The 144,179-nt window shown below is 39.1% G+C and overlaps 4 protein-coding genes across 12 annotated transcripts; 3 read left to right on the top strand and 1 right to left on the bottom strand.

The window, feature by feature from the left end:
• Positions 1-24,003: 24,003 nt before the first annotated feature.
• On the bottom strand, positions 24,004-54,040 carry TMEM192 (transmembrane protein 192). Of its 6 annotated transcripts, XR_012673522.1 has the most exons (7): positions 53,856-54,021; positions 52,554-52,700; positions 48,164-48,428; positions 45,980-46,114; positions 41,578-41,680; positions 38,838-39,215; positions 25,148-25,164 (listed from the first exon to the last, which is right to left on the bottom strand). XR_012673522.1 is itself a non-coding variant. In XM_075149392.1 (6 exons), exons 1-6 carry the CDS (start codon positions 53,961-53,963, stop codon positions 25,050-25,052), a joined length of 873 nt encoding a protein of 290 aa, XP_075005493.1. In that variant the 5' UTR covers positions 53,964-54,021; the 3' UTR covers positions 24,004-25,049. The 6 variants fall into 6 exon arrangements, 5 of the variants coding, with proteins under 5 accessions (XP_075005493.1, XP_075005494.1, XP_075005492.1 ...); XM_075149392.1 differs by lacking the exon at positions 38,838-39,215 and having other exon boundaries at positions 24,004-25,164; XM_075149393.1 differs by lacking the exon at positions 25,148-25,164 and having other exon boundaries at positions 37,533-39,215; positions 53,922-54,040.
• Positions 29,689-31,010, top strand: APELA (apelin receptor early endogenous ligand). Its single transcript, XM_075150574.1, has 2 exons — positions 29,689-30,398; positions 30,863-31,010. The coding sequence occupies exons 1-2, from the start codon at positions 30,323-30,325 to the stop codon at positions 30,949-30,951; spliced, it is 165 nt and encodes a 54-aa protein (XP_075006675.1). The 5' UTR covers positions 29,689-30,322; the 3' UTR covers positions 30,952-31,010.
• Positions 54,041-68,066: 14,026 nt separating the features above from the next.
• KLHL2 (kelch like family member 2) lies at positions 68,067-130,331 on the top strand. 3 transcript variants are annotated; one of them, XM_075149388.1, is made up of 15 exons: positions 68,072-68,222; positions 71,188-71,313; positions 75,780-75,886; positions 80,433-80,554; positions 105,201-105,363; positions 116,655-116,764; positions 118,206-118,322; positions 119,340-119,489; positions 120,369-120,486; positions 121,138-121,335; positions 122,365-122,466; positions 123,409-123,537; positions 127,803-127,943; positions 128,107-128,250; positions 128,920-130,331. In XM_075149388.1, exons 1-15 carry the CDS (start codon positions 68,200-68,202, stop codon positions 128,946-128,948), a joined length of 1,779 nt encoding a protein of 592 aa, XP_075005489.1. In that variant the 5' UTR covers positions 68,072-68,199; the 3' UTR covers positions 128,949-130,331. The 3 variants fall into 3 exon arrangements, with proteins under 3 accessions (XP_075005490.1, XP_075005489.1, XP_075005491.1); XM_075149389.1 differs by lacking the exon at positions 75,780-75,886 and having other exon boundaries at positions 68,067-68,222; XM_075149390.1 differs by lacking the exons at positions 123,409-123,537; positions 127,803-127,943; positions 128,107-128,250; positions 128,920-130,331 and adding an exon at positions 122,662-123,394 and having other exon boundaries at positions 68,085-68,222.
• Positions 130,332-130,653: 322 nt separating this feature from the next.
• MSMO1 (methylsterol monooxygenase 1) lies at positions 130,654-139,789 on the top strand. Of its 2 annotated transcripts, none has more exons than XM_075149385.1 (6): positions 130,654-131,114; positions 132,779-133,088; positions 134,160-134,308; positions 135,206-135,332; positions 137,120-137,274; positions 138,827-139,789. In XM_075149385.1, exons 2-6 carry the CDS (start codon positions 132,834-132,836, stop codon positions 139,032-139,034), a joined length of 894 nt encoding a protein of 297 aa, XP_075005486.1. In that variant the 5' UTR covers positions 130,654-131,114; positions 132,779-132,833; the 3' UTR covers positions 139,035-139,789. The 2 variants fall into 2 exon arrangements, with proteins under 2 accessions (XP_075005486.1, XP_075005488.1); XM_075149387.1 differs by lacking the exon at positions 130,654-131,114 and adding an exon at positions 131,431-131,554.
• The last annotated feature ends 4,390 nt before the right edge of the window (positions 139,790-144,179 follow it).

The following is a 144,179-nucleotide window of genomic DNA, read 5'->3' as shown; positions in this document are numbered from 1 at the left end:
AACAATGGTTTTCCCAAAACAGATCAATTCACTATGAAAACTGATTTCTAAATTACAATTGCTTTTTGGTAATGGTAGGCAATTCCAGGAACACTTTTCCAGTTTAGGCCTTGTCAAAGCCTCCCACAGTAAAATACGTTATTCCACTCTTTTTATAATAAGCAGAAAATATCAACACCTTTAGGCGATATGCTGCTTTGCTTGCAGGAACTCAGTGGGAGCTGGTGCCTCACGCAGAAGACCTTCCCACTGTGTTCCCGCAGCCTGGTTCAGAAACCCGCGAAGGCAAGATGCTGAGTGCAGAGCAGGAAGCTTGCAAGAGCTCAGAGACAGTGTCTCAGAGCCAGCTGCATCCCGATTCCCGCTTCTCATGGAGTTAAAAAGTGGTTGGTCACATCCTGCTCCTGGGGAAGGCAAAGGTGTCTCAGCAGTCGGTACCTCTTTAACTCTGAACTGGAAGAAAACCATCACTCAGAAGGAGAACATAGAAATATCTGTGGTATGTGCAGGACCTCATCAGGAGTCATTGCCTCTCAAGAGAAGTGGCTCGTAGAGCTTTGTATTATAAAATCTTTCCATATCTTAATTAACAGATTAAATAATAAAACACTTCATTTTATTCTAGCAAGTTTTCTCAATGCAGAAAAAAGTCTCACACTCTTTTAAATGGCTTGGTAATAAAAAACCCTGTAAACTGTATCTCCCAGTATACACACTATTGCTAAGACAAGTCCAGTTTTATCATTTGGTTGGGTTTTTTTGCCATATTAACTTTCCAAGAGCTCATTAAATGTTACTAGTGTTGAAAACACGGTCAAACAAGTGAAATAAAATAAAATGGGAAGTTAATTTTAAAATTAGCAAAATTTTAAGATTAGCAAAATAGAGAGTGTTTGCTGGAAATACCTTCTGCCTTGCTTAAACATCAAATTATTTTTTTAAATGTGTGTTCAGAAAACACATATAACAGTGAATAAACCACCCACAGACCAGGTGAATGATGTTTTAAAGGTCTGCTATTTCAATAATTTCCTTCAACTCAATAGTACTTCAGTAAGGAAAGAACATATAACATTACATAAGAAACAATTGTTTTTATCTTCAGGTGTCATATCAACATATTTAGTGCAATATCTCTATGTAAAAAAAGTTTTCTAAGAGAAAACACTCTGCTAGGAATTTCTGGTTTCGTGAGCTGTTTACAAGTCATTCTGGAATGAATGAACTTAACAAAGATCCAGATTCTAGCACTTCTTATTTAAAAGCAACAGTAAATGGAGTTTCTTTGTAAATGGAATTTCTTTGTAAATGGAGTTTCTTTGGTCTTTAATTAATTCAAATTTTTTTTAATTATTGTTTTGAAGACATTTAAAGCAGTTACTTTGATTAAAAAGAAACCACTTTTCCCCATCCAATGTTCTCACTCAAAACAACTCATGTTTGTAGGGAGATACATCCAGGAAAAAAATATTCTGCATTGACACAAAGATAAGAGAGCACTTAACAACTCAGAATTGTGTCTTGGAAGATCCAAATCAGATATACATGTTCAATCCTTCTTGTGAGTTACAGTCCAAGTTTTTGCATATATTCTAAACAGAACTAAAGTGAATTTTCCAATCTTTTAACTAATAGAGTATATATAGGACCAACCTCCCAGCACAGTAGTGTATTAAAAAATGTCATGTGCACTACTTAAATTACAGAATTAAAAAAATCTACGTGCACATTCTCAATCCATGTATTCAGTGGCCTATTTCCTACTTTGTATGCTAAGTGAGACACAGCTTTATGAAGATTTATAATCCCACTTTCAAAGGTGAGAGCATACCAGGATTGGATACCAGGTAACTCTGGTATAGACAGTAAAATGTTGCCCTACAATGGAAAGAGGTACAAGTGTGAAAAACTGCTGTGTTCTTCTTACTTATGAAGTTGCTATTGCAAACAGAAGCTGTCACTAGATAGAGATTAATTTCAACTTCGTCCTGAAGGCTCTCAACAAAAAAACTAACATTAAATACTGCAAGGAAATTTCTCTCCACATGAAGAGATCCTCTGAACTGATCATCATACACTTTGGATCTTTTTTAGTTAAGAATCTTATTGCAAACATGTTTAAGCCGAACTGTGAAGAAATTGCTTTGAAATAAGAATATCCACACAAGAGTTGTATTACTTTAAAAATGTTCCATAGTAAAGCAACTTAACCTTCTTGTACAGGCACAGACTGAGTCTTTCACAGACGTGTTGGCAGATACTGCTGTTCGGCGGTAAAATCACTTCTTACATTATTGCCCAGTCACAACAAAAGTAATTTTAATGATCTGTAGTTATAAAAGCCACTGGAACATTAAAGGTATTGCACAATCCTCACCTAATTACTTGCCTAACCATTAAGAGACAGGAAGCAACCATGGACGCGCAGTAAAAAACCCTTTCACTAATGACACCCAGTTATATTTTGCCAGATTAAAATTCTGCGCTCTCTTCTACTGCCATCTACAATTCAGAGATATTGTTCTACTTATGCTTATTTTTTGTGCTCTGTAAGAGGACAACACGTCACCTTCCACCCTGAACAGTTGTAAACCTTCCTGCAGGTAATTTCTGCGCTTCTTGAGTATCTTCCTTCTTCTGCCAGACATAATACCATTGCTTCTATCGCATATGGTACAGTTTTCCAGCTGTACAGAACCCAAGAAAAGATTCTGGCATTAGACAAATCTTTCCTATAATGTAAATCTGGTTCTGTCAAAGTCAGGAAAATTTTTACAGTTGAATTCAGTTAGGGGACAACTTAGACTTAATAGCCCGCTCCTGCTCATGGCACAAGTTAGGGAAGAGGAACGGTAACTTTGGGAGTGACTTGTTCAGCCTAATGGCCACATCTTCAGGGCTGAAGTTAGTTCATTTTTTATTAAAAATTCTCATAAGAGTGACTCCAAAGGGGAAGCAATCCCTTCCAGTACAGATCTTTTCACTGTACAGGTGAAGTAATTATTTTCTTATTCTGAGATTTAATGGCTATTGCTCCTTAGTTCTATCCATAAAGTGTACTATTTCTGCACTGACTGATAGGTGTAGTTCCTGCTGACTGTTGTTCTCCTTATCAAGCTTTAGCAGGTTATAAACAGTAAGAAGCAGAAAAGAAAGAGTACCATTAGTTGAGAAAGTTAATTTTAAAAAGCGATGGAAATTACCCCATCAAAAATGTGGATCTAAGCCATGAACAAGGTAATAAAAAATAGTAAGAAAGAAAACGAATGTGTGTGAACAATTATTTTACATGAAATTGCATAAAGAATTAATCATACCAGATTACCACTGCAGCAGTATAGACTTTGTATATAGTAGGCTAACAGTTGATATCCATATGAGATTATTATTTATACCTAAGCCTGAATGTATGTTTTACTATAACAGACAGTATTTAATAAATCTTCCGACAATTCTTGCAGCTATAGACTTCTGCTTCATTTTGAATTGAAATATTTTTATGTTATCAAGCTACATACTCAGGTTTTGATTCTTAGTACTGAGTCATTTAGTAATATCTCTGACTCCCAATAGCAGTATGTAAATGTATACTAGCTGGTGACCCAGCCATCAACTTCTAGACAAACACAATACCTCTAATTTATTCTTCTTCTAAATATTATATCACACATATATATATTTTTTAAATTATTTTGCTGCAGGAGAGCAGTTCTTATCCATCATAATCAGAGAAGCTATATCACGAAGAATGACTGCTTCACAGCACAGATTATTATTTCTGCTTTCTAATGCTCATGTAGATTTTCAGTTTATTTGCACTACAGTAAAATATCCAACCTAGTTCAAAGCCAATGATACGTAAAGTATTAACCTTGACAGCTGAATAAGATCTTTATATTCCAAAAAAAGTGAGGAATGAGTAAAGGAATAGAGGACAGAGGCGCTGACAGACACATCCATGACTTCAAGGAAAACATACTTAAAGAAGGCACATCACAGCATTTCGATGCAACCAAGCTCTTACAGTCTAAGCTACAGCTACAGTAGCTGTTCTACACTAACTTTCTACGTGGGCACTCTTGTACTAGAAGAGGGGTGATTTTAACATCTTAAGCTTAACTCACTTTCAGAGAAGGCTAAAAACAATGGTTTTGGTTTAAGGTAAGATTTAAAGGTAATACCTTTTGCATACTATCTTCTTGCACCAGAAAATTCTTAGCCAGCCATCTCCATCCATTTCTAAAACAGATTGCTGGGGACTGTCTTCTCTTGCACTTGAAAGTGGTTCAGAAGCCTAGCCTGCAGGTACTAATGTAGCCATGTCATATGAATTGATATTTGACCAAGTCTTACATTCATCTTCGTATTTTCTGAACAATTAGCAAACAAGGAAAACAAACAAGAAGATCCTGTTTGGAAAACCCTGACTTTGAAGGACGGACAAAAGCTACCTCACTGCAGCCATTGCAACTAAATGACACTTTCTATGACTGGCAGAACAGAACAGAGCAGTACACAGTATTCATAGGGGGTCCCTTTGATCCCAAGAGTATAATTTACCTGTGTTACGGGTCATTTAATTATTTGTCTTCTCAGTCAATATCCTTTGATGTAACAAATTCAGGATGCCAGTGCTCTGGTATATGGAGAAGTGATTAATTCCAGCAATAGCATCTTCAAAGATGACATTGCAATACAACACAGAAGAAAGAAAAAGCCACAAAAAAAAGAAAGAGCTTAGATACAAATAGTATATCTCTTCTAATTCAGCTAAGAACCAAACTCTATATGTTAGGCTGAGTGAGTTTTTTGGAGGGGTTAGCTACACAGCATAGCCTCTTTCTTTGTTTTATATGATACATGTAAATCTTGCATTTATTAAAATTACAATGTAATTGACAGATGTAAATCCACAGGACTATATATTCTAAAGAAAGGTAATATTAAAGTGGTAAAAACAGTACTCACCTATTTTTCTTAAAGAATTCTGGATGTATTCTCATTCCTTTCCTAATAACCTCATAAAATACAGTGATATTGAAGCCATGCAACACACACATATATTGGCACTCTGTGCCATTATCTCTAACTTTACAAACTGTACAATTTTTTGACGTTGATCAAGGCAGACCAATCATAAATCGACTATTCTGTATAAATAAAAAACATCCACCCTTGCTGGGCTTTTCTTATCCCTTTCTATAATGTACCTAGGCTCCTTGTTATTTTTCAAATTTCTCTGAGGCTCACTCTTGGGGTGCCCTGGACTGTAAGGGAATATGCCCACTTTTGTCCTTAAATCCTGAGAACCAGACTGACTGCAAAAAGACAAAGTTCTAACTTGGAAGACAGAGGTTTCACCTGCGTGAGCGAGTCGTGCAGCCCCACAGCAGAAGGCTTGTCGAGCAAAACAGTTGGTGCTGAGGATGCAACATCCACACTACATGCGTTTCAGCAGCATTTACACAGATATCAGCTTCTGTGGACCAAATGCCCATTAGAAGTTGGACTTCACCTGTTCAACTCATCTTCAATTCATAATTCATTAAAAAAGAATCCAGTTTGCAATTTCTGATACTGCTTCATGACATGAAGTAAAGCACAGTAAATGGGAATGATTGGGATATTCACTTTAAAAGTGCACTCCTGATAAAAAAACTTCAGTTCAGCTAGCTGCTGGACAGCATATGTTTTGGTGAATGTACATAGTGTAGCTGCACAAAAACTTGAAGCTTAATGTGCTTACCTGCTTTGTTAGAATTCAGCCCAAGTACTCAGCCCTCAAATTTGAGATTTTACTCTGTTTCACATACTCTAAGTCTAAAGAGTTGAATTCAAATTAGGCCTGGAAGCAGTCATGCTGAAAGATTAAAAGTCTATTTGCATATTCCTTTTGGGCTACTACTGTGGATTTAGACTTTAAGATTACTCTTTGATGCATATGTTCTGATTTTTTTTTTAAGCTACCCATTATCTTCTTCATAAGAGTTCTCTATGAAGAAGTAATTTATCAGATTCAAAGGTAGGATCTCTTCAACTGGGTGAAACAGATGAACTTGACAAGAAAAACATGTGAAACCTGACATTTTTTTCCGGGCAGCAGGGTTTGTTGGTAAAAAATTGTCTTTATTTCTATCCGTGTTTGCTCATTTCTATAATGGGATGATGACTGTAGTAAAGGTCATATTGTTTTAATATAGCAAAAAAAAACAGCACAGAAAGTTTTTAACTGTACATCAAAGAAATGTTCTTATCATTTTAATAATTTTATCTTTGTTTTATTAGATGTTCCATTTAACTATCCATTAATGTGGAAACTGCATAAAGTGTTAGCAATTTACACTTGGATCCAAGCCCAAAGTAATAACTGAAATTATAATTGATGAAAACATAGCACTGTTGGCTCTATGCCTCAGTGTATTTTTTCTCAAGCAAAAAAGTATTTGGAGTGAAATATTATGGCTTGGGAACACTATAACGCTCCAGAAGAGCCGCACATCCATTAGTGAGAGGGGGTGAAGAACGGCTTATATAGATGGGGGATCTTCATCTTTTCTGCTTTCTTCAGATATCCTGGGGAACCAGGAAAATAATGGATATGTAGCACAGAGTTCCCATGTGGCCTCTGCCAGCCCTTCCTATCAGCACCTGTCAGAGCTTGATCTACAAGTTGATTTAACGTGTAGTCACTCAGAAAGGTTGCTTTCATATGAAACCTCCTTATCTACCTGCTCTGGTCGTGATAGGTGGAAGAGGTCATGGCCTTGGGAAGAGTTATTTGCAGACTTTCCCTCCCTCTTTTTCATTTAGTTTTTTATTTTAAAGGGAATCTGAGTGGTGTTATTTACAGCCCTGTTAAGGAAGATTAGCAGAACTGAAGGACAATACAACAGATGAAAGTACAGTGCTAATGGCACAGCGTTTTGGTGTCTGCTTTCAAGTTATGGCAAGGAACATGAAGGTAAGAAAAACATATTCACAAAGGTATTAAAGGGCTATGATATGGATAGGTGCTTTCAGGTAGCCAGTAATTCTTCTCCTCTTCCTTCCTCCTCCTCCTCTTCCTTCTGCCTCCTCTTCCTTTCTCCTCCTCCTCCTCTTCCTCTTCCTTCCTCCTCCTCTTCCTCTTCCTTCCTCCTCCTCTTCCTCTTCCTTCTTCCTTCCTCCTCTTCTTCCTTCCTCCTCCTCCTTCCTCATCTTTTCTTTCTCCTCCTCCATCCTCCTCCTTCCTCCTCTTCTTCCTCCTCCTCCTCTTCTTCCTCCTCCTCTTCTTCCACCTCCTCCTCTTCTTCCTCCGCCTCCTCCTCTTCTTCTTCCTCCTCCTCCTCTTCTTCTTCCTCCTCTTCTTCCTCCTCCTTTTCCTCCTCCTCTTCCTCCTCCTCCTCTTCTTCTTCCTCCTCCTCTTCCTCCTCTTCCTCCTACTCCTCCTCTTCTTCCTCCTCCTCTTCTTCTTCCTCCTCCTCCTCGTCCTCATCCTTTTCCACCTCCTCATCCTCCTCTTCTTCCTCTTAAGACCCTATTAGTCAACAAGAATGGAACTAGCAGTGCACATATCACATATATTAGGGACAATGGCAGGAAAAAAAGAAAGCCTTGTAACGCTGAGATTGCAACAGGATTGCAGGCTTCATTTAGAAACACTACAGGTATAGTCAGCATCAACAGACAGATTAATTGAACTTTTAGAAAACAGCCTAAAATATAGCACAAAAACATAGTTACACAGGGGATTTTAGCTCTCCATTTGTTTTGCAGCAGCTGGAAAGAGAAGAAAAGAGGAGACCAGCTATTATGAAGCAGGGCAAACCAATTTTTGTTGTCTTTTCTGCCTTATTATTGAAGACTAGGAGCAAAGTAGAAAAGGCAATTTTCAGATCCAATATTCCTTAGTTGATACTAAGACTATTACTGAAGAAACATCTCAAATGAACGCACATTTTAATATCAATAATCAACACAAAAATCTGCTGAAACACCTTCTCAACCAAGCTTGATTAATGTTAAAAATCTGAGCTAATAAATGTTCTGAATGGCACATCCATTTCATTGGATGTGCAATCACTGCCCCTTCCTGGGGAATGACCCTGCGAATGTATTGCCCTTACAAGGCTTCAGCAAACATTTTATATTATTCATCATTAGTCCTAGTCATTAGTTTTACAACTGTATAAACCTAGATAATAAAAATATTATTGTTTTGTAGAAAAAAAATTGTGACTTCCTTCTTCATAGAGGAAGCAATCAACAAGGATGCATTTTATTTAACATTTAGTAAAATTTTCGCTATTTCCAGAGCTGATATGAAAGACCTCAGTGTTTTTTGCCGTGTTATATGTTTAATACAAAATATTTATTTTACTTTACCAAAACGTGTCGTGGTTTAACCTTAACGTTTATGAAATTTTAGATAATTTTTTCATCGTTTAATTACTACTCCATTCTTACAAATGTATTTTTAGAAGCCCTTAGTAAAAAGTATGGATTTTTCTTGCCATTCTTTTAATTATTTTATGCAAGTTTTATCATTTTGAGACTTAGTTTTTCAGCTTAAACACAGTATTTGGAAAAAAGTTTTCTCTACAACAAATACCCACATGTTTTTACCATGCTAGAACATCAAGCACCTCTTAAAATTACCCATTACCACTTGTTTCAGAATACAGCTATTAACATTGTAATGTGCTGAACCAATTATGCATGCATGTGCAGAAATTCCTTTTCAGGCCTGAAGTCTTCAGTCAGATATATTCATAATCATAGTTTTCATAGCTAACCATCTCAAACCCAGTCATAGCTTCTATGAGCATCTATGAATCACTAACTTTCTGCAGGAATTAATTCCATAGGATGCCTATACACTCAGGAAAATGTTTTCCTATTTTAACAGCATCTTTTCCTCTGTTTTCTACCCCTGCCTCGGAAAAGCATTCAGATCCTTTTGCATCCTTGAGTTTATATCAATTGTATAGCTTGAATCATAGTATAGGGTAACATTGTCTCTCCCTTTTAAAATCCAAACTGATAGTGAAAGAATGTAAATGAATGTATTTTTATAGATGAAAAAAAAGAGTTGTAGAATTGTTATAGCTACTGTATTTATTAAGATATTTCAAATTGTTATATATCTGTTTCATTTATGGTTTTCAAGAAAATTTGCTGATATTTAAGTAACTAGCTTTCAGCCACTATTTATTTGATTTAAACTCATGTTTTAGTTTGAACACTTTTTGGTTGTAGATTTAAAAGCAAAAAGTCAAGGACGTAACTTCAACACAAAAACTCCAAAAGTTGGCTCTTCCTGAACATTCTTTAAACTTCCCTCCTTCTTGACATTTATAACACTGCTTATCTTTGAATGATAACACATGAGCTTAAAGAATGAACACAAAATGAAGTACAAATATCTGCATAGCCACATGCCAAAACTGGCACAAACTTGGAGATTTGTTTTTACTTCTCCTTTCAAGATCCTGAGCTACTAGACATGGCATAAGCTACTATCCCTGCAGCTGTTGTGGCCTTGGTACATTCAAACTGAGTTACGGAAAATGGTAAGAAAACAAGGGCATGACTAAAAGAATAGAGTCTGGAAGGAGGATGAGAGTTGGAGTCACAAAATGAGGGACAGAGAGGAAGGATAAAACAAAAACAGAAATATGAAAAGAATTATGGATAGAGGGATTAGGGAAGGAAGAAAAAGCAGGATGAAGAGAAAGCAGGAAATCAAGCAAGAAAGAAATAGATTTTGGACACAATCGTTTTTACTCAACTGTCTACCCCTTTTATCAGTAGTTACTTATGATCTTGTACTAAAGAAGGAGCCGCTACATTGGAGTTCTTTTAATTGTTTAGTACAAGAACTACCTCTGTTCATTGCATCACTTAAATGAATATTAGATGTTTAAGACTTCTTTTTCTTTCCAGTTTGGCTCTTAGTCTGTCTCTCTAGGTTCTTAGAATTTTCTTTTAAGTTTTCAGTGAAAGCTTTTGTACTCCCACCCTTGGTTAAACAGTTGCTCATAAACACATGCAACAGGAAAATGTTATGCTTCTTTGATTTGCTTTTCATAAGTTTCAGCCAGGCATAACACTTCCTTGACAGTGGTGCCATTATTATTGCCATCATCAGCACTGAAGAAAGCACAACTGGCAAGAAAAATAGCTTCCCTTTTTGTCCTATGAACAAAACCAACCTCAGCAAGTCCAAGAACACAAACTCACTAAACTAAACTAAAACTAAACACTAAAAAACATGGAAGAAGAAATTCTAGCAGAGAAAAATATCACTATAAAAAGAAAGAGAAACTGAGAAAGAAAAAGATATGATATCCCTTTTGATTAAAAAGCAATTGATGTATACTTTCTGCATGCTCAGGAAAACCCAGTGTAGACATCAACATCCATTGCCACTCATTCATAGCACAGTAAGCTCAATGCTTGAAGAAAGTACAACATCCTCTCATTCTTTAGTGCTCATTAAATTCTCTATCCTTTTTCTTTTCCCTGTTTTTGGCAAAAACCTGTTTATGGGTGTTTTAGTTACCTCCTTTCATCAAAGTGTCAATTTCTTTATCTTTTGCATTCATATCTTATTATATTTGCATCTCTTATCTTATTACACTTCTCTTCTTCCTCCCAAATATCTCCCACAGACTTGGTCAGTGGGAGAGGATATAAAAAGTGCAGTGGGAATACCAATGGCATTTCTCAACTAGTTTTCTTACATTATGTGTCTTTATCAATTTCCTGTTGTAGGGAAAGAAGTTGTCCATGGCGCCTATTGTGAGCAATTTATATTCATGTGTTGTTTGCTTTTAAAGTATTTCTTTTGTTCAGGGGACACCTAAAAAGCAGTATTATTTCAAGGAAGTAGCTTTTGGTGTTTTGGTTGACAGGTGGCCCCACTACCTAAGTGTTGGTATGTATTTGCTTAGCTGCATTGGCTGTAGATAACAGTTATACTGAATAGCCCCCTCTTTCCTCAGAAAGTGGTTAAGGCTCATGTAATCTGTGATAAAACTTTTCCAGTCTCTCACTGCTTCTCTTCACAGAATCCTATTCCCTTTCTTCATAGCATTACTAACTAGAGGGGTGACCACCAGAAAGGTGCATGGACCTTAACGAGTCTTCCCCAAAAGCCTGTGTCACATATTTGACAAGTTTGTACAATGCCTCCTTACCTTTGCCATCAAAGTGAATTAGGACTGGTCAAAACTTTGCAAAGGAAGCAGATTCAGGCTGAAAGTTCTCATACAGCAAAGCTGTTAAGCAAGTGCTTAAATTGATCTCTCTTCAGCAACCAGCCCTTGCATACATGCCTTAACAGCCTTATTGAGCTATGATGGCCCACTGAAATGAGGCCTGAGAGCAACCATAGCTCCACTCAAGCTGTACAGTTCCCTAGTGACAATGACAGTATTGCACCCCTATAATTGAAATCGTGGTGATTTCCAGCAGTCTTAGATTTTAAGTGGTTAAGTTTTTGTTTGAAATTGTTTTCCCACATTTAGACTCTTTTTGAAGTGTCCTTGTCTTTCATCTGCTACTGTCCTTTTGTCTGAATTGGTTGCTTATGTCGCACATTTAAAAAAACAAAAACAAAACCAAAAACACCCAACCCCCCCAAAAAAGTTCAATGGGTTGCAAAATAGACAAAATGCAATTACATTAAAAAATTGTAATACAATGGCAGTCATCAGAAACTGATCTCATGTAGGTTGCCTACAGTGACAAAAAAAAAGTTCAGTGCCTTAGTAATTCAACACTCGTTGAGATATCTGTGAAAATGTATGAATTTTACTTTTAGCCAAGTCCTGGCTTCCCTTTGCTAAGGACAGAAAGTTATTTTAAACTACCTCCAGTTCCAACCATTCAGTTCAAATAGGCATAGATTTGTGAACCTAATGAGATTTTAAGGGTTGCTTTTAAGACATCAAACCAAATTGGATAAAGATATTGTCTTCATACATATTCACAAAGTACTAAATATATTACTTGCTTATGTGAATTATTAACAACATAATAAAGAGGAATCTAAGACAGAATCACAGTGCTCCATAAAAAAAGCAAACAAAGAAAATTAGCATGTAATGTTTTGCCTCACGTGTCTTCAGTGACCTCAGTGATAAGAATGTAATAACTCATGACCAAGCAGTAACAAAAAAATGGGACAAACTAGAATTCTGCCCTCAATCCTCTAGCTTATTCTGGTGTGCACAGCCTTGAAATTGTAGAGTTTCACAGATTAAGGTGACTGTATTTTCTCGTTAGTAATACTCCTCCACAGCTCACATTTGTTTTTACATGGCTGGGGACTTTTAAGTGACTGTCTGTGATAAGCCAGCCTTTACAAGACCTCTGTGGCCCACTGTGGTTCTGTTCACTTTATCTCCACTGAGATGGTCGGTGGTTACCAGTTGGCTCCAGCATAACTGGGTGCTATGACAAGATGGCCTTACAGCTAAGTCCTACCAAAGTCCTTCCCCTTCCCAAAGGATCCTAATACAGTTTATCTACTGTTTCTGTCCTTTATTTTTCAGCATTCCCAACATCTTTCCATTTTTTTGCATACCGCAAACTGAAAAAATGATCTTTCTGTGTTAAAGACCACCAGTCTGCTGGACTGTAACCCTTGTTATGTCCAGTTATTCCTGAACACATGAGCACGCTTATTCTGAAATGCCAGTTCTACTTCGGTTCTGCCTGTTAGTGAAGTTCCAAAGCTTAGGCTTAACCTAAGATGTTAAGAGACCTCTGAACCACCATTTCAGGACGTTAATAAGCTCAGGAAGACATCGCAGCATCATTCAATTCGCAGCACACTGAAGCTCTGAGGTGGCCTAAAGCTGAGTGTTTTAACATTTTTCATCTCCTTAAAATATTCCAATCATTATACTCATGTATAATGTGTTTCAGACTGACATTAGAAATGCTTTTCTTTCATGTGTCACTGATAAGTATTTCTTTGACTCCTCAAGCGTATATGAAAAAGTTTGAAACTACTTGATTCAATAAATTCAGATTTTATATCCATTTCTATGATGGCAAGCTTCTACCCCACTTTTCTATTGACCAACAGACTCACGTGTCTTTATATTAATTTGTGTTCTCCAATACATATCAGTTTTGCGGAGTAGGAATAAAAGCATCCAGAACATTTCAGGCACCTCTCCAGTCACATAAAATATAGAAGAGACAGAATGCAGAACTATATGTATTCTAATCTGGGTAACTTAAAGTCCAGACAACTGTAGAGACAGTCCATTCTCACTTTTTTTTTTTCCTTATCTGCCAGCCACCATCAAGCAAGATGCTTAGACTGTAAAAGAAAACCTAAAATTTAAAATATCCAATCAATCACACATAGAACAGTTCATGACACAGCCACAAATTCCTACCCTACTTGAAAAATAGTCTTGGAGAAAGCATTTCACATATTGGCATGGACGATGATTACAAGGCTGCTTTACGTAGTAGTTTTTCCCATAGTTTTAAATATCTCAGGTACTTAGAAACCACCTTGCAAGACCTGTTCAGAAAGCCGTTCAGCAGATGCTGCTAAAATTTACCAATGCCTCAATTTTACTGCTAAATTTTATTTTGATTGACAATGTAACTTTTTATCAAAATAGCTCCACTACAGAATAAAGAAACAGCAATGTCAATAGAAAATAATTCTCTACTGATAAAACTGCAGCCATGTTAGAAGGCTAGCAATGCTCTTTAGTATGATGTTCTGGAGTAGATAGGTCTAAGTGACAGCAGCTGAGAAAAGGTTAAAAGATAGAATATGATCTCTTCAGCTAAAAGCATGTTTGCCCTGCGCTCTGGAGGACCATGCAGAAGTATCCAAGCCAGGTCTGATCAAGCAAGCTCTTGAACTACAAGTAGTGAGGTCACATTAGCGCGGTTGAGTGGCAAGGTTTATTAGCTTGAAAGCAGAGCCTATATAACCCAAGCTATCTGCTTTCAGGGTACAAGCCACAGAGTGCTGCCCTATATTATGCAGAGGAAAAAGCAGAGCTGGCACTAGCTGTAACAGTACTGTTAGGGAGTTGTTCAGAAAGAGCAAGCAAAAAAGGCAACTCGTGAGGAAAATGAAGGAAGCAGCAGAGAGAGTCTGGTGGAAAAGCAGTAAAATGAGAGACATGAATTTGAGATAGTGAGGGCAGATTAAGAGGAGATGTTATCTATTCAAGAGAGGATTCAGTGGTCTGGAAGCCAGGGAGGCTTGAACTCCCTCACCTCTTTTCCTGAGGGCACTTCTAGCTGGGTAGCTCAAGGCATAAGCAGCCCCTGATGAACTGCATGAAGGACCAACCTGGGCAGCCAGTCATGTCTGCCTTGGCTGCATCCAGCCACACTAGTCCTTATGGCTGCCTGTGTGTGATTTCATTTACTTATAGATGAGCAGCACATCTAATCAGAAGCGTTAGGAGCCATATTTCAATACTCAGTAACAAAAGCCTAAGCTGAAGAGGTACTAGGCTGCTAACATGATCAGGAATTTTGACCTTGCCATGAGCTCTTATTCTGAATGAGGTTTTATCACAGTATAAAAATCTCTTCACCTGTCCTTGCTAGGGCTTACACAATTGCTACACCAGAGCAAATATGCCCCTGATGGTCATTGAATGTATTCAGGCACTGTATTTTTTTAAATATACACAAAACCAATGATAACCACTTTCTATCTTTTTGCCCCTGTTTGTTTTAGAAAATGCCAAACAAACTGAGCTTTGGGAGTTATAACTCATGCTGTTTAAAACCAACTGCCATTGGCAAAACATAAGTATCTAGCTTTGCTGCTTTTTTTCATCCAAAACTGATTGAAGAGGTAGAAAATCAACAGAATAGACAGACTGCTGGTCATTGACTTTTAAACTTACCGATATTATTTCATCATCTGTCTCTTCCCCCTACTGTTTCTTGCACTTACATGATAAAAAGATTTGGATTTAGGAAAGGATGATACTCTTTTATTAGGCTGATAGATGTAAGTAGGAGAAACAGACAAGCTTTAGGACAGGTTTGAGATAGAAGCCACAGGTTGAGAACAATTTCCTTTAAGGTTACATCAATTATGTTAATGAATTAGACAATCTGAGGGGATAAAAAAGTTGGAATAGGTATAGCAAAAGAGGGTATTAGTAAGCAGAGAAAATTTAAGATTGTTAGTTCTCGTAGGACAGAGACTAAAATGCAAAACTGTTAGGAGATGGCAAAATGTATGGGGAAATCACATTGTGCTATAAAACCAATACCTCCACTGCATTCCTAACATTGAACATTTTGGCTTCCATCTCAGACCTAAAGCAGGGCTTGTGTGCCTGAAAACTCATCCGTTTTTCCTCAGAAACTGGGTTGATCTAAAGAGAGTTCCTTTTCCCCATAAGTCTTGCCTTATACCATCCAGCCACAATAATGCTATGATTATACAGTGGGTTTTTGGTGGGCTTCAGCTTTGGTTTTGTACCTTTGTGCCTACAGCAACAGGCAATGAGTGACCCATGTCCAGGCTGCCCGGGCGCTGTGGTGCCAATACAACTAATACTGACCGATCACTTCTCTCTGCTTCTTAGTGGTCTTCCAGGTCTAGGATAAACTTCTGATGAACGTGGGACTAGATGGACCAATGCTATGTTAGGAGGTTTGGTTGTTACAAAATTTGTTACATCTTCTAAAAAAGAAAATTATTTCTGAGTTTGTGTAGCCAAGGACCAGCAACTGTGACAAAATCAAAGCCTAATTAAATGCAAAATACAGGGAATTGTATAAATTAGTACCCAATCAGCATAAAGTTGTTACAAGAAAACACTAAATCATCTGTTATTGTTATAAAAATGAGCAGTGCCAATGTACAGCAGAATCTAAATAAATTAAGTCAGCACAACTCCTGTGTATAAACAAGGACCACAGCAAAATAACACATTCTCCAGTTGTGTGTGAGCAATTAAAACAAACTGAAGCAATACTGTAGCAAACTTATTTTTAAAACTAAGTGAGTGACAAAAAGAAATCAAGGGTCCCTTTCTCAATAAATCTTCGTGAAAATTCACATTTAACTACTTCCTCAGCACTTTTTTAAAAAAAAAAAAAAAACTTGCTGCTTTTACATGTTTGTTAGAAGATCTGGTTGAACGTTTTTATTTCTTCCTAACTTTCCATTTACACAAGAATATCAAATATTCACTTATGTTTACTTTTCTGGGGGTAGCTCACCTCTGGCAGTTTTTGGATGATTCAGTAAAGAATATTGGAAAGGTTTTTACTATGTATGTTAATGGGTAGATGTTCAGAGGGCAATTTAACATACTAGTGTTAAACCTGTTTTAACAAAAAAAAAAGTTTACATGTTTTGAATTAAACCAGGCTGATTAACTGGGCTATACTCTCATCAGTATGCAATGCCAGGATCCCCCACTTTTGCCAGACAAAGTAGTGACTGTCTAATGCTAAAACAAGTGAACCCTGGTTCTTTTACTTCTTCCCAAAAATAGAGAAAAATTATTTGGATAGCCTATATATATTTATATTTATAAATATAAAACGCCTATCACCATATTGATAAACATTCTTTGTAGCCACTCTGATGGTTTGGATCAGCCTTTTTCTCCATACAGGATGATCGTTAAATTGATCTGGATAAAATAAAAATTCAAAGACTAGCTAGTTTGGGGACGAATAGTTCCAAAGTATTAGGGATTGACTCTACCTTTTACACAAATCTAAAAATATACAAAGAAATGGAAATGTTTCTAAAAATCTCTTAAATGTTTTTAGAAGGGATATAATTGTCTGATATCTATTGTATTGATAATTGTCTGTAACTACTACAACAGATACAAACAGCCAAGGCCTTTCAAAGTTTACTCTGTTAAACACAGTAGGCCTTTCTTTATAAGTTACCCTACCAAGTTTTTCCTCCCTATTTCTTTTCTCTGAAACACCGTCTTATTTTTAATACAGGACAATACAGGTGTCAGCTTGCACTGACTTTGAAAACTAAGATGTTTGCTATACATGTGATTAATCCATTAACTCTAAACCATGCTATTTTACCAAAGGGTGGTCAAGAGGTTTGAGGGAGAGAATATCACTCTCTCTCAGCACTAACAAATCCATTCCGAAAGGGACACTCTTCATCTCATTTGTAAGACACATAGTCCCATAAAGCCAAGATTTATAAGGCTGTATAAATTATGTGTACACGTCAGCAAGACAAAAGCTGTCTCTGTCAGCACTGGGGTGTGTTTTCCATCGCTTAACAAAAAAGAAAGGAGCGTGCAATTTTCAAAAGGTCTCCTTTCATCACCTGGAAACTAGATATCTACAGGATAAACTGAAAGCAGAAGCAAAGTTATTATGTTATCTGAATAGCTATTGGGCTTATGGTTAGACAAGAACAACACCAGGGGAAAAAAAAAATCAAGAAAAGAATTAGCAGCTTTGTTGTGAGAACTTGAAATCTGTAACAAGATGGATCTTAGATGCCAACTTAACGGGTGAACAACTATGTCATCTTACAGAAGTAAGATTCCTCTTAATTTACAAGTGTTAAATAAAATATGCAACTATTGTTAAAAATCACAATTCTCCAAATGTTCCTACACATTCCTTCAAGTAAAGGGACACTATTACCGCAGTCAATGAATATATGATCTATCTCACATTTGATTCATTTTCTGCTTCTGCTGGCCTTTCTGTATGGATGAGGGAGCTACAAACAACAGAAAAATATGAAAATAAAACTATTAAAAACCCTAACCAAATTATTACAAGGATTTAGCTTTGTCTTGAGCCTTTAAAGCTGCACTACGGCTGGTACTCAGTACGGGATTATATCTACACATCGAACCTGGGAGAAATTAGTTATAAAAAAGGTCGCTGGGATTTTTCTTTTAGATTATTTTGTTGGTAAAGAGCATTTTTAAGTCAACAGAAATTTTCTTAAGGATTAGTTGTTTGTTTGTTTGTTTGTTTTTTACCATTCTGGATCTTCATCAAGAAATAAAACCTGAATTTTAACAAAATCTATTAAAAAAAAAAAGGGCCGTACATCAAAGACAATTCTCTTTTTCTTCACAAAAAACCCCAAGCAAAAATACCCCACCCCAAAACACATTCCTAACGTCATTCCAGTTCGAGATGTTTGACTTTAGATAACTAATAACTATACCTAATAATATCATTGGTGTTATGATAAAGCTGATAGTATTGCTAAACGTGGTTCTGACATCACTGAAGGCAAGGTCCTTTCTGAGCAGTGATTATATTTTCTGTAAGTGGAATCCTGAACAAATTGAAAACCAGGACACTTTTTTGTCAGCCTTGGTGAGCTGAGATTAATCTTTTCTGTCTTCACACAACTAAAATATCCAATGGTGTGTAGGAGTGCTAAACACAGGCTGGCTCCACCTGCTTCTTTCAGAGCTAATCACTCTGTGAGATACTGGAAGTGGAAGAAACTTCGGGGAGCCAAACGCAAAGAATGGTTGGTTGATAAGACTACCTTTCAGGGGCAGTAAAGCAAAGACAGGATTTCCTGTTTGATAACAGAAGAGATAATGAAACTCTGAACAAACCGATAGTATTTCAACAAAAAAATTCATGAAGATACTTTTCTTTCTCTGTGTTTTATACCAGTATTTCTTAGTGGTCTCTACCGCTCCCTAGGAGAGGGGCCTCATACAAATGTCCAAATAACTCACATTTTCATTTCTGTTAGGTTTGCTCAATATTAAGAATTGGTCATCAGTTTTCCAGCGCAAAATGCAAAGACTTTGAGATCTTCTCCCCTATTTACAATGAAATACTTCAGAAGATTTTTTTTTCCTATAAATTACCTCATTAAAGAACGTACTACTTTTCTTTTATGTATTTCTACTTACCATGCCATTCCAGTTAGTGGCCACTGCAATGCAGTCAATCCATCAATCCAGATTATATCGATACTACTAGAGACAATGTGGGATGGATATAAACTATGTCCTCCGAAATACTGGGCTGGGGTGGGTGAATAGCTGGCTTTCAGTTAAGCCTGACATCATACGAAACATGCCGATTAGCCTAAAATCATTACTTTCATGGTTCTGCACACATCATGTCAGCTACAATGATAATTCTAGGTAAGGATAAAACAAGAGTACATTAAATGTATTTATGATCTCATGAGCTGCAATCAAATAGAAAACAGCACTTTTCATAGAGAAAATCAGTTGCTGCTCACATACATTAATGAGCGGCAAGTTAGCATGCTGGACAAAGATGTTCTCAAGTCTTTCAGCTTTTTGTATTGAAACTTTCCCAACAATACTTACTTATTCCATGACAGTTTGGTCTAGCAAAGTATTCATTCCTGTACACAGACGAGCAGCCTTAGTGAAGCTGATGGATCTACTTATTGGCTTAAAGATACGCATACACTCAAGTGCACTGCTGGATCAGAGCCTACAAGCTGCAAAGGATGCTTACTAGCTACAAAATTCACTGAGGTACACAGGAATTGTAAGCTCTCAGGACCTCTCCGTATGTATGACCTCATTTAGAGCTTCTGATCAGTTGCCAAACATTTACTTAGCTGTTAGCACACTGTTAGTTAATGTGTAACACCTGCAACAAGCCCTGAAAATAACGTATTTCAACCAGCTAGCTGTAAGTCGCTAAGTTTTATTTTAAATCTCTATAAAAATTCTGTATAAAAAGTGTAGTCACAGTTCTATAAATACGAAACTATAAGTCACTTAAGCTTAATTTAGAGTGTAATAAACCTCAACTTTCTATTTGGGTTCTTTTCAGGTCTTCTTGGAAAAAACAAAGAGAAAAAAATATTTTTGCAGTATAAACATTACTTTAACAATTCAATTATTACTGATACACACTGAGAAAATTATACAGTATTCTCTTTATCAATAAAACTGTGAGCCGAGTTTGTTGCTGTTGAGGTTCAAATAAAAGGTCCCAGTAAATACACATTAATCCTTTGAAAAATGGGACAAGTTTGTCGGTGCCTTCCAAAGATGACTGCCGTCAATTTCTGTTTGAATTCTGAAAGAGTTTTCATATGCCTAGTATTGTAAGTATTTAAAGTCATGAAACCCTGCTGTTGGTATAGAAAAACATATGAATTATCATACAACAATAGATCATGGTCTATTTATACTGCTACATGCCAGAGACGGACAGTAGATGAAAAGAATAAAAGCTATAGCTGGTGGCCTTCAAGTAGAATGCACTTACATTAATACATTATTATATATACCCCTCATATAATTTATTTAACTCTCTAAGTACACAGCATTTAATGTTGGTTAATCAGGATGAAATTAGTACCAATTCAATGATGGCCTTAAATCAGTTAGCTCAGGAAGGCTACCCCTGTCACCATGGCAGCACGGCCCTAAGAACAGGTTGTAAACACATCAGAGGACGTGAGCAAACACTCAGGAGCATGGCTATTTCACTGTTACACCACTATAGTTACCTGAACTAGCACATCTAAACCTGGTATGGGTAAATCACTGCAGCCATAACACAGTCTTGTGAAGAACACCTCTCATGCTCATTCTATAAATTCATTCTTCATTGGGACTTCCAGTTGAAATACCACCCACAAGTTGCCCAAGCTACAGTCCGCAGGACATTTTCTGTCTGCCAGAACAAGCTGTGGAGCTTGTAACCTGTTCTCAGCTGCTTCCAATCTTCAGGCCACAGCACCCTTTCCACATCTAGTGAAAACTATACATCCACGATATGACAGACGGGAAGCCAAAGGGCTCCTCGGGAAAGACAGCAGAAGCAAGATGCTACTGGCACAAAAACAATTCATCCAGCTGGTGTTCTCCATCCTGACCATTCCTAAGAGTGAAGACAACTAGGAAATGGCTGCAAGAAATGCCTGGACAGTGGTGACCCCCATCTCTGGCCACCTTCTCTCAGAGCAGCTCGAAGCCAAGAGGCACCTGCCTGTGTCATGGGTAGTGCAGAACATGCAAAGAAAGCCCAGTGCCTCCAAGACTCCATCCATGAAGACGTGGACTGGCAGATTTGAACCTCTGCAGTAGTCCCAAACATATAATAGCGGAGTGCTGAGACCTCACCAGGCTTTCAATGCTGGACATCACCGAAATCTGCTGTAGATAAAGAGTAAGTCTGTGAGTGCAATCTGTATCGAGAACATGAGATAGCTGTGTGAACACTTTGGGTTTCTTTCTTTCATTGTAAAAGCTATGAAAGGGAAACAAAAAATTCTGCAAATAACTGCAGTCATATTGAATCCAAGCCCAAAGTTCTTGAAAAGACAGCTTTGCAAAGATGATGGTGTGTGATTTCAAGTGGACCTTTGCTACGGTGCCCTTGTAGCAGTGGGACAACACAAGGGGTGTAAGGGGGAGACGGAAAGGGTTACTGAGCCCCTGTGAGACAGATGGAGACTCACACAGCACAGAAACGGCAGAACTACTGGTAGCGGCCTCTGCAACTTCACTGCCCACACAACCTCCTTGACAGAAACAAGCCTGGACTCCTGCATCCTGTTAATCCCTGTCTGTGGTCACGACAGCTCTCTGGAGGCTTTTAAAGACAATTTAACCTAAACTTAAGTAACGTGGGGGCTAAAGCATCCCCAGGCAGGTCTGGCAGCCAGGACACTGCACAGCTACCTCACACCTACCGCGCTCGGAAGGACTACGGACTGGCCAGAGGAAGCTTTCTGATTTCCGTATTTAATTTGCTCACTGTGGAAATGAAAAACTGTGTTTTACTACCTATCAGCACCACAACATATACTTGAGCTGTGACATTCATGCTGGGATTTTTCCATCCTGCACGTATCATGCTGGAAAACTATTAAGCCAATTTATTATTTTAACTACAAAGGTACAAGTCACTTTGTCTCCAAGTATATCCTGTAAGCCCACTGCTAGCTATCCACTACTCACCTTAGTGGCTCATTAAAAAAAAAAAAAAAAAAAAAAGGCAAAAAGTAGCTTTACTATGCATACATATGCACAATAGCATCCAAATGTGAAGGCCAGTTTTCAAAAGCACACCAAAATTCAACCCTCAGTGGGATGTACTTCTACAATCACTTTCAATTTCAACTTCTTTTCAACATAGAGCTCTTCTTGAAAATGTTTAAACAGTACATAGCTGTTTTCATGAGCCTTAGACACAGCATTTCAATCAAGTTTATTTTTTGTGAGAAAACATTATGTGTATAATCACAGAAAACAAATGAGATGACTGTTTTACACAATCTATCACAACTGAGGAATGCAACTTGAATTTATGCTGTGCAGTATCAGTCCACAAAGCTAAAATAAATTAAAGATGCTTTAAACTTACATAGTTAAGAAATTCGATGAAATCACTAATTACTCCTTGACCCTGTATACATATTTATATACATTAGCACCTCCACCTCTGGATCAATAATAACATTATCTTTGTGTTTTTAAAGGCTTCAAACACTGCAATCAGGAGTAACTTGAAAGGAACAAGGACCACATCTCCTTTTGCAAAATAGACTTTATAAAATAGCACATATCAAAAGGAAAGTTCCTCAGGATCTCTGGTAATAGAGATTTTTATGACTGTTTGGTAGAAATTTGCAAGCTGAAAATATTTACTAGCCTCAAAAGCAATTAAAAACATTGCCAAATTCAACTGAGAGTTTCTAAAGCTGTGATGCAACACACCTCATGAACTGCACTACCTGACATGAGGTTAAGTTATGTACGTAACCTAATGTAACCTCTCTTCCACGAAGCATGTATTTTGTCTGAGGGTTGGTGTTTTTGGCTGCTGTTTTGTTTCCTGGATTCATCTATTTTTGAGTGAGTACAGTATCCATTACAAAACTTTGATGAGGCTGGAGTCTCAAGATCTTCTCTGAGGGCTTAACGCAAGGATCCTTGTGGTGAACACTGAGATCAACTCAATTTACTTTGAGCTTTGCTTTGTGCCTTTTTTTCACGTTAGAGATGATTATTATTTAACACACATATATATTGCAGAAGCAAAACCAGTGCAAATCATCGTCACCTTTCAAAACTAGCAAAATAAACCCCCAAAACCTTGCTGAACTGCTGCATAGCTGCTTCAGCTTCTACAGGATATTCTTTCACTGTACCCTGTACCTAATGCAAAAATTTCCACTACATCATCCCTGCTAATTTAGTCTTTGGTCTTTCCATTGATAGAGATAACCCTCTTCCATTAAAAAAAAATGACTGGGCCTTATTTGGTATAGCTATAGGTGTTGTACAGCCAGTAATCACCTTATGGGATTAGAAGGGGGTGACAGGTTACAGTCCTCTATCTTGTAGTAGGCTTTTTTCCTCAAAATTTCTCACCTTTCCTATCAGTGCAGCTTCAACAGTGGGAGAAGTAGTAGGATCATTAGTGTACGAGATCCACGGCAGGCACTGATCAGAGCAGTCGTCTGGCAAGTGCAGCAGTTAAAGCATTGACAGCTTCTTCAGAGCAGTCTTTTCCGTGGGGCGGACTTTGTCACCACTGCACAGTAACTAAACTATCCAGTGTATGTAATTAAAAAAAGATGCTGGCATAGACAGGTCTCACAAGTCTGCGACGTAAATCTTGTCCCTTAGAAAATCTGTTATTAGTTAGAAGTATATAATATCTAGAACAGCTAATAAAATACCTGAGGCTAATTATCATGTAGATGCTGTTACCATAACTAAGAGGAAGCACTGCAAAACTTTTCAATAAACAAAACTATATAATATGCAACTGGAAAACATTGGCCTTTCCCACACAGCAGTCAAGGGATAAACAATGTAGGAATTCAATGCAAAATTCATCATTTTCCTAAATAAAAGCTTGACTTTCTTGCCTTCATTCTTTTCCATGTGTTGATACCTTTTATTTGAATGTAACTTGCAATTCCTGCTTTTCAGCTTGCCTGAAGGTCGGAAAACTGAAAAAATCATACATACTTTCTCTGCTTTCGCATCTCTCACCAGTTGTGTTGGCAACAGAATTCAGATAGGAAAAACACGAAAAGACAGTGCCGCAGCCTAGCTGTTGATGAAGAGCAAGGCAGAGCTGACATCTTTCTGCCAGGAGGCGAAGTTCAAAGGACTGTACTAGAAAGGTCCAAACCCTCATGGGAAAACCCATACATAAAGGGCACATTTCACCTTGTTGCAAGTTGGTGACCAGGCTTGCAGAGAGTCAGCTATTTGGAATACTAAAACATCACACTAGACCCCCTTATGGGAACTTGAGCTCTTTCTTCCTACAGAGCTGCTTCATGCGACACCATATCCCTAAGGATAAACGGCAAGCAACACAGAAAAAAATCTACTGAAACTGCAAACCAAATTTACTACCCAAAGTCAGAAGTATAAATACGCCAAGAGCTGGAGGGTCATTTGAAATTCTCTCTCAAGTAATTACTCATCCAATCTCTACAGAAATTCGCCAAGCACGTCCTAGCACTTCCTGCATTAAAATTTTGCGGTGGCTAGTGGCTGCCCAGATCCAAAACAGAAGATCAGTTATGTAGAAAATGATCTCCAGGAAACTAAACCTTTCTATCTGAAAAACTTACTGAAATTTGTACAGCTAGATGGATAATTTTGATAAAAGCAATAATTTTCCAACTGCATGTGAAGCTCTGAAACTTAGAATTTAGGACAAAAATATATCTGTGTTTCTTCACTGAACTTTCCCTAGCAAATATAAACAGTAACACATATGTTAGATACTGCAGTAAGCACCTCTCTTTCCTAAATGTGTATGTTAGAAGCTGTAGCAGAAAGGTAACCTTGTTTGCCTTATTTACATGATCACTTATGAGAGTTTCCATTATAACATGAAAAATACACTTTTTAAAGACTTTCCCCGCTGAAACCTAGGGCACGAAGGGTCTAAATATGTAAGGCGGTTACATATTTGAAAGTTAACTGGCAAATAAAAATTAATTATAGAACTTCATGCTTTGCAAGCATTGCATTTTTTTTCTTGAACATCATTAATTCAGGACAACATAAATGTCTCTCCAAATTAAAAAAGCTCTGAAATTATGACCACTGCCAGAGAAGAATCTGACCCCGAACGGGTTGCCTGAAACAGAACATGTGGTCGCTCTGGTGGGGATCACAGGCACTGCTGCTCCAGGTTCGCCTCTTTGTTTTCCTATTAAAAAAAAAAAAAAAATATATATTTCCTAAATGAAGCTTAGAATCAAATTTACTTGTTAAGGCTGGAAAACAACTGAAAAATAAATGCAACTTCAAGCCCATTTAAATAAAAAGGAAAACCCATCAATACAGTTCTGTAGGTAACTGATGAAATCATCATTTGTTTAGGACGGACTTTAAGATTATTCAGGTGTGTGGCTGGTATTACTTTCATTGTATTAAATGAAATCAACCCTACAGATTGTAGGGTACAGAAGTAAGACAGACTGAAGTCTACCAGAGAATGTTCTTCCTTTTTATTATTATTCTAATAATTATCACTTGTACTGCAGTAAGACCCCAGAGATGCTGCCATGGACACAGCAAACCTTCTTCCCAGTTTAAAATTAAAGAAAATGTACTTTCTAGGTTGTGCATCTCTGTAACACACGCGGAAAACCTCTCAAACAGGCAAAAAAAAAGTCAAAATTATACAAGGTTTAGCCTAGTCTGAGCCGTCCCCCATTTCCTTTCCTGGAGCACATCTGTCTCCAGTGTCAGGTTACTGGTGCACATTCCTTCTGCCTGATGACCACCATTTTCTTCTGGAGCACTGTCACCCCCCAAGCAGGAAAGGCAGCTGAGCATAAACAGGCAAGGAAGTGGATTTTCTTTTTCTCCAGAAAAAGCATAAAAAGCAAAAAAGGAAGAATGGGTTTTAGTTTCTGAGTAGGTTTTCATTTCCAAGCTCAGATTAAAATCATGTCAAAGTCCATCATTTTCTCATGAAATCATAATTTTTGAGGTAATGAGTTTTGTCTAGAAAAAGTAGTCGTCACGATTATAGTAAATGAAGAAGGCAAACATTATATTTGGCTTCTGATGCTGTACCCTGGACTGAAGAAAAACCATCCTTTATATTCGTGGCTGGCGCATAGACCCAATAAAACCATGAGATGATAATCCCGATGAAATTTGTGGTGGAAAAAAACACATTACAGACGCCTAAACATTTAAAAATTTATCCCTTTGAGCATTTCTTTGCCAACTTTTTCCCCTCAAGCAGCAACTCACATAATTTTTTTGCGCTTTTTCTTTCATTCGTTGCACAGCTCATATACCGTCTTGCAATGTAATAGAAAGGAATTAGGAAAAGTCTAGAACTTTTCCTAATGACATTTGCCATTGGACTTGATTATTTGCTTCACCAAATTCTTTTGAAGTAAACGTTTTTATCCCTGATCTTGTATGGTTAGTGAAATAATCCCTCCGGATCAGCAGGATGGATGAATTTGGGGAACACCAAGTTAGAAAATCTGATTAGAAACTCTGATATTAAATCTTATCTCACACTTCGAAGCCAAAATCAACAAGAATTTCCATAGTTATCATCACTCTGCTGACATTCGGCATGTCTTCTCATAGCACAGTAGAGATCCACAATGATCAATGTATTTTTATGGATCTCTAGGAGGGGAAGAGGTATTATCCAAGAGGGTAAGATACAATCCAAGAGATTGAAACCAGTATTTCCATATATAACAATTAATTCCTGTACTTGAGAAGCTTGATATATCTTTTGGCATTGACAGCATTCAAAACCTGTTCTCAAAGATTAGTGACAAGCACTGTTTCTCACTAGAGTTTATAATCATGTGCTGGCCTTCAAAGGAAAGGTAAGATTCAACTTCTGACTAGCAGTCCAATAGGGTATGCTAATTAATCCCTTACTCCTCACTAGGAAGTGCCCAATTATCTTTCCCTCCTGCTGTTATCATCCAGCTCTGCCTATTCTACTTCTTATTACTATGAATTTTCCTGCTTTACTATTTTATCTTTTGTGCTTCCGATCCTCTCGCACTATAACTCTTGTCATATACATCTGTTCTCAGAAAAAGGCATCTTTCTGTAAAAAAGCATCTACACTCAGTCTTTGCATCTCCCTGCAAAATTTGACTTAAAAATGTAACAACACTTGCTCTCTCATTTAAATTATTGAAAGATTTTATATTTTTCTATATATGACAAAATAATTTCATATTCCCTCAGTCACTTTTCCCTTGTTTCTCCCAATCTTATTCTTAAAAATGGCATAATGATTTCAAATTATTTTTCCTCAAATAAATAAATAAATAGGCTGTAACAGACACTCTGTACTGAAAACATCATGCAGAACAATTTATATCCTGTGAAGTGAGACAGTACTGAATATGACTTACCAAAATATGTCAAGCAAAAGACAATATCATGTGTGTTGCTTACAGTTAATCCTTGATATCCGGGAAAGGCTGTTCTAAATTTTCCTTGTTGTAACTTTTGAATTTAGTTCTGCTATGTGCTAACTGTGTTTTTCACTTTCTGGACGTAAACTGATAATTTGACTATTTTGATCCTATCACGGGGAAGGTAGGGAATAGAGTACCTGCTGGAAAAATAGCAATGACATAGGTAATAAATGCTGAAACCATCATCCTTTTATCGTGTTCCTTTCAGATTATAAAAGAGAAGTGAAGCTTTTTATTCAAAGGACTACCTCTTCTAGCTCATAAAGCATTATCTACAGACCTCCAGCTTTCCTATGTATTTTACATTCCTTTTCCTCTAAAGCCAATTAAAAAAAACAACCAACCAACCAACCAAACAGCAAACCATGAAAAAAGCAGAAACATTACATCGCTACATTTTGCCTAGTTGTTCTTTGCCTAATTTCAAGTAGTGGTATGCCATGTGAAAGTAAGTACCCGAAGGAAATCTGCTTGCAAAAGAACTATAAATTCTAGAGTGGGTCTGTAATAATACGTTTTAGAAATTTCTTCAGTGGGTAGTCATCAAAATATTACTATATCTTACACGAAGATTACAATAAATCTGTGATGCTCATGTTATAGTGACTTGGATTCATATAAACCTTTGTAAACTTTTGCAGAGGGTAAGTGTGGATTGAATAGCTCAAAGTACGCTAAGGTTTATATATATATATATATATATATGTAAATATGGCACTTAAGTATTTTATCTTACTCAATTCCCTGAAAATGTAATGTCTCCTCAGGATGCCTGTATATGTCACCAAATACGGTGCAGAAGAGGCCTAGACAGCCCGAGGGACTGGCAATGGTCTATGCATTCTTTCTGCCCCTTTAGCTATTTACAGAGTCCCTATCACTTTGAAGTCTATACTACTTTTCACCTTAAGGTTATGAGTCTGAACCTTATATAGCTCACCGCTGAATGAAAGTCATCATCATTTACAGGGCTGTATGAACCCTGTGGTGGCCAGCGTGTTCTCATTCATGGTGAACAAGCGAATGCATCCCTAAAGGCGTCCCTGCAGAGACGGCGCCCGAGTGAGATTTAGCATATTGAGGACGTAACCCTGATTCTGTCACAAACTTGCTGTGTGAGCTGGCCACACCACTTCTCCACCACCTTTCTAGTTGAAGTGACACACTTTTTAGGACAATTCTGTCACTGGCACCATGGGACCCTGATTTCAGCTGAGCTAGTGACATCAATATTAACAGAAGTCTAGTTTAAAGGCCAGAGATTGTAGAGAGAAGACATAATGACCACCAACCTGAACAGATGAACACTGGGAAGCGTGTGCTGCTTATGACAGATCAATGTGATCAATCGGCAGAGAATTTCCTTTGTTACTGTTTTGTCTGAGACATCTTCCTCAGCAGTCTTAACATCATTTTAAAATAACAACATTAACAATTATTCCCACCATGTATTCAAACTGCAAGTTGTCTTTTAATTCATACAGACATACTTCACCTAGACAAATCGAGTAACCCAGTAACGATGTATAACTCTATGAGGAGGGACAAGCATGCACCATTGAGTTAAACAGGCTTTTAAAGAAAATGGGAAAACCCGCAACAAGGGAAAAAATACAAGGGCAATTGAATTTAAAAAACTTTATATTCCTCTTTTTAGGGAATTAGGCAAAGGACAACTTTTGATAATACTTATCTATTAATAATAGTAGTATTTCATCTATGCAGAAATGTACTTTCCTGCTATTTTAAAACACAAACTTTTTCCAAAACTGGACAAAATATCATTTTCCAAATCACTAGGTGCTATTCCATCCCAAGAAATCAGCAGGCTGAAAATAAGAAAAGGATCAGTCGAATTTTAACTGATGCCAGTAATTCAGTGGATTTCAAAACCACCACTGCTAACACATTTCGCAGGGTTTGTCTGTCTTCTCTTCAGGCTTGCATATCTGCACTTCTATCACACCAGCCGTTTCCAGTGTAGTTTGTTAAAGCGCGCTCTCACTATAATCTAGTAAAAACATAACGCGATGTACAGGTGAGCTGTGCAAACGTAACGGCCTACCCGAAGCTGCTTTCCCCAAAACGGCACTGTTGTAACAGTTACATCGTGTAATTTTTTTTTTTTAACCATGTCGGGTAAAACAGAAGTATCTCGCAAATGAATTCCAGAATATTCTGATCCTTTAAAAATACTTGACGGTACAAAAGACACCCATTAGCCTTAACTGCTACCAGTTTCACTTTGAATAGCCACAACTTCGCAGCTAGTTTAGAGAAGAGAAGGCACTTGAGCTGCCAGGAGGGCCGTGCATGGGGGGGACTTCAGAGCCCTCGCCTTCAGGGGGGACAAAGGGGGGAGGATTTCCTGCCACTGCCGTCGCTTTCTGCATGTGGGACCAATATGGGCAATGCAAGGTTTAAACAGTTGCAAATGGGGGAGGGAACATCGGGGCTTGTTTTACATATTTTTTCCTGCCTGCGTTGAATTTAAAGTGAAGTCGCTGCATTGTTCAGGAGGCTCCTTGCCCCTAATGCATTGACAGAAGCTACTGTTTACACGGACTTTTCATTCCTGCATTGTTTGCTTATGGAAAATAAGGGGGAGTGACAAAAAAAAAAAAAAAAAAAAAGGAAAAGGAGAAGGGAAGAGGGAGGCACTGACCGCAGTGCAAACCAGGAACCTTGCCCCTGCCTGATCATTAACCTTGCTGGAACACGCCACTGGCGGCTGGCTCCCCAGCTTGTCACTGGCATGTGAGCCAGGCGGGGGCGGGGGGGCTGCCGCGCTGCCGGCCTCTTACAGCCACGCGGGCCGGTATTCCATACATTTCTTCGCTTATATACCTACACACACCCTCAGAGCGCACCTCTACGCTGACCGCAGACATGAGGCTCCAGCTGCTCCTTTGTATCGTGCTTTTCCTCCTGGCTAGCCTCCTCCCCGCCGGCGGGCAGAGGCCGGGTAAGCGATGCCTCGGCGTGACCGCGTGTGCGGGGGGTGCGTGGCTGCCGCGGGCACCTCCGGCGTGTTTGCCTAACCGCATCCGACACGCTCTTTCTGCCCTCCGGGACGGGTTTGTAGCTCTCTGGCTTCCGTTGCCGCGCGTTTTACGAAGGGTTTTTGCAGCCTGGATGTGCGCGCTTCATCTCTACTTACGGGATGGCGCATCAGGTATCTCAGGAGTCTGGCAACGTGAGGGGGGCTGGAGTAAATCAGGGCTTAAGGTAGGCAGCCGCGGCAAGCCTGCTCCCGGGGAAGCACAGCCGGCGCGGGAGAAGCGGCGGAAGGCGCCGGGGCCGGGGCCGCCCCGTCCCGGGAAGAGCAGGACCGCTCGCCCCCGCGCCGCGGCTACTGGGGCACGCTGCCGGCGACCTCCCCTCACGCCCTGCTTCCCTCCCTTTCTCTCCCTCCCTCTCTCTCCGCAGCCAACCTGGCCCTGCGGAGGAAGCTCCACCGGCACGGCTGCTCCCACCGGCGCTGCATGCCGCTCCACTCCAGGGTGCCCTTCCCCTGAGCCCCCGGCGGAGCGTGGGCGAGGTAACTCGCGCGTGTCGGGCTGCAACGCCAGGAGGGCGCGGCGACCGCCGCCTCCCTGCGAGGCGCTTCCCGAGGCGCTGGGTGGGTTGCGGCGGGGCGCGCTCTCCGCAACAAGCACGTTTCCTCATTTACACCCGCGTTTCGGAACAGTTTAAGAGGCATTTGACACGAAGCAGGCCGAACCACGGCGCGAGTTCATCTGCTCTCCGGCGGTTTGTTCTGAAAAGAGGGCTTCGGGCAGGCGCACGGCGGGACGCGGGGCGGCCGCTTCCCCCCCAGCTCCCGGGCGGGCGCCCAGCTCCGCCCGGGGCGCGGGTCTCGCCTCCCGCCGCCGCCGCGTTATCCCCCCCCCCGGCCACCGCTCCCCGCGCAAATGCCTTCACCGAGGCAGAGTGGGAAATTCCTGGAACTGCTAAACAGGACGAACTACTGCCCTGCAAACGGTTAAGACTATCGGCAGGGCTGCGGGGCAAGCAGTGCCACGAGTGTAAAGGAGGCACAAAGCGGCAGCTGGAGAGGATGCTCCGGGGCTTCAAGCACCGACACTTCGTTCGTGTTGGATGCAGGGCACAGTCACCTCGCTCTGCTCGTCAGTAACATGAAGGTAGTAGCATTTACCCACTTCAAAGGGGACTGTAATTCTTAATCATTGTCAGCAAAAGACTTTGAGCTCCTTGGATGAAAGGCTATACAAGTGCAAAACATTAATGCTTTATAGCTGATGAGGGCATATACATTCAAATACTAAGTGACTGCAGAAGCACACAGGTAGCATATGCAAACTGGGTAGGCATCAAAAGGAAACCAAGGCGCTCTTGCAATTTAAGGATGAATAAAACATGCAGTCAGTAGTTTTGCATCTTCTAAACTCATATATTAAAATAATGTTGTAGCCCCAGGCATGACAGCATCATAAATAAATGATAGCAGAACCTGTGCTCTGTGGACCCAAGATGTTTCAATTTACTAAGCGGTTAACAGTGAAAAGGAGACCAAAGTCAAACTTTTAACAACCCTATACCAAGAATCTTGTCAATGCATGAACTGCCTTGGTGAAAAGAGCCTGCACCACTCCTGAAACAGCCATGCAAAAAGGTACCATTCCACTCTATAGTGCTAGCCTATAAACATGTGGAATGTGCATATGGGATGGTAAACTGGCAAGTTTGTGAGGCTGAAAAAAGATTACCATATCTTAAGTTTAATCTCAGGTGGGCTGCATACTAAGCGGCAGAACTGACCTGCAAGTAGAAAGAGGGACATGCCAGAAGGATGCTTTACCACTGAATGCCATGTCTCCTCACTGCATTCGTTTCAATAAGAGACAGATTAAATGAGATTCCCTCATCAGTTTAAGCATAAACCTAAAAAGATAAGCAATCAGATCAATCCACTCAGCATGCAGAGACTAAATGACAGAGACAGTGGAATTCAGGTCCAAAAACTTCTTGAATCATTTCTGAATGGCTTGCTTCAGTGCCTAAGAAAAGTAAATTTAATCCCCCTTCCTCCAGTTCAGCATCCATAATCTGGAGATTGGCTGTGCAGAACGCATCTACGTTTTCTCTAACGTGCTCTGAAACAGCATATAATGCATTTTGCCTGAGACTGCAGTAGCTGCACAATACATGTGCACTTACACTGGAATTATTTTCCCTACAGAACATCAAGATAAAAGCTATTTTCGGTGTTACCTCCTTTTATGTGGGGAGCCGATTTCTTGTAACAGAAGTCAATGCTGAAGAAAAACAGTGTACTTATTCATTCATAATATATTTTCTAGACATTTAGCTACAGATAATTCTGCTTCATAAAGCTTCTTTAGAAATCCATAAATCTTGACTGGAGAATAAGGGATGACAGGCACCTGAACCAACTCTAGTCATCATTGTGGGTGCTCAGCTCCTTTATCTTAAGTAGGATTTACCATCTACATTTACATTCCCTTCCAGTTTTAGTCCTAATTCAGCAAATATTTACATGCCTGGGTAACTTGACTCATGTGAGTAATCTTATTGATCTCAATGGAGTTGTACATATGGATAAAGCTATTTGCAGATGCAAACAGGATAGACCCTTAAGCCTGAATTTCAACAGGTGGTTGGAAACCAGGATGAATGTAGCAGGATTCTTTTTCACAACAACATTTAAATGATGAGGGGATTGAACTTGATTTTTCCTCAGTTACATAGGCAAAACATGGGACAAAAAAAGTGGAAAACACCTGTATGTTAGAGGCCGCCTTGCTTGTGGCTTTTTGATTGTTTTTTCTTAACCTTTTTAGCTGAAATTTCCAAATTAAGAAACATTATCCCAAATTTCAACCATGTATTGTTGAATATATTCTCTTTTGTATGAGACAGTTTATTAAATCTCTCATTAATGGTTATTTCTCTTTTTTCCCACAGCAATTTCACAATGGGCTTTTCAGTGTTTTAAAGGAGCAACAATTAAACCATTAGAGAAGTTAGTCAGAAGTCCAGATCGACAACAGCTGACCTGGTAGAGCCACCACAGTCCCATCTTCAGCAGTCCTGTCTGTCACATTCTGCAAGACCTGGAACAAAGGCCCCTGCTCACACCCTAGGAAGCGGGGGAGGGTGGGTGGGAGAAGAAATGGAGGGTGGTGATGGGAGGATGTACATGAAACTCATCTGGTCGAAACATTCCATATAAATTCTTTGGCTCTCATAACGACCAGTGGAAGTTAAAGACCAAGTCAAACATCAAGTATCCGAGATGGATTTCCAGTGGCATTAAGAAGGATCTGTCCAAGGGGACTTTTAATGGTCTGTACTACTCAGATTGAGAGAAATTGGACATGCTGTCGACTATTCAACTCAGGCTGTGCGCAGGGCAGTATTTAGGGGGAAATAACGTCAGACTCCAGCACAGAACTGTGAAAGTCCATTTTTTGTTTATACTTTTATATATTAATAATATATACATATATGTTTTAACACCTAATGTTACATCTTTATGGAATTACCTTAATAATAACGTAGAATGTATTACTGTAATAGTACCAAAGTCCGCACCACACTAGTGGTCCTATTGGCTTCATGTACAGTAAACATAGTAAGAGTTTACAATATAAGAAAGCAAAGGGAGTATTATCCCTCTCATTCTATAGATAGAAAATTGAAGCACACCGAGATAAGAGATTAGCCAAGGGTCACGCAAAACTGATAACTCGGATCTCTCAAGTCAGGCCTTAAGGTCAAGCCCATCCTCCTGTCTAATGAGCTGTTACTGCAAAGCCTATCATTTGTTTTCTTAAACTGGGCTGCCAAACCAGACAGCTAAAACATACTTGAAAATTCAGTACTATGGAACTATTTGCCTAATAGTAGTTTTCCTAAAATACCCGCTACAGTATTATAAATAGAGCATAAAAATAGACCACTGAAAAGAAACCTTTGTTTGGTCAACCCCAGTATTGCGTAGTACTCTATTCCTGTAATTTAAATGAATGGGATATTTGGAACACAGCACTACAATGAACGAGAACTTCAAACAGAAAACAGGCTGTTCTTTTCAGCACTGCAGGTCAAGAATACACGGAGCTTTTATTTTACTTTTTGTCTTCAAAAATATATGCTTCACATCTCCTTTTTATATCAGCAGAAATTACAAACCTACATATAAAGCAAAACACGGTAGCCCTTTCATTAGCAGAACTAAACCAAACCTGAAAATAAGTCATACCCAGATTTTTAAGTCACTGCAGTAGTCTTGAAATGTCAAGATTTTTTCTAAGTTGCATAAAGATGAGCGAAGATTAGTAGTGTCCCAATTTACCTCAAGTATTAGAATTTTGTCCTGCAACACATAGTTTCTAAGTGGTAAAAGAACAGCAATCAAGAAAGCCATTAAAATTTAACATCACACCCTGTTCTGGACCTTTGGAAAATAATTAGTGCCATAAAAAGACAGTCAGACTTGTCTATACCAACAAACAGCCCTGCAGGTAAACCTTTGGAGTTTTGAAAAGAGCAGTTTTCCAAAATTAGAGGCATACTACAACTAATTTTATTCTTTAATTATTTATTTAACTTAGCTTTCACATGTTTCCACGGCTATCTCTGTTAAAAAGTACAGGCAAAGAATATGGAAAAGCAAGAAAGGTGAAGAGTAACTATTTAACAGTTATGTTTTATAAATGAGTATATGGATTTAGTGTGGCACTGGATATTTTATATAACCATAATTACTCAATTAACTTTGATAAAATTGTAAGAAAAACATAATGTATCTATCAGAGAGCTATATATGCATGTTCCCTTATGGATGTAAAAAATAAATAAAACAAATACCAAAGTGTCCTAGGAAGCCATTGTCAGTCTACAAAATTATTGTAAATGTCTGGTCTTTTTAGACATGCTGATACCATAAAATCTTCTTTAAAAAGGCATTGATTGTGATCTTTGATAGGTATGTTTATAAACTAGCTGGTTGATTGTATATTTTGTAAAAAGATAGTATGCACACCAAATAACAATGTCTCTTTTTAAATAAACTTCGTACACTTTTCAAAATTTATATTCTTCAGCTGTCAACAGCAATGTATCTAAAGAAAATGGAGAATTTGTCTCATTTCCCTATGGATTCACACCTTGTTTCCAGCTGAGCTGGACTTACCTTTGACTTTGTTGAAATTACCCATTTTCATTTGATTTGTGCAACATAAGCTTCATCTAGTAAAAACCATTTTGCACAATAACAGTGTGATTACATATATAAACATGAAGCATTTGGACACAGTGCTGCAACAGCTGAACTGACTGAACTCTCCATGTACATGTATGTGTACGTTTAAAGGACATTTGTAGAAATACAAATTGCTGGGTATTGAAACTCAGAATTGACATTTGCATGGATGCAATCTAACAGAAGACTTGATCCAAAGGTAAATTCAGACCTCAAACTCCAAAAGCCAAAATGCAAGTTTCTGAAACTTAGAATTAAGTCCTTGTCTTGTAGAGTTACATAGGAAAATTTTAAATTTTATTTGAAAGTCCGATTCATTAAAGTCTTTTAAATTACATTGGCTATTTTAGAGTGAAATACAAAATGATGTAACAGCAGGTCAAGAGGAAATAGAGGTAAATGTAAGGCTGTGGTGAGAAACAGCAGATTAGTGTGTTCCCAAAGGATAATAAACAATTCACCTCTTCCCTTTCCAGTATAGAAAAAAGGAAATTATAGAAGAATAAAGACTGGAAATATTTCCCTTACACCACATACATATGCTATAAATATCTCAGTGTCTGTACACACAAAGCCAAATTTTGCTAAGGGTCACATAAGATTTATATCAGCATCAATCCGGAGAAGCATGGTAAATAAGTTTCAAATGTTTAACTATCATCAGTCAAGTATAATTAGCATACTGATCTCTCACTACTGTTGATGGCCTTTATCTTTCTTGCTAGTGATCAAGCTGCAAAATATTTGTGCAAAGTGGGAAACACTCCAACAGCACAAACAGTGTGATCTGTCTTACGCTTTTAGGGGTTTTTGCTAACCAAAGTCATTCCAACGCAGAGGATGTTTTTTCTCATCTCGAGTTACCTCAAGGTTAGATTGTTGTCTATCCAAGTGCGCTTGGTCCTTGATACTTTCTTTTTTAGATTAAGAATGACCTTCAGTGGGGCAAGCCTGCTTAACTGCATATTCACATGGAACCTTAAAGCATGAAAATCCCATTAAAATCTTTTGCAATCAGCGATTTCCTTTGTGACGTGAAATACTGAAGCGTTTATATAGAATTTCCACTATGAGCTATTCAGAAACAGAAAAACAAATATCAACTGAGAGTTTTTCCCTTATATATGATGTGCATTTGCAAGAGATCACCACAATGTCTTTTCTTTAATGTGTACAAAATATTTAGCACACTTCAGCATTTCATCTAGAAACTATTTAAAAACCCAGTGTGAACATTTTTTGGGCAACGCTGAATCTTTTGTTTCTTAGGTGGTCTGAAATACTTGTTTTCCCAAACCTGAAAACCATATAAATGCAACATTATTGGGAAACATTTCTTCTTTCATTATCTTCTTACTGCCCCAGTTGCAATCCACTAGATCTTACCAAGTTAAGACCTTAGACCTGTAAATATATATGCACTTCAGCAGCTGTAATTACATAAAGAGCATCACTAATTTCTTCAGCTTCTTCAGCAGACGTTAGAAAGTGAAAAGCCATTTTTTCTTCAGAAGTTTAAAGATACCAAGAAAACAAGATACAGTGGGGGTATGATGAAGATCTAAAAATGAGGGTGGTTGTTGCAAGTTGTTAATCATTTGTATACTTATGAAGAGCTATGATTTACAGAGGGCAGGAGATGTGCATGTTCACACATGGCAACCTGCACTTTGCTTTCCAGCTGCCACATTCCATGGCAAGCAATACTTGCCGTAACAGTTTCTGGCTGGTTTTAAGCCTCAAAACTGAGCTGCGAGAACTTCACATAACAGAAAATCTGCACACATTGCCCACTGGAACAGTCTTCATCAGCTGTACATGAGCTTAGAAATGACAGAATTCATTCACTAATTTTCCTTAGTTGCATTTATTGTGCATGAACTTCACAGTCACATTTTACTGCTTTTCATAGAAATTATATAAATTGATATACACAACCACATCAAAACCTGAGTTCTAAAACCAAAAACTTTTGTATTCCTCACATGTATACTATAAAATCCTGGCTGCATTTTCAAGAAACAACAGTTAAGGAGAACAGTTCAGTGTTGGATAGCAGCAAAACCTCCAATACTTATTGCTTTCCTTTAAATGAGACAACCCCCATGTTTGTTGCACACTAAACAGTTTAGTTATTTCTGAAGTTGTGCCCTAGGACCAAAGTAGGATGAAATAATTTTCTTTTGTTTTTCTTATACTCAACTACAAGACCAGTCCTCATGAGAGTTTCCTTCCCAGTTTTGACCAGTGATTATCCTGTCTCCCCACAGAGGTATTGGCTTCTAAAATAATTCTTGGTCTACATTGGTAGACAAAGTAGTACCCAGAACAGAATGGTTCTTTTACCAACCTTCCCAATAAATCCATGAAATAGAACCAAAAATTCTTGTTTCTCCAACTTCTAGAAGACCTTTCTGTCTTCTGCTGCTTTTCACCTCCCCATGTACACCATTTTAGCTTTTGAATCAAGATGCTGACATTTTTTGAAGAGTCAAAGTAAAGAGCAAGGATGCATATAACTGATGCATCTTTAACAAGATCTTTAAACCCATTCAACACAACTTAGTTACTAGGTAATGAAAAAGCTTACTCTTGAGTATTTTTTGTAATACGTTAGTTCAGTCAGCAGAGTAGGAATCTTGTTGATTATTAGCTGACACAGACTCCTAATAACAGGAAAGTCATCAGCCCTGAAGATCCCTCTTACAGGTTTTAAAGCCAGAATTCTGAACAACTGCCCAAATTGCTTATCATGCCATTGTTTGTACCACACACTTGTATGCAAGATTTGCCATTCTAAGCCACCGACCGCTTTTTTTTTAAATCCTAAATTGGGTGCCAAATTTCCCCACTGGCACAGGCAACAGTTTCATTCCTTTTCTTGACAAAGGAGAAAAGGAGACCAATCTAGAAAGCAAGTATCTACTTGTATAGGATTATTGAAATACACCACCTCTAACACTGGAAGTAATGAGACTCAGTGACAGAACACATCAGCACTAGAAACTGAAAAGATATCCTTTAAAAAGTCAGATTTTTCTAGAGGGGGAAACAATCTGTATTCTAGAAATATAGAATACTTTGGTAGTTTGAAGCTTAAAGGTTACAGCAGTACAAAATAATAGCAACAACTGAACAAAGTTAAACCATTACCTCAGGTCCAACTTCAACCTATTAGGAATTAAAAATCCTTGAAGCTCCAGGACTTTTTTCAGAACTGATGATTTGAAGAGAGTCAGAGTGTCCAGTTGTAATAGGTTTATAGTGTATGCAGAGCTCATCCTTCCAGCTTAACTTGTATTTCAAAATGTGAAAGATGATTGAAGAAGTCATGGGTACAAATCAGTCTGGATATTACATTACCTCATGTTCCCTCTAGAGCTCCAGCAGCAGTTTTCCAAATGCTGTTAAGTTTTGATTTGCTGAGATGTTAGTGCCAATAGTCTCTTGCTGAGTAGTGCATTGTGTCGCTGAAGATATTCTATTACGTCTCCTTGCTTCTCAACTATCTCTTCTAAACTTGAATTTTCCCTTGAAATAACAAAAGTGAATATGAGTTTCACTAAGTGACAGCAACTTTGTAACAGACAAAATGTCAGAGCTAATTAACAAATATTTAAACAAGTTGCTTCCTTCAGTTTTACTTTTGTTGATCCCAACTAAGTTTTGAGGGACGAGGCAATCTACAACACCTTTATGTTTAACCTCCATTTTGCATGAGAAGTCAGGAAGAGAAAAAAGTTTGGCTAAACTTCATGTCACATACATAATCAAGTTACATATTTCCTGCTAGACAGTTACAGAAAAGTTCTAGCAGTATGAGGGTTCTTACTGTTTAACAAACTTAAAGCTAGTGAACCAGACAACATGCTAGAATTGTACTAAGAAATCCGTGGCACCTTTTCCAAATATGTTAGGAAGCTTATTTTAAGCAGGCATAGTATTTCTATTCAGCTGTGGGGATCGTAAGCTGTTTAAGATAGAAATTTCCTGATTAACCTGCATTATGTACTACTATATACAGTGATATTATCTGTCACAATACTATAACAGCATCAGCTCCAAACAGTTGTGCTATTTCAGATCTACCTCATGTACAGCTAACCTCCCACTTGAGATACCTCCAGCTTTCAGACATCCTTCATTTTAACTAGGATAGTAATACTGCAACATTAAGTAAAGCCAAGTTAATTGAGAGAAATCTATAAAAGTACAGAATTTTGTCAAATTTATAACTAGGAACTTTTAAGAATACAGCAAGAACAAGTACCTATGCCTGAGCTATTCCAGTCTTCCCTTACACATTATTTCTTCCTAGCTGACTTGGGAGTCTGCCCTTTCAGTACACACGTGAGCATCTTGGAGCTTAGAAAGTTGCTCCTCAGCCTTGCAGCATTTTATGGAGGAACATTGCCCTTTTCATAGTTCTTAGAAAGTGCTGAGGAGGATAGCTAGAGTGGAAAAAAGTTTAGGTCCAATTAAAAACCTACTGTAGTTAAGCTGGAAAAAATAAAGAAAACAGGTTTTGTAGACAGAAAGTTTGAAACTTTAACCAGTAATCTGCACTACCAACTTAAAGCACCAGAAGAGGTCCTGATCGGTAGCTTAGGTTGTAGAGGTCATAATATTCAAAAAACATTCTTATAATCAGGGTCAACTGAAGGGCTGACAGGATTCACTTTTCAATAGACCTTAACTCTCAAGGGAAAGAGAGTCAGAGTTGTATAGAGCTGAATTAAAATAACTGGTTTGCAATCAGTTCTCACAGGAAGTTCGCACTCTAATCAAAAATAATCAGAGTCTTTTCCTCAGCTGGTCATTGTTGCAGACTCGTTCTCTGGGCATTTGAGAATTTCTCAGGGGAGAAGCTGAATGAAAAAGGAATGAGGTCCACCACGCATTCACCATGGTGTTTATATCAAGATGGAAGTCAGACATTGTGTCAAAATTCAAGACAACTCTAAATCCTTCCTGTTTCCTGGACATCTACTTCCAAGTTCCATAAAAGCATGTGCATGCTGCATTTGTGACACCAGTGGAAGTGCTAAAGTATTAGTCATCTCTGCACTTCAACTTTTTATTAAGGCACACATAGAGAAGCAAGTCATACTGTATTAGAAAATTTCTAAATAAATTCTTATATGGAAATCAATGTTAGTTTTGATGATTGTTTTTTGTTAAGTTATACCAGACTTATTTCAGCAACTGGAATGTGTTCAAGAAGTCAGAAGGTACACAAAAGACAAACAAGCAATAAGTCTCAGTGCTTGTGAGGTTAATGTTGGATAGCTTCTGTCTCACTAAGAACTTCCTTACCTCTTAAGTGCCCCACCCACCTTTAAAATTCCTTCCCAAACTGGAAATATGTTCCAAATCCCTTGTTAGAATCTCATGTCCAACTGCTGGCACAGAACAAAGCTGCAAAGTGTTCTTCTTCATCTATCAACTGCCCACAATATGTCTCCTTGCCTGAAACTGAAGAAGCTAGGCTTCTGTAGGTATACTTTAACTGTATAAGACACCAGTATCTCTCCTCAAATTCCCATATAAAGTCAACTAACACAGATTAAGCACAGTTATTTATAGCACATTAGATTCATGCAACCAGCCATAAATGGTCAAATCATTTCTGTCCCCATGTTTGAGGATTTCTGTATCATAACGAATTGCCATTACTACGTAGAAAGTACAAGATTGTGCTACTTCTCATCTGTGCATGTAAAATAGCAGCCTTAAGCATATAGTTTCCTTCAAAACTATTATTCCCACCTCTGCTTTGATTGACAGATTTAAGATTATATGTAAGTCTACAGAAAGTAATGCAATTATATTAGTCAGTGTTACCTACACACTGTGGCTGAACACAGCACAAGATTAATACAGAAAATCTTACCTGAATCCAATTTCTGAGGTAATGTGACTAGGATAGGCATACATCTTTTCTTCTTCAATTATGTCAGGTCTTGGCTTTGCACGATTGAAGTTGCTTATTTTCACTGCAACAAAGTTTTATAAATTAGTTGGAACGAACCAAAAAAAACAAGGAAAGCATTATCACCAGGCTCCAAGGTAAAAACAAGAAATCTGTAACAGAGGATTATAAGATTACTTTAGGACAGGAGATGGAAAGATAAGGGAATCTGGGGCATAGGGAGAAAGGAAAGAAAAAGCAGAATCTATCTCTGCTCATTTCTAGAATGGCTTTGATTATAAGTTAGTGGTGTGTGGGTTTTCTTTCACCCCCCAGCCCTGCTACTTAAAAGACCACAGTGAAGACCTGAATGGGGAAGCTTGAACATAGTTAACATCTGCAAAGTTTAGTCCGTCACCTAAGAGAGGGTGAAACCTTAGTTGCCTTTAAGAGAGTACTGATATTCAGTCTCCAAATTCAGGCCATAAATTAAGCAACATGCCATAAAAAAGTTGTGAAAAGTTTTGATACTAGTATCTAGGTCAGCGCTTCTAATTTAAGCTCTTTGATAAATACTATTTTAACTAGGCTACCTGCAATGAAGCAGCAGCTTGTCTGCCTGTTCTAAAACTAGGGCAGACCCAAGTAGCTCTGATCAGCTTCATATTGTGAACCTTGCAATGTTGGCTATCAAAACCACAAGTCATGCATGGGCACCTGTGAATAAAGTTAAGATTAAATTTAACAGATATGGAATGGGGATGGGTAGGGGTGAGAGAAGCTGTAGGCACCCTCTGCATTATTTCTGGAAGGAAGCCGAAGATATTTGAAGCCATTCAATGTCAGATCCTGATTAAGGGAATGTACCAAGAGACCTGGCATATGCATTGTGGACTCTGCAGTTAGGGCTGCTTGTGAAGCAATACATCTAATGCTACTAAAAACACTACAGTCCAGCTCCGTGAGAAATCCGCACGACTGCAGCAGAGAAAGACTGTCCTAAAAAGTCACTAATATGATGGGGTTTATTACAGGCCACCCTGCTAAAACAATGCTAAGACCCTCCAGAGGTTAACTACAAGTTAGGCTCAAAGGTTACTTATTTCTATAATGGTATTCCTCTACAAACAAAGCCACGAAGGAATGGATGTGGAATTCCCAACATGCATTGTTTGTGGGAATGTTAGTCTTTTATTCAAGTGATATTAGAAGTATGTAAGAAAGTCATTAAATACATATATTTAGTAAACCTTTTAAAGCTTGACTCCCTATCCTATCAATAGCAAACTTACAATAGTAAGTGACATTTAGAGCTGTCTGTATCATACTTCATTCCATGCACATTTGCCTCACTTGAATGATTTATGTATGTCAAGTCTATTATAGGTCAATCACAGAAATTCCTTGTAGATTTCTGAATCCCTGCCTCTGCATCCTACAGCTATATATACATACACTGCTGAATGGACATTTTTAATGCAGTAGTACTTCATAGGACATTGTGCATCGTACAATTCATAAAATAGCTCCAACAAGCAAGAAGAAATATCTAGAATTACAATCAGGTATTCCATGCCACCACTCTCATTTGTTAAGCAGCAATATTTAAACAAAAATAAGTCAGGTACAGATAAGCATTTATACCTCATTCTAGTAGTTAAGAAATAATTATTCCACAGTGGAGAAACAATGTATGAACTGGTATTACCTTCCCTGCAAAATTTAGGAGTAATATACTAACACAAGGAAGGGGTTGATCATGAGCTGCTAGTGTAAAGTGACCTTAATCTCCCCATTGTTGCTCAGCTACATTAGCTGATAGTATCTTAACAGTAAGTGGGATCTGCTAAATGCTTGCCTTGGAGGGGAGCACTCTAACACTGAGCAGAGGACTGCCCTTAAAGTTACCCTACTATAGAAGCTTCATGCTTCCAGTCACATAGTCTGCTCTGTTTGAGAGAAAAAAAATTATCTGAGCATCACTATTACTACAGATTCTCAGGCTATTTTCTAAACTGGCCAAATACATTTGTTTTGCTTCAGTAGAGCTTTAGTTTGATGCTTAAAGTGTTAAAAAAACTAAAAAACACCACTACAGACAAACATGCAGGCAGTGTCTTAGCTTACCTCAACATGTATTGGGATGGAAAACAAGAAAACAAGTTACACTACCCACTGGGAAAGGCATCCTAGGGTGATTGGAGGTCTTCCCCATCTTGACACAAGTGTTAAGTTACATAAAAATTAACTCTGATTTTGCACACCAAGCTTTAGAGAACGAAGCTTAGACTGTTGTTTTGGGGCTGCTGAGGAAATAAGGTAGCTGTTGTTGCTAGAAGAGACTGCCTTACTCCTTCCTAGCAATGCAGCTCTGTCCCTCCTTCACCTTGGTTCCAGGACTCACTGGGCCCTTCTTGAAGCCTCCTTCAGCTGGAAAGCAAAATATTGCACCCCATGACTTCCTAGCATAAGTTGGTTAATGGATTTGGTGGGCACAGGAACTGGCACAGTACAAGCTAGGAAACAAGACCCTTTTGGTGACAAAGAAGCAGAAAATAGTTTGAGAGCTCTTATGGAAGTCCAGGCTCAGACCTTGCTACTATGAAGGTCAGCTTTTTTGCAGTTGCTTATCCTTTTCTGCCAGGGTAAGAGACACACAATGTAACTCTTTGAGCTCCAAGCCTCAGGGTAAGAAATAATGTTTCATTGGAATTCCTGATATTCTATTAAAGTTTTGCTATTTATCTCTTATTTCCTGAGTTTCCCAGGAAAGTAAGTATGTGTATGCAAAGAGGGGATGATCTCCAGCATTCTTGGAATAGTTCTCTAGGACTGCCATGCTTGTGTTCCCTCATCATTGCCTTTATTCCTCCAGAGGACAGTTAGTCTACTTGAGCCATGCTGGTCTATTCAGAGGAAAGCCTGACAAACCTACAGCATTCAGGACTCTGCACGGTTGCAAGAGGAGAACATAGTTTAGAGCTGGGACCTTATTTCTTGGTGCATTTTGATTTCAATGTTGTTGCAGGAGACTCAAGAATAAATTTTATTTCCTAGATGACCAAGCTACTTGGCAGTATTTCTCTGTATGTCATTACATTACTAAGAACATACCAAAGTTTTCTTCTCCAAACGAAAAGACATCCTAGATTAATTACTAATTATGAAATCACAAAAGTAGTCAGATTAACACAAATACTGACCACCATAGAAATGGCTTTTACTTTTTAAGCTTCATGCAGTCCAGAAGGAGGCATTTCCAACATCCTTCCTCCTGTTTGATTAGATGTCAGGAGCAAACTATAAATTTTGCCCATTGCTTTTTTTTTCCTCCCAGAGAAACTAGTGCTACTGAGGTTACTTAGCAAGTGTCATCTCCTTGTTTGTAGCTGTAAATAATCAGAAAGCAGCATCTCAGAAGCAGAGTATAAACTATATAACTCAGGAGTGGGAACTACATGTCATTTAAACAGACATGGACTTCACAGTAAACATATTAGTTTTCTTCAGACAACAAAAATAACTGCATTTTTTATAGTGTCTTGTACCTTTTCAGCATTTTTTTTTCAACCCGGTTATTTTCATTTGACTTAATGCAAGCCACAACCCCAATAGTTTTTAAGATGAGGTTAGAGAAACCTATTTGGTTCAAGCATTTATTAATTAACATTTTAGATCCTCCTGCAATAGTTTAATGGAAAGAGGTTTATCAAGTCTTGATAAATTACACTAAAAAGCAGATAACCTTACAAGCCAACAGTGACAGTACAAAGCAAGGCCTCACAGTTTTATGATGCAGTATCTTGTTTTAGTATTAGCACAGATTCCAAAAGCCACATTTTTTTTAACATTCATTAGAGGGAATCTTCCATTTTAGTGACTTCCATTTTAGTGACAAAGAGGAACTGAAGCTTTTGGGGTGGGACCAGGGAAAGAGGAGGAGTCTGAACAGTAAGGCACATCACACCATCAACTATGCAGGTCCCACATGTAAATCCCAGAAGCACTTCTGATAAAGCCAGCTAGCTCTTACTGCTTCACAGCTTGTGGTGCATGCATTTGAGAACACACTGCTAAACAGACAAGTCTGTTCACAGGACACTTTTGCAACTATTATGCATTTATTGCCACTTCACTGGATCAACAGCTTTGATGTAAACATGCAGTTTTCATTTAGCAGCACTTGGAGACCAATCAAGCCTGACAACCTTCCCATTTAATTTGAAATTGCCTTAGTTCTCTTTCTACAAGCACAGAATCATTCTGTATTTATCATTGCAGTTAAATGTCTTGGGGTACACCAAGTAAGCTACTGTGAGGGCAAACAACAGTTGAGTAGCAGCTACAGCAAGTCTCACTCAAGAAGGCAAAAAGTGCCTCTCACCTGTGTAAATCACCAGGCATATCAGGGAGCTAATCAGCTCCAGGCCCAGGACCCCCAGGATAAGATACAGGTACGCTTTACTGCGATCAGGAAAGGAATGCTGCATGGACAGAATCAAAAGCAGGGCTGCATTACCTAGAAAACAAATGTTATATTTCACAGGTGTAACATTTCATTAGTTGTTGAAAATAACTTAGTACTCTCTCATCCCCAGTATCTGCATTAGGCTGCAACATTTCAGCAACACTTTTCCATTTCATACCATACTTGCCTCTTTGGCTAATTTCCTTAACACAGGTGATGCAAGCTTACAACTGCTGGCAGCAAAATGAGGTTTCATTTCAGCATTTGACTGTAGTGGTAGAGAAATATGTGTTTTCTTATAGATTTTTCTGACTTAAGAGTGGAAAAAACACACTTTAAATACCTAATATACATGTGTGGGCCTAAACAGTTTCTAGCCTTGTTGCTGCTATCCATCCCCAAAACTGCTTGGAGACTATTAATTTCTTTCCATTCCCAAGAGATCACATCAGTCAATTCAAAGTGAGAGGGCATTTTCCTTCAAGTGGTGGATTTGAGTATATTTAAATGAGGCTAATGGAGCAAAACCAAACACCTTCCTTTCACAGAGAGATACTCGCATAGGCTTCCAGTTGCCTGGCTATTATTTCAATACTTGCAAGTTACTGAAAGTTTAACTGAAATGAGCACAATTAGTCAAGGAGAGCAGGTGTTGAATTACAGATCTAACACACATTCTTAATTCTTTACACACCCTCTTCTCCTCTGAAGGAGAGTGTGAAATGTTCTTCTCCTTCCTGTAGAAATGTTATAACCGGCGTCTGCATAAAGCACTAAGTGCTAGTTAAGACTATTAATGTAGCTAGGGGACTGTACAGTTATCTTTCATACTGTGTTAGGCAGCTGAACTGTCAGGATGGAAGTGTCATCAGCAGTGATTAGTATGGCAGGGAGTTTGCAGTAATGGAGCTAACCACCTTCTGAACTATAGATTATTTACATCAGGAGTCCACAGCACACAACTGATTGCACCTGAATGTTTACACATGCCCAGAGTTTCTCTGGTAGGGGAGAAGTGGGCTTCACCTAAGACTGAAGACAGGGCTGAGTATTCCAGATTACATTGCAATAGGCAGAAATAGTCCTTTTACTCTTTTGAAACATCCTTAAGCCTGCTGTAGCCTGATTTTTGTCACTGCACTCCAAACATATCTTTATCTTCAGAGCTCTATCTAGTGGCCAGAGCCTGAAGTTTTGCACCTTCGTCAAGCTGAGTAGCTCTTTTAGTGACTGGGTGGGAAGAAAGCGAGGGGTTTATATCTAAACTTTATATCTAACTTACCAATTCTGGTGAAAAAAATTCTACTCCAGTTATTCAGAAGACTTACAGAAGGGAGGTGGGATTATAAGAGGCAAAAATACTGTAAAAGCCACCACTGTTCCCTTTTCCGCTGCTATTTCTGTGTGAAGAAAAATCCCCTCAAGTTAGATGGATTTTAGATTTGTTGAAGTAGTTTGTTAGAAAAGCTACACCAACTAATTGTACCAACACTTCTTTCAGCTGTCCTGGCCAGTGATGTAACTTAGAATATACAGAGTTAAATCACTCCCATACACAACCCTTTCTCCATAGAAAGTAGAAAAAGACAGTCAGCAGTAGAGCTGAATGTTACACATAGCCCCACTGTAGATTAGAATATTGCTTATTTTACTGATTTCAGACAGCTGTTGAGCAACAGGCAATTCATCTGTTTCTACTGGAATTGCTGAGCTTGAAAAGAGTAGCACACTTCTTGGAAGGACTAGCAGTCTTGCCACATATCCAACTAGACAAATGAGTATGTAAATCGAGATCACTAGCAGCCAAACACTGGCTGAACATTTTATGGCTGAAGACTAGATGCAAATGACTAGATGTTTTACTCAATTTCACACTTGTGGGCATTTTTCCACTACAAAGAGTTCTTTACAACATGCATCTGGCAGGCCAGAAAGGTCAGTCAGGAGGTCCAACCGACTGAAATAAATAGCTTTTATAAATGCTCATAGGCAGGTTTTTAAAAGTTCATAACATACATTTATACATCAACTGTTCAGTCTTTTATTGTGTCACTTTAAAGCTTTAGAAGAAAAAAAAACAAGAAAACAAGTTCAATTCACCTGTGGAGTGTATCAGCAGTGGAAGCCTTTTTAGATGTCTTGTTGATCGGTATATTGAGAAGTAACCTCTGCTTCTGACTTTACTGTGGTGGTGCTGGATATATCGTTCAAAAAACACATGCAGAATCCACAGAATTACTTTTGCAATAATTATGACAGTCTGCACTTTAAGTGGGTGAGTATAGTTTCCAGGGCACTTATCCTGATTTGGATTGGGGTAAGAACAAAACATAGCTGCTAAAAATGCTAGAACAACAAAAGCAACCTGGAAGAGAAGGGAAGAGAGAGGAAAACTCTTAAAGTCAACATTTAACTATAAAAAAAAGACTTATGTAATTTATTCATTATGCATTACTTTATGAATTGATCTTAGAGTTGAGATAATGTATAAAACATTAGACACTTACTACAACCACTACATGTCATTCTAGGAACATACTGATGACTGAAACTGCTAAGTAGTAAGATTGTCTTCCAGGAGGGCAACCAGTCTCCAGCCGAACAGAGCTGAGAATCACTACTCTTCCCAGAATTTCTTCTAAATCAATTTCACTGTTCTGAGTCTCCTTCATAGTGAATTTATCTTATTTCTGGACCCTCTTACTATGCCTTTTTACTTTAATGGGAACTTGATTTATACTCCCTCAAAAAATAAAAAAATCACATCTTTTTAGACTCATTCAATTACACTTGTTACTGCTCTGCAGGACAGCCTCATATCTTAGTGGTACAGTCTCTGTTTCTTTAAACTGACATTTCATAAATGAAAAATCAACCCTTTAGTATATCCATTAAAAATAATCTCCAGGTTATGGCATTAGAAAAAAGTGACACATCATCATAGTAACTTACAAATTAACACTGAGTAGGCATCTTTGCCAGTCGGTAATCATTCTTTAGTATATTTATTATCAGATTTTTCCATTTTGCTCAGAATTTATGTCAGAATGACCAGAATATAATCAGTCAGATTCTATATACACTTGTCCTTTCAGACTAGTGCCATTATGGCATAAGTTTTCCTGTCTTCTAGACTTTTCTCCAAATTTTCATCATCAGCAGTGAGCATCAGCAATCTTTTGGCCAACTAGAATGCAGAGTTTTGGGTGCACATTATCTGGGGTATATGTATACACACGGGGCTTTTTTCTAACCTTTATAGAATGTCTTTGTCATAGAAAATACTCTCTACTGTTTTCATTCAGTGAACAAGAAAATATGGTACTTCCTCATCCTGCTTCATTCTACAGAATAGGAATATTTTAAAATGGAACTGAAAACAAAAACAACCCCCACCAATACAGAAGTAAATTGAGAGCTTCTATATACAACAAAAAATCAATTTGCCTCAAGTCTGCAAAAGTCTAACACCTCTAATATACTTAGCTTAAAAAGTGTCTAGTGTCCTGCATCTTATAACTGACAGAAACACCGAAGATGGAGGAAAGTATCCAATTTTCATTTGCTAGGTTTGTTTCCATACTTAATTCTATGGACATTCAAGAGCCCACCACCCCCTTCCCACTCCCTTAAACTTATTTTTTCATATTTTTGTCATTTCTCAAAGCAACTTTCTTCACAGAAATTAACCTTTCAGAACCACCTACTTACTCTTGATATGAACTGCCCTTAGCTTGCTCTGGTTGTGAACAGAGTTAGGTAGTTGGAGGGAGGAAGAAAGGGGAATAACTTTCCAATAGTCATGAATACCTAAGGGAGATATTATAAAGGACAGACAGGGTAGAAGGTGGGAGGAAGGAAAAAAGAGTGTGTTCTATGTTATCCATAAGACCATTACTTCAAATGCAAATTAAATCCCAAATTGAGATGGGTTAAGTAGCTAGATTAAGTAGTGAAATAAGAGGGAGGGTTATCAACAAAATATTATTTAATCTATTATTTTACCACCTCCTTTTCTTACAAAGCTAAGAATAATCCAGCTAACCCATATTTTATTTGGTCCATTTACTGTGCAGTTTGCCATTTTAAAACAGTAACACATCTAGTTCTACTCCCTCCAGGTGTTAGGAATGTGTTTCAGTACAGAAGATGGCTATATCAAACTGATGCAAGCAAAAATGGCCTAGCATTGCAGCTCTACTAATCCACTACGGCAGTGTATACAAGCAGAAGCAGGTAGCTGGCATTAAGGGTGGCATTTATTAAAGATATTTTGCTTACATTTTAGGGTAGTCCAACAACAGGTGCTTCACCCCAGTACAGGGGATTTTTATAGACAAAAAGTTATTCTTGGAGTAGTATTTAAGTTCAGTTTTGGGGATGGGCGTAGACAGAGGGGATTAAGGAAAGACAGGGTTAGCAAAGAAATTATTTCTAGCCCGTACCCTTCACACTGCTCTCTAGAGTCTCCTAATAGGAGCCAGAAGCCTGCAGAAAAGCAAGGCTTGGCAAAAGGAAAGCCACTCAAAAAACCCAGCCCCACCACACTCCAGCATATCCTACCCACACACTCCAGAATTGTATGTAACTAGGCAGCTGCACTGAAGCAGCTATTTGCTGCCTAACCCTGTATCTTGGCACAGGAGGGTGGAGAAGAAATACTCCAAGTTACGCACAAATTACTTTAGAGATGCATTGCAACTCTACCACATAATACTATGATGGCTTAACTTCTCCAGGATACTTGCCCCTTTGGCAGGCTGTGCATCAGAAGCTAACCTGGTGTCTCCACGTTCCACAAGTTTTGTGCACGTTTGCAGAAGCAGAGGGGAAGGAAATCCAATAAGCTTGTTTTCCCCATCCATCTTTTCAGCAAGGGAGACAGCACCATTTCATGTGGCAATTCTAATGCTGTATTTCACCAATAAGAAAGGATATTTCTCCATTTTGCTCCAAGGACCAAGTAGCCACTGCAGCAGGTTCAGCAACAGCAGCAAGACTTTACCTAGAAAAGTGTGTGTTGACAGAGGCCTCAGCAGTTTTCTCTCTTCACCTCCCCATACTCCTCTCCATTTGCAGGAGAGGGGAAGTGATGAGGACAGAAGAGGCAGCAGTTTCCTAGGACCTGAGTGACTGACATTTGGCTACATCAGTTATGCCAGTAGATAGTAAGGCCCCAAGGCTAGGTGGAAAAACATTTACTGCTCTACTACCAATTGGAGTATCTACCTTTGTAATGCAGACTTCAAGTGCCACCATAAAGGGATGGCACCAGTGTTCTTCTGGTAGTGGAAGGGAATAAGGCTGGATATGCAGTTTCCACTGGGAATTTTGCTGGTTTATTCAGCAGAACAGCAGACGTCTTTCCCAAGTCTACCTGACAGAGGGACATTTCTTGATATTACTAAGAGGCCCACAAAACATTTACTGCTAAAATTAGAAGGGCAGGGCATATTGTTTGAACAGCTTTATGCAGCTGCCCAAAGAGAGACCTTTAGAGGTTGGCATGTGCTTTTAAAGTTCTGGCAGAGAGTATGTTTTGCAGAGCACCGGGCACAGCATTTTTTGTTAGGGATCAAATGAAGCTCTAAAATAGCTAGCAACACATATATACATGTCTTGTGCACTCTCTGGCTTTTTACACATACTATATTCAGGTCAGTGTTAGTGGCATTATAGAATCATAGAAACATTTAGGTTGGAAGAGACCCTTAAGATCAAGTCCAACCATTTACCCAACGCTACCAAGTCCACCACTAAACCATGTCCCTAAGCACCATGCAAGTACCATTTCAGTTAGATCTTAGGATCAGAACTCTTCATTCTTCATGTTTGGTTTCCACATGCTCACAAGCAACAATAAGCCTCTTCAGCTTATCAAAGATAACTCACTACTAGGCAGGAGCCTCTCTACTTCTGTCTACCAGCCTCAAAAAGGCCTTCATACTGCTAGGTACAAGATCTGTCCTTTATCTGCAATTTTCACCCATAATCCCCAGAAGTCAGAGCAGGAAGTAACATTTGGATTCCTTTATCTCTCCATCCACTAACGAAACCCCTGGAGCAAGTCCAACTTTACTTGTTTAGTTACTGTAAGAAATACCTTAAGTCTTCCCTGTGACATTAAGTTCAGCCTCCAGAAGGCATGGCATCAAAATTATCTCAGCCTTCTATAACTAGTCTAAGCACTTCTACAGCAGTAATATTATTTTAAAAGTACATTTCCAACAGCATAGAAGAACTACTACTTAAAAGGCTTTTATTCCTAACAAGACATGTCATCACATGTTAGCACTGACAAACAATCAGAATGAGAACACAGCAAGTATCATGTAGCATATACACTATCAAAATTCATTGGCAAGTAAGACTTAACTGGTTTGGAAGAACAGTGCACGCAAGTCTCAGGAGACTTCTGTCTATGTGACCCACAAGAATTCAGAATAGAGACAGCAAATTTGCATAAGGAAATTGTGCTGCTTAAACTTACATGTATTAGCAACAGAAAATTGGCAAGGAGAACTGCTGGGATAGCATGAAATCTTGGCCTCAGTTGGGAATGCAATGTATGAGACGAAATAAGCGGTGCATCCAGTAGAGGATCATCTTCCAAACTCTGTGTTATTTCCAAGGAACCCTGCAGCAGAAGGGGAGGGCAAAGAGTAATAACAGGTAAGCTCTAAAAGTAAAGCACAAAGTTCTAGCAATTTCCTGTTAGCAAATCAAGCTTTGGGGAAAAAAAACTAAGTTAGTATCTTGAGACAAGCTCTTAAATTCTAGGTTAAACTCTCAACACATCTTTATGTAAGAACACAGTCCCTGAGGAATCCGACACTAATCTACCTCCAGCATTGCACTGAGTCTTCAGGAACTTTAGTCTTTAAAATGTATTACAAGTATTGAGCATCACTCCTGAGAGAGGCCAGAAATATTAGTATGTTTACATGAAAAGGTGAAAACAGTGACAATTAAAATCTCTCACATTCTTTATACAAGTACTGCCTGCATCCTGAAATACAGCTAGCGTCAGTAAGTGCTGGATGACATAACCTCCCTGCGCAGATACTATTACAGGCAACATGGGGAGGGGGGTAATTAAAGCGAGAGAGATGATGATGGCACGCAGTCAATCTAACATTAAGAAAAACCTAGTAAGAGTCCCAGTTAGATCAAACCCAGGTTTCATTTAATTAAGATGAGCCAAAACCACAGCTGTTAAAAGCCAAAACGCCTTAAAAAAATGGGCCTTCTGTTAGGCACGGATGTTACCACAGCTCAAGGCTTCAGCCTCCTGGCTCCCAGACCCGTTTCCAGCATGTGACCGCCCCGCACCAGCACCGGGAGGAGGAGGAGGAGGGCAGGCGGGAACGGGCAGAGCCGCAGCCAGGGAGCCTGGCCCGCCCAGGCTTCCCGCTGGGGGGGGGCGGGAAACACCCCAACAAACAGAAGAACGCCGCGGCCACGCCAGCGCGCAGCGAACCGGAGGTGACACTTGCAGGTTCTCTCAGTGGAAGAGAACCCATCAGAACTAAACAAGCTACCCAACCGGCCTCGACTGAATTAATAACCTCGATTAAAAACAACCCACACCCCAATTATTCAGGGGCGTTTCAGGCACGGAGCGGCCCCGGCGGCCTCTTTACTTCCGAAACGGCCACGGACGAGACGCCTCGGCCGGCTGCTCCCCCCGGAAGAAGAAGAAAAAGCCTTCAGCGCTTAGCACAGAAAGCAGCGGGAGAAGTGGAAGGGAGAGACGAAACGGAAAGCGAGGCGCTCTCCCAGCGGCGCCCACCGTTATCGGCAGCCTGGCCGCCCTCACCCCAGGAGGAGCCACCGGCCCCGGCCTGCCCGCACTCACGTTGTCCAGGTCCTGCCGCCGCCTCCCCGCCGTCAGCGCCATCTCCGCTCCCCGCCTCGGCCGCCCCGGCTGTATTTAACCGGCGGCCCGGCCACCGGCAGGCCAGGCGCAGGCCCCGCCGCCCCGCCCCGCCCCGCCATTAGCACCCCCGCCGCTATTGGGCCCGAGCCGCGCCGCAGCGCCGGCCCCGGGGCGGGGCCGCAGCCGGCGGGCGGGGGCAGCCGCGGAGGGGCCTTGTCCCGCCGGCGGTGGCCGAGGCGCCGCCCCCGCCCCGTCCCGCTCCCCGCAGTCGGGGCCCGGCCCAGCCCGGGCCGTGTTTCTCGCCCGGGAGATGGGGGCTTCCCACCTCACGGAGCGGGATCTGTACCCAACACTGTGCCCCCCGAGCCCGCCCCGCGGTGCCGCGCCCTCCCTTGGCGAGGCTCGGTCAAGCCGACTCGGCAGCCCGGGGCTGAATTTAAAAGGGGGGCTAGTTAATGCAGGCCCAGGGCTGGTGTCCCTGCGGGGCAGGCGGCTCAGGTGGCATCGCAGGGAGGGGAAAGCAAGTAAGAGTAAAGAGCAGCAGGTGCCTACTAAAAAAGCGTGGGGATAAAGGCAGCGTAGGGTTGCTTTCAGCTTGCTGTGCAGAGTATTTTCCCATTGCCAAACAATTTGTCTTGCAGGGACTTCTTGAGAAAGGGACAGTCTATGCACTTAATTATTTCCAGTGGAGCCCTTCTCCATGAACGTGTCTGGTTGCCCCTTCAGACCATGGAAAGTTTTAGCATGCATAAGGCGCATAGTAAGTCATCAAAGATATTTCTGGCCCAGTTGTGTATTTTGTGAAGAAACACATTTTCTTTAAAACCTGCCCACTGCTAATTCCATTTTGCCACCCTTTGCTCTTGAGAGAGACTATAGCCACTCCTGGTGTGCACGCTACTCACTTTATGGATCTCTGTCTTACTACTCCTTGACACCCTTTTGTGTACCAAACACTCCTTGACCACTTTAGTTATTCTTTGGTAATCTTTGTTAGCTTATCTGACCTTTTTCAGCAATATCCTTTCTGAAATGGGAACGATCAGAATGACACAGTGTTCAAGCGTTGCATAGTATGAATTTACAAAGCTGCATATTTATTATCTGTTGTGTGCTCCGTTCATCTGCCAACGTTTCTTAACCTTCTGTTTTCTTTATGAGACCATTCTGGAGCCTTGAGCTGATGTTAGTGAGGACACCGAAGAGGATCAAAGCTGTAACAGGGGCTTGAAAGACTGCAAGATAGTATCATCTCCAGGTTGGAATTGTTCTTTGTGTACTATTTAAGAGAAGCCAGGGCTGTCACCCTGAACAGCTGACGTGGCTCTGCCTCTCTTGAACGAATGCAGAAGTGCCAAAGGGGAAAAGCTGGTATGGGCTTCTTCAGGCTGTCCCAAGTTTTCAATCTCTGTTCCTGTGACTTCTCTTGGGTATCTTTTTGTAGAAAAATACCCAACTGCAACCTCCCACCCAGAGCATTTACATTCATAACTTGCATTCATTTGTTCTTGTTTTACATAGATACACATATTTAACGACCTGGGCAACTACTTTAAATGAAAAACAAGCCTTAAACTTGCTGGTTTCAGTAAGTTTAAGTCCAGCTCCTGTGATAAGAGCCTGCTCAGTTCCACTTTCTCAGCCCAAATGTTCTTTTTTCCTCTTCTTCATTGTGTTTCCTCTTTTTTCATTCCCCACAAGAACACAAATCCTAACTGATCAGCAGCCAGAGGACAAAGTTTTTCTGTGACAGTGGAGTGAGGCCACAATTCACTGGTTGCTGTTCAAGTAATCGGCATAACTTTTGTAAGGTGTTCTGCCTTGCCAAGTAGTTAGCTCAGCAGGTGTGGTCTACATCTACGCAGGTCTAACAAATATCAAAGATTAGGGTGGCTCAATAGATCAGTCTGAAACTTGATTGTGCAATTTTTACGAGGATGCGTGTGACTGCCAGAACTTCCCATTCTTTGTATAACTATACAGCTTACCTGCTAGTGCCTTTGTTTGAGCTTTTGCTCAGCTTGAAAAGCATGAAGTCTTTACCTTTTGTTTGTTTTGCAAGGAGCAACAATGTCTGTGTTCTGGTTAACACGTCTGTTCTGGAATAACCAGAAATGCTAGGGTGCAGTGTATTGTACCTAGTCACACAGCCAAGAAGCTAATAACAATGCCAGTTAATGACAATGGCTAGAATTTCTTTTTTTACTATACATACATTTATATTGATTAAAAATACTTTACAGCAGTTTATTTTTTAAAATAATTAAAATAGCATTAAACTTTTTGGAGAAACAAAAAACCTCCCAAAACAAAAAAAAAATCTTTTACAAAAAATAGTCACATATCATCTCGTGTTGCTTAGCTGCTATTGCTTTCATTTGTGACCAAATAAAATGCTGAACTGCACATTTATTTCTCTTATTTCCCCACATTTTGTTTGCTTGCTTACATGCATGCTTAGGAATGCACCCATGGTTTTGTCCTTTAATCTGGAGGGTTTGGATTCTGAATTCGGCAAGGATGGTATCTGAGGGGAAACAGTAGCGGGGAAAGAGATATAATAAAAAAATGAAGTTATTTAGAACAGTTGTTCAAAGACTCAGGAACCAAGAAGCCTAAAATCAGGGATTTGGTTCATCACTTGGATACCTGAGCTCAAGCAACTACATTTTTTATTAGCATAATAATTTCAGTTGTGGAAGTACTCCTCCTCCTATTGCCAGTCTCCATACAATACTGTAGGCTAGCTATAATCTTGGGTTTAGCCCGTTTCTTCAGATACTCAATACAGTCAGGTGAGAAACACATACTTTGTCTACATTGTATCAGCAGCACACTATTTAAAAAGTGGACACAATTGCTGCTAAATAGTTGCCATTTCACTGTGCTTGTTCAGAGATCATTTTCTAACAATCTCTGTTCAGAGATTTAGAAATTTGGTCTAATGTATAATCTATTACTGCAAACTGCTGTATACTCACAAAACATCTTGATCCAATGGCTTACATACATATATGCAGTGCGCATGATACATGTCATTAGACAAGTGTTTGAGATAAAATCAAATAAATAAATTCTGCTAAGTATAATTTTAGAATCCTAAAGTCCCAGGAAGTTTACATTTATCAGCACTCATTTGAATGTGTATAATTTTATACATAATTGTAAGTATTGTTTCTACTGAACGGAAAATGAAGTGTTCTCAATGGGTTACTGAAGAGCACAGTTGGGGAAAAATTAAAAGTTTAAATATTTGAAGTGCATAAGTATTTACTGTACGCAACACCAGTTAGCACTTTTAGAAATATGTGACTGCCAATTTCAACTGGTTTACCTAAAACATCTATATAATCTTTATAGCAGTAGTCTACTCTAATTCTTAGTAGATCACCCAATCTGTGTTTTGGTTTTGATATATTGTTTTAATTACTAGATTCACAGGTAATTTTTATAGCAAGAGGTTTTAATGATGTAAGTAAGGTTTTAATGAAGTAAGATTCTCTTCTGCTCAATTCCTGTTCCATCTTCTGGCAAATTTTGCAGACATTGTCATTTTAGTGCACATGACTTGGAAGTCTGCTCCTGAGGGCTGATCCTGTGCTGGGGAGTCTAAAACAGGTTAAGATATGGCCTGTTCTTAAATTACTTCCTCTGCAACTCCATCAGTAACGATGAAGGTATCCGATAAGGGTACAGTAAAAAGATGTGGTATGGCCCAACAATGCCATGCTCTGATGTCCTTATTTGCTGGCTGCCCTTAAGGAAAGCTAACATAGATTAGATATTCAGGATTAAATCCTATATTTAGGCATAACTTTTTCCATATCAGTAATAATTACCATATTTGGGGACTAACTTTCACAATTGTATCCTCACAAAGAGGACTAATATCTACTTTTCTTCCTCTCAGTTTTATTTAAAATTTGGCATGAATGGAAACAGGATTGGGCTCACAACCTTTTTCACATTCAACTATAAATTGTATTTATTATTACTGTTTCTTATTCATATTGCAGGTACAATTAGTACTTAAACTGTATTCAGCTCTATATAAAGAATACATTCTCTGCTCTAAGAATACGGGGTTGTGACAGATCCCAGCATGACTAAAAATACAAATGGGAAGTGAAAAAGTAAAAATAACAGTAAAGACAATTTTATTTGCATGGATTGGTTGTAATAGTCCTGAAAGTCATATTGCAGTAAGCGCAGTCTATATTCTAGCCTCAAATTACAGATACTTCGCAGGTACTTGTTTTATTTCAAGCTTCTGGAAGTTTTTAAAATCCTATGGAGATAAAAAACAGTTTACTGCTGAACACGTTTGTCGCGGTTTAACCCCAGCCAGCAACTAAGCACCACAGCCACTTGCTCACTCCCCCCCAGTGGGATGGGGGAGAGAATTGGAAGAGTAAAAGTGAGAAAACTCGCAGGTTGAGATAAAGACAGGTTAATGGGTAAAGCAAAAGCTGCGCACGCAAGCAGAGCAAAACAAGGAATTCGTTCACTACTCCCATGGGCAGGCAGGTGTTCAGCCATCTCCAGGAAAGCAGGGCTCCATCACGTGTAACGGTTACTTGGGAAGACAAACCCCATCCCTCCGAACGTCCCCCCCTTCCTTCTTCTTCCCCCAGCTTTACATACTGAGCATGACATCACATGGTATGGAATATCCCTTTGGTCAGTTGGGGTCACCTGTCCCAGCTGTGTCCCCTCCCAACTTCTTGTGCACCCCCAGCCTCCTTGCTGGTGGGGTGGGGTGAGAAGCAGAAAAGGCCTTGACTCTGTGTAAGCACTGCTCAGCAGTAACGAAAACATCCCTGTGTTATCAACGCTGTTTTCAGCACAAATCCAAAACACAGCCCGGTACTAGCTACTATGAAGAAAATTAACTCTATCCCAGCCAAAACCAGCACAACATTTAAAATAAAGGAACCTTTCTCTCCATGTACAGTTTCAGATTTTCACATCATGCAAGTGTAAGCTTTTTGTGGTGAACAGCATGCGGCTGTTTATACACAGTAATCATGTAATCAAAAACTGCCGCTTGCTATGAAGCTTTGGCTTCATAAATAAAATGCCCATTAAAAATTCTGTGGCCTTTAAATGCAAACTATTGCAAAGAGAAGAGTATAACGCTGGTATTAATAAAAACTCTTTCAGTCTTTCACCAATTAATATACAAATTTAAATGCTGAAGGCTTAGCATGGCCATTGGTTAATTCAGTTAATTTATTAGTACCAATCCTTTAGCAAAATGTCTTCTGTGTCCGTAACAAAGTCCAGACTGATGAAAACAAGTAGATAAAAGTTAATAGATGTGTAGAGAGAAAATTTGGAGTGCTTAATGCAGATGAGATGAAGGATGTAACATAACGGTGAATGGAAAAATTGTGAACAACAGAATGGGCACTCTTGCTTACTTTTTTAATTCTACTGAATTTCCAGCTATAGTCAAAAGGAAATAAACTGAGGTTAAAGAAGGGATACAACTCGATTTCATATTTATTTTTAGAAATATACACTAGAAGTATAAATCAAACTTTGAAACAGAATATCACAATGTATCTTATTTACTTTGCACTAAAGATGAGTTTGAGAGTTTTAAATGGTTTAGGGCTTAAGCAAATGCCTAATTTGCAGAGTGAAAAGTTTCCCCTCTGCAGAGTAATTTTTAACTATGGATTTTATAACTTTCTTCTGATTTTTCAAAATCACATTTATATTATATTATAAAGCCATCACAATATGACAAGCATTTACTTGAACTATATAAAGGGAAATGCAGAGATGTTTCTGAAAATATTTGGGTTTAGATTATATACCATCTAGGGTGATTTTCATTGAAAAGGAGGAATATTTGAGATAATTTGCCTCAAGAAAATTACTGATAAAATTAAAATAAATACAGAGGATGAAATTTCAAGGAAAAATTAGTGGTTTTTTCCCCCACAATTCTTTTTCCATTTTCTAAGTATTTTGTCTGAAAATCATAAAATGAACATGTCAAGAACTAGCTTGCATAAACCAACTTTTTAGGCTGTATGGTTAAATATTAGCATTCTGACAAGGTAGTTTTTTGAATATTTTAGATTCTGAGGATACCTATTTTTTCCCTGGTATATTAGTCCAGATCACAACGTTCTCCTTTTGCATAGAAAAATTGGCAAGAGACCTTCCCTGATGCCAGTGAAAATTGTACTCCAGGAACACCATAATAAACTACTCATTGTATGAGTATCTGCTTGTACCAGAATTATTGGAATAAACCTTTCCATACTTTTATCTTTGATTTAAATTTCCCCTTCATGTTTTTTATTTAATAGGAGTCCAATTTTACTAGACATTCTGCACAGTTGAGTGTGATCCTGAGCTCTTTTCTTAATCTTTGGAATGAGTTTGCAATACCTTCTAGTCTTTCTTACACAAAAAAAGATTATTCCGAACAAGGATTTACTAAATTTCTTGAATAGCAGCATGATATGCTTTTCACTTTCTATAAACAACCTGTCAGTGCAAAATTATATGCAATAACTGCACCTATGTAACTGTTATTGTTATGACTCCCTGAATATAATCTTTTAATATTTTAATGTCTTTGATTTCATTGCCTTTTTGTACAACAAAAGAATTTGTACAATGTGTGAACTATATCCCACTTGCTCTTTCCCAGTCTACAGCATTTTTCAGTTTCACTGAATGCCCCCTCAAGTGCTGTAGACTCTGCAAATACTGTTCCTCCAGTCTTATTTATATGCATATGAAACGATTTATATGCATATGAAATTATTCTTTCAGCACGCTGTGTCACTTTTCACAGTGTAAACTGCTCCCAATTACTGTTCTTAGGTAGGCTCACTATATGCATGACTATATGCAAATTGGTGAGTTTACCTATTCTTTTGCTATAGGCCAATCATAGATACCAAGAACTATTGAAATTAACAGATTTTTGCTGTATAGTTTGCATCCAGTAAGCACTAGATGGCAGTATATCAATTGTTTAAATGTAATCTTAATTAATTAGCTGTACCTGTTTTCTTCTCAAAATGCTGTGTAACAGTTGATTGAATTTGTTAGGACTATATTATTCCTTTATTGCATGCGGCGGGGTGGGGGGGAACATTGCCACCAAGGACGAGGATAAGGCTGAGGTACTTAATGCCTTCTTTGCCTCAGTCTTCAATAGTTAGACCAGTTATCCTCAGGGTATTCAGCCCCCTGAGCTGGAAGACAGGGATGGTGAGCAGGATAAACCCCCCATAATCCAAGAGGAAGAAGTTAACAACCTGCTACACCACCTGGACGCTCACAAGTCTATGGGGCCAGATGGGATCCACCCGAGGGTACTGAGGGGGCTGGTGGAGGAGCTTGCCAAGCCGCTCTCCATCATTTACCAGCAGTCCTGGTAAGTCCCCAAGACTGGGGAAGTCCCGGACGACTGGAGGCTTGCCAATGTGACGCCCATCTACAAGAACGGCCGGAAGGAGGATCCCGGGAACTACAGGCCAGTCAGCCTGACCTCAGTGCCAGGGAAGATCATGGAGCGGTTGGTTTTGAGGGTGCTCACGAGCCATGTGCGGGACAACCAGGGGATCAGGCCCAGCCAGCACAAGTTCATGGAAGGCAGATCCTGCTTGACCAACCTCATCTCCATGACCAGGTAACCCGCCTCATGAATGAGGGAAAGGCTGTGGATGTGGTCTACCTGGACTTCAGTAAAGCCTTTGACACTGTCTCCCACAGCATTCTCCTAGAGAAGCTGGCGGCTCACGGCTTAGACAGGTGCACTCTTCGCTGGGTAAAAAACTGGCTGGACGGCCAAGCCCAGAGAGTTGTGGTCAACGGAGTTAAATCCAGTTGGCGGCTCGTCACGAGCGGTGTTCCCCAGGGCTCAGTACTGGGGCCGGTCCTGTTCAATATCTTTATCAATGATCTGGACGAGGGGATCGAGTGCTCCCTCAGTGAGTTTGCAGATGACACCAAGTTGGGCGGGAGTCTTGATCTGCTGGAGGGTAGGAAGGCTCTGCAGAGGGACCTGGACAGGCTGGATCGATGGGCTGAGGCCAACTGTATGAGGTTCAACAAGACCAAGTGCCGGGTCCTGCACTTCGGCCACAACAACCCCATGCAACGCTACAGGCTTGGGGAAGAGTGGCTGGAAAGCTGCCCAGAGGAAAATCACCCGGGGGTGCTGATTGACAGCCGGCTGAACATGAGCCGGCAGTGTGCCCAGGTGGCCAAGAAGGCCAACGGCATCCTGGCCTATATCAGAAATAGTGTGGCCAGCAGGACTAGGGAGGTGATCGTGCCCCTGTACTCGGCGCTGGTGAGGCCGCACCTCGAATCCTGTGTTCAGTTTTGGGCCCCTCACTACAAGAAGGACATGGAGGTGCTGGAGCGTGTCCAGAGAAGGGCAACGAAGCTGGTGAAGGGCCTGGAGCACAAGTCTTATGAGAAGCGGCTGAGGGAACTGGGGTTGTTTAGTCTGGAGAAGAGGAGGTTGAGGGGAGACCTCATCGCGCTCTACAACTACCTGAAAGGAGGTTGTAGCGAGGTGGGTGTTGGTCTCTTCTGCCAAGTAACTAGCGATAGGATGAGAGGAAATGGCCTCAAGTTGCGCCAAGGGAGGTTTAGATTGGACATTAGGAAAAATTTCTTTCCTGAAAGAGTGATCTGGCCTTGGAACAGGCTGCCCAGGGAAGTGGTGGAGTCCCCATCCCTGGAAGTATTTAAAAGACGTGTAGATGTGGCGCTTAGGGACATAGTTTAGTGGACATGGTGGTGTTGAGTTGATGGTTGGACTCGATGATCTTAGAGGTCTTTTCCAACCTTAATGATTCTATGATTCTATGATTATAATATTGCTGTTAGAGTGGAGAATAATTATGATGGAGCAGAAATACACTGACTTTGATGCACTTGCACTGATAGATATAGTACTATACCTTACAGTTATTAGCTATGAAGAAAAATACTTTTGCTTCGGTTTTCAAGAAAATAGTATTTTGACAAGTTAAACAAGTATGACTGAAGATATGAATAATCTACACTCTTTCAAAGTAAAATGATCAGGAAAAAACCACCAATGACTGGCTACCCTAACAGTCCTGCTTATCCACATGATATATCGTTTGCTAAAGACTGGATCCTGTAAATCCTTTTTTTTTTTTTCGTGTAGGCTGTACACAAAAACTGTGCAGAACTTGTTTCAGTAAGGTATCACTCTGTGTTGAAGGGTGGAGCTCCATCATCAGCTTTGCCTGCAGCAAAGAAATCCCTGCTGCAGGTTTCTGCTGCTACCTTTGCATCATGTCTAAGTCATCGCATGGCTACAAGGTGAAATCTAGTAATTTTTGATGGGTTTTCTGCTGGTTCAGTGAATGGAACCCACTCAGTATAGAGACCTGATTGCCTTATCCAGTGCGCAGGAAACAACACAAGTCTGAAAGTAGGAGCTGGTCCACCTCCTCCACAGTCATCTCAAGGATACACCGTACCTTTGATGAAATCCAAACCTTTGCAGCACTGGGCCTCAGATCTGCTCATCAAGATCTCTACTTTGCATCTTAGTAATTTGCAATACTGGTATGAATCAAAGCCATGACCTATGCTTGCTTCCATTCCTGATGCTTGCTTGAACTAGGACTTCCTTTTTCCGTGGCACTAAAATGAACTTGTAATCTACAGGAACACTGCACTGTTCAGCACTGACCACAAGGATCTGGCTTCTCCATTGAGTAGAACTCAGAAACTTCATACTCTTTGCTTTTTATTTGGCCCTTATTTTGCAAGACTAGATTTGGAGTATTTAAAGCCTGTTTACTAGACTGTGTGCCATATCAAGTCTTTTTGGAAATTACACCACGTCTGGTTTTGAGCACTGAAAAATCAGTTCTTAGTTACTAATTTTCATCATCGTATAAGGTCTATGTGAACTTTACAGAATAAATCTTAATGTTCACCTATTTTCATTAAGTATGTATCATTCTTAGTGCTCCAGCAATTGCTTACACAGAAGAATAGTGCTAGAAAAGACTAAATATTTTTATCCATGCTTAACTGTATTTAACTGATTTTGGTCACAGTACAGCTTATTTTTGATAGCAGCTGCTTTGCTATTCCTTTTTTCACATTCCCAATTTACACGTCTTATTTTTTCTCTCTCTGCCTACTCTCCAGTACATATTCCTCTGCAATCTGGTCCCTTTCTCAGACTGCTGCATGCACTTTCTTGTTTTTCCTTTTCACATTACTTTTCAATGTAATTCTTCTCAACTGCATTCCAGTCCTTAGCTCAAGGTCTCTGAAACTTTAAATATTCCATTCTTCTGGAGGGGGGTGGGTGGGCGGGGAAGAGTCTCTTACACTAGAGTAAGGCCTTTTAAGATTAGTTAATGCTGGATTAATGCTGATATTAGTGCTTAGATAAAAGAATGCACTAATAGCTGATGTCCGTGTTGACCTCAAGTCCTGTCATGAATTCTACATAGGTCCTTGTGGATCTATTTAGATGCAGGGGCTTTGGTTGTATAGAAGTCTGTTGCTGGATGGTAATGGTACTGGGAGTGAAATGCACAGGAAAAAAAAAAAAAAGGATGTGTGCCCTGAATTATTTTGGGTAAAAACATACTTATTTTTACATAAATTTTATACATAAATTACCCACAACTAAATTCAGTAAGATACAAATATAATGGATAACTGCTAACAAAGTGAGAAAGGACCTTGTTTTTCTGTTTGAAGCAGTAGCAATACAGAGGGGTACTTAAGTCTTCAATTCTAGCCCCTTCCTTTCTTCTTCCCTTTTCATGAAAAGAATCCCCACCTTAGCAGCATCTTCTCATAAGCATTCTGCCCAAATTGTTAAGAAGCTATGACTTCTAATATCTTAAACAAGAGTAAATATTCCTACAAACTTTTTTTTTGACCTTTTTGGCGAGGTCTTCCTAACCTGTGTTTGTCAATTAAAAATAATGGTAAGAGCTTATTTCAGTGTTCTCTGTGGCTAAACCTAATACAGATTTTTTCTAACATGACCAGGTCAGCATGGTGCGTGATGCCTTACAGATGCTGATAAAATACCGTGTACGCATGCAGTTACATTGACTTTTACCAGGATTCCATTTGTAGGACTGTGTAACTTGTGGAACTGTCTTGCTAGAAAGCAGAGCTTCCTTTTCTGTGGATGTACTTCACTGACATATAGTATCAGGACTTCTATATCAGTAAAGTACTTGTAGTGTCAATATATCTGAAGAACCGTGTAGTCATTAGTGTTGGCAGCATTCCTTTGGAACTCTTTAAAACAAGTGGGAAAGGACCAAAAGTTGTTACAGGGGCATGGTAGGGAATTTCCTCAGTAAATGCAGTGATTTGAATTCCTGCAGCATAAATAAAAATGGCAGCTGTTTCATCATAGTTAAGAAACATAGCCTATTTCCTTTCAAAACTACATATATACACCCCCCCCACACATAAATAATTTTTTTCTCTAGAAGGTCTTTTCTAAGAAGAGGTATTGGATCAAGCAGAATCCCATAAAAATCCGAACATTGTATTTAAAGGATGTGTTTTCTCATGGCTAGATATAGAATTTGTTTTGCCATAACCACATAATGTATTTTGGATGCAGTCATTTTTGTTTCAGCTGTTTATGACTCCTTTCAGGATTACTTAAGTATAAAGACATAATTTTAGAAAAAAGATAGAACCCTGCCCTATTTGTGTTTCTTTTTGATGTTCTGCATCACAGAAGTTACTTCAACTAATGTTAAACATTTGGCTCAAAAGCCAAAACCACACTGCAAGAAAACGAGAGATGTCACAGGTTGGAAATGCTTAATGTTCAATTAAGAATGAACATTATTAAACAGTTCCGCCATGTTAACAAGGGGCAGCTGCCTACGTGCTTGCAGAATCTATACGCGAGCAGTGTACAAAAACCAACAGCTTCCGGACAAGTTTACAATGACTTCATAGCCTAACGTGGACCCTTAAACACAGCGCAGTCTATTACTATTAGGATTCACTTAAGTCACTTGTGGATCAGTAAGAGTGATGATCCTTGTCCTACAAAGTAACATGCACAGGAGTTTACTCTGGGGTACAGAAACCTGAAAGTACAATGTGACAGTCATCAGCAACTCTCTGATCTACCCAGGCCAGACCTGCTCATGAACTCGGAACTCGCTGACGCTATGACACACGGAGCTGGCTGAATTTTAAACCTCCATTTCAGAGCGCATTATTGCTAGCTGGCCCCTTCGGAGCAGACTGCCCTGCAAGCAGGTTTTGTTGCGTCTTTCAAATCTTTAACAAGTAGCTTGTCTTCTCCAATACAACCCAGAGGCAAATCTAGTTGTTTCTGGAGAAGAGACAAATTCAGCAATTACGAAGCACAGACTTTGTAAAACCAGGCACTGACAATTGCGATTATTTAATTTAGAAAAACCTCCAGTGGAAACCCATTGAAAAAATTTTCAAGTGTTCCCAGATCAAACATCACAGTGTAGTGAAAGAGGATTAGTAAACTGAGAAAACTAAAACGGCATTTTCCAAGTGAGGAATATTATTAGAGTTTAGCAAACATGAAGTAATAAATTAAAATACATTTAGTTTTAATAACCTGTGATTTTATTAGAAACATTGGTGAAGGCTTTATGTATCCATTTATAATATTCTTCACCCAAAACGCACCTGCCATTTTCTGTTTTGCCGCCTTCTTAAAATGTGCTGTCCGCAAACTCCTCTTGCTCTTAGAAAAATAGCACTGGTCAGTTAGTGACAGATTTATTTTTTTTAGAGTTACTTTGTCAATATCAAACCTCTTACTCCAGTGAAGACGCATTTTATTTGTACAGACACTATCAGACTTAAATACCTGAATTGTGTTCAGCTTGCTAAACACATCTTCCACTACACAATCTTCTAAGATTTAGAAGTAACTTACAGAGGTTTAAGTACAGTAAATTCTTCTCAAATGCCCCAAGTCATAAGTTGGTAAATGTCGTATTCTTCATTACTGTTTGGATTGGCATCGCTTACAAAGACACGTGTTTGAAATAGATCCCTGTCCTGTTCGTGTTTCTTTTTGCCGTTCTGCATCACAGAGGCTACTTAAGCAAACGTTAAAACGCAACTCAAGCACTTAATGCTAAATGTCAGCGACGCTTGCGATTGCATGACGAAAGACAGGGCAGCTGTTTTGAGCGGGGCTGTTCCGCTGGGCTGGATCAAACAGAGCCGGATGAGACACAGCAGGTCACGGCGAGCTAGGGCCCCGCCGCCCAACCGCAGCAGCACCCCCTTCTCCGCCCAACGCGCTTTGGGGCTGCGCTCCGGCCCCTGCTCCAGCCGCAGCCACCTGCGCCAGCCGGTCCCAGGCCCGCTCCTGGGCCGGCCCGCGGCGAAGCTGCAGACGCCCCCGCACGGCGTGCACCTGCGGGCGGGTCCCCTCACAGAGGAGACCGGTGGCCGCTTTTGATTTTTTGTCCGGAAGGAGAAAGGAGGCCCGGCGCCAGGGCCCGGCGCACCTCTGTCCCCCGCGCCAGCGCCCCGAGCCACCCCCCTGGCGCCAGGGCAGCCCGACTCGGGCGCTCTGTGGGACGCGTCCCCGCGCAGGAAGCTCGGGGGGGCCGCTCTCCGGCCCTGCCAGAGCCACCGCTCTCTCGGGAGGCGGGAGATGCGCACTTGGGCGCCCGAGGACCGAGAAGGGCATTGGACCCAGGCTCGTCCCCCTTGCAGGAGACGCTTCTTCCAGCAAAGGGGGACAGCGCCGACTCGTCGTCCGCTTCCTAAGGGCCGGGGGCGAGCGGCCGCTCATCCCTGGGAGGGGGCTGCCCCACCGAAAGGCAGCAGCCTGCCCCGCAGCCCCGAGGGCACCCAGCGCGGTGCCCGGGCGGCAGGCTCCGGCCCGGGGCAGCCCGCCCGCCTCGGGGACCGGGACCGCGACCGCCTGAGGGGCGACCGCCCCCCGGGCCGCACAGGAGCCTCCCCCATCAGGGGCGGGGCGGGGCCGGGCCGCGCGCCCCCCGCCGCCGCGCCTGCGCGCCGCGGCCCGTCCCGGCCACCGCCCTCCCGCGGGCGGGAACCCGGAAGTGGGCAGCGCCGGCGGCTCCCGGCGGGCCGGCGGTAGCGGGGGCTCCGCCGGGCGGGCGCAGCCGGCACCCCGCGGCGGGGGCAGCGGCGGCTGGCATGGTGCTGGCGGCAGCGCGCCGCGCCCGCATTGCACGGAGGAAGCCCGAGCGGAGCCGCGATGGAGATGCTGCTGCCGCCCGTGTGAGTGCGGCGGCGGGGCGGGCGGGGAGGCTGACGGGCTCCCGGAGCCCGCCGGTGCGGCGGTGCGGAGCGGAGCGTTGTGCCGTGGGCTGGGGGCGCGGGGCCGGGCCCAGCCGCGTAGCAGCGAGCTGAGCCGCCGCGGCGCTCCGCGGCCCACCCCGGGCCCCTCGGCACGGGCGGGGAGCGGTGCCCGCGGGCAGCCTCTGCCCCGGCGGGGGGGACGCGGCCGCGGCGGCGCGGGGCAGCGCTGGCGGGAGGGTCGTGCCGGCGACCCGGCGGCGGAGCCCCTGAGCGCCGGCCGCAGCCGGTGCTTGGCGGGCCGGGGCTCGCAGGGCCAGCGCGGCCGCCCGGTGGTTTGAGATACCCCGTCGTGGCCGCGGCTGCGGTGCCCGCGCCGGCGGGGCGTTGGGTGGCGGGGCGGTCATCGGCCGGGCCGTGGGGGGAGCGGGCGCTGGGCTCCCCGCGGGCGGGCAGGGCTGCCGGCACCCCGCCCCGCCGCCTCCCTGTGCCTTCCAGCCCGCGGGGACAGGCTTTTTTTTCCCCTCCTCCCCCTCACTCCTTCTGCTTCCTCCATATGTGGTCCCAAATTACTCCCTGTTTGACTCAGCAGTCATGCTCATCACACTCCCGGTTTTCTGGTTATTTAGTTGAGCATCTTTTTCAGTAGCAGCGCGCCAGGCAAGCCACGTATTTCCAGCTGCACTTCAGTTGGCTTCATCCAGTATTTTACATGCTCCAGGTCAGCGTAGCTTCATCCCGCGCTTCCAGGAGGTTGTGTTTTCAGGTACGCTGTGGGTGAGGCTCTTGAGAACAAACCAAAGGGAACCAGTTGCAGACAGCTTTGACCCAACTGGTAAAATGGTAAGAGAGACTCCAGTAACTTCAGGGAGACTAGCAGTTCTCAAAACAGAAGGCGTATGACTGACGGTTTTGTAGGCTTCATTACCTTAAAACAAAGTTATCCTTTGTGACAAACTAATGAAACTTCAGCAAATGAATTTACGCTCCATAGGAACTCCTCCATCTATCCAGGTTGCTTGGCAGCTCTTTGCAGGCAACTTTGACCACTTTTTTTCTTGCATATCTGTATGTAATGTGTATATAGTCTATATACATATGCAGATATGTACGCATCAGTATCTGACGCATTGCTTTGGGATGTAAAAAGGTTCCATAGAAGAAGTGTTCTTACCTTCTACTTGATAAGTCAGTGGTATAATTAAAAACTGGGTCTCTTCCTCACAGTTAGTCTTTCGTGTTTTGAATGTTTCCTGAAGTCACTGATTTCTGTGTATAATTTTTTTGAATGCTGATCACTACATATGTCACATAATTTAGAAGAGTTATATTCACTCTAAAGGAGTTTGCTAGATAGGATGTCTTTTTTTTTACCTCCATACGACAACATGTGTATGCGCTCTATAACATGTAACTTGATTTTTTTTTTTTTTCTGATTGATGCAAAATTGCTGTCTGTTACTTGGCCCCTTTCAGTAATGAGTTGTATCATTTTCAAAATTGAGCATGAAACTTTTAATTCAAAGCAGTTTCATGGTACAGCATAGTAAGTTGGTAGTAGTTTGAATTCTGTAGATGGACCTTACTTTGTTCGGTAGTGTTTTACAGAGACTTTTTCTATTTCTTTGCTTGATGCAATTTTTGCTTCAAAATTTTGTAGCTAGTTTTGGAATCTTGAAAATTAGAGCCAACTACTTTGTTTTGCATGTTGTTATAGTGCACAGAATATAGAGTTCTAGGTTAAAATCTTAAATTATTGTTGAATTTTTCTTTTAAGATTCTTTAGACATGCCCAAGTAAAAAGTTTTAGGTATGGTGGAAGACAGGCTGAAATCACCGGAGTCAATGCATACGTTCAATTTGATTATTCTTACCTAAAGCAAGTAAGATTGAGTTTTCATTTGAAATCAGATCTCTGATGTACCAGGGTCAGTTGCCCCAGCAAGTGACTTCAGTGACTTTGCTTATTTCTGGCTCGGAGGTTCAGGAATAGGGTTACAATAGTGTGGGTGAAAGCATCACTGATGCTAAGCATTTTCTAAGTACTATAACAATGTAATTTGCCTTGTAAGAATAACGTTGTGATTGTAAACACGAAACTGGTTGGCTTGGCTTGGCATTGCATGAAAAACCCACTTGCTGTTTGGACAGCTCTAGTGACTGAGGGGTGTACATAATCATTTTTCTACAGAAGTTAGTGTCTGTAGAACTTGGGTATTTCTTACAGAAAGAGATAATTGTAGATAGAGCGAATGACATTTCACACTGCTTAGTTTTTCTCTTGCTATTTTGGGTGGGTTTTTGAGCGTAAGAAAAATTAAGAGGTTGGTCACTTTTGCTTTTCAAAACATTGAGTGGATCTGCAAAACTACCCAGTTTTTCTCATGCTCACCTATGTCTCATGCTGCTGCTAGGGAAAGCCTGGACAATTATAGTAGTCATCATGTGATCTTCCTGTCAGAGATGAACTGGGAGCTGCGTGAACCAGTAAGGGAGGTCCTCGTGGAAGGGCAGAGGGCGGCTCTTGTCTCGCAGGTGACGAAGGCATTGAGAGACTGGGGTGATGGATGCTGCGTTCTGCCATCGATCTGTATGGGCACCAGGCTAAAAGTTCCCAAACCTCTGCTTCTCCCCTCACTTCAGGGCTTATTGGAAATATTCTAGGGCATCATCTTCATGTTTTCCTTGGTGGAGATTATAGTTAGCCCTGAGTGCCTCTGTCAACTTCACTAATGTTGGTCGCTAACTTATCGCTTCCTCGGGAATTCTACCTACTCCTCCACACTGTTGGTAATAGGGAGACCAAAATTGAATTGCTTGGAGTAAAGAATAAGTTGAACTGCAAATCTCCTCCTTCCCAAGATGAAGGTGGAGAAAATAAGAGTGACAGAACTGGAGATTAGACAGAAGTGTTAACTCTCTTCTTTTTTTTCCTCTTTCTTTCCAGATGTACCAAACTTTGTCATCAGAAACCCTTGGATCTGAAAGACGATAACACCGAAATTCACTGTCCTGTTACAGTAAATCCATGGCACATGAAGAAAGCTTTTAAAGTTATGAATGAATTAAGAAGGTATTACTTCACTGTATACATCTGCCTGGAGTCCATAATACATTTTTACTTTCATTTGCATTTATTTAGTTAATGATAGTTTATTTATTAAGAACATACAATTCCAGAAGTGAAGCTGATGAGAAGGATTAAATATACAATGAAGTGATAGCAGAATGTTAGTCATGTGATGATAGCTGTAATGTGTGCAGTATGTTTTGCTTCTCATAAGTTAATCAAAACTAGGTTTATGGGACTTGAAAAATACTTAGAGATTGTATTTAAGGAGTTACAGCTGCTGATCCTGTCTTGTATGTAGTTGATCCTGGATAGATGAAAAGTGACTCTTTAGTTGAGCCTCAGGCTCTTCGTATGCCTGTTGTTGATTTTTGTCGTAGGCTGCGAACTGGAAAAATGTTAAAATTTTCTAGGCTGGAGACATAGGTCACAGTCTAACAAATGTAAACCAACTGACAGTAAGCTTTCTTTTCTTAGTTATCTTTTGCTTGCCCCCTGGGAGAAATTGATGAGCTCCCAAATCAAATGTTGAAGTTTTGTAAGACTCAATAAAGTTTTGTAAGCCCTTGAGTGATACTACCATCAGTTTCAGCAAAACTGGGAGACGGGTGCTGATGCTGTTCTTAGCATGCATATTGATTTATTTTCTACATATGAGTAGGTGAGATGGTGTTGAAAACTGTGACAGCTGGTAATTAGAGCTCACAACTGAGCTCTGGTAATTAGGACTCACAACTATCACTGACATTAATTCAGCTTTATAACTAACAGCAACAATGGAGAAATTAAATAAATAAAACACTTCTCTAGCATAGACAATACCGGAGGGTGTGAAACTCCTGTAGTCCTTTGTTATTTCCCGTAAAAGATTAAAAACTGGAGAGGCTTCACCTGAAAAAAAGACAGCAACTGATACCCTATTAAAGTATGCCTCTGCCTTTGATCTTTGCTGTTCCGTATGGGTAAATCTTTAATACTATGGTAGATACTGTGATCAGATCAATGTATTTATCTGGCTTTGACAGTTTGTACTGGAAGATTGGAGAAAATCATACGCTGACTATAAATGACTTAAATCCAGCTCAAAGACTTCCGTAGTCTGAAGATAATGGGTTAAGAGCAGAGACTATTTTTCTAGTATGTTAACAGCCTAGTCACCTTACGCTAGAAGGACTGATACTTGTTGCTTCACCTTACTGATGCCCTTGGCTTTTTCAAGGATCCCAGTGTCTCAAGCAGTGTAATAGAGCCTGGCTAGGGCCAGTAGCCATGACTTCCTAAGGATGAGCAAGAGTTTAGATGAAGAAAAACAGCTTCCCAGAATGGATCTTCCAACAGTTTCGGAAGTCAGAAACCTTACCTGCATTTTGTTGTGTTGCGAGTAAAAGATACGTGGTCTTCCAGCAGAGTGCATTGTTGAAGGCTGTGGATTATTTTCAGAATATACTTTAGTTTCCATGGTTACTTAAATTTGAATTGCTGCAGAAGCAATTCGAGCAATTTTGTCTTACATGTATAAATAGTTAAAGTTGGAATAGAAGCAGTACCATGCAAACCTTAACTGTAGTTCTTATTTAATAAGGTAGTTGATGCAGCAATGTTTACTGTTTAAGCTGAGTACAGCTTTTAAAACGGTAAGTGCTAGATAAGATTATAAACATTAATATTTGCATTTATTTGTTTGAAATAATAAACTGAAGTATTTTAGAAATGTTTCAGACTTCATTACTCTAAATGAAGACCTAATATTAATCAAGTAAATGATATTTTTGATTTTATTGACTACATTTTTGAAGTGGTTTCTGTCTCAGAACATTAGTGTAGCACAAGCAGGTATTTGCCAGAGGTATGCTCTCCAGAAAGTGGATAACTAGTGAAGGAATCATCTGCTTAAGCATCTAAAATACATTGGTTTTGGAATACTTAAGTCTGTGAGTTTATATTACATTTTTGGCTGCTGTCAAGTTGCCTGGTTCTATTAGCTCGTAAGAGGGTTTTTCTGTGCCTTCAAATTTTGACAAATTTGAGTAATTTTGTCCTTGGTAGTTTTTGTCATTTCATTACTCACCATCACCTCAACACTGAGTCAGAGAGATCATTAGGATAGCTAATTAGTTCTTGACATATGAAGAAATCATCCTCTGATGCCTATCTTTCCTCTTCATTATAATTTGCTTTTATCACAATGGAATTTGACCTTACCTATATTTGTTGAAATCCTCATTCTTACAAACAAGTCTTTACCAAAATCTTTTGAAGATATGGATAATGACCTTTCTCTATATAAACCAGTGAAGAATAACCTGCAAGCTGGTAAAGAGTTTTTGTTCTTAAATCTATACTTTTTGCTCCCCCCATTTCTCGTTTTCTCATTTCCTTTACCAAGGTGGTGTACCCCCCACGGCTCTGTTAATTCAGTTGCTCTATACAATACCGCTTCAGAACGCAAGCTTTTCTTAAATAAATTGGTGTGCCCTCGTGAAATGAAGGAGCTGAGTTGCTGTGGAAGCCACAAGATGCTTGCAGCAGAGTACATGATTAAGTTTATAAGCTTGTTTCTTTATTTAGTAGTTTATTTAGCTTGTCAGCTTTGTAGTAACACAGAGCATATTCATTCACCTACTGCAGTTCCTGACTAAAGATGTATCCGGACTACCTCTAAGTTACTATGCCTATATATGTGCAATGTAATTAATTAGCCAGAGTTTTGCATTGATGTAATTCTGTTGCTTCTGGCTTCATTGTTATCTTTGGTATTTCTGTGCAGCTAAGTATAAAACCTTTTGTTCCTGTTGTCAGGATAAGTGCAGGTGTCTGAAAAAAATGGGTATCTGATGACCTCTTATGTGCAGCTTTCTGTTTCAATTTTTGTATAATAAATGTAATAGTTGTTTTCAAGCTCCTCTGAATTGTGTGTTTCATCCGGGTATGGTCATTACCTTATATTATACATCTTTTTTGATAACAGCCATATTGCACGCTAAACTTGTGAGATTTAGATAGTTGCTGTAGGTATTAAGACCTGAAAGGGGGAAAACATTCTAATGCCAGGATTGCAGTATGGCCCCAAAGGTTAGTTGTGGCCACCACAATTTTTAGCGTGTGACTTCCACAAGGCCACCTTACTTGAGGCTGTGCTCAAAGAAATTGGATCATGGCAGAGGCTGAGAGATCACAGAGTTTTCTTTGGATGAGGTGAATGTCTGAGCCTTTTGGCTGAGAGCTCTAGCTCTGTTGGAGCAAAATGCAACTGCTCAGCCCGATCTCTGCTACAACTCTGCGTGGTAGTTGCAAACTATCAGAAAGCCTGCACTCTAACTGCAATATATATTCAGAAAGATAAAAATTTATCTTTTCAAAAGTACTGAGAATAGAGATCACTGGATTGATGTACAGCTCTAGCTCCATCCCTAAGGAACATGTTCTGTTAAATTGTACTTCCCCCTCTTCCCTTTGTTGCCCTGGCTCTGAGTTTTGTGGATTGTATGCTATTTCTACAGGGACCGCGCTAGTGTGAGAAGGAAATAAAAGGCAAGTGTGACTATGGCTATTTAGATGCTGGGAACTTGCAGCCTTTTGGTGTTGTGGTGGGGTTTTTTGTTTGTTTGTTTGTTTTGTGTTTTTTTTTTTTCTTTTTTCCTCCCCCCTCCTCTTTCCATCTAGAAAATTGGATTATAAAGAGTACACGGTGTGGTGGGTTTAACTGGAAGAAGTATATCCAATAGCTTTAAAACTGCATTGGAGTCAACTGTATTAGGAATTATTATAAATGAGATGTTACTTTATTGCAACAGAAGAGGGAGGAAATATGTATTACAGTTGCAAAGGACAAGAATGCAAATGGATGTAATGAAGATAAAAAGTCAGGCAAGATACGAAGTTAACCATAATAAATTCTAAACTGGTCAGAGCGGAAAAAATAATTGCTATTGTGTGCACGGGCTGTGTATGAAAAATGCTTGGAAAGCAGTAAATACAGAGATGACCAAATAGTGATTTTGAACAATTAAGTAGGCATGAGCTTCCAGTGTAATGTAACACAGGCATCACAATTGAAGTTTGGATTCTTTGTTATCTGTAAAGTCTTATTTCTTACCTCAATTTTTTAGTGTTTGTGTATATCAAATTCTTTTTTTCTATCATAGTTATTCAAAGAGGCTCAGACTTCCAGTGAGAAGGTTTATAAATTGGGCTGATAGAAATTTTGTTTACTCAATGCAGAAAACTTCTGTGCAAGAAATCACAATTCAGTTGTTTGATTTTTAGAAAGTTCTGTGTACCCAAGCACCATCTGTAATCTGACTGAGTAATAGCCATGTGGTTGTGTAACGCATTTAAAAACAATGCTTCATCAACATTGTCTGCCTGCCTCTTTTGAGGGCATGGGAGAAGAAATTGTGTGTGATGATATATGCTTTTCTGTTGTAGTTCACTTATGTGAAATTGCCTTCTCTGATATTTCTAAATAGTCAAAACTTGCTGTGTGATGTGACGATAGTAGCGGAAGACATGGAAATTGCAGCGCATAGAGTTGTGCTAGCCGCCTGCAGCCCCTACTTCCATGCCATGTTTACAGGTACCAAATGTTTCAATACTTACTATGTTCTAATCCAATCCAACAGTATAAGGCACAAAATTAAATGAACTTTGCTTTTTAGGATCTCATTTAATTTTTAGATGAGCCAATAGGAACATTTGGGTTTCCTAATGAATTTTTTTTTTGCAGTCTGAGGACATACTGGCAACTTAATCTTTGTTAGCATGATGAATGCTTTAAAAAGTCACTTAAACAAATTTATATGTTAAGTAAGCCAGAAATAGTAGAGTTGTTATACTCTTTAAGGCTCTAGTAATCTCACTTGTCCAAAAGAAGGTTAAGATAACTTTCATGTGAATTTTGGAGTAAATTATGTCCTTTAACAACTACTGCTGCTACGTTCTTCAGACCCCAAGTACTTAGGCTGTTAGTAGATAATGAAAGCTTTCCGTGGCTTTGGCAGCCTATAGCTGGAGTGCATGCTTCGGTATTTTTAGGGTAATTCTCTGTGACAGAGGTACTCTGCCTCATTGCCACAACTTTTCTGTGCAGGCTTGATTCTGCCTCTGCTTGCTCCATGCTGGCCAAGTTACTGCTTTGCTGCTACAAGAGGAATGCTGAGGGCTTGCGAGGCTAAGATAGGCTGAGGTTCACAGGAGCCTCCAGCTGAATTCCTGTGCTGTGGGTTTAATTCCGTAATGGTTATAAATCACATTCAAATCATGTGGAATTCAATGTCAAACTACGAATGCTACTAAATGCATGTTAAAATTAACTTCTGAAGTTTTGTCTATTCCTTCTCAAATCTCGTGCCAGTTTGGTAGTTAATGTTGACTGTCTGAAATTAAAAGTTTTCTCTGTAACATATTGCTTCTGACCACCAGCTCAGGTGGAGGCAGAAATGTGACTCTTGGCCTGCCAGTATATAAGCAAATTGGGAGTTTTAATAAATTTAATTGTATGCAACTGGAAGATTGATGAAATTTGAAATACTGTTGTGGCCTGGGGAAACAGCTGATTATTCTTGATTTTTATATGCAAATATTTTGACACAGCCAAAGCTAGAAGTGGAGTCACTACTAGCAGCAACAATGCTTTAAAGTTGTGTGTAAAATTAAATATCTATTCCTCTAGTAGTTCTTCAAGTTTGCATTTGCGGTTGAGACAAACATTCCAGGTGACTGATACATTCTTTCTTAATTTTTACTGCTTTCTTTAAAGTTGGAATGGAAACAGCTGCTTCTACAGTTCCTTTTCATCACCTTAGTAACAGAGAAACACAAGCCTTTTAGAGTAGTTCTGTATTAAAGATGAACTGTTGTTGGCTGTCACATTGAAAAGATTCTTTACGCAGAGTATAAGTTTTATATTATGCTTTCTGTGGCAGACAAGACATTTCTGCTTGCCCCATTTCTGTGGAGAAGTTTATGACTCGTTAGGAGTGCCAGCGCAGCAGTGTCTGTGGCTGCTCTCCAGGTGGAATCGCTGACATCTTAGTCCTTTCCTCACTTAAGTCCCTTTTAAAATTTTTTTGCTTATTTTATGTTTTTAAATGTAGGTTGTTCTTTGACCCCCAGTGGTGTGAGAGATTGGAATGCTCACCTGAGTAATGGGAGGGAAGCATTTAACACACACATCTGTGGCAATGTTTGTGTAGTTGGTGAACCAAATTGGTGGGTTTAAATAGAATTCAGCCGTGGCTTCAAGATTTATCAACAGATTTTATGCTGCTATCTAGGCTGCTTTCAGTGGGGCCCAGCTGTGGTGTTGGTGCATTTCAATCATTCCCCACAGAAAAAATCCTGAAGTTCATCATAATTGTTATCTCCATGAACCCTGCAATTCACACTTCTCAGATGGATTTGTATTCTCATCCAGTAATCTGCAAGTTTGATCCCTTAACCAGCTACAACCAAATGGAAAAGTATCTTCCTCCATCCAGAATAAAACAGTGACTGAAAAGACAGTAAAAAAATTGCACTTTTATGCTTCAGGGTTACTTTTTGGCTAGAAATTAGAAGCTTATATTTGGACACACGTTTGCAGGTTACTTCCATCTTTCTCTGAGCCATTCGGTACTGACTGCTATGCGGGACGGGGTATGGCATTAACTGAGATTAAACGCTCTGCCTGGGTTTTTTTTGTGTTTCCACTTGTTGCAATGGTAGAAGTAGCATTGTTAAATACTGAGAAAGAAAAAGTTACTGCCTTTTAAAGTTTGTAACAATTATAAGTACAGGGGAAAAGAAAGATTAAACATCTGGGACTATGTTACCAGGAATAATTCTTCCTTCTGTATACAGTGAAATTCTTCAGAAATATGTATTGTCATCTGAATTAAATATGCTTAAATGATTAGAGGAAAGGATTATAAAACATGAGTGAAAGGACACTTCAGTGGCTGTAGGGCCTGACTTGGGACAAGATTTAATTTTCTCTTCTGCCGAGGCAGTTATCCTTAGGGAATTACCTGCTCTCTTCGCTTCCATCCTCCATTTGTAAAATTCTGAGGGGGAGGGGGGGAAGAAGAAAGAAAAGCCTTCCTTAAATTATTTTGCGAAGAAACATATAAGCTTTTTAGATAGCCTTTTAGTAACTTCAACTCAACTAGCGCTCTGCTGCTCCTGCTTGGGAGGTTGGATCAGCTCAGTGCTTTCCTTTCTGCTCACGATATGCTTTCCTTTCTGTTCATGATATACTTTCCTGTCACTAACAACTCTGTGGAGATACGGTGGTGCAACTTCCCAGACCTGAACTGAGTTCTTCAGCAGGTTGAATTCTAGACTGAGACTGCCTAGCAAGTGAATGTATGGTTTCCTGCATATGATCTGCCAAACAAGTCTGGATCACAGGAGGACTGATCTAGAATTGTACTAAGACTGCATGTCCATTTAGCATGAAAGGTAGAAGCAAATCTTTGGGTTTGGGTTGTTTTTTTTTATATTCTGGGCTCTGTTGTTAAACAGAGAAGATGCCTATCCATGGCTCTAGAAGCCTTGACACAAAATCTGAAAACAAACCTAATGTGCTTGCAGAATATCAAACTCTACTCTCCCACACACACAATCTTCCCAAAGGACCACCTCCACAGCAGCTTGCATAATAAATAACTTGCGGCACGCATGCTCTGAAGATCAATAGGTTTAATCTGTGTCAAACTAGAAGCAGAAACTTGGAATACAGGGCCCTACAGAGAACACGCTGCACTCATCCTTCAAAGGTGTAGGGATATGTTTCAGAAGAGCAGGTGAAAAAAGAAAGTTCTGCAGGGGCTGGATTTTGCTGGTTTTGATGTAGTTCATCATCATTGCTTTCTGGAACGCTAGCAACCTGTGCTACCATTGAGTAGTAGTACGTCGCTGTAGATGGTCTTCTGTGCTTCCTGCCACTTTAAGTGTTGATTTACCCTTCAGGCAGGAATAACAATAAATTTCTCAGTGATGATCCCTTTGCCAAATGCACTGGGTAAAATGCATTGTTTGGCACCAATCCTGGAGACCACAGGGTAACGAACAATGAAAATGTGTGTGTACTTCATAAGGAAATACCAGCAATGATAAGCATCTTCTGATTCACTTCCCCATCCTGTCTGCTTCTGTTGTTGTATACATTAAATTTGTTACCTCATCAATACCCTTATCTCTAGATGCCTAGGGGAAGGAAATAAGAATACATGCAATATAGAAGAATAAGAAATGGATGTATCCAGAGACTGGAATATACTCTTCCAAAGTCAAAACTGATATATCTACCAACGAAGCTGGTGTAGTTCGTGTTTCACTTCCCAGTGCAAGTCAATGCAAAAAGGGTTAAAGGTCTGAGATGACCAGATATATGATTGGTAGTCATGGAGAAGGTTATAATCATTACTTCAAAGTGCATCTTTGGGCAATTATTTCAGATATAAACAAAATGTTGCATTTTGAGAAACATCATATTTTAGAAGGCGGAAGCTATTTTGCAGGCCTTTCTGTGAAGATCAGTTGTGGCATATGGCAAATATGTCAGCCTCCACAAAATGAGATCCAACAAGTTTTCCCTTGCTTACCATTTTATCTTAGCTTGACTTTTAACTGTTAAATCAGATCTGTAACAGAGGTGAAATTGCTGAGGGAGTAATAAGTAGGCAAGCAAAGAAATATGTATGTTAATTCTTCTGGGGGGGTATAATTTTTCTTTTTTAAATAAAATGACTCCAGACTGCATTTGGTATGCTCCTTTGATTAAGTTGTTAATGAAGCTAGCATATTTTAATAGCTTGCTTGTAAATGTTTTTGTATGCATTTGAAGAGTCTTATTTAGGTCTAATAACAATATTTTTGTGATATTGTACACTGGATAAAATAGGTCACCTGCAGTAAAAGCATTAACCCAGGTAGCATTCGCATGATGGTAAGAACAAAGTTTTCCTTTCTCATTGGAGGGAGGAAGGAAAGTAATGGAATTATTATTGTTAAAGTTGTTTTACTATCACAGTGGATCATACACAAAAAGTTCTGCTGCTGGCAGGAGCAATTACTATTAAACTTTTACATATGTGCTGTATTTCTATCTAATTTACTTGAGTAATAAACTGTATTTGTAGGTGAGATGAGTGAAAGCCGAGCAAAGAGAGTTCGAATAAAGGAAGTCGATGGCTGGACTCTAAGGATGCTTATTGATTATATTTACACTGCTGAAATTCAAGTTACAGAAGAAAACGTGCAGGTAAGAGTGAGAATATTTTCTGCAACAAAAGAGATGTAATGTGCAGAGTAATTTATTTTGTCAGTGTGGTTCAACTCCGACGTGGGAAATCTCATCTGCAAACTGAAATTTTTTCAGACCTTGTGCTTATAAAGCAAGTAGTCGTGCTGTTTAAATTCTGGGTCAAATTCAAAGACTATTGAAGTAAATGAAGAGTCAGTTGACTTTAATGGGCTTTGCAACCAAACCTTATGTAATAAAATAAAATAGATGGTCTATTCTGCCTCAAATTAATGCTGTCAGCCACCTCTGTACCACCCCCTCTCTGATACTTTAGTGCAATTTACATAAACAAAGTAGATTTGCTCCTAAATGTGAAACCATGTCCTCCAATTAAGCTGTTCTGTTTGTTGTAATGTATCTTTTTTCCTGCTAGCCTGCAGAATAAATTACTTTCCCCTGCTCAGGCTCTGTACCTTACCAGTGGCCAATTGTGCAGAAATTTTTAGGTACTGCTGTTTTGTTTTTTTTTTGAATCAACCAATATCTAGCATGAAGGTGTTTCCCATCCCGCACAAACAGAGCTAATCAGTTTTTCTAATCGGCTGTACCTTAAGCTGAAACTTCAATTAGAATAAAACAAACACAAGCTTAGAAAACATAGCTTCCTGCCCTTAATGTTTTCTAACCACAAATCCTGAAGATGGACAGGGTAGATTTTCCTTCCACTATCTTTTGATTTTTGGTACGTTTAAAACTAGTTGCATAACAGGTAATATATTTAATTCTCTTGTTTTTCTTCTTGGTCCTATGCCAGATTCTGCTCTTGCCCAATGCCAGATGACTAGCAGTTATTTTGCTGCTTTTACAGGGGACAAAACCATGTTGCTGTATTTGGCATTGAAAACTTCTGTTGCAATTGTGTATGCTGAAATTAATTGCTTTTATTGGGCATTAGGCTGAAATTAATAGCTTTTTCATGATGGCTGAATCCAATGGGGTCACTGCTAGTTTTAGCTATGCTTGATTGAAGGCCTAGAAATGAGAAATATTACCAACTTGAGACAAAATATCCTATTACTAAACCTTCCATATCTTAGGTCATACCATAAGTCTTTTAATTCTGCAAGATTAATTTCTTGTCACCTACTTCTTAAGGGATTGTTTACTTCTGGTCTGATGATAGGTGTACATAGTGAAAAAACTGTCTGAAATCCTTGCCAATCTGGTGGTTGCAAAAATCTCTGTATCACTGCGGAAGACCTTGGGCAAAATCCAGAGGTGCCAGAGATTGCCTAATAGACCTCTTCTTGCTGGATGATGCTGGCTTTTCATCCTTAAAGCAGAATATTCTGTCTTGCTGACACACCTTAATAACCTTAATCTGTACTTTTGATGCATAATACCAGACTGGACTTAACAGGCAGCCTACTGTGTTTCGGCTGTAGGTGCTGCCTAGGAGGATGCATTTTAGCCCATTGTTGGCAATACTGACTCTTCTATGTTCATGGGGAGAAAAAGTCAGTGTTGTTTCTTCCTTATACAGGACTCATTACAGGCCAGAAATCTCCAGGTTTAAAGCTCCTGAGTCTGATAGGGCTTTCATTTTCACAGCTGCAGATTAACTGTCTGAAGATATATCTGATGATGTTGGGGATGGTAATATAAATAATGTGGCCTGGTGAGTGATATTACAAGTTTGTGGTTACCTGAGTACTGAGAAGATAGTCAAGCTTTTAAGTGGACTTGGATTTATTGCAAAATAGTTGCACTTTAATGTTGATACTCAGTATACTTGTAATATGACTGTTAGTGAACGTAAAGCTATTCTTACTTTGTTACTTTCGTCCTTTTTGCATTATTAGTACTAGATATGTACTGTTTATTTGCATTAAGGCAGAACCAAACACTATAGACAAAACGAATACGCTGATGCAAGTCCTTTTCCTTAAGTTTGAAAGCCAAGGTGGGAAAATTGTTGCTGTGAATGTCTGGAAACTTAGAAACCTAGTGCAGACTGTCAGGTCTTAGTTGGAACGGTATGCTCTCTATAAATGTGTTGCATGCTCTTGAGATTAATTCTTGCTCTCAACTTCTTGTCTATATAAAAGGAATAAGTATCACTAGAAGGTATTGTGAAATTTCGGTAATGGTTAAGGTTTAATCTTGTAGGAATACAGAACCATGAAAACCTAAGATGCCGTATAATATTGTGTCTCTAACTTTTTTATATTTGGGCTAATGTGCGAAACTGGAGCTTCAGCTTGTAGGTAGCTGGTTATGATTCTTATTCTGATACTCTTCATGGGATTTCAAGTGCATTATTCTGTCTCTTCAGGTTATACGTAGTAAGATTGCTATTGAGTTAATTTCTAATAAGTGATACAATATTGGTTTGAAAAGGGCGTGAGTGCTTCATGTTTAAGTAATGCAGAATTGCTAAGTACTCTTCGGTATTAAAATAGCTACATTGTATATTTATGAAAACTAAGTATAAATGAATACTTAATGGTATAGCTGAGCTCACTGGTCTTTCTCAAGAGGCAGGTAACTATGAGCTGCTTTCATTAGTATCTTTCTTGATCTAGATGTGGACAGGAGATTGCTTCCTTACCGTGCCTTCGCAACTTCTGAGTAAGAGCTGTTCGTTTCTGCTCCCCAGTGTCACAATCTCACTTGTATGTTTTTGGGTGAGGAGGGGAGAGGTGTAGAAAAGTCAGGTGTAATCAATGATTGAGGAGAAAAACACATGCATTTAGTGCATAAACTATCAACACGGGAGGCCCTCAGCACTGGTTGTTACCGCTATGTTAAAACAAAAGAACATTTGTTCTTTTCTTCAGTTCTTGGTTCAATAGGTTCCCCCCGGCCCCCAACCGTAAGAAGCTGATATATGAACGTGGTGAATGTACTTTCTTGATTTTCTTCTACTATTTGTCCTTCATTTAGGAGGAGTTATTGTATTATTCATCTCTAATCTCACTTCGCATAATGCTATACCAGTGTTTGTCATATTTACATATTATGTCACGTTTTCCTACGTTCTCAACTCTGTTCTTCCTTTCTTTTTTCTTTTTTTTTAATCCAGAAATGAAGTTAAATGTCAGACTTAATGCAATATCACATTTTTCATATTTTAAGAAGGGAACATCAAAGTTAATGTTTTCAGAAGGCAGATCAACTTTCTTGCACATGAAATTTTTTCAATTTCCATATAGGTATTAACTACACGCAGTGCACAATGTGGGAGAGGTAGTTACTATAAGAAGCTCATGCGTGAGGAACTCTCCCACACTATGCCTGTGCATTTCAGCACATATTTAGTCAGCCTTATACCTAGGGCCTCTGCTGAGCACAAATATATCAGAGAAGAAATTCCTGCAGTTATTAGTGGGCTGTGGATTTGTTATGGGCTTTAGAGGTCAGCCTGATACAGGGTGAGTGGGATGTGATTGGGGGAAACATGGGATAAAGTTGGTTGTGTTCCTTTCCGATTCCGCGCTACAGTTCTCTGTTCCTGTGGTTGTGCTGATATGACTGTTTGCTGGACTGCATTATAAACCAGATCACTGAACTTATATAAAAAAAAACCTAACAACACAACATTCCTTTTCCCCTCCCTCGCCCTCTTCCTCCCCCCGGCATTTTTTTTTTTTTGAGTTATTCTTAACTTGGATCACTTCAAGGATCTGGTTTATAACATGGCCCTGCCAGCTGTTGTGGTCACACAATATTGTGAGTTAGTGTATTGAAGTGTGGGAACATACACCTGTGTTGGGAGTGGACATTTCCCTGCTGCCTGGGGAAAATATTACATGTAGCTTCACTTTGGACCTACCAATAGATATGCTATCTTGCTTTTGAACAAGAAGTGTGCATGAGAGATAGCAGAAGAGAAAATCACAAATAATGGTATTTTTACAAAGTTCTATCCTGGCATATTTTTCCCTTTGAAGAGTTTTGTTAGATACAACCAACACAAAGTCCAAAATGCTGAACAGGATCCTTTTTAATATGTATAATTTTTTGTGTTCATTTTCTGAAATTATTCAAGAACAATGTTTGCATAGTAATAAGCATATTATAAACACATGAACACACAATATGTATGCATCTTTCCTTTGTATCTCTTACTGTTCACGCAGATTGCGATCTAAAGTATAACAGATATGCTTCTGCTTGTATGGTGTCACGGGGCATAAGAATTGACAGCACATTTGATTTGAGGTGCTGTCAAAACAAGGTCCGAAAAAGCAGCTGGTTTCCCTAAGAAATCCTCAAAAAAAGATCCTCATGTTGTCCAAACTTTTTACTAAGGCAGCCATTCTACAGGCAGTACAATATTGGGTAACACAGGCTTTGACTATTCGTGCTGCACCTCATCACCTGTAGGGTCTACTGGTTGAACAACTTTGCAGGGTTGTTGAATGCTGAAAAGTCCTCTAGCTTGAAAATGAACAGATACCCCACACCAAAACCCAGAGGAGTCCCACAGCTTATGAAAACAGACGTGTGCTTTTCAAGATGGTCAGCTTCTGAATTTTGTTTGTGGCATGACCCACAAGCAGCGGGTTAGGCAGGACTGAGGGTCTGTAAGGGAGCAGCAGTGGGAGGTCACAGGGAATACCATAAAAGATAATTGCTGTTCAACTCTGTGAAGTGAAACAGTGGCTGAATGTGTCTCGTCTTGGCAGAGTGTATTTAATCCAACAGTGGAAACTTTATAACAATCCTTATGTAGTTTGTTCCAGTTGCTTTAATAGCTTTTCTAGTTAAAAAGATAGTACCTGACTTAAATCTTCTTTGGTCTGTACTAGACCAATTTCTGGTACTTTCTTCCGCTGTCTTGTAAAGCAACTTGTTGCTAGTTTTGCTGTAACAGTGTTATGTATTGAAAGCCTGTTCTCATTCATATCATTACATTTTTTTCTTTAGACTGAACATCATAGACTTTTCTTTAGAGGCAGTGCTTTCTAAGTCTTTTACCATTCTTCTTGCTCTTCCAGCCTATTTCCATTTCAGCTATATCTACATTTTTAACATGTGATGGCCAAAATTGGACCCAGTAGTCTGTTGAGGCCTTGTTAATGCAGACTAGAGTGAAATTACTATCCTGTGAGTAAAATACAGGGCCTGTTTCTTTATGTCATTGGGTGGGATCTCTTTTCCAGTAACATGACATTGATTCTGGCGGTCACTTTTCTCTTTATACCAGTGGAGAGACAGAGAGAATGAGAACATGAAAGTGGTCGTCATACAGTGGGAGAAAGAACTTGTGGCTATCTCTTAATTTTGGTAAATGACAATTTTAGTGATTTGTTGTTGTAAGTATTTATGCTTATTAGTGTAACGCTTCTAATAAACCAAAAATGGAACCAGCAGAAGTCGTCATCTGGTTTATAGTAGTAGAGTGTCTTTCAATAAGTTTAGTAGGCAAAACTTCAGTTTCACACCAGGAACTATTTGTTATGAAGAGGTGCCAATTTGCAAGTCTGTTTTCAGAGTACAGCCACATGTTAAAACTGGTTTCAATCATAAATGTAAAGAAATTAATTATTTTCCTTTTGGAGAAATGTTCAATTATCTTTTCAAACTCAGCAAGAACAGAAAAGAATGGCCTACTGAAAATCTTGTAAACTTACATCTGATTTGGGGGTGGGAGGGCAGGGGAGGAGAAGAAAGATGTTTACAAGTAATTTTAAAAATGTTTGAAGGAAACATGTATAATATCTTTTGAAGAGACCATTCCGCAGAATAGAATGCAGAAGAATGAATAATCCAGACTTGTTTCTGTTGAGGAGGACAGAAAACCCCCAACAAACCACCAAAGAGTAGATACTAGTTCCAATAAAATGTAGTAAAAATATGGGCCATCAGTAATATGAGGACCATGTAAACATAGGGTCTATGTTTACCATGCCTAGTCTTTACTGGATACTAATTTAAAAGCAAAAATAAAATTCCATGCAGCATGTAACATTCCTTATTTGTTCTTCTGCTGAGTGCTAGGATAAGCTCAGATCAAAATATTCAGAATAAATTGTTGTATTGTATTTAGCAGTGGTCTGCTTGTGATGCATCACGTGCAGTTTTATGTGGGTGGGACATATGAAATGACCTCTGTTTAGGGGTACCAGTTTCTTCTGAAACTTGTATTATCAGAATATCAGATTTGGTATTGAAGTTGGTTTTTTTCCTTGTGCCTGTGTCTCACGATGGTTTCAGATTCCCTCCTTCAGTACCATTTCCACTAAGGGATGATTATGACCAATTTACAGGAGTTAATTAAGAAGAGGGTTCAGGATCATGATGGAATTACCAGTTTAACAACTTCCTACTGCAGATCAGCTGAACAACAGCAGCTGTTTGTATGTGCTCTTAGCTTGAAGAAAATATAAAACAACTTACTATAAGCCAGTTTGTAAGACTCATTGCTTTACTTAGTATTTGCCACAGTCTTTGAGCACTTACATGATCAAATGACTATAGGTTAAATTCTAGTAATCTTCGGAGCCATACTGTCTTTGTATCTGAGCTGAGAGTCAAAATACTCCTAGGAATATTTCAATGCTTATCAAGCTTTATCCTCAAAAGAAATATTTTGTGTATACAAACTGGTGACTAAACTAACGGTCTTCATATGACTTAGCAACTGTGATGTGTCAAGAGCATAAAGCATGTTTTTTGAAACTAGTTTCATTTTAGATACCTAATTTGGAATGTTTTTCAAGAGTTTCTAAAGCCTACCAATAAATTGTACCTCTTAACACAAAAGAGCATCTCTTTTCCCCTGCTGGATCAAAAGATGTCCCTAACCTTTCAAAGGGGTATATTCAGTTTTCTTTATGAACATAGGAAATCTTCTGGTTTAAATGGGGTAGACTTTTCCTTTTTAGAACTGAAGGCTGAGTGTCCTTTACAAATGTGTGATTGGGCATCGTAAGAGGAGAGAGTTCCTTTCAGTACTTGAACAGAGACGTGCGTTCTGTGTCCTGGAAGTATGCCTGCTGCTGTGTAAGTGGGTGGGAGAGATAAAAGAAATATTTATTCAACTGAACTGAATGCTGTGAAGCTTTCACTGAATCTTATCATACAGTAGGTTCTGTTTTAAATATAATATTATATATACGTATTATATATATTTATATATATTTTTTAATATATATATTTTATATATATATATATATATATATAAAAAAAACTGCTTTGAGACAAAGTAATGCTGAAATTGCTAAATTGCTTCTACGGGAACTTGTCTGTTCCCCTTCAAGAGCCTATGAAAGAAATGCCTGGAAGAAAATGCTACACTTGATGTAGGAACCTAAAAAGGGCAGGAAGGGAATGAGTTTGATCTTGATGCATTTGCAGATGTGCCTCTCTAGCCACCTCTTTTTTAAGGACTTTTTGATAATTGGGGAAAGTGAAACAGCTTAAGTGAAAGTATATCTTGAAAAGAGAGAGTGCTAGGTAGACTGGATCTAGGCAATTACAGCCCTATTGGTCATGATTAACACCTTGCATGTCACCAAGAGACCAACAGATAATTAATATAGATCCAGTACCTCCCCAGTCATGCACTCTGCTGAAATGCAGGGCTCCTTAAGAAGAGTTTATCCTGAATTAACAGCAATAGCTGAATGGTTTTCGAATAGACTACTGCAGGCTAGACAGTGCAGTTTGGTGATGACAGTATGGGTAATGATAGCCATTTTCCCGGCTAGAAGCAGTCACAATCTTCTAGCAGATACAGGTAACTTAATAAAACTATTACTATTACACAGGTTAACTTCAGCATGCCTTAGTTTTGCAGGCTGTTGTTGATAAAAGCCTTTTGTTTACTTTTATTTGCCTCTATTTACTGACCACAATTGCCTGGTGACAGCATTTAAAAATAATTCTTCAGAAAATAGCTGTATTTCCCACTAAAGTCTTCACTATATTATTTATTAATTGAATACAATTTTGAGTTTCTAGATGCATGTTTTAAGCCAGTGGGTTTTTTCGTCCACAGTGCTTTGTACAGCTATCCTCTTGCATCTCCTCAGTACCTGGACAGCTGCTTCTTACAAGTTTTTCACCTTGGTTTAGATTCCAAAGTCTTTCCTGCAACACATGGCCGCTTGCATGTTTGGTGCTGGAGACAGAATATTGGGCCATGTGAGTATCCTTTTGAGCTGGTTTCTTGCTAAACTCTGCACGCTTCTAATGAAGAATGAAGTTAGGTCAGGTGATACCAACACTATTGAATATAACAGTGATACTTTCTTTTTCCTTCTAGAGAACATTCTTTTGGAGTGAATGAGTTTAAGTTGTTTCTTTTACTGTCCCTAAAAAAGTGGAGCAATATTGCACTGCAGTAGATTTTTTTTTTTAATGAAAATAGCTCTGACTTTACCTTAAAGTTTATAAATATCATTGACAACATCTTTTGAGCTGAAATCTGTGAATTCATATTTCCTGTGACTTAAATTTAACTTGCCAGCAACTCTCAGTGAAGTATCCTGGTGCAGCACATAGGTTTTTTAGACAGACTGTTAGGCCAAATGTTCATTAAAACATCTTTCAAGCTGTTCATATAGTTTTATTTTTCTGAGTTTATATTGAAATCTGGTACCCAAATAATCTCCTGTAAGTTTAACATTTTGGACAGATTTGGCTAACGACAATTGATATCAAAAAATATTGCTCAAAGATGAGTTTTCTCTCCATATAAGGTTAATTAATGTGAAATGTTAAATTGTCATACTGGGTAATTTCTCAGCACCATTCAAACAAAAATGATCTTTGCACTGTGTTCTGGTGCCTTAGATGGGCATAAATGAAATCTTGTTTTAATATTTTGACCTGTTAAGACTTGATAATCATCTTGCATGCCACATCAGCTTGTCATAGCTGCCCCTGCAAGCAAGTACATGTGTCTCAAAATTTTTCAGCTGAAGGGCTAAGTGTTAAACCATATACTTGGGCTCTTCATTACTTCTGTGAGTTTCTGTAGGTAGAAGATAATTTGTCAAGATATGACTTTTATAAATGAGGTACAGGTACATCATTTCTCATCAGGCAGAAGTAGGTTTTGCACTGACAGACTGAATTGTCAGCTGCATTAATTTTTAGATGAAATACTGTTGTCAAAAATGAATAATTAACACTGTTGTCCATAACTACTGCTTTAAGTATTGGACCACACACTTAGAATCAGAGCTAAAATTGAGGAATGCCAATACAAAATGTTTCCCCTCTGTCTTAAGCACGTCGAGGCATTTGAAGACTACGTGGTGCATGCAGAGCCACGCAGCTTTACTGGTGGTTCTCTTCATTGTGGTTCACAGGTTATGCCCTTGTGAGAACGTTTTGGGAAGAGGGGGAGGAGAAAGGTTGAAAGACAGCAGTATAAGCAGAGGTCTTAAGAACAGAGGGTATCTCAACTGATGCTTTCGACTTCCTAATTGATGTGACAGCTTTAGTGTTCCTTTAACAATCTTTTACATGATAATTCTTATAAAATATTTGCAGACAGCCCCCCCTTCAATATATGATGAGTAAGGTGCTAATTATTGAACCCTGAGGTGACAGGTTACAATCCTGCTTGGTTCTGAGGGAATTAAAATATTTGTCATGATGTTCGGCTCCTTAATCTCCCATATCCTCCACCAGCGGGTGTTGGATGGACTTGGCTTTATCTTCAAACCTAGAAACTTTTCTTATGCTGTCCCCCATCATATTTCAGCTTACCACCACTTTTTATGCTGCCTTCATGGAGACCCAGAACCTTCTGACCATAAACTCATTTTTTCCCTTGGCTAATAGGTTTCAGGCAACTGCACTAATTCTTAAAAGCACTTTTCTTTACAAAAAGTGTTTTATGTAATAGAGCTATCGAGTGTCAAAAGCTATCAGCATTTGGTGATCTTATTTCCCTGACACAGATATTATTAAAGGTTTAGGGGGAGATGGAGTTCTTTACTGGATCACCTTTTAGAGCTGTGAAAATAAAGAAGCTTTTGGTCTTCTGCTCATCTGCATCATGGCTGCAGTGACATGGCTACTAAATTCTGGAAGCTCTTGCAAATTTTGAAGTAGTATCCGGAGTCATTCGAGTTAATGTTTTATAAAACTGGCTCATCCTAATGACTTCATGATTAAAACTGAATTAAAAAAAAAAATCAGTTAATCCTGATGTGTGTGGAAACCACTCTTTATATGGTAATCCAAACTTTCACTCTTATTCTTTTATGCCAGCACAGTTCTAATAATATTAGGGGCTTGCTGACACTGCAGAGAAGTACTTAAACCCTATTCATGTCAGCTTGGATTTGTAATGAAACTCATGGAAACATTTTTAAATCTTACTGGGCAAGAATTTAGTGTTGGACTAAACAGCCTTATAGTATACTGTTTGATTGTGTGCTGAAAGAGTACCAGTGGAGTACCACTGTGTTTTGCTATTGTACATATTGTATACATTAGGCCTCAAGCAACCATCTGGTTACCTCTTTTGACCCATTTTTTTGTATTTTTGAGAACAGCTTTGAGGATTTTAATAATGTGAGGGCACAACTAATATGTGGCTTAGCTGGAGGAGAGACAGTGGCATACTTCTTGAATTTATATGCATTGTAAGACATGTCAGGCAACAGTAAATGATCTAATTTTCCCAGTGAAATAATCCTGCTATGCATTCTTCATTTGCTTATACATGCCTGCCTCTCACTCAGGAGAGTGAGTGTAGGAGGGAAGGGAAAAGAGGAGTGTGATCTTTCTACAGATGTATTTAATTACCAATACAAGCTTCATTAATTTGCGCTCTAAATGAGTAAGCTTTGCATAAAAGAGCTGCTGACCAAAATACTAAGCAAACAACTTTGTGGGGAGACTTAATATTTTGCTTTCTGTCGGTTTTTAAATGCGTATTGAGTAGCATGTATTTTTCTTTACCTATTTTTTTTTTCCGTAGCATATCTTTTGTGACTTTAGCTATTATGTATGTGCAAAGTAGAAACTGCCTGGGTTTTGGGGCACAATGTTATTATGTACACTGCAGAATAGATATGGTTACTATATTGTCACTCCCCTTCCTATGTTTGCTTTTCTTAAGACTGAGAAACTGGGTTTTTTTGTTTGGTTGAAGGTGTATTCCAGAGCCTCATACCTGGCTGATAGGCGTTTGATGCCCTACTAAAAAAGTTCCTTTTCTGATTTGGCTTACTTGGTGATATGTGACAGAAGGAAATCACACTGTGCGTACTTAATATGAGGAAAGCATTAAGGGTTGCTGAATCTGGTAGCCTGATAATGGCGAGGTGGCTGCAACTCCATGTCCCCAAGCTCCAGCTGGTAGTGAGGCTGAGCATGTATTTCCAGTAGGTACATACACAATCACATGTATACAGCACACATACACGCGGGCAGCCACACAGATCAATGCAGACAGAAACACTCAGCTGTTGTCTTGATTCTGTCTTGAGCTGAGCTGTTTTCCCAAAAAGCCTCTTGGACATGTCTGTTCAACACCATCTTTTGCATTGTGGTACTAGACTTAGAGCAGATCTTCCCAAATTATGTTTTATGCCAAGCTGAATAAACACAATTTATGCTTCTTCATTTAGGGATAAAATTCTTTACTATTCTCTCCTCTTGGTTATAGACGGTAGGGTGAAGTTCCAGGAGATAGGTAGCAAAAGGATTTTTTAGAGAAGACAACTGCTGTATCTGTACAGCTGTAGCATTGGTTAAGGCAGAGACAAAACTGGTGGCAGGACCATCAGAACCAGGAGAAGCAGGTGTTGCAACTACTCTTTCCTGAGGTATTCGCATTTTTACATTCCTGCCTTTTTTTTTTCCTTTTCTGAAGATGTCTTGCTGCTATTTCTCTCTGTTCTCCAAGCGATGCTTTATTCACATTTTGCTGGTATTTTCCAGCCAATGAATCTTTTTATAACATCTTTTTTTGCTATGGTCTTGCTGAATGGGAGATCCCAGAACTTTGTTCATGAAGAAAATTGGGTAGGCAGAAGGGTATGAGCCTTGTAAGAATGAAAAGATAGCTGAACGGAAATCTGAGCTGTTGTACACCAGCTTGTAGTTGCTAAAGAGAAATATGTAAGGGAGAATCAGAACCGAGAATGAGCACAAGAGGTAAAAGATTAATCTAAAATTTCGATCAAAAGGTATGAGAAGTGAATTAAAATTGTCCGGAGGCTGTAAAAGACTGTCTCGGACTATCAGATGCCAAGTGTGTGGGAAGTAGAGCGCCTTGAACAACTTCTGGAGAGAGACTGAGGTCTTACGAACTGAATTACAGATTCTCTCTATCTCGATGTCTTTGTTCCTTCAGAAGATGTTTTGAGGGGGGGTAAAAAACACTTGTTTCTGCTTATTTGGAAGAGAGACTTCTGGGCAAAGGCGGTGAAGAGGCTTGTAGCTTGGCTGTGTCAGCATGGCCTAAGCAAGAGCCAAGGAATGAATCAGAAACTCATGGGGGAGGTGATGGGGTGAGACAGAAGTGGGGTTGAGGCAGGAGTACATTATAGAAGAGATACTGATCTGTAATCCTGCACTTCAGAAGCATGTGATTCTGATTACTGCGGGAGGTGAATGGGAAGTCACTGAGGGATTTAAACAGGCATGTTTAATTTAAATGGTAAAAAGAATAAAACACTTTTACTCAGCACTGCAGCTCTAAATATAACAGCTGTTCATTTCCTGCATATTGTTTCTTTAATGAGTGATTTAGGAGAGCGTGTAGGCTGCCAGAGCCACGCATGAGCAAGGTGCCAAAAACTAATTAAGATAGAAAGTCCCAGTTATGCCAACGGACTGTGCAAGGTGCATCCTCTTGCAGATCAAGGACAGGATTAGAGAAAGGGTCAAAAGATGAGGCACTGAAGAAAATCAATATCAGATCACTAGGGCAAAAAGGATTTTATAGACATATATGTAAAAAATAATCCTTGCATACACCACAGAGAAGAAACTTTTAAAGTGAGGTGGCTGAGACTGTATAAAAATGTTATATTCTCTAGCTGGCTATTCCTTGCAGTTTCAGCTCACATTTTAGTAAATCAGTACAATGTCACTAGTGATCCTGCGTATTAGAGAGACTATAAAGGATTTTTTTTGTGTTAGTGTCGGGTAACATAAGGGAAGTTCAGACTTTCCCTGTGCTTTCAAATTCTATTTATGAGTTGTGCATAGCTTCTAAAAACCTCCTGTAATTCTTTGAGTGGTCCAGAAATAACCATATCAAAGGCTTTTGAAAGTCAAGTCAGTTATAGTCCCTCCTAAACTGTCACATGATGAGCAATAAATAGATCAAAAATCCCTAGGGAGCACAAGAACAAATAGGAATAAATAGTTGGCTTTCACTGTATCAAAATGGTTGTAATGTGTCACAAGCTTCCAAAGAAGGACGGATTTTCTTTAGTTTTGAAAAGTAGATAGCAAATGATGTAGGTGATAAACTGGTTTAATGTTTTTTTCAAGACCAGACAAAAATAGAAAATTTCCCTGCTTTCTAGCTAAGCTAAATATCGGGCTAGCATGATTGCAGACCAAATTTAGTGTTGGAAAGTGTAAAGTAATGCATGAAAAGAAAAATTTGAATTACTCCTACGTATTGCTATGTTTTACATTAACAACTTTTCCTAGAATAGAAAAACACACTGTAGTCACCTTAGAAAAACTTATGCTCATTGTGAAATAGTGGCTTTAAAAAGGAGTGTAAAAAAAAAATGGCACAGCAGCATCTGTATGTCATTGTATAAATCTGTATTCTCACCTGTGGAGGTGTAGCACTCTACTGGATGGTCTAAAATATGACAGGAATAGCACGCTTTGGGGAAAGGCTTAAAGCTGCTGAAGGCATGGAAAAGCTATCATTTAAGAGAGGGAGAGAATTCAGGCCTTTTTTAGGTTACCTGTGAGATGACTAAACAAGGACTCTATTTTTCCTCCAATATCTATGTTTCAAAGACTCCACATACCATTTTTAATGGTAAAAGAGTGAGTTATTTACTTATGCTGAAAGATAATAAGCTTTTTTTTAGGATACCTAGAGAGGAGTGCACAAAAACATACACGTGCATATGTATAGTTGTTGTTATGCTTAGAGTGGATGCCTAATGAATAGAGCATGTTGCCACAAAATGAGTGAGAGGAGCTTCCTAGGATGCAGAAGTGAGCAGTGTGCTTTTCTAGCTCCGCTGGTTGGTTTGGAAATTATTATCTGTAAACCTTGGGTTACCGTTAGATAGACTGTGTTTCAAAGCAGGTATTCTCACCATGTGAGGTTTACCTCCCTAATTAGGTGACAGCATATGAGGTCCAGGTCTGAGTTGGGTTCACCTGTTCTACTTTCCTCCATTCTAGGTTTCTTCTTCCCCTTTTCCTTGGAGGAGGTGGAAGATAGAGGAAGGGGTGGTGCTGATGGAAGCAGAGCAGTGCTGTGAAGCTTCATTTCAGTAAATACTGGGTTTAACCACATATTAGGGAAGGGAGGAGGACATAACAGATTCTGTCTTGAGCCAGCCACCAAACTTGCTTCCAGTGGGGCTGAGAGTGTGGAGAAGATCCCTGGCTGGTTGCAGCAGAGCTAGACAAAAACAGTTCTAAGAGGAGCAAAATTTTTGCCATTTCTTCCTCTTTATATTCTACCCCTCTCCTACTCTTAAAAGAAGCCTGCATCCCTGACCCACCAACCAGAACCATAGCCACCACCACAATCTTTTACTGTCCCCTTTCAAAACTGGAAGACCAGGCTCTTGTCCCGTTGCAGCCCTTACATTTATTTACCTGCGAAGCACTGGACACTGCCAATTTTTTTCCTCTTGGTTTTAACTAACTAGAAATGCTGTTCTAAAAGGTTAAATATATCCTTGTGCTTCAAGAGCAAGCTATTCCTTACATTTCAAGGAAACGTTCTCTGTTGTGCCTGATTTACTCCAGACTACGAGATTTCATGCACCTTTCTCTGATAGTGGATGAATAGGCTACTGCTTTGGTCTAATGTATAGTTATCCCTGTATTTTCATTGTTAACATGATCTAAGGTTGGTCTCGGAACTGATCGGAAGTGCTCAGCTTTGAGACCAGAAGGGTGTTGGCCTTGTAAAAACAGGGTGGGAAGAACATGCAAATGGCAGGCAGATTACTCTCTTATTATGTAGTTGACTAGGGAGGCATGCATTGTTTTTCTTTTTAGAAGACAGGGATTTTACCCATTATTTGAACATATATTTAGCTAAAAAACTGTGAAGTTCTTGGCTAGCCTGGAAAATATTTTTACCTGTTTGTTTTATGGGCCAGCTAGGATTGGGATTCCATTGTGAGAGGTATTACAGCAACAAGCTATAAGTATGGCGTGGCCCAAAAGAGTTTACAGACTTGAATAAACTGTTAAAAAGAAAAGGGAAACAGAGATATGATGACCCATGGGTAGGTCAGCAGAAACCAGGACCGAGATCACAAGTTTTCTGATTCTAAAACCTGGTGCCGTCATCCTGCCTTGCTAGGATGTGGTTGCCCTTTAGCTAGACATTAATGAATAAGAACTTTCATATGTAAACTGCCTTCTCAGACTGAACCGCTTGTGCAACTTTTCTGAGTCTGTAATCTTTAAAATCATCATGCTGCTAGGCTGTGTTAGAGACTCTTCTCTGTCGTCAGATGAAAGCAGCTACTTTCGTCTCAGCTATGACCTTTACCATAGGCGTCCATGTATGTATTTCTGTGTATGACCATAAAGCTACCTGTGGCAAAACCTGAAAGACAGCCCTTGCCAACTTAAAGCGCAGAGGTCATTTGCTCATTTTTAAAGTGTTCTATGCAAATGAAAGCATGTGTGTCCATCCACCTCCCTGTGAAATTCAAGGTGCTTATTATGAGTAAATTAAGCCACTTAAAGAAGAGACTGCATGTTTGACCTCTCTCACTTGCAAGTAGGTTCAGCAGTATGTTGTTTCACATAAGATGAAATTTCTGGAAGCTGAATAAAGTCTTTCTTGAAAACATTTCTGTTTTCTAGATATTGGTCGTGCTTTAAATCATGAAACGTATGCATTAAACTGTCACCTGAAAAAAAATCAAATGTGAGGCTAGAGATGCCGTTTGCTTTGGGAATTATGAAATTTGCCACTAAGCCTAATGCCTTTTTTCTTTTTTTTTTTTGAGGAGGTATTCCCCTGTGACATTTCTAGGAGAATATAATTATGGTCTGCTGTAGGAAACTGAATGATAAGTAAAAGATTATCTCAATAAAATATAAAAACATAACTGTAATGCTAAAAGGTTGGAGTAATCAAATGTCTTTTGAGTCCACTGAAGGGCCATTTATTGCACATTAGATGTCAATCTTGACACAATTTTTGTATTGAAGATAAGCACCATGCACACAATGCATTTCTACTTCATGCTATTTCTGTTGTCCTTATTTCTTGGGTTTGTATAATAATTTAATAATTAATTAATAATTTAATTTCAATAATTTAAAAATTAGTAATATTTTTTATTTTAATATAAAACCTGGTAGTGTGGATGCATCTTCTGTACCAGAAAATGGGATAATAGAGAAAGCAGAGGTTCACAATCTGCTATCCCAGTTATGCTGCTATCTGTTTCCAGCACAGGCTTTAGGGTTTTGCAAATGATGTTTCAATCCCTCTCTCTAAGATTGCTAGCAAATATGCAGTTATGCTAGGAGAACAAGCCTTGTTTGTTACAAGTTGGTTAGTCTGTAATGTAGAAAAAAACCCAAACAATTCCTTCCTCAATGCCCTGCCCTTTTAGTCCCCCCAAAGTCATCTTTTGTTCTTCAGGAAACATAGCACATGAACATTTTGATTCTTTTGTCAGCATTTTACGTCTTTAGTTTTAGGGAATATTTTAAAAATATTTCTATCGTAGTAATCTTTGGTATAACCAAACTCAGTGTATCTGTCAGTGGGGTCTGAGACTGAGGGTGGTCTGGTGCTGAAGGTGTGAGATGTTACAGGTAAATCCTATAGCTGAAGCACACTAGCTAAAACCATCAGCTGATACAGCGATTCTTATGTGGGTCATACAGCAGGACATACATTCTTATGTGGCCTTTACAGAAAGATCGAAGACCATGTAGTGTGAGTTATGTTATCCTGCCTACTTCAGTTTTTCAGCTTCTTTTAATCCTTCTGCAGGGGAGCTTTGTATATTATTTGACTGGCTAGCACTTGAGCTCCAGTTAAAGAATAAATTGTCCAGTTTCTGAATGACAAAGTATCAGCAGCAATTGGCTTTGTTCAGACTCCAGTTAGTCTTGTTTAAATTATCCCATCCCTAAGAAAATATGAAGGTATTTTTATGCAGCTGTATAATCTTATAAGCACTGATTTACAGTATGATGAAGGATTCTGAGCTTTGATTTTAGATGACTTACTGTACATATACTTAAATTCAGTGACCAAACTTCAAATCAAAAACTTTGTTTCAATTAAATCAAAATGTCAATGATTTTTTTCACTGAAAGAAAAATCTAAAATTCTAACTAAAATTATTTTAGGTTCAAGAATGTTTCACTCCAAGTGAGACAATGTTTCAGTTCTATTTCCAATACCTTTTAACAGAAGAAGAGGATATGAAAAGCTGTTATGACTGTTAACAAAAATAACCATCAGAATAGAAAATCAATCCGTCTCTCTTGTGTGGAGGCTTAAGCCAAAATGCCCTATTACGTGGTGGTTAGGGCACTGTTCTGGTAGAGAAGATGTAGGAGAACCCTCAAGCGGAACAAGACTGCATGGTTCTCCCTTGTAGACCAGATATACACCATTAATTATAGTGTATGACTTGATTAAAGTGACCTTTCTGTTACTTTGTTTGCAACTGAAGTGTAGTCTAAGTTCTAGTGAAATCATTCAGCACTGCATTGAAATTATGCTATTTGGGAGTATGCATACAAAATACTTTCTGCACTTCAGCAACCCCTACCTGCATCCCAAATCCATCCCAGAACTTCCACACCCACCCCCTTCAAAAAACCCCAAGAAAACAACAAAACAGACACCTCCACCCCAAATGTTTTAACTAATAATTAGTAGTTCTTTCAGATTAATCTTCTAAAGTGGTATCTCTTCTAAAGCCATTTTTTGAGCAAATCAGTTGCTTCCTCTAAATTGCATGTCCCTGTAGCTGAAGTGGGCTCTTTAAGTACAGATTATGATGCTGGCTAAAAAGCAGGTACGTAGAACAGTTACTTTTTCCTTACACTCCATTTTAGTCTGTCACGCTGCTTTCCAAGTTGGGAGCTGCTTAGTATTTTGTATATCGTGTCAGTCATTCAAAATATTACGTTATCATGATTGTTTGCTTGTTTTCAACTGAAACAGTGGTCAGCCAATTTGTGTCTAGTACTAAAGGAATGTGAAGAAATAGGACTATATCGTGATTAGCAGTCTGATTCCTTCCTCTGATACCATAAAACTGCCACCCACACCTAATTTTTAATTGGATGGGGCTCATTAAGCTAAAGGATAAATTTATACATCCAAGTCTTCACATAGCCTATCAAGTCAAGGATGTTAAGATACCCAAAACGTATATTTTATAAGATACATGGTATCATGTTCTAAACTCACAGCTCATGCACATCTTTAAATCCAGTGCAGCATCTTATTTGTGTGTATTTTAACACTGGAACGGTGCACTTAGCTTGCACATGTTGTTTGTATAGAAATGCTAGCAGGGTTGAATTTTCTGAAATTGAAACTTCTACATTTTATTCCACAGATGCAAGTGTTAAAATATTTGTATCTATTTTAGTGTTTTTGTATGCATACTCCTAAATAGCATAATTTCAATGCAGTGCTGAATGATTTCACTAGAACTTAGACTACACTTCAGTTACAAATGACAGTTTTAATTGCAGCACAGATACATGTAGATGAGAGTAAAAAAATAAGATAATTTGGATGATCTTTGACCATTATTTTAATTTCCTTCTTCCTTATGCCATGATAGTATAAACAGCAAGTGAAGTAGTTTAATTTGCTGAAATCGTTATTTAAACCTTAGAAATAGAGAATAAACTTTACTGTATTTCCTCAAGATTTTTTTTATGACAGGTATTAACATAACTTCTGCTCTCTGAAATTGATTTCATTTTAATGTCGTAACTGAAAATACGGAATATCTGCAATTAGCAAGGATGTAACTTGCTCTCCTGTATGCTTCTGTTTTGCATTGTATTGTGTTTGGATTCTCACACATCTGCTTTCCTAGGTTAGTCTCTTTCCTAATGTTACAGGTTTTTTTTTTCCCCCTCCATGTGATAAAGAATGAAATTTTTCTGTTTTAGACAGCACATTATTCAATTCTCTTGGCATATGCTGCTTTGATTTTTGTTGGCTTATTTGCTTGCAAAGTATTTTAATGTTCTGAGAAATTTTGGTTTTATTTATGCTGAGGGATCTTGTTCGCAAAACCTGCAATAGGTTCTTTCATTATTTTCATATTGGCATTATACTGATCTTAATGCATTGTTGGTGGGTATCAATTTGAATTCGGGCAAGAATTCATGACAGAAATCTTAAAGAAATTCCAGGAAATTTAAAAATAGTGGAGATGAAAATATTGCCTTAAGCATCTTCATACTGCAGGTAGCACAATATGTTCTGGCTAGGAGAATCTGTCAGTACAAAGAGGAGCGCAAAGATGATAGCGTGGATTGACGTAAAATTACCAAATCAAATTGATTTAAATCAGCAGGCAGAAAGCCTTAATAAATTTAAATTTTACTTTGAATTGAACTTTTTAAAAGCAGATCCAGTTAAAGCAGGTTGAGGGGCCTGTCCAGTGAGTTCTTAATATCTCCAAGTGTGGAGATTCTGCAGGTTCCTGGGGCAACCTGTTCCAGGGCTTAACCACTCTCATGGTTTAAAAAAAAAAAAACCAACACAAAATAACCAAAACCACCTAACTCTTTTTTTCCAATCAGATTTTCCTGTGTTCCCACTTGCTTCTTGTCCCACTGCTATGCATCTTCAAGAACAGTCTGGTTCAGTCTTCTCTACCCTCCCATTAGATTGTTGTGGACAGTAATAAGATCTCCCCTTTGTCTTCTCTTTTACGTCTGAACAAGTTCGGTTTTCTTAGCCTCTCCTTGTAATATCATATGCTCCAACCCTCTGATCGTCTTGGTGGCTCCTTCCACTGGACTTGTTCTCAACTAGCAGGACAGGTACTAAAAGCTTGTGTGTTGCATGAAGTGGTACCAGCTTGTGGGAGCAAGGGGCTGTGTGAAGGGGAGTGTAGCACTGAACTTTGTGAAGCGAATATACTGTGAAGGGATGCCTGTTAAGTCATCTGGCAGCCTTCAGGTAGGAGGAACTCCCTTGTCTGGTGTGGAGGCACTCCACGGCAGCTTCTCTGACCAGCTGCTTCTAGATAGTCCACAAGGCAGGCTTAATGTTTGATATAAAATTTACTTACTTGAAGATTCTTGGTGCTACATGTATGCTATGTTTTAATTTAGCAGAGAGATACAGCAATGTACTGAAATCGCAACACAAGCAAAATATAGCAATTGCAATATACATTTGGATCACCGTGCAAAAGTGGTTCCCATTACCGGTCTGAGTATGCCCACTGTCAGGATGTTGGGCATCCCCAGATCACTAGGAAGGAATATGTGGGATAAAGCCAGCTCAAGCCTGTTGCTCTCTTCAGAGTTCCTTCTGTTGGTGGCTCAGTTTTCATACTTTCTGTTGGGTTGAGCCACATATACACCTCTCCCCCCGCTGGTCTGGCTAGCTGGGGAAGACATTACACTCTACTAATTATCTTGGAGAAGGCTGTTTACACAACCTGATGACTCACTGGTACTGCTGTATATCTAAAACAAAGGTTATCCTCCAGACCCGCTTGTGTTGAGAGATAAGTTCAGCTTTCTTTACGCTATTTGGTGCTCACTCCTTACATTTCTTCCCTGAGTTCATCTCCTCTGAGCCTTCTTGCGTTGTAGGGGCTTGTTGGCCAGACACGCAGGCTGTATCTCCCTGAGAGTGTTGTAAACATGTTTCTTGTGAGCTGATGGGTCACAAATAAGGAGAGAGGTGCCTGCCTGTACCGGCTGCTCCTCACCTCAGAGCTCAATACACATATGTTTTGGTCACATAAGGTAAACATGTCTGGCTGCACAGATTGAACAGAATCATGATTGTGTCTGGAAAAAAAGAGGGAGAAAAGCTGCAGGCAATGTCAGTGCCCTCAGCATACTCCTGGCATGTATCTGAAGGACCACAGGAGAGGGCAGCAGCCTCAAATATGATCTAGCTGAGTTATTTTGAAGGGCTTGAGTCTACCCCAGTGAAAACAGCACCCAAGTTTAGTGTCTTAAGTGGATCCTCCTGACTGTTAGGTGACCCTGCAGGTGGATTTTGAAAGAAATACTTGTACCTGGTCGCAGTCCTTTTTGTCTCAGTGGAGTTGAAAAGGTGTATTTGGCATGGCAGGTGCACACAGCTTTGGGAATAGGAGTGTCACTTCAGGAAGGAGAACCAGGAGGAGATAACCAGGGAATAGTCTTCAAAGACTTGTAAGGGTTAAATGATCTGCTCTAGGAAATGTAGCAGTCATTCCAAGATTCATCACCATGAATTTGACATAAAAAAGAGAATACGTAATTTCTTACTTGCCATCTGTAATAATAATCTGTTCAGTTTCTTTGATTACAAAAACAACAACCGCTGTGATGAGGATATGTTTTCATAGAATAAGCAATTGGAAATGTTTTTTTTTATTTCCCTCTGCATTTCTTGCAGTACAAAGCAGTATGCATATTAAAGTATTTTTGATCTTTAAAGGAAAGTTAGGGTACCCTCTACTGGCTATTTTTGGAAATAAACCTGGGCTATAGCCTACCAGTTTGGAGTCAGCGGCTGTTAAACTTGATCTGTACTGCAGTTTTAATATAGTTTTTTTTTTACGGGTTTGAGAGGAGTTTGGTTCCCCTCCCCAGCCCCTCCGGCTTCAGCAGAGTGAATCTGCCTGTGATGGAACTGTATTTTTAAACGCAGGTTGTTACAGCTTCCAGGTTAACAGTTCTCTAGGTACAAATGGAAATAGCTAGATGTTATCACAGCTCTTGTTGCCTAGTAACCAAAGCCCAATGTATAATTTCAGTGAGATAAATTTGATGCACTTTGTCTCTCTTTTCCTTTTTAGTAGCAGAATACACGTAAATATATTTAGATTTAAATATCTTATTGTCCGATAAGTAAAATCTGTAACTTTACAAACTCAATTACAATGACTTAAGACCTGAGGTAAATTTCCCGTAATGAAGAGTGATCTTCTAGTTCTTGTAACGTTGCTTTACTGTTCATATGAGTGAGCAAGTGTCTCAGTGTGACTGTTTGCGCATACAGATCTTAAATTCTTTTCTGCATACCATTCTCAAATTTCACTTTTCCATTTCGTTTACTGAGTTGATGATGATTTTACATGTTTTTCTACTGAATCCATGTGAACAGTCAAGGATTGTTCTCAGAATTATTTGCTCAACTCTACTGATAACATGCCTGAAATTATCTAGGACTGTATTTGAATTAGTTACTGAAGTTGTAAGCAGGTGTGAAATGTTTGCTTCATTGGGACAAGTTCTGTAAATAAATACTTGTAGTAGATTTCTAGCCCTGATTTTTGGTATGTAATTTCATATCTTACCCTAGAATTCACTATCAGATGAATTGTCCACTCACTGTTACAACTAATCATACTGTGGTTCTGGTAATAGAAATTGTATTACTAATATTATCTTCACATTTTCATAAACATGCTAAAATAAAATGAGCTCACTGTACTGTTTTAACCTTGTCATTAAGCTTGCTAAATTTGTTTTGAATTGTATGACTTTATCTGACACTTGTGCCTATTACATACAGATCTTCTCCATTTATTTTGTTAGACTTATTTGATATTTTCAAGGATTATCTAAGATTTAAACTAGTTTTTAGTTATTTTGCTTAGCAGCAGTCTGTATATCTCAGTGCAATCACATTTGTTCTTTTCCTTCATTTCTCTTTCATTAACAGTTGATATTCAAAGCAAACTCTTGTTAAATATATGATCCTTCTTCTTCGCTCTCTACGTTGATAGCCAAATGTGTAAAACAAAGGCTATAGTGGATTATTGCTTCAAATTAGGGATTAATATCTTGAGGAACGGAAAGATGTTTTCCAAGCAGGCTTCATATATGGCAGGCTGAAGGGAGAGGAACAGTAGAAGTGGGACCAAAAAATGAAGTTTAAAGCAGACATTAGCTTTACAAGGTTGTATCACCTGAAATCCTTTTTGTTTTAGTTTGGGTCATGATTGTTAGTTTTATTTTAAGAAAAAAGTCTAAAGAGTAAACAATAACAGTAGCTCTTTAGAAGCCAAGTAGATAGATGCTTACAGAGATGATGGCAAATATTTGATTCTACAGATGGTTACTAAGATTAAAACTTCTTCCAAAGAGCAATAGTGTAGAAGTATATTCTGCAGCTTTCATGTAGTGTTACACAGCTTTCTAAATAGTTTTACTCTGCTCTTTTCTTCTAGTTTTTTTATTGTTTGACTCTCTCTAATTCTACCCAAGTAATTGTTTAAATGAAAAGCAAACATTAACAAGAGTAGTGCAGCCATTGTCTTTGGTGTATTTTTTGCTTGCTTGTTATTGATGCAGTCCTATAGTATATGTTTTCTCTATATGTAAGGGAACAGTTGCAAGACTTCTGTGTTAAAATCTTGCCTGTTGTCATCCACTGAAGATGCAAGCTAACATTAATTTCACACTTGAATGTTCTAAAATAGAAGCCTCATTAAAATAACTGTCAAAGGCACAGAAAATGAAAATATTGTGAAGAAGAAATTATAGATAGCAGTATGGAATTTCGCGCAAAGGCACAATTACAGTTCACGTAAACCTCATGTTTAAGTTTTACTGGGCAAATAAAATGTGTGTTATACAGTTTTTTAAATTCTTCTTTACTTTTTCCTTGCTTTGTGAGAGTTGAAGGACAAATATGTCATTTATGCTAATTCCTTACCGATATGGATTTTGAATGAGTTATAGAATATTTTATACGTTCAGGCTTTTAAATGCCTGAATTGTCATTCTTCCAAGAAGGTCACAGACTTCTTTGGAAGCTGAATTGATTACTTACTCGAATCAGTTGCATAAAGATGGTTATTATTGATGCTAAAAAATGGTACAATGTCCAGTGCTTGCATGCAAACAAGATTTACATGGTCTATCATGGTCTAGAAAACTTTGATTTAAAGAAATATCTAATGCTGAAGATTTGGAAATGAGATGTAATTATGGAGTGTTGGGAACAGTAAGAAGGGAACCTGTGAATGAATATTGGGAAGAAGTTTACATGAAGTGAGAGAATTATAATCTATGGAATGATTTCCCAGTGAACACAGTGGTAGAGATGTTGCTTGTTATTTTAAATCTTAAATGGTATTTGCAGGGAGGTAAAATCATGTTAATGTTGGGGTTTAAGTTCTTCAGTCGCATAATGCTGAAATTTTCTTCTCTGTTTCAGTCTTTTAATTTTTTAATGGATTATTTTGTTTTCTTTATTAATATTGAGAGTACTCTTGCATAAGCTCAGAAATGAATTGGGATATTAACCACCTGTTGCTTCTTACAGGTACTGCTCCCAGCAGCTGGTCTCTTGCAACTGCAGGATGTGAAAAGGACTTGCTGTGAATTTTTGGAATCCCAGCTTCATCCTATCAACTGCTTGGGGATTCGTGCTTTTGCTGACATGCATGCATGCACGGATCTCTTGAACAAGGCCAACACATATGCAGGCAAGTTACCATAAGTATAGAATATAGCTTGATATCTATGTGTGTGGGTACACACACACGGGTTCTATGCCCACCCAACCGCACCCAGAGGAAATCGAACTTTATCCAGGATGTTGCAGACATGTATCTTCTGATGAAAAGTGCACTTGATATGAATGTCTTTAAGAGAAATAAAGTCTCCTGGCTGGAACATAGTTGTAATAAGCACAAAGGGGCAGCATCTTCATGGCTTATCAGGGCCATACAGGGTCCAAGCAATTTGTAATCCAGAAAAAAGCTAGTTTGCTGTTAAAAATTTTGCACCATCACTTAGGGGAGGAAATCAGGAAAGAAGAATTAAAATTCTGGCAACTGCCACAAGCCAAAGTCTGTAGGAAGTACGTGGGGGAAAAAAGAAGATGAGGGGGTGTGTGTGGGAGCTATCTGTAGCCCCTGTACTGCACTAGCTAGGAAGCAGGAAACGTACCATGAGTATTGTGTTATCAACTTGTCTTCTCAAAATCCTACTCATCTAGCCCAAGACTTGAAATTTCCTACTATAAAGGGTACCTGTAGTCTCATTCTTCTATCATGATACAAAGTAGATAGAGGTGCATCTTCTAACTGTGTAGCTCGACCAACAAAATTCTACTTTCCTTGTAAAGAGCACTTGCAATTGGATTGTTTCTCATTTTTTTCTGAAAAAAAAAGTTCATGGAATTCTTAATTTTATTACTAAAAGTACATTGTCATGGTCATCTTAAAGACTGTGTTACTCATATCTGTAAGAAGACTGGCTCATGGCAAGGCTTGACATGTTTGAAAATTAGGTTCTTTTTTTGCTTGCTGTTGTGAATGAAAAAGCAATTCTGATTCTGTGGTGAAGTTACAGTAGTGTTGTATGGGGGGGGGACAAGGGAGAATAATTATTCCCTTTTTCTTGATGCTGGTGAGGCCTCAGGTGGAAAAATGCTGAACCAAACTTTAAGACAGATGCAAACAGGCTGAAGTGAATCCAAAGAAGTCTAACATGTTAAGAAAACAGACTGACCTATGACAAAGATTGTGAGAGAAGAGTTTCAGTCAAGAAACTAAAAGGCTAGGAGGATGAGAAGGAGTGCAAATCTTCCTGTGCATAAAAATGACTGAAAATGAGCAAGCTTAACTTGTGAGGTATTTCTAAAATTGTGTCATATATTAAGGAAAAATGTAACAGTAACATAGATCCGGCAAGCTGCCTGTGGAAGTTATGGACTCTGCACTGTTAGGCAGCTGTAAAAAAACTGGTTAGACTAACTTCTGATTTAGATTGATCTAAATCATGTCTGTGTGCAAAACTAGATGATTTGAAGTTCTTTCTAGCTTACATTTCTATGATTCTGTGAGGGCTAAAATCCTTTTTTTTTGTTCTTTATATTCCAACATTTTCTGCTGTTGGAAACATATACATGTAATTTCAGAGAAAGTATTACTAAATTGGTAATTTTTAACATAATGGATTAAAACCTTGTTTGACTGCTCTGATGCCAAGAAAGGTTGTATAATGTAGATTACTAAAAAGTAAGCAAAATATTGTGTAAGCTTGTAAGTTTGTAGCATAATGCTGTAACCAAAACTAAGGCTTTCAATTTGTTCAAGTAGCAATGCTCTTACTGTTCTTTTGTGTGTAGAATGCCTTGGGATCTTGATGTTTGAGTCAAGACTGAAGACGTTACACTGAGGAATTACTTTTTAGTGGAAGCTTTTTGTATTGAAAAAAAAAATCACCTCTTTTATAGGGTTTAACTTACTATACAGCAAAGTAGTATATTTTGATTAGAGCTTTGGCAGTGAATATTCAGAGAGTAGGACAAATCTGTTTGGAAATTCAGAAGTCACAGGTTGTCAGAGGTTGAGAGTGACTCTCAGGTATGCCTCCTTACATGCAGCTTGCACCGTCTTCCCAGTCACAGATCTTTTCCTGTCTTTTCAGTGTCTCTTGGATGTTTCATTTCTACTTCAGGTTCAGCAAAACCGAATTGCTTTCCATCTAATCATCCTTCCCTTCTCACTGTCTTCCTCTGTCAATGGTGACTTCAGTGTTCTCCCAGTCATTCAGGTTTGTAAACTTGACAACTTCAACTCCTCTACCATTTTCTCTCAACTACTCAGTTGCATGTTCCTCTATTTTGTTTCTTCCCTCCCTACCAAATCTGCTCTACATCATGTTTCCCTTTTGCTGCAATGTAAATCTCTCTCTGCCATAACTTCCTCTCTGTTTGCTAAGGTCATTTTACTACTTTTGCAATATTCCTTTTCCCCCTGGATCAAATTCCAACCTCTCATCCTTGGCTTTTCCAGTTCAGCAGAATACCCTCACTTGAGTCTTCTATTTCATATCTCTCTCTACTACTTTTGTGCTTGGAACTAACCTTCTCTTTCCTCTGTAATCAAACCACCTTCCATTTCTGTCAAATTCCTCCAGAAAGCACTTTCCTCCTATATGCTTCCCTTTTTGTCATCGTATTCTTGGAGTCCTGCTGGCCCGTACCACGAGCTGCCAGCTCAACTCCCACTGTGTTTTTGCTGTATCTGTGTGGTGAATTTTAAAGCAATGCACACTCTGTTCTTACCCTTGAGATAAATATGCTGTGCATAGTCAGGGTGTGAGCTACTTCATTGCACTCTCTGCACTGCCTTCCTTAATGCCTAGCATTCTGTCAGGCTTAGTACGAGAGCAATACAGAAGAGAATTAAAAATGAAATATCCTGATAAGGCTGCAGAAAAAAATTCATATGATTGTGTTGCTTTTCGTAACTTTTCTAAAAATGTACAGTGACCAATTAGCATCATTAACAATTAGTACAGAGTTAAAACTGAAGATTTTCCTGAAATAGAGCACTAAGTGCTTCAATTCATGTGTCTAGGTCCAAATAATAGGCTTTTTATTGCCTTGAGTAATTTTAGACCTCATAAAAAGAATGATTTTGATGAATGCTTTCAGTTGCCTTAATTCCTAGAAAATGTTTTCCAGTATAGATTTTTTTTTTTTTACCCACTTCCAGGAGATTATAGTATCTCTCTCAAGAATGGGTGTTTCAGGAAAAAAACAGAAATGCAGCAAACTCATATGATTAGGTGTCTGTCAACAGAATCCTTGGTTGCTGACATAAGTGTGAAACTGAGGTATACAAATCAGCCATATGCATAAGTTTTTAGTCTAATGAAATAGTATTCAAATTATTTATATATCAATTTTAAAAAAAATTAAAAGCTCTTCACGTTGTTTTTGAAAGTACTAGCTTTTGTAATGCATACCTTACTCAAAGTTCTAATATGTATGTGACTGAATGACTTTGTGATAACTGTATTTAGACTATTATGCAAAAATTTTTAATTAAATCTTTTTGTCTTTGAGTAATATATAATATCATAACCAAAAAGCTATTATATTTTTACCTTGTATGCAATAGGAGGCAAGGCATACATTTATTAACTAGAGTTAATATTCAGATATTTAATGTTTTAGGGGACACATTTTGATATAGCGGTTGCTTAATTTTGAATTTTAAATTATTTTTTCCAACTTCTATTCTGACTATGCATTAGTAACTTCTAAACTACTTCAGTTACTTCTAAACAATCTTTGTTCAATTTAGTAGTTGAAGTTAATATTTATATAGATTACTTTCTAGAAATATAAAATATAAGACTTAGGTCACAACAACCCCATGCAACGCTACAGGCTTGGGGAAGAGTGGCTGGAAAGCTGCCCAGCAGAAAAGGACCTGGGGGTGCTGGTTGACAGCCGGCTGAACATGAGCCGGCAGTGTGCCCAGGTGGCCAAGAAGGCCAACGGCATCCTGGCCTGTATCAGAAATAGTGTGGCCAGCAGGAGCAGGGAGGTGATCGTGCCCCTGTACTCGGCACTGGTGAGGCCGCACCTCGAATCCTGTGTTCAGTTTTGGGCCCCTCACTACAAGAAGGACATGGAGGTGCTGGAGCGTGTCCAGAGGAGGGCAAGGAAGCTGGTGAAGGGCCTGGAGCACAAGTCTTATGAGGAGCGGCTGAGGGAACTGGGGTTGTTTAGCCTGGAGAAGAGGAGGCTGAGGGGAGACCTTATCACTCTCTAGAACTACCTGAAAGGAGGTTGTAGCGAGGTGGGTGTTGGTCTCTTTTCCCAAGTAACAAAAGATGGGACGAGAGGAAAAGGTCTCGAGTTGTGCCAGGGGAGGTTTAGATTGGATATTGGGACGAATTTCTTCACCAAAAGGGTTGTCAAGCCTTGGAACAGGCTGGCCAGGGAAGTGATTGATACCATCCCTGGAGATATTTAAAAGACGTGTAGATCTGGTGCTTAGGGACATGGTTTAGTGGTGAACTTGGCAGTGTTGGGTTTATGGTTGGACTTGATGATCTTGGAGGTCTTTTCCAACCTAAACGATTCTATGATTCTAAGGCTCTGGCAATACCTCGAGTGCAATACTGGTTAATATTGGACACAGGAACTGTGTCCAGCTTGTAACCCTCCCTCTCTGAGTCATTTTATTCAGGCATCCTTTGCTGTGCTCAGAGGGACTCTTCAAGCAGGATGCAGACAAGTGAAAAGGAGAAGGAAGCTATTTGTTGGTTCTAGCTGGGACTTGCAAGCTACTAGGCTGAGCACTGGTATGCTCAGTACTCCTGGTAAAAGTGCCCAGGGAGGAAGGGTTGGCCTTCACTTCTCCTTGGAATGGGCTGATCATCAGTCCTGCTGGATTTCTGTCTGTTGACTCCCTGGTTTTTTTCTGTACAGTATTATACCTTTTCAGGTCAATGTTTTTCCTCTTGAATTTTCAAGCTTCTTACTGCCTGTATCTCAGCCATCATAGCTTCTTTTCCTCCCTGTTCTTATCTCAAATGGCTCTTTTTGCTTTGTCAAGGCTCTTTCTTACAACTGAAAAAACTTTCTCAAAAGTCTGGGCCAAAGATACATGGCTGTGCCATTTCAGAATTAGGCCTTGTATCACAGACAGCTGAACTCCCAGGAGCAGACATTTCGGGATTAAGGCTTCAGAAACTAGAATGAGTACAGAAGAGGATTAGATTGAAAAAGCAGTGAAAATATTTCCGTGCTAGAGAAAACGAAAAGCATTTGGGTATTTAACTTCTCCCAGTCTTTACTTTATTATACTTGCTATTTTGTATTTAGGAAAAAGGGGCAGGGAGATACTTCTGCTAATAGACAATGATAGCATAAAAACAAATGGATGCTGATGTAGACCAGAAGTTATTAGAAAAGTGAAACTCTGGAACTTCCTTCCTTCTAGTGGGAATAAAAACCCAACTTTCATTAAAATTTGAGCTTCATAACCCTATGGTGGGGTTGGTCATCCTGTAGCAGAGTGGGAGATTTCTATAATGTAGGAGAGTCATTTATATGCATCTATGATGCCTATGGAGAGATCTGAAAATATTGGACAATTGATACAGATTACTTGGAATGAGCTTCTGTTGCAATTAAACTTTCTGAGATGCTACCTGTTCTTGTGATGTTCCAGAAAGCAGCCCTGCTCTGGGTCTTGTCGCACGTGCACAGTCAGGGACGACGTACAGCTGAGGCCTCTCATCCTTCTTGTGTGAGGATTCCTACGAAGAGTATGTGGCATGAGCGCTGCTAGTCCATCCTCAGTTTTAGTCTGAGATACATCTTACGTAGTCTTAGGGGATGTTCACAAAATAGCAATTTTTCCTGAGAATATGGTACATTTTATAGTTGTCGTAATGTTATGTACAACCTGAAGATAGATTGATAAAGCCTTTTAATGAAGAGGGGTATGCCATCTTGGACTAGAGACACACTTGCTCAGTGCTTAGGCCTTGACATATTTCTTAGTTATAACCAAAGAATAATAATGTACTTCCACTCACCGCATAGGCCGGTTTGGGGTTTGGAAACATTGGATTACCTATGGAAGTGTCTTTTGAAGGACCAGCTTTACACAGCAAACCTTCTTGGCTTTTACCATCGTGCTGAGGAGATGTTGAAGAAACTTTTGTTAGGGAATCTTAGCATGTGTTGTGAAGCAGGGATTGCTGTGTTGTACTTAACTGTGGGATACAGCGTTCTTGATTCTGGTGCTCTGAGTCTAAAACTTTGAGCCCTGACTAGACTTGGAAGCATGCATGTCTTCTGTAGACTATTCCTGTATACATTCGTATGCATGAGATTGAAAGGACATACTTAGCAGAAACGTTCTTACGATTCTATTCTGAGTAGCAACGTCTGTTGCTATGCTTCTATTACCTTGGCTGCTATGAATTTCATGGTGTTCTCAAAAGCAGTTATTTAAGCATAAAATTATCAAGTAAGTCAGATTTTTAAAAAAATTTGATTCTGCAATGTTTAGCTTCTGCTGGTTCTCCAACTGGCAGAGCTTCTATCTATCCCTCTGTAATAAGGCTGGGATTCCTGCTTGACCCCAGTGTCTTATGTTAGGCCGTTAGCACAGACCTTTTGTCCCAAGCCAAAAAAATCACAATGTGACATTGTGAGTTGAAGCAATAATTTAAAAAACTAATTCTTGCTAAATATTTTTGTTTCATCTGCTTCAGAAATTGTCATTGTTCTCTTAAGTGAACATAAGGCTTAGATCTTTCCAAGTTCCCATGCTCTGCATTGCTCTAAAACAAAAAGTTATCAGTTCAGAAAGAAGCTACGTTTCTGGAAAGTTCCAGCTGGTTTTATAGTATTATCACATCAGAAAGATGCAGGTAGTCCATTTAGTTTATAAAAAATATCATCATCTATTTTGTGGAATAGAAATAGTTGGCCTAAACCAGACAAAAGATACTTATGAGACTCGATATATTTGATTGTGAATTTTGTTTCACACGCTAATATCCATTGGATTACTGTCACGAAAAGATCTAGGGAATATGAGGGATTTTTCCCTTTTTTCCGGCCGCCTCTGGCACTGATAAGCTCTGGCTGTTTTTCATACGTGTTAATGTGGCTTTGGGAAGATCTTTGGGAGAAGATTTTTGAAAGTGTACAAAATGTTAAAAAGATTTTTGAAAATGGGTATTAAGTGTCACCAGCGGCTAGAACACCTCAGAAATATGTTAGAAAATGACTGAAGCCTATTAATGATGGCAGTCTTCAACAATGTCATAAACAAACACTGACAACAGCAAGTTGTCATAAAACAAAAAGGAGAAGATGGGTTACAGGCTTTTATATTTGGCAACCATGATTCTCTGAAAGGTTTTTTAACTGAGGGAACTTCAGCAGACCTTTGTTTCTATATTTGTTTATTCCATTTATTAAAGCCAGAGAAGGTCTGACTGTAGGTATATAAATGAGTAAAATAGCATTTGTGAATTTATCCACAAATGTTTATAGCATAAAATGTCCTGTGCAGATTTCGGATGTAGCTTTCCTTCCTATGTTATTGAAAAATATAAAGTTAGTGTTAATATCTTTATGGCCAGCAAGACTATGTGCTTTTTGGGTAGAAGAGGTAGGTCAAGTGCTTATCGCTGCTGTGTGTATGTATAATACACATCTCCAGACTCATAATGAAAAATACCAAGAAGCGGAATATTTACAGCTCCTATTATCTTCCTGTGCTCTCCACACTGGCATCGTTCATTGTACTTCCAAAGAATTTGTTACTAGCCCCTTTCATGTTGTTAAGAACTTCCTTTTTATCCTTTTAGCTTGTCCCTGAAGCTGAAGTCCCATCCTACTGGTACAGGGCAGACAAGGACAGATCTTCAGCTATTCAGATAGAAACTGTCTCTATCGGTTGCGAAAATGTGAAAATCTGTTTTTCATATGCAATTGGAACAGATATTTTAGAAATGACCTAAAATGGAAGGGATTTTTTTTTAAAGGCAGATTTTAGTTTTGATAATAAAGAAGTAGGACTCTACTTGCTTAGGAAATGGGAATTTGGGAGCCAAGCCTCTGCAGCTCCTCAGCCAGCTTGTTTCCAGGCTGCCTGGCTCTGGAGCCAGCTGGCTTCAATGTCTGGGTAAAGTGGCAAGAAGTGGGGCAGGATTCCAACACAAATTTGTCAAAGTTGCACACTGTCTGGAAAATTCTGATTTGGAAAAAAATAAGTATTTTATTCTCTCGTGAAAACTTCCAGCCAGATAGTTCTATCTGTTTGCTTATCTAGGAAATGTTCATGAAAAAAGAAGTATATCGCCTAATGCCACAAATAAAAACCAAGCTAATTTGAGATTTTGCAGGGGACAGATGCATGAAATATTTAATCATGTCATAAGTTTTATGGTGTTTGATGTTAATATCTCCAGATTATTGAAGCTTTCAGGATGTGAGCAATAATATGGGATAGCACAAATCCTAACCCGAAGGCAAAAAAAATACACACCCCCCCAATACTATTTTTCTCTCATAATTATTGGAAAAAGAGGATCTAACTGGGATTTTTGGAACTCTTAGTACTGAATCATATTATTTCAAAGATGCTGATATCCTTCTTGTTAAAAGGAAGCAAAAAGTTTGAATTTAATAAGCATTATTTTTATATATAATAAAATAATGCCTTCTGTCCTCAACACTTGAACAACTTTAGATAAATTGCTGTTGGCAGACTTAATTGGTGTTTTTGCATTTCCTTGTTCTTTTTCAGTTTCTAATTATTTTGAATAATCCATTTAGCTGTAATTTCAATTGGCTTCTGCCAAAAGATTATCTATCAATTAGTTAAGTTGGTCTCCTTGACAACAAGAGATCTGGTTCTGAACAAGTGATTTCACCTTACCTTTTTTTTTGATGAATAAAATCTGTGTAGCAATCTACTCCTATTGCTCCTTTTTCTGTAATTCATTCAGCTGAGGATTTGTTTCAGGTGTTGCCTGAGCCTGTAGCTATTGACCAAGTAGTTTGTTTTCATTTCTGCTTTTTTCCCATTCTTCTTTCTTCGCTTGGCCCCATGCCTTATTTTATGCTTTAAGCACAGAGGCTGACATCCAGTAAAACAGTCTTAGGTTTTGTTCAAGTGCTGTCTATTTTTGTCCGATTTTCTTCTACAGTTCTCTGCCTAGCATGAAGACAGCCTCACATTCATTGTATTACTTTGAAAATTCTCAACTTTCACTCTTTTGGTTAGGGGCTGGATCTCTTCCTATTTAGAGCATGTCATAAATGTAAATCACCTTTTTAAAATAGAAGGCTTTTGTATATGAGTCTATAAAATCAACTGGCTGTTTCCAGTTTATGAAGTGTATCCTGTTGGATGTGATCCACTGTTGGATCACCTTTCTCAAGGGAAGATGAACAAGGTTTCTGAACCTCAGATTTGTTTGAGATTGAGATAAGTGTTGCTTCCCCTTTCTGCTTTTTCCGTAACTCAACTTCTGAGTACAGTCAGACATGCTGTTTTGTGGCACTGCACTTGAAATTTGGAGTTTATCATAAAACTAATTTATGCAAATTACCTTTCTCAATTTCTATTTGCCATAGGCAAATAGTAAAATTCATCAGATACTTATTTCAATAAGTGTACCTCAGAAAATTCTATTTCAGCTCGAAACTGCATATTTGTAGTTTGAAAAGCAAATAGACATAAAGATTTGGAAGGAGTGGAAAAGTAATGGTGGTGTTATAAAAATCAATAGTATTTCTCCTCATCCTTTCTCTCACATTGCCTGAAATACGGCAGAGAATACTACGCATCCATCATAAGAGAATGCTGCAGAATTGGAGGGACTTGTAGTGATGATAATTGCACGAATGAAAAGGCTGGTAGGATGAAGGACTGAAAAGGTGAGGACTGTCTACTTTAAATAGAGATGAAAGCTAAAAAGGAATATAGAATAATGAATGATTTTGAGTAGACAGCGGCTTTCCCTATCATCGTATTCAGTGTTAGAATATGGGGATATTAATTGAAAACTGATTAATGGTAAACTGGGTGTTAAATTTAGATGTGGGGCTTTTTGTTCAATGAGAGTGTGGGATTATTACTATGGGAAGGTATTAAAGTCAAGGGATTTAACAGGATTCAAGGGGACTGGACTGTATCTCACTACACTCATTGTTTAGTAAAATGTGGTTAAGGTAAAATATCATCCTTCGGGCTACCAACCTCTAATGTTTCATGGTTATAGTGAGACCTTTATGGGAGGAGGTTTTATTATCATACTTTTCTTATATATTCTTGGACTTTTGTCGAAGCAAATTGTGCTGCCTGTTTCAAGGAACAGGATGCTGAACTAGATAAAGGACAAAAATTATACTGTGTTAGATTTATCTTTTTATGCTCTCTAATCTTTAGTACAGTGAAAAAAAGCTGTTGTACCCTGCAAAGTTGACCTGGAAAATTTAGACTTCTTGATCTGGAAGCTTTCAGCATTCTTTAACTTTTTTTAACAGCTTTAAGAAGACACTTTGTCTGTCTTAACTATAGTAGCACTAGTGGAGTGATAGAAAAGGCTTTAAAAAGTTCTTTAGTTTGAATATGTTTGATGACCTTTTCTTACATATTCTAATTTTGAGTGAATTCTTAAATTCCCAGTAACAATTGTCCCTTCTAACTTCTGTTAAGAATAGCTGAAGAGGGGAAAAATAACAGTTAACTGGATGGAGCTACTTTTTAAGCAACTGAATGGCTTAAAAAGCAATTTTAAGGAAGGGGGAGAACAACTGAATAACTGAACAACAACTTGATAAAGATACATGCTCCATGTTAAAAGAAAATGTCTGGTTCTACAACTAAAACATTGAATTTTGTCAGTTTTGTTTACTTTAAGTTAGGGCATTAAAAAAAACTGAGGAAAAACTACACATCTTCTACATGTTGTAGAGATTGTGATATGTAATATTTTTATGACCTTGGAGAAGCTCTGAGAGATGCAACAGGATCCAGACCTGTTATTTGATTTGACCTACATTAGACTGCAAAACTGCTGGTTAGTTCTAATGAATCAGCCATTGTTCATGTCGAACTGCAGGTTTAAAACATGTTTGTCAACAGTACAGAGGGCATATTCTTTTTCTGGAATCTTTTTTGCTGCATTTGTGTGTACAAAGTTAGCAAAATGAGACGAAGCAATGCTGAAAATGTTAAATTGCTATGATTGCTACTTTTAGTATAATGTGGTTTAATATTTCAATTATTTTAAAGAATCTTTAAATATAAAAGCTGTGAGATCAAGCTTTAACCTATATAAAATGTCTTAAGTTAAGGTATTGCTTCTTGATATGACAAAATAGCATGCATATTGAATCGTTTTCCTCTATTTTTCCTCTGCTGCTTTAATGCTTGTTGTGGGTTACACTTTGCACTGTATGTTAGAGTACGACTTTTCCTCCAAACAGAACAGCACTTTTCTGATGTCGTACTCAGTGAAGAATACCTCAATCTTGGTGTAGAGCAGGTGTGCAGTCTTATATCCAGTGACAAACTCACAATTGCCTCAGAAGAGAAGGTAAGACCATCTATATCCCAGTATTCTTTTTATCCTTTTGGATGAGAGAGCGAGCTTGCTCTTATAGCCCTTGTACAGTTGTTTGGATGCGTTCTTTGTTTCCTCGGTGCAATTAGACATGTATTGTGCTCATGTTTAAAGGATTTTTCCCAAAAGCGTAAAGGATTTTTCCCAAAAGTGTTGTCAGTCTGATGTTGAAAATTAATCTCAACTCTTAAAAATCATAAAACTGTATTAAATCACATAACCCTTTGTTCTTTGAAAAAATGGAAACTAAATTAAATGGAAATTCCTTCTCATCTTCAAGCAGAACAAACAGAACAAATGCTGTGAGTCTCATACGCAGGAGTTTGGTTTACCAAGGGATAAATAACTCAAAAATAGCAGTTTGAAGAGCAAATATATGTCATCTACTAACTTTAACATCAGCAGTCCCACAAAGGTATTAAAACTCCATGTATATGTGGGCTGTTTAGCCTAACTGAACAAATGTGGGTTGCAAAGGAGATGGCTAGGTAGCTTGGTATAACCAAACTTGAGTTTAAATATGTGTTGGCTCACCTTTAGCTAGATCTCATTCTTTTAAAGCCGTTTTGAAACTCTGTGGTCTTCAGTGAGCCCAGTGCATCTCTTTGAACCTCTGATGGTTTTCAGGTTGTTCATTTTTTAATCCAGTTGTGATCAATTTTAAAATATGTTGGGTTTCTTTTTTCCAAGGAGTATATAGTTGTACTAAAACCTCTGTTTAAATGAGGCTAAATTGCATTCAAAAGTATGTTTGACTACTGATTTGTATGGCTAGGTAGTGTTTCACGTTAAAACCTTTTTGAAACTTTGAAGCTAAGAACTATCTGCTTAAACTGCAACTAGCAAAGTCATGTTGCTGTTCCCATAATACCCTGAAGATCTGGTTTTATCACTTTGAATTTGATACATGTGATGCTGCTTCTGTGGAGTGTAATTAAGCTTTTAATGCTCTAGTGTATCATGAGCTGCTGTGCAATAGAGGAGAAACTAGGCTTGGGATCGCTTCTCCTAGTAAGACTCAGTGATGATAAGTAATTTGAATGATGATGTGGCAGGCCGGTTTTCCAAGAAAGGAAGAAAAGTATGAGGATTGTAATATCGCTGCTGCTGTGTTGTTTGTTTACCTAGTTTTATTGGATTTTCAGTATCAATGAAATTACCGTGTGCATTTTGTCAACGTAGCACAGCTATCCTTGAAACACTGGTGGAGGAGTGATGTAAAACAAGACTACCTAATGCATCCTTAGAATTTTGTAGTGGATAAATATGGAAATAATGAGAGCTGTGACTGCTGTCGTCTTTTCTTACGTTAGGAATTTTAGTGTAAGCAAACACTATTTTTGGAGGCACATTGATATTTTCATACGTATGAACTTGTAAGTCAAGGGACTCGCATTTGTTTGTTTCCTGGAAGGTATTTGAAGCAGTGATAGCGTGGGTAAACCATGACAAAGACATAAGGCAGGAGCTAATGGCACGCCTGATGGAGCATGTTCGGCTGCCTTTGCTTTCCCGAGAATATTTAGTTCAGGTAAGCAAAAAGGAATACTAATTCTTCTGCACGTGAACATTTCTGTTTATTTTTTTTTAATGCCAGATGGGTAATTTTAAATTTAAACAAGTGTAATGTAGTATGTTACTGATAGTAAATATAAACAGACAGCCATCACCACATATGCATGTGCACACACACACAAAGTGAAATGAGGGATTCCCACATAGAGGATAACATATATAAGTAATTTATCTGTTTGGCTGACTACTTGTCATACCACATTAGTAATTTGAACATTTAATTTGCTGAGATCAGGTTAGCTTTCATTTGTAATATGATCTTTGATACAAGATTTGTTTTCATAAGTGAATTTTCAACTTCAGAATTGTATCTATTGTTTAAGTTGATTAGGAATTAATGACAAAGGAAACATTCCTTTACCTGGTTCAGATAGAATACATTTTTTCAAATTTTGTAATCTCATTTTGAATATTCTGGTGTCAGGACAAATATTTAAGATTGAAAATATGAGTTCGCTATTAACATTGGTTAGTAGGTTGGTAGGTGTTTATTTTAGAAATTCCATTTTTGTGATACAGATTTCTTCCACTTCGTGTGGGTTGTTTTGGGTTTTTTTTGTTTTGGTTTGTTTTTTGGGTTTTTTTGCTCTTGTGGTTTTTTATTGTTGTGGGGTGGCTTACTAGTTTGTTAAATTAGTCTCTGCTATTCCCCCCTTAAAAGTGTTCTGTACTCTCTGTATTTGAAAAGTCAAGAAATGTTCCTGATTGTAAGAAAAGTGATTTACTTTGCCTACCACTGTTTCTTCCATTTACTAATTGAGAATCAAAATCTCCTGATTTTTTTTTTTCTTCTTAGTTACTGCATATTGCCATCACATAAATTTGTGTCTAACAGTGGTTAAATAACAATCTAAAAAATCAGATTAATCTGCATTTGTGTGATATAACACAGGTTTTCTGACACTTCAGATTGTGATTTGTGTTTTACTTCCTTAACATGCTCAGACCTTGTTAAACTTCTATTAATAAACAGAGAGTTGAAGAGGAAATATTGGTTAAGAACAGCAGTGCTTGTAAAGATTACCTCATTGAAGCTATGAAGTATCACTTGCTGCCAACTGAGCAACGAGCATTGATGAAAAGCACTCGAACAAAATTGAGAACACCCGCAAGCCTTCCAAAAGTAAGACCCTTATTTTTCCAATATATTTATTTCTTCAAACTCTGTTTTAAAAGATTTCATGAGAGCATGACCGTCACTTGGGGTATTCCAGTAAAAGTTTTTGTACCAGAATTATTTATCACAAAAATATTACTTTGTGATTAGCTTTATGCTCCATGCTATTATGATATACATGTTTTCGTCTCCCACCTACACACACCACCACCACTACCTGCCCTCCCAATAAATACTTTTTAATAAGTGCTTCAGCATTTGAGAAGTATACAATTATAGGGAAGTAAGCCTGTTTTTTTAAAAACAATCAAAACAAAACAAAGACTGAAGTTTCTGAGTTGAGAAATTTTATTGAATTTTTAGCTAAATATTGCCTTTCATTCATTCTAGGAGAAAACAAACCAAACATTAGATATTATCTTCTTCCCAGTGAAGTAAAGAAGTTTTCTTATAGTACTACTATGGCAACTGCAATAATGGAATAGGAGATTCCGTTCAGCAGATTTAGCACATTTCTCTCAAAGGAGCCAGATAAGGCTGTTCTGTGATGGATGGGCACAGTTCCATTGAACATCATAGACACTGAATTCTCATACCTCAGGTCAGAGCAGGATGCAAAGTTACAGCAGGATCTGCCTCGTTCATGGGAGCTCTACCTAGATTCTAATTGCTTCCTGCTTTTCCACCTCAGATAGTTCCTCTGGACACAATAATTAGAAATTGCATGTGTTTTTAAAAAAATGAATTTTGCCTAGCTTGCAAGACTGAAATTTCTTATTTAGGAAAACCATCCTTGAAGCTTGCTTTATTTTTTAACACTGTTTTGATCTTTCAGGTGCTCTCATATATGCAAATAACTAACAAATGTTATTATGTCCCTTCTAGTTGATGATGGTAGTTGGAGGACAGGCACCAAAGGCAATTCGCAGTGTTGAATGCTATGATTTTAAAGAGGAACGCTGGCATCAGGTGGCTGAATTGCCTTCCAGAAGATGTAGAGCGGGTAAATGATGCCTAATTTTTTGTTGCGGTTGGTAATGCTTCAGAATTTAGGCATCTGTATAAAGCATCGTATGTTCTTTGGAACAGTACTTAAGATATTTATCTGAGAAGGGCTAAGCCTTGACTTCAGTGATCATGGTAAAAATTTGATTCACTTGCTAACGTGGAACAATACAAGTTTGATAACTTGATCTTACTTTGTGTTTCGGTTTGTAATCTCTAGAATAAACTATTTATTATTACCTCCCATAGATACAGAGGGTAAATAAATTTAAATATTAACGCATTATAATAGTGAGTAATTTTACTATTAAAATACTCTATTATTATTAAATGAGATGAAGAATGTGAAGAAGTGACCAACCGATACTAAAAATGTGAAAATGTGATCTTAAAGCAGCTGAGATATCTAAGCAAGAAGAAATTCAGCAAGCATGATATTCAGAAGTGTGAGCTATTAGTAACAAAAAGTGTCAGAACTTCTGGTGCTTAATCTGAATGAAGTGTGGCTCTAGCACACTGTCAAAAGCCTGATAGTGTAGGGAGCACTGAAAATTGTGTCAAGTAACTGTATACTTAGGACAGTACAGAATAAAATCAATTGGCAAAGAGACTAAAACGCTCATCTTCCCTTCCTGTTTCCCTGCTCTAGGAATGGTGTACATGGGAGGCATGGTTTATGCTGTTGGTGGTTTCAATGGTTCTTTGAGAGTTCGCACAGTAGATTCCTATGATCCGGTGAAGGACCAGTGGACAAGTGTTGCTAATATGCAAGACAGGAGAAGCACACTGGGAGCAGCTGTATTAAATGGCCTTCTTTATGCTGTGGGAGGATTTGATGGGAGTACAGGTATATTTGCCTTTATACACTGCTGATTTGCTTTGACTGCTCTTGACATAATTGTATCAAATTTCAATGTCTCTTTCCTGTAGCTGTGATGAAACCAAGCACGAGGGTAGCCTGGCATCTTGTGCTGTGGAATGTGCTTTCATGGTTACATCCTTCTACCTGAACAGTGGACTGTTTGCTCCCGTCTAAGAGTTCAGGCATAATGACTAGTCAATCTTTGACAAGTTCCCTTTCAGTATTCCTTCTACAGTCAGAGTCCTTAACTCATGGAAGATGTGAGCAGAAAAAGTACCTGGTCTCTTTTGTCCTACTTGCATATGAAATATACCTCTGCATTTTCGTGTGGTGTAAATAGTATTACAAACAGCTTTCTCTGACCTGTGAGGAGGCTTTGGACATACACTGTTCATTCTCTTCACAGGTGCATTAAACCATTTGTGCAGAGATGATCCTTTTCCTTAATAACTATTACAGAAGCATATGTAGGAAAGAGCATTGTGACTTAATTAAAAAGAATGTCCTCTAGGACAAGAGGAAATGGCCTCAAGTTGCACCAAGGGAGGTTTAGATTGAACATTAGGAGAAATTTCTTTACTGAAAGAGTGGTCAGGCCTTGGAACAGGCTGCCCAGGGAAGTGGTGGAGTCACCATCCCTGGAGGTATTTAAAAGACGTGTAGATGAGACCCTTAGGGACATGGTGTAGTGGGCATGGTGTGTTGGGTTGACGGTTGGACACGATGATCTTAGAGGTCTTTTCCAACCTGTATGATTCTATGAAAGAAAAAAAATCCAGGGAAGAATTTTTCAGAGTTCCACAAAAGCTTTTATTGATTTGCCCATTTTCAGACACCAAGAATGGGTTGACTGTAATTGGCTATCTAAAGGACATCAGTTGTGCCTTTTGCACAATAATTAACAGTCCTTAAAATGAAATAATTTGAATTTTCAGATAGGAGGAATTTTCCGGGAGGTAGACAGTATGTTGCACCTAAATTTATAGAGAAAATAATGTTATATTGTCTTCGTAGGTTTATCATCAGTCGAAGTTTACAACTTAAAGACTAATGAGTGGTTTCATGTAGCTCCAATGAACACAAGAAGAAGTAGTGTTGGCGTAGGTGTTGTTGGAGGTAAGTTGTCAAATGATATTAAAAAGAAGAGGGGGGGGAATGCAATCATTTACCTTACTACCTTTTCTCACTTTTGAGAACATACTTGATTTATGTTTTTGCTCAACCTTGTAATTCAAATGGTATGAACAACACGTAATCATTCTACTTGGTTTTGACCAGCTTTCAGCATAGTTGTTTTAAATTTTTTTTCAGAGCTTCAACTGTGCCTGAGGCCAGCTGAGGAAAAGCTCGCTACGCATGCATGCTCTAGGTTACGCATGTCAGCAAAGCTAGAGAGCCCGATTACTGAAGTGATGACCTTATAAATTGGCCTTTAGTGATGTAGCACTGCAGTATTGTCAACTCTGTTATCTGTGGCTGACTTTGCTGGTTGCACTCTGGGGATGGTCTCAAGGACAGTGCCAGGAAAACTGCTGACTTTCGATCAGCTCGGTGGTGAATAGCCTGGATGTCGCACAATGCAGACCTTGGCTGGCTCTTGGGTCTTAAAACAGTTTTAGGCATGTGTTTTAACTGCATAGGAACTGCTGCTGTTTCTGACCTGAAAATGCAGACTGTACAAGTAATTTTCATCTGAATTTTTGGTATTTCTAGGAAGCCTATTTGGGAGCTTCCGATGTTGGACATACTTGAATTAGCTTGCTTTTGAACAATTCTTAATTAAAAACAGGGTAAAGTACCTTTTGTATTTCAGCTAGGCAATTTACAATCTTTTGCCTCACGTTGTTCTTGTTAGATACTGGCTGCCTTTTACATCCTAAAAATGACAAGAACTATAGTGTACTATCTTAAACTATTTACAAAATAGAAACTCGAACTGATTGATGACAGGTACTGATTAGTAGCTAATTCAGAGAATGATGACTTCCCCTCAGCCTGTGTACCAATATAGTCTGTGTGCATTAGAAATTTGTAGGTTTCTGTTGGTTGCCCTTCTAGGTAAACTGTATGCTGTTGGTGGCTACGATGGGGCGTCACGTCAGTGCCTTAGTTCAGTAGAATGCTATGATGCTAATACAAATGAGTGGACCTATGTTGCAGAAATGAGCACTAGGCGGAGTGGAGCAGGTGAGTGGACAAGAATCAACTATCCTTGTAAAACTGAAACAAATTTGTGGTTTTAAAATGTATCTAAAAACATAAAAGGTAAGCTAAAGTCTGAGTCTAATGGAATGTGTTAGTCTTAGATGGCTGATATATTGCAGGTTATAAACACAAAACTGTCCTACAGAGTAAGATTCAGTCTGTTAATAGTAAATATCTTTCCTTGCTTTTTCATACTTTTCATATTCCACTTCTTCCCATAACTTCTGATGTTTTTAACACACAGACTAATATGCATGGATTGTGACAATCAATTTAATATCACCTAAATACTGAAGTATCAAAATCTAGATGGCCAGGATGAAAAAACGTCATTTCTTCAAAGATGTCTCTTTGCCAGAGTAGGGCTGATTTTTCTAATAGCGTTCTCAGGTTGACTTTACATGTGAACTGTGACTAGATTTCCACCTCTTTGGAGGACTTGTTTTGCATTCTGATTCACTGCAGGAAATTTTGTCCTTGTTCATTCTTAAGTTTGTATTACTGGTTTCATCTTATTACTTCCACTTATGTACCCTTTGTTTCATCTTCAGTAATTCTTCTCATCACCTGGTGTTTACATCCTTTGGATATGTATAGGCTACTACATGTTATCCTTCCTTATCGTTTAGCCAAGGTATATCCATTTATTTCTTTATAATCTTAAAAATCCCTTCTTTTTTTTTTCGGGGAATTTTTTTTTTCCTTCTTGCGATTCTGAGTATGTATATTTCTCTTTAAAGACATCAAAAGTGCCTGTGGTATTTTGCTTTTGTTTAACGAAATGATGCTTCCACAGCTTAAATTGACTTTAGCATTTTCATTATCTATTTATATTATGGACTCAAATCTCATTTACTGTTCACTGTCCTCTATTTGTCTTTTGGTATTTCAGGTTTTTTCAACTCGCAGAAGTTGTTTTATTTCTCTAGATGCGTTCCCATGGACTTTTTCAAGTCAAATTGCATGATACTATTTTTCTATGTTTATTTTTTCAGTTGTTTAAGTCACTTTTTCCCTAAGTACTCAATGGTGTTTTTTAGCAACACCCTTCAAATATCTACTGGTGATTGCATTAACGTGCTTCATAACTGGAAGTGATGTTGCTACAAATAAAATTGGATGGACTCCTAGTATGCTCAGTAGATAATTAATAGTTATCCCAACTTTTCATCTTGCCTTCCATTATTCTTTATTAACTCTGAACAGTTTTTAATCTGTATAATGATGTTTAAATTAAGTCCAAATTATTTCAAAAGAAATATGTATTAAAATCATTACTAAAATTAAGATACTTAGTTTGTGATACTTCCATTATACCGTTACAAAATCAGCAAGCTGATACATCTTATTGCCAAAAGTAATGTTTTGATTGTGTTTCTAAACTAAAACTACGATGTTAATGAAGGAAACATGATACACTGTGTCTCAAGAAAACAGTTGTCTTGTGAATCTTCTAGTTACTCAGTCTGTGCATCTTGGAAGTAAATTCTGGATTAAAAACTGGCCAGAGTTGCAATAAGGGTACCTTTAAATACTCCTGTCGAATATTGGCAAGTTTTGAGGAAAATATTTATATAAAATGGGCAAATTACAAGTATCATTATACAGATAAATAGTGTTGGTGGGTTGTGACAAAGCTTCATTTTGCAATCTGCCTGCACACCCATTTTACCTCAGCGGTTTTTTTTTTTAAATATTCCCTTTTTGCAAACTATCATTGTGCTTGTAGCCAATTTATATGCTAGATATTTTCAGATTTTTTTTTTTTAAATGTTGAATTATTTTTACGACTCTGAAATTTAGTGCCTTAGATACACTAACTACTGGGATCTTTCTGCCCCTCTCTTCCCTTGTCCTAGAGTTCAGGATCGTGTTTGTTTCCTCAACTGTCTGCTGCCTTTTACCTTATCCTCTGATTAAAAAAAAAAAATTGGAGAGGAAAAGTAAATGTAGTCAGTTATTTCAGGTTCATGTAATTGAGTAAAATAATCAACATTCTTCTGTGCCACTCTTTTAAATACATGGAAAATTATATTCGTGCATGGGGGAGGAGTGGGTGGTAATGTGAAAATCTTGACTATTGATTGAGCTTGGCTGTAGTGCCCAAATATCCAAAACCACCAGAACTGTTTCAAGTGGCGATCAGTCTTGGTGATGTTATGGGTGCTAACTAAAGAGAATTTTGTTCCTGTATTAAACCTTTGGATCTCTGGTCATCTCAAGGAACTTAAGCCCATCTCTATTCCTACTGCTTCAGCTGCAGAGGTTAACTCTCAGTTACTCTTCTTTAGTACCAACTGCTTCTCAGTTGATCAATACGGGGACAGATCTGTTTCCAGCAACATATTGAGATGAGGAACTTCAGATCCAGATTTAGGCCATTTGGGAGGGATGAGAGATATAAGACAGGGTCCTGAAAAATGGGCAGGAAAGAAAAATAACAAAGAAAGGAGAACTCAGAAGACGGCAACAAGAGGACACAGACGGAAGGAGCAAGAAATAAGGTAGGACTTGGAAACTGGATGTGGGATTAAGGGAAAGTGAAGCACTGAAGAGGAACAGAGGACATTATTCAAAATAAGGAGCTATCAAAGAAAAAATGGCAATGTGGCAGACGGAAAACATTACACACTGAATAGGAAGGTCAGTAACTGTACAGAAAACTGTGGGGGGATTTATATCACATCACATATTTAAACTAAAAATCTTAGCCCTTCTAGCTCTGTAATGTTTAATGCTACAAAAGATGAATGTTGTATTATCCTGCCTAATAAGGTGTGATCAGAATGGGAGAATGAAAAGCTGTCACACTATACTGTGACATGATAGCTAGAAATAATAGCAATAAAAGAGGCATTAAATTAAGTGGGAAGGATATCAGGAAATGTTAGTAGTGAATATCACTGATAAAGCATTAGATAGCATGATTCATAAAGTAGCGTCCTATTAAGAAGCTATTTTTCAGATTTGCAGTACCAATTAACTCTTCCATGACTCCTTCCCCTCTTCTGTTAATTATTAAAATCTGTCTTTTTAATAAGAAAAGTTAGTTATTTCAGCAGGAGTCGTTTCTCTCCCCATATAGGAATGGCTTTATTATATTAGTGATACGTTTTCAAAGGTATTTCAGCTGGCTACTAAGGTCTCAGGGTTCTTTTTCTTCACCCAGCATTTTTTTTTTTCTCTGAAGGACTTAACTGATCCTTTGCATTCGTTCATTCCTTTGCTGTTTCCCTTTAATAAAGATTTTAAGCTGTGCCCTTCCCATGGAACCCTTTTAGAATTATATTTGCAAATCTGTATCTCAGCTTTGAGTTTCCTAATCTTAAATGTGACATATATTAGATTTCCCAATGTACTTTCATAGGAGTGTTTTTTCAATTGTCTTTATGGTCCATCACTCACAAGTTTTAATGCAAAAAACCCGCTACATTTCTGAAATTTATTATGTTTGGGTTTTAACAGTGCATTGTAAAGCCAGGAATAAATAAACAGGCCTTCCTTTCTGCTTCCTCTATTACCATCTTTTCAATATGTGCAGCCCGATTAGCAAGTAGACATAGACTAGCTTTATTTATTCCTTCATCCCAAGCTTACAGATTTTTAAACTTTTGTTGTAAAGGAGACCCTTTAATATCCTTTTGGATATTTTGATAACTGAAGCTTGGTTCAAGGAACCTTGGTGTTCTCCTCCAAATCCTGGAGGAGGAAGGTGCTCACTCTTACTGTTTACTTTTGTTTCATATATATGTTTACAAGGTATTCCAACACTTCAGTGGAAGCATCCTTATTGTATAATGTCTATCCATTCAGCTTTTATCCTCCATACTGCACAGTTTTTACTTTATAAAAATTCACTTACGCTTTATCATCTTGTCAGATTTCCATTATGCTGGCTGAGCACGCTGTCTCATTTACTGTCACTTCTAATTAGTCCTAAATTTCAACAATCCTCATTTTCCTGCACATCATTTTTCATCCAGAATTTTCTAAATCTTCTGTTGCAGAACAGCTCTGGTCTTTGTATGCTGCAATATGGTAGTTGGGCATGCAAGACATTTTATTAGTGTCTTGCTGTAGTTACTGTCTTTTTGCTTTAATGCATCCTGACCCAAATGTTTTCTGAAATAGTTCCTAACACTGACTGGATGAAGGATTTATGTTAGTGGACATAATAGTTGTTGTTTTTCCTTTGTATCAGTCAAACCATTCTCTGGTTAATTTTGAGTATTTTCGTATGTTCACAGGTGTTGGTGTGTTAAACAATTTATTGTATGCGGTAGGCGGTCATGATGGTCCTTTGGTAAGAAAAAGTGTTGAAGTGTTTGATCCTGTCGCCAGTACATGGAAGCAGGTTGCAGACATGAACATGTGCAGAAGGAATGCAGGTATACGCAACAATTCCTTTAAAATAGTGGTAATATCATTTGGTATAAATGGCAAGTTCCTGGATTTCTGCTGCTTTCATGATGTCACAGAATAGAAACCATGCTTTTATGGAGTGAACAAGCCAATTGCTTATTTTTTTACTGGTTTCCTGTCTTTTTTTAGGTGTTTGTGCTGTAAATGGTCTCTTGTATGTAGTCGGAGGAGATGATGGTTCCTGTAATTTATCAACAGTGGAATATTATAATCCAACAACTGATAAATGGACAGTTGTGTCATCTTGTATGAGTACAGGAAGAAGCTATGCAGGTAATGTGTGTAGGTTTTTTTTTTAACCGACTTTTTACAGTATAACAGCTAGGAGAAGAAATTTGATAAAGTATCCAAAGAAAGTCCTGTCTAAAGTAAAACCGAAGATACTAGAACGGGTATGAAGAATCTGATGGTATGTTTTGAATGATGACTTCAAACAATTATTCACTACAAGGAAAAAAATGGTATTAAACTGTACTCAAGAGGGATTTAGCATGTAAATGGTGAGTCAGAAAGATGATTCTGGTATGACCAGTCCTTTTTTTAACAAGAGATTTGTTTCTCAATCTGTGGAGGTCCAATTCTGAAGTTCTTTGGGATTTGATATTTAGAAAACAAGAGCTATTTCAGGAATCTTTTCCTTCAATAACTGCAGTTTCTCAAATAAGTTATTTCAGTGAATGTTAAGGATCTATTTCACGGAGAACAAAATTAAACCTGAGTAATGGCAAACCTTTTCAAGTCACAGAAACTTTCAGAACTTTGCACTGATTCAGACAACTTTGTCAGAGAGACACTGAGGAAAGTATGAACACTGATGCTGGTGCACAAGTTTTTGATGTTATGCTAGTTGCAGGGTATTATATTAAAACTTGATTTTCACATTCTTGATTTTTTTTCTAAACACTACCTAAAGATTAATGCCTTTTTTTTCCCTCACTCTAGGTGTTACAGTTATTGACAAACCATTATGATCAGTAAAGGGATTTTCAACTTGATTATGCACTAGAAGCAGTCTTCAACAAGTGTATTTGAAGTGACTGAGTATCTAAGCACTTCTCTACTTGTAGCTGCATCTTGAGTCACAGTGGAAGATGTGACTGTCTACAATTACAGATGACAGATGATGAAGATTACTCTAGGTAGAAGCAATGCGTAGGATTATTCTGCAGTTGAGCAGAAGCTGATTGAATTTTTGAAGTCTAGTGGACCATTTCTTTTTTATTGCAAGGTCTTAAAAAAAAAAAAGCCACTTTCATAAGGACTGACTTACGTCAGTCATGACTGAGAAACGGATTGTCAGTGAAGAATGGTGTGTATTCTGGTGAAAGTAAATTTTTGTCTTATTTTTTCCAGAGACTAATAAATATATTTAAAGAAATGAACCGTCAGTCTTCATAGTAGGTATTGAATCCCACCGCAGTAATTCAAGCTGGCATGGGGTAAATGTTTCCTTTTATAAAACTTTTGTTACATAACTCTAATATGTGCATATGTTTGTGTGAGCATAAGTTGCTTTCTATTGAAATACTTCAAAACCTGATTTTACTATTTATAATTTGGCACAGTACTTTGAATATGCCAGTACTATGTTGTAAAACAGAGTTGTATTTTTTGATATGTAACAATGCTTAACACTACTAATTCCCACTGAAGGAGAGATCAGAGAGATGGTATAACAGTTCTTAAACAGGTGTAATTTCAAGATCTTTTTAATAAAAATGTTGTCTGTACTTACAATTTTTTTTTCTGTTCAATTTTGGTCACATTTAGATGTTACTACTTTCTTACCTTTTTATCCAAAAGGTGATTTGGCATGAAAGTAACTGAAAATTTATAATGAATGTATGAAATTGCGTTAAACTTGCATGGTACTAAGGCCTATTTATGCGTGTAACCTTAGCTTCTATTAGCTAATATCTGAATATACTGTATGTGGCCATGCTTATAAAGCAGCTCATTTTTATTTGTTCTTGGATGGCCTCTTTTTAACATGACCAAAGTTATTGTCATATTTGAGACATTTTCTTCAAATAAAAGTTTGTATATTGTTTCCTAATGCCAACAAGTTGCTTAAAACTTGTGTTTCTAATACAAGTCTCAAACCAAATAATCTTGATATCAGTGAAGAGATTTTTTTGGGGGGGGGATGAGGGGGTGGGAAGCTGGTTAGGAACTGGTCATGTAAATATCACTGGTTTGCTGCAGGTTTGTTTCAGTTAGTGAAAGTAGCATCCACCTCTAAGTTCCAGTCAAACTATTTGAGCTGTGAAATTAGTATGATGGTTGAGAATAATGTAATTTTTTAGCAGATGTTGAAATTAAATGGATGATTGCATTTTACTGTTGATATTGTATGACGTGTTGTGGGTTTGGGTACTGGCTTTCACTAGAAACATTTTATTTGAATTGTGTATTTGTAGTATTTGTAGAATTTTACCTGCATGATACCACACTCAATGAATGGGGTTCTGGTCCATTGCTTTACTTAAGCAAGGAAGCCTGCGTGTAGGCAGATGGACACCACCCGTCCCCTCAGCCGCACCCAGCGCTGCAACGGCCCAGGCGACCGTTTCCCTCGTACCGGTTGCCGCCGCCCCGTGGGCCGCGCTCTGACTCCCCTCCTCCTCCTTCGATTTCTCGGCAGCTTCGGCAGCCGGTCACGCCCGGGTCGGCCCTGTGGAGACAGGCGGCGGGTACCGGGGCGGGGGCCCCGCCGCCGGGCTCCGGGGAGCGGCATCGCGTACCAGCCCGAGGGCGAGGCAAGCGCCGCGCCCGCTCCGGTCCCCCCCGCCCGCCTCTGCCCACCTGAGGTACCGGTCTCCTCCTCATCACGTCTTTGACGTCACCCGGCCTCCCTCCCGCCTCATTGGCCGCGCGCCGAGGTCTCACTATCCTCACTCCACCCCTTCAACCAATCGGTCCGCGGGAGCCGCAGCTCCGTCCCGCCCCTCCTCACGCCTGACTCTCCGCCGCTGCCGCCAGCCAGCCAATGGGCGCCGGGCCGGGGGTTGCTGGGCGGCCAATGGGAGGGCGCACTTGAAGAGCCGGCGGCCCGGGCGGTTGTTATTGCTGCGAGGGGCGCTCCCGCCGTTGCTGCTGCTTCCGCCGCGGCCTGAGGGGCCGCCGCTACCACCCAGGTGAGGGGACGCGTGGGGCCCGCCGCCGGGCGAGGCCGGGGGTGGGAGAGAGCGGGCGGTGGTGGCCCGGTGCCGTTGTCGGGGTGCGGGCGCCCGTGCAGGCTGTGCGGCGCCTCCCGGCGGCACCCCCAAACCGCGCGGCTGCGCCACCCCGGGCTGCTCCGGGCGGAGGGCCGAGGGCCGGCTGTGCGCGGGTGCCGCCGGCCGGGCGTCTGCCCCGGGCATTCCCCTCGTCGCCATCGTGGTCCTGCGCGTGGGCGGCGCGTGCCCGCTGCCAGCCGGCGGCGTGTGTCAGGGTCTCTCCGCTTCCTCGCAGGGTCCTCGCAGGGGCTGGACGGGACGGACGGGCCTGATCCAGGCGCAGCCCGGCCGCTGGTCCCGCGGCTAGCCGGCTGCTTTTTCAGGAGGATAAGTAGCCTTACAGCCCAGGAGCTGGCGTTGTAAGCCTCCTTGGCATCTGCTATGATGTATCTATCGTTAATAAAGTGGTATCTGGCAATAAGAAACAGTAGCATCTTGAAGCTGTTGCTACTAAAGAAAAATGGTAACTAATGTTGTTGGTTACCGAGCTTGGTGCATGATTCATGTTGGACCTAGTCTGAGTGTATCAGCTGGGGACTAACCAGCGTCCTCTGGCCTGTGAATTGCGCACACGTTTTAGAGTGGAAGATGGACCTGTTGGGGGGTGTCCAGAGAAGGGCTGTGAAAATGTTCAGAGGGCACATCGCCTAGGGAGGGAGTCTGAGAGAGCTGGGGTTGTTTAGCTGGGAGAAGAGAAGGCTCCAGGAACACCTTACTGCGGCCTTTCACTATATAAGGGGGCTTACATGAAAGAAGAAGAAAGACTTTTTGCCAAGGCCTGTAGCAACAAGGCAAGTGGCAATGGTTTTAAACGAAAAAAGGGTAGGTTTAGGTTGGACATAAGGACGACATTTTCTAGGATGAGGGTGGTGAGATGCTGGAGCAAGTTGCCCGAAGAAGTTGTGGATGCCCCATCACTGGAAGTGTTCAAGGGCTTTCGGCAATCTGATCTAGTGAAAGATGACCCTGCCCATGGCAGGGGGTTGGACTAGATGACCTTTAAAGGTCCAGCCCAAAGCAACAAGCAGCCTAGTCTGTGGAAATGGCCAAAATTCTGGGCACCTGCGGGAATGCTGCCTCTATGCTTTTGGGAGCTGTGATGAAAACTCGTTTACTTATGGAAAGGTGGATTTTCTCAAGCCAGCTGCAGTCGAAAGGCAGTCCACTGTGGTGTTGTAGTTTGCATGGATTCTAGCTCATGGTTGTGAAAGAATGAGGCTGGATAATCAGGATATCATGGTTAATTTAACTTCTAAATCTGATTTGAACCTTTCTGTGCTCTTTTAGTACAGAATACAATTATCCTGCAAAAGACTTGAAATAAAATTGGGTGGTAATTAATATTTCTTTATGCTTTTGCTCCCTTGACCTAATCTCAAAACTTGAGAGCTGTTTACCTCTCAAATTGGCTTGCCTCTCAAACCAATCTTAAGCTTTGTTCTTTTACACTATTCTGTAGAAGCAGAATCTGTCTTTCCCTCCCTTCTCTGTTTTTACTTTAAAACTAGGTAACAACTAAGATAAGTAATGTTTTTTTTCTGAAGATTAACTGCTGTTTATTTGATTTTTCTCAAAATTTGCAGGTTACTTATAGACAACTGTAGAAGAACTGTAATTGTGATGCTTTATGTTTGAACAATGGCAATGAACGACAGCATTAATATCTTGAACTCTGCTTATCTGGCGGTGGAATACATAGACTCTTTCCTGCCTGACAACCCCTTGCAGCAACCATTTAAAAATGCCTGGAATTACATGCTGGATAACTACACAAAGTTCCAGATTGCAACTTGGGGATCACTTATAGTTCATGAAGTTTCATACTTCTTGCTCTGTGTACCTGGATTTGTCTTCCAGTTTATACCGTACATGCAAAAGTATAAAATTCAGCAGGTAAGACAAAGTTGTGAACTATACACTTCCTGATTTGCTTTTGAATATTTGAAGTAGAGCATAAAACTGCGGTATCCTAGCTTCCAATTTATATGACCCCATTTGCTCTATCACTGTGGACCTCCTGGAAGTGATAGAGCAAAATTACAATGTGTGTGAGGAGAGGAAGAGAAGTGGATTTTGGGGAAGGAAGGGAGTTATTTCTGAGGGAAGGTATCGTTTCCACCATGATGGTATAGAGAGAAAAGGGTATGTCAATCTCTATGGTAGCAAAGTTAAATTTTCTCTATGTAAGTTTATGTATCAGCAGGGGAAGGTATAGTAGAATCATAGCATCTGGTGGTAGAGGTGTGTCTTAGTAGTATGAAAGAATTACATGGTGCGCTTATTTAATAGCAAGCGTCTCCTTCAAAGTATATCTATGCATACCCTCTTGAAAGGATTTTGAAGTATTTTAACAATGGAGAAAGCCTAGGATGGACTGCACGCTACTAGTTGGTAGGAAAGGCGCATCCAGTATCTAAAGATGATTGTTTTCCCCCAGTTCCTTGTGATATGAATTAGAAATTTATAATACCAGCTTCTGAAATTATTACAGTAATTGGTAAAATGTCTCCCTGCAAAAACTGGATGTTTCCGAGACAACTTATTTCTTCACAAGCTTGTATCTTCAGCTTCTCTTTGTATTATTTTAGCTGTGGAAATACATTCTGCTATTTTAGCTATGGAAATACAAACTTAGAGTTGTGTTAAACTGTTGAATATGAAATGTTCCTGCTAATTACAAACACTGAAATGACAAGAATAGTTTGGGGCGACTGGCAAAGACAACCTCTGTTAAGAGAGTCTTTAAATTTTACAGAAAGCTAGCTTAGAAAAAACAAGAGGTTTTGATGAAACTGAATCCAATCCTATGTAATTTGTATTGCCTGAGTTAACTTGTATTGTGGGAGGACCTGCTATCCATCTTCCAAGGTGAAGATGAAACTGCCTCCAAAGTAATTTTTGCAGCACTTCAGTTATGTGCAATAGAAGTACATAACACAACTGATTCTTTTTGCTTCTTCTTAGGATAAACCAGAAACATGGGAAAAACAGTGGAAGTGTTTCAAAACACTCCTCTTCAATCACTTTTTCATTCAGCTTCCTCTGATTTGTGGCACCTATTACTTCACAGAGTATTTTAACATCCCGTACGAGTGGGAAGAGATGCCTAGGTGGTAGGTAGATTTTTCTTGTATGTTGATGCTAGTTACATACAGTTGGAGGCAGAATATTTAACAAATAGTGTCTTCAACTCTAATACACAATAATTTTTTGGCGATATGAACAGTGTTCGTTAATCTTGCTTCTGTTGATGCTTAACTGCTATGAGAGCTAATTAGAGCTTTCTAGGTTTTGGTTTTTTTTTTAAATGGCCCCAAATTGTTCTGATACTCGGAAGAAGGGGGGATTAGGAGGGAGTTACGGAAACGAAGCAAGATTCCTCATGTAATGGGTTAAATATTGGACTTTCTGGGGTTTTTTTTAGCCAACATTTTTTGATTCCTCTTAAGTGTTTCTTCCCTCCACCTTGTTTTATATCATAGCAGCAGTGTGTTCCTCAAGAGAGAGAATTGGACCACCTACTTCACATTATCCTTTTTTGCACTAAACTGATAGACTTTTAAACAAATCTGAATTAGTTATAAATGTCGTTTTGTTTGTTTTGGTTTGTTTTTTTTTTTCTTATAGTTGTTCTTTACAACAGAAGCTCATGTTTCTTGGAAATTACTCTCTATCTGGTTTAGATAGCTGATGCAGCTCTATGGTTTTATGTCTACATCTCACGCAGTCTACGGATGTTCTTTATAAACTGTAATATTAAAATGACGGTTTGTTATACTGCGTGCTAATTTACTTCAGCATATCAACAGATGAGCTGATAGATACAAGGACTAATGTGCTTGGCAATTGGTATTTTTAGTATGTTAAAAAGGTCATGTCAATGCACTGTTATTCTATCAGTAATATACATAAATGTTTCCCACTCTTACTAGCATATAACTTTTTTTATCTTTCAAGATTGTGTGTCTGCTGGTATATTCTGTAACTAATAGCTCTTCTCCTTTTTAAAGGTATGTTCTGGTTGCTCAGTGTTTTGGATGTGCAGTGATTGAGGATGCTTGGCACTATTTCCTGCATAGATTGCTGCATCACAAGAGAATATACAAGTATATCCATAAGGTTCACCATGAGTTTGTGGTATGTATTCCTTGATTTTTTTTTTTTTTTAGTGGTTTTTAGTATATGTGGTTTCACACAACTTATTTAAAGGTCTTATTTGAAAGCCTTAATAATTTTGCATCCCTCTGACAGTGGGATAGATGTCTTTTCTTGAGCTCTTTGTCAAGAACAGTCATCCATTTTGTTTCTGAAAATACCTCCTGCAATTTTATTTCATTTAATGGGAATGAAGGGTGGCACTCAACTCTTGAAGTTTGATCGTAGCAGTTGAGCTAGGTGAAAGCAAGCTTTTAAAAGTGTGTTACATGCTTGATTGCTATGGGAGGGGGGGAATGGTGGGTTTCTGATTTTGATTGTTCGTCAATTCTCCGCCACCCAGGGTGTTACCCAGAGCGTACTAATCCCCAGAACACGATCCAGACAGGCGGCTCCTGCACAGCCTGGGTGTGTGTGTGCTATGTGCAGGATATATGATTCAGGAAAGGATTATAGCTTTGGATATTGGCCACTTGAAGCAGTATAGCCAGTGCATCGAGAGCACTGTGCAGCGCAGAGATTTTTTGGGTGGTTCTGCATTTAGCGGTGTTGGAGCTGACCTTGAGCACAAGGTAATGAGCAATGCTTGACTGGAGGTGGCACTGTTCTGAGACAGATAGGGTCCAGCAGTGCTTATACCTTATAGGTGGTATGGCTGTGTTTAGATGGCACTGTCTGTGGATCACGGAAGTCAGTGCTACTGTGTTTGTCTACTGCTGTGTTTCAGTGTATAACCCATACTGTGCCTAAGGTAAACCGCAAGCTACTGGGTCAGGGGTGGTTTATATAGGCTGCAATCATAGAGAAGCTTGATACTGATTGATGCACGCATATGTATTTACATCTGCAGCAGCAGCCGCTGTCTTCCTCTTGCTCTTGGCAGCCCCTCCGGTCTCTAGCAGGAGCAGCTTCTGGCCATTGTTCTTGCGTGGTTAGCAGTTCACACGGAAGTGATGTGTAGGCTAATAGCTGTTTCACTAAAAACCTGCCCTGATACTAAAAGATGATGATTTTAAAATCGCCCTTAAGCTGAAGTGGACTTTTTTTTTCCCTGATAATCAAACTTACAACCTTGAGCATTAGGTTAAATTTTTTTTAATTATTATCTTTCTATGGTGGTCTACTTTTGAAAACTCTCTATGGAATTTCTTTTTTTATAAACCAAATGTAGGACTGGGGGTTGTGTGTGTGTATATATTAAAAAAAAAAAAAACAACACCTATATAAAGAAAACAAAATGTTTTATTTTAATCCCATAATAATATTTGAACAGTAAGACTTTTTCTTAAAAAATTGTCAAAGATGAGGAGGGCTTTTTAATTATTTTTTAAATAAATTTCTAAGTGAATCCTGACTCTGAGAATATTTTGACTTCCTTCTGCTTCCAAGACTGGATGTATAGCAAAGCTGATAGGAGCTTCCCAAACACTTTTAATATTCCTGAAATAATGTTTTGGCCTTGAGTAATGGTAAGCCTAAATGAAAGTTTTCAACTTTTCAACCAGTAGTGAAGTGTTTGGAATCACTAGTGGAATGATAATCCTTATGACCTTGGAATACTTCTGTTTCTATTTTCTCAACAAGGATCTGAACACCTGTGTTAAGGCCCTTGCTCAGTCATTGCCTTTACCCACAACATCATTTTGTTTGTCCTATTGTAGTCTTGTGGGGTGATGGGAAGGGGAGAGTACCACAAAATGGTGATTCTGATTTGGGGGTCTAGAAAATCGAAAATGGTGACTGTTTTCCTGTCTGTTATCTCTTTCTAGTCTCCCTTTGGAATGCAAGCAGAATATGCACATCCTCTGGAAACACTTATCCTTGGAACTGGCTTTTTTATTGGAATTGTTGTTTTCTGTAACCATGTGATTCTTCTGTGGGCATGGGTGATATGTCGCTTGATGGAAACCATTGATGTACACAGGTGAAATCCTTATTGCTTTTTAATAATTGCTTTTTCTCTTCTCCCTAAGTCTGTCTCAAACTTACCTGTCTCTTTTACTGAGCTTTGCTCTTTATTTGGCACTGAAATGCTTTTATGCCTCTTACAAAGAATGACACAATCTGAACAGTTATAGTCTTCTGTTTTGAGGTACTATTAATAGCAAATGTTGCTGATAAAAAGAGTGTACACCGTAGCTACAGCATCTCGAGGAGGGGTTCAGAAGCTAGGTGCCTCATTAGGATGTCTGGCTCTTGATATTTGGTGTACAACTGACCTTATGCATATTAGAACACCAAAAATCAATTGCAAAATATGACATTCCAGCCAAGAGTTCTCTCCATTTAATACTTTGTCAGCCAGTTTTCCCAGACAAGAGAAACTTTAGGCTATACAACTGCTGACTGTCTTTTAAATAAATAAATAAATAGTTTTTAATAATAGTTTTTATTGAATAATTTATTTAAATAATAGTTTTTATTTATTTATTTATGGTAGGTACAAAGGGCAAGACTTCTTGTCTCTGTAGTATAACTGACTTCTTTCAAATTTGGCTCTGAAATGCTAGCACAAATCCCAGTAGGCTTAGTTGGGCTCATCTGCAAATGAGCTTTTCTTTCCTGTGTTCGAGAGGAAGGGGAAAGTCAGTTCATTTTTGAAATGCTAGTATTACACTTGACCTTGTATCTGTAACTATATTACGAAGCATACAGTGTCTTACTGTAAGCTGAGTGTCAACTGTTTTAGTGGAACATGAGCTACTAACCAACTCATCGTACACATCATTGCTGGTTTAGTTATATATTGGTTGTAGACTGAGAAGTATATGTTGTGGCATCATCAAGTAATTGATGCAAAATACGAATCTCCTTTGATGATTATCATTTTAGTTTGTTGTCCAAATGAGGCGTTCATAAAAAATTATCTTCCGCTGTCCCCACTAGGTGGTAGTAAGATGCTTTCCAGTACTACTAAGCAAGAGTTGAAATCCCTCTAAAGCAAACTGTTCTGGTTTTAATATTACTTCAATCGTGTATTTTGAATTTTAAACATTTGAAGAACTTGGAGTAAGCTAAAAATAAGAGTAGGAAGTACTACGATTCTAGTTGATTTGAGATGCTGTTTGATGAGCAGCTGAGCTGATATTCATAGCCTGTCACTAAAAGATAGTGTTATTTCTTGTTCCTCCTTCCTAACGTCACTCTTGAGTCAGTTAAAGCTGCTAAGCCGGCAGGAAGTCGGCCACTGCGATTTTTTAGGTGACTTGCTTAAATTTTTTTGTGTTGCCTAATAAACTGACCTGAAAAGCTCAGCAAGTGGCAAAGCCATTGTGGGATAGTTTACAGAAGCATTTGGCTAGGGTAGAAGGGATCTTGTTTTCCTATTAAGCCAGTGTTACAGTGATTACCTCGGGGCCTTATAATACAAAAAATCTTTTTATTTTATAAAAACAACAAGTTAGTGTCTATATTTTGTGTTTTATATCTGAGAAAACACTTTACTATAGTTGCTTTTTTCCCCCCCTCCCCTGTAGTGGCTATGATGTTCCGCTGAACCCTCTTCATTTGGTGCCTTTCTATGCTGGGGCCCGTTTTCATGATTTCCATCACATGAACTTTATCGGCAATTATGCTTCAACCTTCACGTGGTGGGACAGAATCTTCGGTACAGACTCTCAATTCATTGCCTACAAAGAAAAAGAGAAGAAGCAACAACTCATAACAAAGAAGAAGGCTAACTAAATTTTCAGTGTAAAAATTCTGATGCTAATACTGGTAGTCAACTTTTGCTTTTCTGTAAAGCAAAATAGTGATCGGGTGTTAAGCATAAATCTTGTTCCTTGGCTACTAAGTGGTAGGGAAAAACGGCTAATTACGCTGCAGTATCTTCCTAATGGGAATGCTTTCTATTTTATACGTAAGTACTGCATATATTTTAACTACAGATTTAAAGATGGTGCAAAAACTGAGATGACTTGTGTTTATCCATTTTTTGGGGGGGGGGAAACAAATTCAGTTTTATCTTTACTGTTGCCCACTTTGGATCCAGGTAGAATTATATATGTACACTGAAATTGGACTTAGTATTTTTAAATATATATTCTTAAATTTGTTTTATCAAATAGCAGAACATATTAACTGGTATCAGCACTGTATTATTTAAATATTGTGTAAAAGTTGCTTAAAACCAAAACATCTCTTAACAGGAAGCTTAGACAGGCCATTTGCACACTGAATAATGCGAACTGTTAATAACAGAACACCTGGCTAAACATGGTTAGCAGAGACATTCCTGATCTAGATTTATTATGTTATTTTAGATTACAGGTAAAAATAATAGAAGTTTTTATTTGAAGAAACTGTTTTTTGCTGCTCTTTTGAAGTTGGTCTTTCAGTGTACTTAGCATTTACATTACATTTGTGTGTTGTAATTTGCTGAACTGATTTGTTGCTACATTTGCACTTGTGACTGATGAAATAAATGTGGTTTGGTTTGATGCGTGTATTATACCTTTCATATGTTTTTTAATACAAAGTTGTGATAAAAAACATGTAGGATATAGCGTCTTACTCTGTTCATCTCTAATGAAGAAGCATTATTTCTGGTAGCATGGTCTACAACAGTTCCATCTGTAAACCTTATGGAGACAGCAGTAAGAAATGGAAACGGAGGACATTTTGTAAATTCTGCTGGTTTGTGTTTGGAAGGACTTGGATACGTAGCTACTCAATGTAGCGACAACTTTTGGGCCAAGTGCATTCTCAAGTTAAGCGACATAGAATCTCAAAATCCACTACTTGAGTTGTACTAGTAATAGAAGCAGTAATCTAATATTGTTGAATCTACTCTAAATATTTGTCTGTTGCACAGGAAATAACAGTGGAAGTATTTAAGAAGGGCTTAAACCCTTATAAAGATCTTGCACTTTGTGTTTTAATGTCAGCTGCTCTTCAGACTTCAAATGCCACTTCATCTACCCTATCAATCCTTTAGAGCTGTGTACAGTGTTTTCCTTACTCAAGACCACCTGAATTTTCATGCTGCTTCACATGCAGTCTGGTATAATACTCAAAACAAGCACTCCTGTGAAAGTGCAGATGAGATCAGGCTTCTAACAAAAAACGAAGGTGTTAATGATATTTAGAGTGATTAAAGTATTACTTGAGATGTGGGAGTGGTTCAGATTCCTCTTCTGCATGTGTTTGTAGAAGCTTTTACTTCTCTGTCTGAATCCCTGTTGCAATTTGGTGTTTTTCCTCTTCCCCTTCCCTCTAAAAGGAAATGAAAATACTTGATTGTGGCAGGTGAATGGAAGCTGAAATCTCTGTATTGTTCAGTTTTTAGCGGGGACTGGTACTTAAGACTTCCAGAATCTATATGCACTGCCAGCCTAAACTCTCCATGGTGGAAGCGACCTCTTTAATCAGGTTTCAAAGATGGCCATTTTCCTCTTCGTTTTATCAGCTCCCACTCTCATCCTGCAGCTATCTGCTAGCCTAAAATAGGAGGAGCTTTCAGCGCTTCAGATTTTCCCTGTGCACATGATTCTATTCGCTGGTTCTCAGCCCGCTAACTTGTGCCTATACACCCACTGTCGCAAAATTATGTACAACTGTGAGCCAATTGCTTAAATACTCCAGTAAACGTATTTGTAAAAGCTTGGTGTCTCCTCAGCTCTTGGAGAGCTCAATCAGAACATTAAGAGTTTGATAGGATGACTTACAAAATTACAATGTATATTCCATTCTTCAAGAGGTTTTGAAAATAAGGAATGTAATTTTAACACCTTACTTACGCCATCTTTTTAGGTACAGTGTGTATGGGGTTTTTTTTGTTCTTTTTTCATGACTTGAATCCATATTTTTCTGACACCCATTGCTATTTCAGTTTTTTGGGTTATTTTGCATACATCCTTAGAGTAGAATGTGATCACATCATTGCTTTTGATGCTCTTTCTTTAACAAATGTCTCGAGAATTATGCAAACTGTGCTTTATAAATTTATTTTTTGCTGAAAAAATGTGCCCACTGGACCTCTCTCAACACAGGAACTTGCATTTGAGACCCACAGGCTTGTTTTTGCTGCAGGACTCAAACAGACCTGCATTTTACCACCACCCCACCACCTTTTCAAATGCAGAACCTTGTATTTATTACTGAACATGATGCTGGCTAGTAAATGACTTCATTACTATGTATCTTTTATGCATATTAAGAACGATGTTAGGCAATTACATTTCTGAGGTTTTAGACCTTTATTAAATAAGATTCACTGATGGTTTTTTCCATATTTAGTAAGAAAGACTATGTGTGTAGTTCTGAAAACTAAGAGGTTTTTGTGCAATAGAAAAAAATGAGAGCAATATACCGGTGACAGTTTCTGGCTCTTGACAAGGCGCAACAAAACCTTACACAATCTGTTGTCCTTTACCCTCTTTAGCAAGGAGACAGATTTAACTCTTAAAATGTGGTAGGATAGGGCAGTTAAGTGGGAGAGCAACATTTTTCACCACCTTTTTCCGGAAAGTCCTGTTTAGTTTAAGTAAGGCTTATCTGTGGGAAGTAACAGCTTGTACTCTTCCTTAGGATATGACAATAATTAAGTCCTATGAAAGCGATGAATTAATTTCTTGGGTTTTGCATCAAAAAACATGGAAGATTGAAAAGTACAATAAATTATTAAGATTAAGATTGCAAAATAATCAACTGCTTTTGGGCTGCTGATGTGAAATACTAAATAAGGAGGTTTATATTACACTATAGCACCGCTTGCCAGAAAATATTAATAATGATTGCTAGTATGATATTTGTAGATTATATGACTTCATTAATTTTCCCGAGTTTCTAATAAATGCTGCGTGTTTTAAGATAATTTTAAAGAAAAGTGTGGTATGTTTCTAGATTTTTAACATTCATTTTTGTTGAAAAATTAAATTGAAACCTACCTTGTGGCTACAGATAGTTATTGCCAGCTACAGCGTCTGGTTCATTGCCCCCAGATCTCCATCCCATTACTGCTGCCTCTCTCGCTGCAGCCTTCTGGTAAATCTCAGCCATTGAAACCTGTAACTGGCAGGCCCAGGGAGAAGCCAACTTTTTGCCATTGGTTCTTGCTATAATTTTCTATCTGTGAAGGTAATAAACACAGCAGTCAAATCGCTTTTCAATTGTATTTTTCACCACCTACCCAGATGATATCATGTCCTCCTCAGTAGGGCATTTTCTCTGTTTCTCAAATCACTTCTGTGGCTTGTCTCTGAATTCTCGATGTCTTGTTTCCGCTGTAGGTATCAGAAGTGCGTGTCCAGATCATTCTCTCTAATACCACCTTGGTGGTATAATCACATCCTTCCTCTCAACCATTGTCCTTCTGTCTAAACATTCAAAGATAAAATTAGCTGTTCTGCAGCATTGCACTGGAAAATATAGTCAAGTTACCCATCTATTGTGATCTCTCGATGCTCCTAGCAGTACTGCTTGCCAGACTGTTACGAGTGTGTTTTATATTTCTTGCTCTTAAGTGTAATTTGCAATTTGCTGCTCTGAAATATTCAAATGTGCTCAACTTACCAAGTAATCTAAATCACATTCCAGAGCTGCTATATCCTTATTATTCACCATTCTTTGTCATCCACAAATTTTAATCAGTTTTGATTCACTTTTATGTAATCACTGAATAAATTAGCCCCCGGACTTGAAATACCAGTCCCTGTGGAAGACCAGAAGAACGCTCCTGTTAGATAATGACTCACCACTTTAAAAAACCCTGTCAGCCAGTTTCATGTGCTCTCAAAACGATCCTGCATGGTAGTTTCTCTGTATGAGAGCGTTTGGCGGTATAGCCATGCCATCTCTCAGAAAGAGCATTGGAGTTCAGTGTCCAGGACCAGTATCACCCCAGGAGCAGCAATTACTCCTGCAGACTGAAACAAGCAGCAGAAATAAGCCATGGCCCTTACTGTGCAAGTGCGAATGTCAAGTATGTTTGGTATGAAATTTAAGTTGCAGCCTATAAAGAGGCTCTACACAGAATTGTCACATGTATAGGATGTTCACCACCCCAGCAAGAGCACTGTGAGCTCTTAAATACCTGACAGGGTTGAGTTTCAGTAGCATGGGTGAGTCATCTAACAGGTGGAGACAATGAAAGATTCAATAGGTAACTGGAAGGTGGGGTGTTTTGTCTTTCCCTCTGTGTAACTGCCTTGTCTGCATTTGGATTTTTAGAAGTTCATTCTTTATTTGTTTGTATTTCCTTTGACCTGCCTTATGTTAAGCCTGTTCTCAAGGTACTGGAAAAGCCACAACTTTACATCTCAGCCCTGTTTTGCAGGTATCCCAGAAATAGAGCCACTGAGTTGTGCAAGGCATTTTGGAGGTTGGTAACAGAAGCTTCTGTCTTGAAGACAAACCTTCAAGTGACCAGTGCTGCCAGGTATAATATGTGTATATAATCATCATTCAGATAAGTTTCGTAAAAGCTTCTTACATCTCACAAGTTATCTCTACCTACTTGCCTGGTAATTTGTTAACACTGAGATCAACTGTTCTCTTTTTAAAATTGATTGGAGCTATCATATTCCTATCATTAATTTCTTGATTGAAACCCTTTCCAGCTTTTACCTGGTCTTTTAGGACATATACGGTCTATAGCTGTTTTTTATGAATAGTTGTGCAGTGTTAATATCCTAATTACTCTTTCAGGATTTTTCCAAGGCTTGAAAATGTGATATAACTGAGTATTAGCAGGCCAAAGACAGCCCTCCTCAGAGGGGGGCTTAAAGACCAGCCAGTGATTTGGTCTTGCTGATCTGAACATGCTTCTCCCTCCTTATGTTCAGCATCCTGCTTGGTTATTTGTCTGTTAGAAAACACTGTCTTCCTCAT

Source organism: Calonectris borealis, chromosome 4 (genome assembly GCF_964195595.1).
Source record: "Calonectris borealis chromosome 4, bCalBor7.hap1.2, whole genome shotgun sequence".
Lineage (NCBI taxonomy): Eukaryota > Metazoa > Chordata > Aves > Procellariiformes > Procellariidae > Calonectris > Calonectris borealis.
Note: the sequence above shows the minus strand (reverse complement) of the source record. Positions and strands in the feature narration are given on the sequence as shown.

What these genes read in the sequence shown, in the direction of transcription:
- TMEM192 (XM_075149391.1), bottom strand. Translation starts at nt 53,963, where the DNA reads ATGGCGCTGACGGCGGGGAGGCGGCGGCAGGACCTGGACAACGTGAGT. An exon ending in ATTTTCTGTTGCTAATACAT is followed by an intron (nt 48,429 to 52,553) that starts GTAAGTTTAAGC and finishes CTTCTCTTCCAG; the next exon opens with GTTGCTTTTGTTGTTCTAGC. An exon ending in ACTGCTGATACACTCCACAG is followed by an intron (nt 46,115 to 48,163) that starts GTGAATTGAACT and finishes TTTGTTTTCTAG; the next exon opens with GTAATGCAGCCCTGCTTTTG.
- APELA (XM_075150574.1), top strand. Translation starts at nt 30,323, where the DNA reads ATGAGGCTCCAGCTGCTCCTTTGTATCGTGCTTTTCCTCCTGGCTAGC. An exon ending in CGCCGGCGGGCAGAGGCCGG is followed by an intron (nt 30,399 to 30,862) that starts GTAAGCGATGCC and finishes CTCTCTCCGCAG; the next exon opens with CCAACCTGGCCCTGCGGAGG.
- MSMO1 (XM_075149385.1), top strand. Translation starts at nt 132,834, where the DNA reads ATGGCAATGAACGACAGCATTAATATCTTGAACTCTGCTTATCTGGCG. An exon ending in TGGGAAGAGATGCCTAGGTG is followed by an intron (nt 134,309 to 135,205) that starts GTAGGTAGATTT and finishes TCCTTTTTAAAG; the next exon opens with GTATGTTCTGGTTGCTCAGT. An exon ending in AGGTTCACCATGAGTTTGTG is followed by an intron (nt 135,333 to 137,119) that starts GTATGTATTCCT and finishes ATCTCTTTCTAG; the next exon opens with TCTCCCTTTGGAATGCAAGC.
- KLHL2 (XM_075149388.1), top strand. Translation starts at nt 68,200, where the DNA reads ATGGAGATGCTGCTGCCGCCCGT. An exon ending in TGGCGTAGGTGTTGTTGGAG is followed by an intron (nt 122,467 to 123,408) that starts GTAAGTTGTCAA and finishes TTGCCCTTCTAG; the next exon opens with GTAAACTGTATGCTGTTGGT. An exon ending in TACAGGAAGAAGCTATGCAG is followed by an intron (nt 128,251 to 128,919) that starts GTAATGTGTGTA and finishes CCCTCACTCTAG; the next exon opens with GTGTTACAGTTATTGACAAA.